General features: G+C 36.0%; 2 protein-coding genes across 2 annotated transcripts; both read left to right on the top strand.

Moving 5' to 3' along the window:
* Positions 1-10,142: 10,142 nt before the first annotated feature.
* On the top strand, positions 10,143-51,375 carry LOC118639702 (sulfotransferase 1 family member D1-like). Its single transcript, XM_036276139.1, has 9 exons — positions 10,143-10,187; positions 27,871-27,942; positions 37,425-37,582; positions 40,818-40,943; positions 41,974-42,071; positions 43,178-43,304; positions 45,651-45,745; positions 48,974-49,154; positions 51,263-51,375. Exons 3-9 carry the CDS (start codon positions 37,435-37,437, stop codon positions 51,373-51,375), a joined length of 888 nt encoding a protein of 295 aa, XP_036132032.1. The 5' UTR covers positions 10,143-10,187; positions 27,871-27,942; positions 37,425-37,434.
* A 22,436-nt stretch (positions 51,376-73,811) lies between these two features.
* On the top strand, positions 73,812-89,850 carry SULT1B1 (sulfotransferase family 1B member 1). Its single transcript, XM_036273792.1, has 8 exons — positions 73,812-73,837; positions 76,239-76,438; positions 76,703-76,831; positions 80,986-81,083; positions 81,874-82,000; positions 82,732-82,826; positions 86,146-86,326; positions 89,620-89,850. Exons 2-8 carry the CDS (start codon positions 76,291-76,293, stop codon positions 89,730-89,732), a joined length of 891 nt encoding a protein of 296 aa, XP_036129685.1. The 5' UTR covers positions 73,812-73,837; positions 76,239-76,290; the 3' UTR covers positions 89,733-89,850.
* The last annotated feature ends 32,046 nt before the right edge of the window (positions 89,851-121,896 follow it).

Raw genomic sequence — 121,896 nt, 5'->3', positions numbered from 1 at the left:
TAATTAAATAAAAATAAGCTCATGTATCATTTTGATTTTAGTTCTTAGTGAAACAGCATATTCCAAATTGGCCTGATTGAAATTTGGACCAATTGCGTCTCTCCACCGCTTATCCAGACATTTCTGTAACTTCCTTGGAGAAAGAAGGAGGTTCAGATCTACCTTAGAATTCTAATTGAGGCTTTAGTCCCCCTGTGATTCTGGGGCATCTTTCCTAAGCTGGTCTTAAAGTGTTTGTGGGCTGGAGACAATGAAGAACTTGGATAGCCCCACATGGTGAGGTACACAGGGTAGTCCCTGTTCCGTGCTCCCAAGAAAGCTGGTGATTTCTGGCTACCTTAATCTATAAGATTCTCCAATAATTAGATTTCCTGAACAATGCTTTCAGGCAAAGAGCTAGGTACTTAGAAGCACTTCATAAGTTCTTGTTGACTGATAAATTGATATCATGTGAAGACTAGGAAATACTCACTCAATCTATTCATGAGGATTGCAATTACATATACTTTGAATCCTATAACAAAATAAATAGGGTAGTATTGAATTATACACACAGTATAATATTAATACCCATAAATCCATGCTGACGTAAAAAAAAAAAAGACTGAATAAATAATTACGTTCAGGAGAATAAATACATATCCAATACAGAAAATTTCCAACTAGTTATGTTTAAGTGTGGGATTCACACAGTGACTTCCTTCTAAAGAGTAGGAAAGCGCTTTGTGGAAGGGTGGGGAGGGAGGAGTAACTTCACAGTAGAGAATCCTGGCTAACACTGCCTCAACTAGTTAACATCATCAGTGATAAGACATGTTTACAATAAAGACCCTTGATATGTGATGAAAGCGCTCTTTACCTTGATGGCCCTTCTCCAAAACACCTATAACCATTATAAAACCATGGAGAAAACTTCAGATAAACCCAAATTGAAGGAAAATATGCAAACTATCTGACCAGTATGCCTGTTTTGTAAAGATTACTAAAAATCAGGACTATCTGAGAAACTGTCACAGTGAGGAGGAATCTAAAGATACATGACTCAATAAATATGACATGGTATCTGGAATGAGATTCTGGGACAAAAAAAAGTATTAAGTAAAAACTTACAAAATTCTAATAAAGTATGAACTTTAGTTAATAATAATATATCAATATTGATACATTAGTGTGCAAAAAAATGCACATAGCAGTGTGAAGTTAATAATAGGGGGAAATAGATGCAGAAAATACAGAAACTCTGTAATATTCCTGAAACTATTGTTGTTTTGTAAAGGACTAGATAGTAAATATTTCCAATTTTACAGACTATATGGTCATTGTTGCAGTTATTCATTCTGTCATTAAGTTGAAAGCTGCCATAACAACAGCACATAAACAAATGTCATTCATTAAAATAAAAATTTATTTACATAAGGCAGTTCCATTTTTAATTTTTTGAGGACTCCCCTATACTGTTTTCCACTGTGGCTGCACCATTTTGCATTCCCACCAACAGCATGCGAGGGTTCCCTTTTCTCCCCATCCTCACCAACACTTGTCATTTGTGGATTTATGGATGATAGCCTTTCTGATAGGTGTGAGGTAGTATCTCATTCTGGTTTCAATTTGCATTTCTCTGACAGTATGATGGACCTAGAGGATATTATACTCACCGAAATAAGTCTGTCAGAGGAAGATAAATGCCATATGATTTCACTTATATGGGGAACCTAAAGAACAAAATAAATAAACAAACAAAATAGAAACATAGATATAAAGAACACAGTCATAGTTGCCAAGAAGGTAGAGAGGTTGGGAGACTGGGTGAAAAAGGTGAAGGGATTAAGAAGCACAGATTGGTAGATACAAAATAGTCACAGGAATGTAAACTAGAGCATAGAGAATATAGTCAATAATATTGTAATAACTCTGTTTGGTGCCAGTTGGGTATTGTAAATACTGAGGGGAACACTTTGTAAAGTATGTGATTGTCCAACCACTAAGCTGTACACCGAAAACTAATACAAAATAATATTGAATGTAAACTATAAGTAAAAGTAAAATTTAAAAAACATTTATTTATGAAAATAACTGGAAATGCAGATTTGGCTTGAGGGTTGCAGTTTTCCAGACCTTCCTCTAGATAATAATGTGTCTTCTAATTTTAGAAATGTAGACATGTCCTATATTTTTGGAAAGCCTAGGCACGCACCAAAAGTTATATTTATTGAGAACTTTGTTGCTCTTTTTTATTATCTTTCAGAATATTGAGATAGCCATATTGGTAGAAGCAAGGGTCTTCTAGTTGATATCAAATGTCTCCAAGTGTTAGAAGTCAAAATCTTCATCCAGGATTAATCTGCACCTGAAATTAAACATCACATTTTATTTTATTTTTGCCCCTAGCGGGAACTGAACCCAGGACTCTCTGGTCCACAGGCCGATGCTCCAACCACTAAGCCAAACCGGCCAGGGCTAAACATCACATTTTAAAGTAGAAGTACTAGCCCTGGCTGGTTTGGCTCAGTGGTTAGTGCGTAGGCCTGCCGACCAAAGAGTCCCGGGTTTGATTCCGGCCAAGGGCAGGTACCTCAGTTGCAGTTTGTCCCCAGCCCTGGTTGGAGCCGTGTGGGTGGCAACCAATCAATGTGTCTCTCTCACATCAATATTTCGCTCTCTCTCTCCCCCTCCCACTCTGTCTGAAGATAAATGTAAAAATATATTTAAGTGAGGATTAAAATAAGTAAATAAATAAAGTACAAGTACTAGAGTTAAAATGGGTCCTACAGGGATGGGCTATCCCATTTAGTCACAAATAAAAGAAAAATAACTCTTCCACCACCAATAAATATGTATCTTTTCCCTTAAAATCAGAATTTTTTTCTTGCTGTGGATGAACAGTATATGTATAACCTCTCTACCTGTGCACTGCATTCCTCACCTGTCATCTACTCCAGCAATTGGTAGCCTCTGTATCTTCATTTTCTCTTCCTGTCTGATCAATCCCCATCAGCAAATACATTGTAGTATCTCAAAACTTAAAATAAACAAAACAAAATAAGCCTTTGCATCAAATCTCCCCCAGAGAGTCTCACGTTTTCTGTTTTTCTTTACATTAGAAGTCATTCAAGAATTGTCTATGCTCACAGTATCCAATTTTTTACTTTACTTGTTCACCTACTGTACCCTTTACTGAATTAGTTTCATTAAGTTATTAAATATTTAAAACATAAAAGAACGTATGTGTATGTGTATGCATATATGATATAAAGAATAAGAACAAAAGGAACACCACTGTACCCAGATTAGCTAAGAAATGGAGCATTTCCAGGGATGACCCTCCCTGCTTCCCATCCCATCTCTTTACATATCCTACCAACAAGTAACATAACTACTGTCCGGAATCTTACACTTATCATCCCCCGGATCATTCCTTATCCTTCCTTTATTGCTTAACGCACTTGCATGCTTAGCCATAGTCTTTGGCTTAGATGGGCATTTTTAATCAGCTATAAAGACAATCATACTCAATGTGTTTTTTGGTGACTTACTTTTATCCTGGCTCAAGGTTGTGTTACTAAAATTCACGTAAGTTAGTATTTGAATTTATAAAACATTTATTTTTACTACATGTATAGGTCTCTATTTGTTTATTGATTTAAATGTTAATGAAAGTTTGAGTACGAGAAAATTTTCTTCTATTAGGAATGACATTATAAATATTCATTTACATGTGTTCTGAAGAAAATGCCCAAGAGTTTCTCTGCATACAAATCAGATCTGTATAGTTTCAATTTTCTTGATATTCCTTTATTTTTCACACTGATGCTAACACCTATTAATGTCTCATTTTTACTATTTGCTGTCTCTTGGGTATAAAACTGCATCTCACTGTAGCGGTTTTATTTTCTATTTCCCCGATTAATAATGTCTTACTCTGGAACCAGGAGGAAGGAACGGACTGCACAAGACATCACCGGCGACGGCAGAGGAAACAAGAGGACAGGGCAGTGGGGTGGCTCTTAACACTTCTGCACAAAAGTGGCATTTTCCATTTGCGTTCACATTTTATTGACCTGAACTAGTCATATGTCCACGTCTGATATAAATGGGGTGGAGCATTATAAACTTCCACAGGATGAGACAGAAAAAATAACTTATTTACTCTGCTATATGCCTATGGAAACCAGTAGTTAGAAACAATCAATTTTCAGGGATTAATATAGCTCAAATATTTGAAAAGTGATCTATTTCCAATTTACCCTGACTTACTTTTAAATAATACTTATTATAAAATAATCTCAAACTTAGAGAAGTTACAAGAGCAATACAAAATATCCTGTATTTGCTTCATCCCGATTTCCCAGTGGTTAGCAGTTCACCACATTTGTTTTCTCTGTCTCTTTCTGGTGTGTGTGTGTGTGTGTGTGTGTGTACATATACTCATCCATATACATGCATATATATACAAGCATACACATTCATTCATTATCATTATTCTTTATCTAAACCATCTGAGATAAAGCTACAGATATAATCACCCTTAATATGCCAACATGTATTTCCCCCAAATAAGGGCACATTTCAACATAACCACAGGTATCTAAATCAAGCAATCAACACTGCTGCAATACCAATCCAATTCATATATCACATTCACTTTTATCCCAACTGTTACATCAAAGGCTTTTTGTTTTTTCCTTCTGGTGTAGGTTACAATCTGAGATTACATGCTCCATTTACTTGCCATATCTCTTTTGTTTTCTTCAGTTTCAACAGCTATTCACATTTTCTGTCTCGTGACTTTTAATTCTGTAAAATGTGTCTCAGCCTTGCCCATCTCAACACTCAGGGCATACACTCCTGGCCTGAATAGGACAGAAACCATGCTGTAGCTGTTCCAGTACATCACACCAGAGGGCATGCAATATCTGTCTGTCCACTCATATGGTCTTGTCAAATTTAATCATTTGCTGAATTGGTGCCTGCCCTGTTTCTCTACCACAATGCCATCATTTCTATCTTTGTAATTAATTAGTGTTTTTTGAAAGATGATCTGAAAATATTATCCACACTTCTGTATTTAGCACCCATTGACCATTTAGCCCAAATTGTTCACCACTAAAATGGTTGCAGATTCTATCAACAGTTTCCATTTCTATCATCTTTATTATTATTATTTTTTTATAGAGTGGGAGGGAGGGAGAGAGGGAAAGAGAGAGACATCAATGTGAGAGAAACACATTGACTGGTTGCTTCCTACATGGCCCTAGGCATGACCCTGACCAGGGCCAGGGGCCAAACCTCAGCTGAGGTATATGCCCCTTGACTGGATTCGGACCCGTGACTCTTTGGTCCAAGGGCTGATGCTCTAACTGCTGAGCCAAACATCAATGGTTTCCATTTCTATCATCCTTAACTTATTGAATGGCATTATAAGAAAGAAATTTTCTTATAATTTATCCATTTATTCATTCATATCTATATGAACTCATAGATTTCTATTTAATTCAAAAGCCATAATATATTATATCATAATTTATTTTGATACTCAAATTATCCCAGATATGGTCAGTGGGTATCCCTTCAAACAGGTTCTTTGTCTTTTTGAAATTCCCCTATTATCTTTTGGGAACTTCCTTATTTTAGGGTTTCTCATGTATTTTCCTTGCCCCAGGCCTGGTACCAGCAATTTTTTCCAAGAAATTCAAGTTCCTGTTAGTGGAGGATAACGTTACAAATCAAGACCTGGGAACTTTGTGTGCTCATCATTGCTAGGCTGTCATTGCTTCGAATCCTTCCTAATGGGTAGCTACCCATTCTCTATTTCTCATTCTCTACCTCTCTCAGTACATAACTTATCCAATGTGAAACTGTACACTGCAAATACTAAGCGTATCTCCCCAGAGGATACTAGTAAGTTACAAAAAAAAAAATAACTGATGACATTAAGATGTACAATCTATCAGACCCCAGCTTGACCAAGCAACCAAGAGTAACATTTATTTTGTTTCTCCCCAGCACAAATAAAATTAAACTCCATGAAGGCAGGAAATTTGTTTTACTCACTGATTAAAAAAAAACAAAACAAAACCCAAAAACAAACAAACAAAAAAACAGCACAAAACAGAGATTTGTATATATTAAGTATTCATAAGTATTTGATAAATGAATCAATGAATAAATGCCTATTCACATACATATGCATATTTCTGCTATTAGCAAGGGTTTAAAAAAGAAATTCTTTACTTATTAATGAAAATGTTACTTTTTCATTTATGTCAACTCTTGAGACCATTTAAATTAACTTTAACTCAATTATTCAGTACTTTTGTTCAAATCTCCAAAAATAAAGACCAAAGCTGTAAATAAAAAGAAAGATTTCACTTAGGATAATACTTTCCATGTCCCTTCATGTCGTCTCCAAGGATAAGAGATCTTTCTTTCTTACAGCTGCATAGTACTCCATTGTGTATATGTACCACAGCTTTCTTATCCATTCATCTACTGATGGACACTTGGGCTGTTTTCAGATCGTAGTTATTGTAAATAGTGCTGCTACGAACATGGGGGTACATATATTCTTTCTGACTGGTGTTTCAGGCTTCTTAGGGATTATTCCTGGAAGTGGGATCACTGGGTCAAATGGCAGTTTCATTTTTAATTTTTTGAGATAACACCATATTGTTTTCCATAGTGGCTGCACCAGTCTGCATTCCCACCAGCAGGGTACCAGAGTCCCCTTTTCTCCACACTTTCGCCAACACTTCTTGTTACCTGGAAAGTATTATCCTAAGTGAAACAGGGCAAACAGAGAAAGACAACTATCATATGATCTCACTTATTTGTGGAATATAATGAACATAACAGTCTGAGGAATGAGGTAGTCCCAGAGATGTGGAAGTGAGGTACAGACTAACAATCCCCAGAAGAGCGGTGGAGAGATAAACCACAGAATTTATATGCATGTATGCATGAACAATGGACATGGACAACAAAGCTGGGGACAGGGCAGGGAGGGGAAGAGGGGGGAATCAGTGGGGGGAAAAGGAGAAACATCTGTAACAAAAATAAATTAATTAATTAAAAAATAAATTAAATATAAAGAAAGATTTATTGTACACATTTTAGAACAACTACTCATAGGAAAAATATTAAACTAGTCTCCAACTTAGTGACTATTTCAGGGAGGTCTATGAAAAGCAATTCCTTGTTCATGTTACTTTTAGACTGCAATTCCAGGCTTCAGAGAGGCTGAGATTACGATACATGTGTTTTTCATTCTGGGATGCAGGCAGGCTTAAGGAACAGCCCCTGTGTGGGATCTGTTTGTTCTCAAGTTAGACAAATAAAATAAAATAACATAAAATAAAATGAAGAGATCTATTGTAAAATGCAATGTGCCTTAAAGCATTATTGATGTGTTCTCACTTCTGTTACATTTAATGAGCCAAAAATACCATGGCCCAGTCCAAAGTTACTGGGCAGAAAAGTGTACTCTTTTCACAGGCAAGGTGGCAGACAGTGAATATTTCCAACATTAATATAATCAACTTGCATGATCTTCTCTTACCTTTTTACAGCCTTTCATAAACAGGACTGCTGAAAATTTGCAAGAAAAAAAATGTATTATTAAGAGTTCAAGCACTTTCTAGTTTCATCCTTAACCCCTGCCATACCCAAAGCTCAGTAAGTTATTCATTTTCTTCTGATAAAGATTCTGAATTCATCACATAGTCGTCACGTTAAATCCTATGAGATTCCCAATGTTTGACCAAAGTGTTAGAACATTTGAGACTCCTGGGCCATGGAGAAAACATCAAACGTATCCATAGTACATACTACCAAAGCTAATGTAGTTATAAGAAACTAGAAATCTGTACTTTGAGTTATGTTGCCCTTAGATCCAGTCTTGTTAGATCCATGATAGTGTTGATGAAATACACTGATGTGATACCCTCCCTTAGAAACTCATAGTCTTGTGCTATGTATTACCCATCTTCAGACTCAAGCATGACTTTCTATTTATTTCAATCTTGATTTATGTCTCTATATTCCGTATAGTCAAATCTATGTAATATATATTTGTATATGCCTACATATACATGTTTAGCGAATTTGTAAAATTTATTCTTAAGAAAATATTTATTTATAAAATATATCCCTACATTAAAATATTTTAAATGTTTCACTAATCGTATTGACAAGTCTTTATTTTTTAAATTTAATCAATTTATTTTTTAGAGAGAGAAGAAGGGAGAGGGAGAAAGAGATAGAAACATCAGTGAGAGAACATCGATTGGCTGCCTCCTGCACGCTCACTAGTGGGGGTCTAGCCTGCAACCTGGGCATGTGCCTTGACTGGGAATCAAACCAGGGACCTCTCAGTCCATGGCATGATGCTCAATCCACTGTGTCACACAGGCCAGGCATATTGGCAAGTCTTTTAAAAAATAATAATTAAGACTTGGTTAGGGTGTTCCCTCTGAAACATGAAACAAGTGCTGGATATTATTGGTTTACACCTCGAGACTCATTCTCCACTTTTTTCCCCATCCTGCTCGGTGCCCTGGGGGCTAATGTATGTGGATTACATCAGCAGAATTCTAAGCCATGCAGTCTCTGTTTGGCAGGAGATCTGAGGCAAGGGGAATGCAAAGTCAAGTTGATTATTTCCCTGGCTCTTTTCCATGAGATCAAATTAAGTGGACTGAATACTTCAGTTAACTGAAAAGCTCTTAACGTTTAATTTATTTGTTTTCATTATTGTACACTTTCCTCAGCTATATATCTAGTGACTCTAAAGCTGTATTCATCTATTGCAATTTTTCTAGAACATAAATCTTAAATCTCCAGCAGGGGCAGAAATGGGGGCATGCTGAGAGCCTGGGGATGATTTTCGGGCCCCAAGGCATATGAGGAGGCAAACTAGGAATATTCTTCCCTTGTTTTTCAGACTAATGTATAAAAGTATCTACTTGCCTCCAGTTGTTTTGCCTTCCTGTAATTTTGAAGCATTGACATCCAAATTGTTTCTTGGTTTCTTCCCTGAAGCCGATGTCACAAAAAAAATCTTAATGTAGATTTTTCCATTGGGTTCAAGGAAAATATCTCTTTGGGTTGTTCCCAGAGGATGATAATATAAAACATTTACATCTTCAGGGCATAGAGGGATAAATGGTGATGGAAAAAATAAAATTGAAACAACATTAACAAACTAAATAAAATATTTACATCTCCATGTTTTGTAGAATGAGAGGTTTCAAATTCCATTATTATACTGATTAACTGAAAGATTTTTAAAATTTTGCCCTTTCTCAACATAATTTCAGGGACTAGAGACAAAACGGAACCACATCATAGAAAGTATTTGGGTCATATGGAAAATGGCAACAATCTCAATCCAGTTTTTCTATTTTGAAACAGGCATTTTACCATGGTTGCCAGGTAACTAAGTATACAGACCTGCCTCTGGATGGTATATGCGTAATTAACATGTAGAATGTGCTCCAACATTTTTGGCTGTGGCTTTTTCCCTTTGTTCCTACACAGAGAGCAGGCTCTTGCCTGTCTAACTTGCCCATACAGTTAGGAGGTACAGATAAAGCGACTTCAGTGAGGGTCTCTAATAGGAGCCCTGTAGCCATGGAACAGCGCTTGGCTTTTATAGTTGAAATCAGAAGCAAAAGTAAACATAAAAAGTCTTCATTTACTATACATAATTATTTGATAGCAGTTTTTTTTTTTCAGCTTTTTATTTTTATTTATTTTTTTCATTAATTAATTTATTTTTGTTACAGATGTTTCTCCTTTTTCCCCCACTGATTCTCTCCTCCCTCTCCCTCCCCCGCCCTGTCCCCAGCTTTGTTGTCCATGTCCATTGTTCATGCACACATGATATAAGTTCTGTGGTTTATAGCAGTTATTTCTAGATGCTTTCCATGGGCTCTTTGTTGCATTCGATTTCCTCCCACAAGCAACAGCCAAAAATTCTCCTTTAATTAAGCCTTCAATGTTTAAAACGACAAGAGAGTTTATACAGCTTAATCATTAACTTGATACTGCTCTACAGACTTTCTTTTGCTTTCTTAGTGCATGAAATAGATTATCTTGGTTGACTGAAACAACATACAGAGTGGAACTTCTGTTAACCAATTACTGTAGAAATAAAACCTGGACTTCCAGCTCCTCAAGACAAGTACTGGGTGAGTGATTTATTAACTCTGTCCTTAAAGTGCCTGTATTTTGTATAAAACTAAATTCAACAATTGACATATTAGAGAATGAGGAATGGAAAATTCTACTATGGATGTTTTGCATTAAAAGGGAATTGTTTGGGAATTAGTAGGCCCAGATTTCCTATCATAAATGGACAGGATTATTTTTCATATTTAAATTTGCATTGTGGTAGTCTGCTCTACTAACTTTAAGTTTATAAACCTAAATATAATTTTAAAAGCTGCTAGTAACCGACCTTCTTAGTATTTCTATTTAGTTTAAAGGAATATTCTTGTATGATCCACTAATAAGATGAGTTCTTAAAAATTATGTGTGTGGGAACATGAAAATCAGATCTCGCCAAAAACAGTTTTCACAAGTCTGCTTTTATGTCGTTCTCGAAATCCCCAAAGACAATGCATTGTACAGATGGGAGATAACTGCATTTTCCACTGGCGACTGCTTCATTTCCTATTTGAAACATATTTTGACTATGAAATATTTTTTACCACAATATGTATTAAATTTTTAAAATCATTAAACCAGAAAACCACCACAGTGATGTGTTCTTCACATTTGTGAAAATTGATTACTTCCTCAAGGGTTTTGAAACAAGATTTAAACTTTTCTTTTCCCACATGCACTTTCCTACTGTCACTGTTATGAATAATCTCTTCAGTGTGGTCTTGTTTGCATCCTTTCGTCTTTTCCCTTGGGTTTATTATCAAAGCAATATTCTAAGAACCTTGCCTCAGTATAAAAAGCCCTAATAAATGAAGAGTCAAACAATGTAATTATTTTGTTGTAGTACTGAAAATTCTTAACATTTTAACAACAAATAACAAAGACTCGATATATATTTAAATCCAAATATTTTAAATCAAAATTCTAGAAAGTCAATATTTAGACTAATGCTTGTGACCAGTCAATAACATTTCCCCCCCAATGGATAATGCTTCACTATTACTATTATTTTTTGAATAAAATCTAAATATTTTCCTCAGATACATAAAAATTCAAATATTTTAAATTTTTAAGTCAATACTCTATAAACACTCCAAAATTATATTTTTATTTTTAATGGTATATAGATTTGTATAAAGCTGTACTGAACTTTAAAATCATTACATTCTCAACTTAAAATCTAGACAATATATAGTTGAAGCCTTATACTGTCATATGATATCTAAATTTACAAATAAACTAAAAGAAGTCTTTGTCTGATTTTTTTTTTTTTTTGCCTTAATTGATTTTAGAGAGAGAGAAAGTAAGAGGGAGAGAGAGATAGAAACATTGATGAGAGAAAACATTGATTGGCCGCCTCCTATATGCCCCTCACTGGGAATTGGGCCTACAACCTGGGCATTTGTCCTGACAGGGAATCGAACTGGTGACCTATTGGTGCCACACTGAGCCCAGTGAGCCACACTGGCCAGACTGTGTTATTTTTTATTAAGTTTATTTTGGGTCATCAGACTCATTTAGTATTTCATGATGACTCAGAATTTAGTGGGTGTTTTCAACTTCAATTCCATTCTTTGTTCTCCTTGTAATGTTAACAAATTTTTATCTTTGTACATTACATCAAAGAGCAATGTTCTCGTATGTTCTGAACTTTAATACAAATAACCGTGAAAGTCTTTGATACTGATTTCAAAAGTTAATAAGAGGTAGCTTTAAAAAGCCTTTATAAATTTGCATGGACCTGTGGCCAAGTGGCAAAGGTCTTATGACCAGGCAGAATCTAAATGTTTCAGTCTAGCCCTGGCCGGTTTGGCTCAGCAGTTAGAGCGTCGGCCTGCGGTCCTGAGAGACCCGGGTTTGGTTCCCGCTAAGGGCGCGTACCTCAGTTGCAGTTTGTCCCCGGCCCTGGTCGGTTGTGCGGGTGGCAGCCACTCGATGTGTCCCTTTCACATCGATGTTTCTCTCTCTCTCTCTCTGTTCCTCTCTCTCTGTTCCTCTCTCTCCCTCCCACTCTACCTGAGCAAAAAATGAAAAAATGTCCTCGGGTGAGGATAAAAAAAAATAAAATAAAATGTTTCAGTCTAGCACTGGCTGGTTTGGCTCAGCGGTTAGAGCATCAGCCTGTGGCCCACTAAGGGCATGTACCTTGGTTGCAGTTTGTCCCCGGCCCTGGTTGGGTCATGTGGGTGGCCACCACTCGATGTGTCCCTTTCACGCCAATGTGTCTCTCTCTCTCTCTCTTCCTCCCATTCTATCTGAACAAAATATAGAAAAATGTCCCTGGGTGAGGATAAATAAAATAAAATGAAATGAAATGAAATGAAATGAAATAAAATAAAATGTTTCAGTCTACAATACACTAGTTGGTTGAAGCAAGTAGTTACCTGTTACTATGAAGAATTAAAAGGAAGCGTTATTGCCCTGGCCGGTTTGGCTCAGCGGTTAGAGCGTCGGCCTGCGGTCCGGAGAGACCCGGGTTCGGTTCCCGCTAAGGGCACGTACCTCGGTTGCAGTTTGTCCCCGGCCCTGGTTGGTCGTGCGGGTGGCAGCCACTCAATGTGTTCCTTTCACATCGATGTTTTCCTCTCTCTCTCTTCCTCTCTCTCCCTCCCACTCTGTCTGTACAAAAAATGGAAAAATGTCCTCGGATGAGGATAAAAAAAAAAAATTATAAAAAAAAAAAAAGGAAGCGTTATTAAGCTTCGCAGTGTACACATCTCACCCTATTTCATCTCACCACATCCTGAGAATAGATTTGAAAGAGGAAGAAGACTGGAAATAACATTAATCTTTCATGGAGAAGAGAAATTCATTATTAGGAAAGACGTTTGGTGATAAGGGATCTGACATTGTGCAGATGATCTTCTTTATGTCTGTTTCAGCTCAACATGGTCACTTTGCTGTTGGAAATGTGGAATTAAGACTAACCTTAACTCTAGTCTTCTAAGTTAGCAGAAATTAGCAATGCCTTTAGCTTACATAAATATCATTATTTCTCAAAAACACTGTATTTTGTCTCCTATACTCAAAAGAATCTTCTGCTATAAAAGTTACTGTACTCATAGAAGTTAAAGATGGGCAAAAAAACAGAAACATATTTTTTAAAAGAATAATGAAATACCTCTGAATACATATATATGTATATTTGTATGTGTATATATATGTATATAAAACTTATATACATGTATTTTAGTTGAGAAACAGAAATAGGCAAAAATATAATAATAATACTATTGTCTCATAAGATAGACTTAAACAAAAAGAATTAAGTGGCAGAAAGGTGAATCTATGGTAATAAATATCAGAGTACATAATAAATACAAAACAGTTAAAATGTTATGCTTTGAATAATATACTTCCAAGGTAAAAAGAAAAACTCATATTTATTGATTTTAGAGACAGAAAGGAAGGGAAAGGGAGAGAGAGCTAGAAATGTCAACAAGAGAGAACATTGATTGTCTGCCTCCTGCATGCCCCCCACTGGGGATCAATCCCACAACCTGGGCATGTGCCCTGACCGGGAATCGAACTGGTGACCTCTTGGTGCATAGATTGATGCTCAACCACTGAGCCACACTGGCTGGGCATCAGTTACATTTTTTTAAAAATTGATTTTAGTTTTTATTTTTAAAAATATGTTTTTATTGATTGTTTTACAGCGAGAGGAAGGGGGAGAGAGATAGAAACATTAATGTGAGAGAGATACATCCATTGGCTGCCTCGTGCACATCCCCTACTGGGGATCAAGCCTGCAACCCGAGCATGTGCCCTGACCAGGAAACAAACTCAGACCTCTCAGTCCATGGGACGATGCTCAATCCACTGAGCCACACTGGCCACTCAGTTGCATTTTTATATACAAATAATAAGCTATCAGTAAGGAAAACTAAGAAAACAATCAAATTCACAATTGCATTAAAAAATACATTGGAATAAATTTAAACAAGGAAGTAAAAGACCTGTACTCAAAAAATTATGACACTGAAGAAAGAAATTGAAGAAGAGACAAGTAGGTGGAAGCAGATACCATGTCCATACTACCCAAAGCAATCTATAAATTCAACATAATTTGTTTCATGATACCAATGGCATATTTCACAGAACTAGAACCAATATTTCAAAAATTGATATGAAACTACAGAAAAAACTGAATAGCCAGAGAGATCTTGAGAAAAAAGGACAAAGTGGGAAGAATCATGCTACCTGATATCAAACTATACCACAAAGCCATAGTAATCAAAATAGCATGGTGCTGACATAAAAACAGACATACAGATCAAAGGAACAGAATAGATTGCCAAGAAATAAGCCCATTCTTTATGGTCAATTATTATATCACAAAAGAAGCAAGAACTGACAGTGGGTAAAGACAGTTTATTCAATAAATGGTGTTGAAAAAATTGGATAGATACACAAAGAAAGAAAGAAAGAAAGAAAGAAAGAAAGAAAGAAAGAAAGAAATTAGATTACCTTCTTATAGCATACACAAGAATAAACCAAAAATGGATTAAGTACTTTAATGTAAGTCTCAAAACCATAAAAATCCAGAAGAAAACAGTAAAATTTCAGACTTTTTTTTTGGTACATGCCCCTAGCGGGAACCAAACCTGGGACTCTCTGGTCCTCAGGCCCACACTCCAACCACTGAGCCAAACTGGCCAGGACTCAGACATTTCTTGTAGCAATATTTTTTCTGATATATCTCCTTGGGCAAGGGAAACAATAAAAAAATTAAACAAATGGGATTACATCAAACTATAAAATTTTTTGCACATCATAGGAAACCATCAACAAAATGAAAAGACAACCAACTGAATGGGAGAACATATTCCCCAATGATACATCTGATAAAGTATTAATATTAAAAATTTATAAAGAACTTATACAACTCAACACCAAAAATACAAGCAATCCAATTAAAAAATGGGCAAAGGACCTGAATTAATACTTATCCGAAAAGGACAAACAGATGAACAATAGACATATGAGAAGATGCTCAATGACCCTAATCATCAGAGAAATTCAAATTAAAATCATGATGAGATATCACCTCAAATCTTTCAGTATGGCTATCGTCACTAAATAAAAAAACAACTAATGTTAGCAAGAAGGCAGAGAAAAGGTAACCCTTGTTGACTGTTGGTAAAAATGCAGATTGGTACGGCCACTGTGAAAAACAGTCTGGAGTTTACCTCAAAATAATTAAATATGAAACTAATTGCCTTATGACCAAGCAATTCCACTTCTGGGAATATATCCAAAGAAACCCAAAACACTCATTTGAAAGAATATATGCACCCCTATGTTCATTGCAGCATTATTTACAAGAACCAAGATTTAGAAGCAGCCCAAGTGCCCATCAGTAGATGAATGGATAAAAAAGCTGTGGTACGTTAATACAATGGAATACTACTTTGTGGTAAAAATGGAAGGAAATCTTATCTTTTGCTACAGCGTGGATTGACCTGCAGAGTATTGTGCTAAGTGAAATAAACCAGTCAGAGAAAGAGAAATACCATATGATTTTATTTATATGTGGAATGTAATGAACAAAATAAACTAACAAACAAAATAGATACAGACTCATAGATACAGAAAACAACTGACAGCTATTAGAGGGGAGGTGATTTGGGGACTGGGTGAAAAAGGTGAAGGGATTAATCAAACAAACAAAAACAACTCATAGACACAGACGATAGTATGGTGATTACCAGAGGGAAAGAGGGTTGTGGGGAGGTAGAAGAGGGTACAAGGGTGATAAATGATGACAGGAGACTTGATTTGGGGTGGTGAAGACATAGTATAATATACAGATGTTGTATTATAGAATTGTACACCAGAAACATATATAATTTTATTAACCAATGTTACCTCAATAAATTCAATAAAAATTTTTAAAACATGTTGATACTAAATACATTTGTATCTGCATATATAAATACCAGAGTTATGCTTTTCCTACCAATAGTTAATACAATGTGCAACAAAATGATCATATTTTGGTACAAATCTAAAATATAGTTTGTCATGGACATGGACAACAGTGCGGTGATTGTAGGAGGAGGAGTGGTGGGTGAAGTGGAGAAGGGTATGAGGGGATAAATGGTGATGGAAACAAAATAAGTAGCTATTAATAATAAGATAATAATTTAATTTAATGTAGAATTTGTAATGTTTGTCTTTGCTAGACCAGCCAATTAACATTGAGACTCTAATTAAAAATTGTTGTAAAATGCAATTCAATAGAAAACTAAAGCAATACGCAATATATTTTCTTTAATCCATTGTGTCAGCAGTCATTACATAATTAAACACAAATTATGTAGTAAATAATAAAAACTGGAAATAAGGAAATCTTTGTTATTTAGCCAAAGCTGTGATCAGTGGCAAATTCAAAACATTAAACACTTTCATATTAGGTTAAAAAGAAAGAAAATGAATTAATTATTTAAGTGAAGGATAAAAAGGAGTGAGATGGTCCAGAATCCATAAAACTGGTTATGATTTTTTACTTGATTATGTATATATTTTTAACTTTGGTAGATGCTCATAACTTCTCCAAGCCTTGGTTTCTTTTTCTATAAGATAGAAATTAACAATATCTATCTCAAAAATTGCTCTAAGTCCAAATTAGTATTATAGTTTTTTGTTGTTGTTATATTTTAGTGATCTTTACTCTGTGTCAAGCATTGTTCTAAGTAGTATTATACTCATTTAATTTTCACAACTCTCCAATGTAATGGGACATATAATAATTCTCATTTTACACACGAGGACACTGTAGTAAAGAAAATTTACATAAATTATTTGAAAACACTCTTGAAAGGTTCTTTTGAAAATTTAGCCTAATCCATAGTAGATGTTCCATAAATGTTTATTTCTCCACTTATATACTCTTGCCTGATTTTTTTTAAATAATTTTTTTTCTTTACTGATTTTAGAGAGAGAGGAAGTAAGAGGGAGAGAGAGGTAGGAACACGGATCAGAGAGAACATTGGTTGGCCGCCTCCTGCGTGTGCCCCACTGGGGATTTGGCTCACAACCTGAGCATGTGCCATGACCGGAAATCTAACCAGCAACCTCTTGGTGCATGGGGTAGACGACGCTTAACCACTGAGCCACACCGGCTGGGCTCTTGGCTACTTTTGATTGAATAAAACAGAAAACTTTCATTTAAACTGTGTTAAAAAAGATATTGTATATTTCTCAGCCTCCTACTTAATTCTGCAGGTAAAATCATACAGCACTATGGTGATAGAAAACCAAATCATTAAAAGAAGCTACGAAGACAAAATAAAGATCAAAGAACCCACATATACAAACATACACATGCACAATTATGTTTTTAATATTGATACATGTTTGTTATCTTATTTCTAAAATATATTTCCTTTAGGCTGATGAACAAGCAAGGCCATTATAAAGCTGTTTATGCTTTTAGGAACTGAGATGATGATCTCACCCATGTCTTTCATTGCTGTGGCACTGGAAAGCTGTTTCCTGGATATTTTTAGGCCCTTGGGATCCCAAATTAACTCTTTACCAATAAATACCTATGTTAAAAGACCCTAACAATAAAATACTTCCTAAAAGCAAATGGCATCCAATACTTCTTGACTGTGTACAATTAAGTGTCTAAGGATATCAAAGAACAGGGTATATTTAACATTAAAATTCCAGTGTGAGATAGAGGAGACAGGTACAAGCCATTATCTCCTCTTAAAGGCTAAAGTTCTCAGGCACTTAAAGGATTAATTACTTGCTCAAGACTGATATAAGATAGAGATTAAATATAAAATCTTAGACCCATTATTTTGTGTGTGTGTGTGACTGAGTGAAGGATAGTCAATAGTTCTCTAGGTTAAAGAGAATGCATGTTTCTTCTGATTTGAGGCAGTGTTGAAATGAAAAAAAAAAAAAGAAAAGAAAATGGACTTTTAGATTAGGGTGGTATAAATGGAGATAATAGCATCATTTTAGTAGTATTTAAGATATAGTGAGCAATTTCTACATGCCAGACAGCATGCTGCATCTTTATACACATTAGGTTGTTTCATTTATGACATTATAATGGTGACAATGGTTCTATGAATTGGATATTATCTGCTGGAATGTTGGTAAGTTCTAGATTTTTGTTGGTAAATTCTAGATTTTTCTAGCAGTGGCCTTTTCCAGCAACAAAGCTGAATGCTTTTCCCACTAGGTGTGTTACGTCCCAGGATTTGAAACCTAATTTTACCATGTATAAGTTTTTGGTAATTGGGCATGTTGCATAAACTCTGAAAATTTCCAATGATAATATGAATTTCAAAGCTATTATTATAAGTGGAAGTGGAAATATATGATGTGGAATGACAATGCCTATAAAAGTTCAATAAATATTAATCTTCTTCATAGCCTGTGCCTTAATATTACTCCATGTTGTTTTAGCCAACTAAATTTGATCATGGAATATAAATTAAGATTGTAAGGTTGAGTGTGTGGGAAAGGAACATGGCCTCACTTCTAGATATGCAGGGAACAAAAAAAATGCAACAGTCAAAAGCCAAGTCATCGAATCAATTACTTTAGAGATAAATTGCCACAGGTCATGTGAAAAGTACAGAATACGTAGCATTTTATTATTTTTGAGTTTTTATAAATGGGAAGCTTTTATCAATGTCTGCTTTGTTTTTATAAAAGTGAAACAGTATCCTAAAGGGACTTTTCAGCCATAAAGAAGGGTTCTGCCCTGGCCAGTTTGGCTCAGCGGTTAGAGCGTCGGCCTGTGGTCCAGAGAGACCCGGGTTGGATTCCCGCTAAGGGCATGTACCTCGGTTGCTGTTTGTCCCCGGCCCTGGTTGGGTTGTGCGAGTGGCAGCCACTCGATGTGTCCCTTTCACATCGAAGTTTCTCTCCCTCCCCGCCCCGCCCCCACTCTATCTGAACAAAAAATGGAAAAATGTCCTCGGGTGAGGATAAAAAAAAAAAAGTATTCTGTTCAACTGCTCATTTTTTCTTCTTTTGTTATGACTTAAATAATATAGTTTACTAATCAAATAATATTAATTTTACTTAAAATTGTATAATGTTAGAGATGAAACAAACTGGGGTGATCATTCTGTACATTTTCCTTGTTTTTAAGATAGGTAAAACATGGCTCAGAAATATCAGATACATGGCACAGGGTCATACTGCTGGTTGGTGGAAGAGCTAGAGATTCAAACGCCTCTCCTTCAGGCTCCCAGTGCTGTGCTTAGAAGAACCCCACAGATAATAGCATTCCTGTTGTTAAAAATTTTAGCTTTTACATATTTAAAAAGAAGCTAATATGCCCAGCCAGTGTGGCTCAGTTGGTTGGGCATTGTCCCATTGACCAAGAGGTCACCGGTATGATTTCCAGTAAGGGGCATGCAAGAAGCAGTTTTTTGATATTTCTCTCATTAATGTTTCTGTCTCTCTCTCCCTCTCCCTTTCTTTCTCTCAAAATTAATAAAAACATATTAAAAAATATATATCAAAGAAAAAAGAAGCCTGTGAAATGTAGCCAGTCCGATCTAAGATGTGCTGTCAATGTAAAACATTTACTGAATTCTGAAGACTTAGTATGCAAAAAAGAATACTAAATACCACATCTATAATTTTTATCTTAACTACATGCTGCTATGACAATACTTTGAATAGATTTGGTTCAATAAAGCATTATTAAAATTTTTTAAAAAGAAGCTAATAAAATCTGTTCTGTTTAGGTCAAGAATCTGTTAAATGTCAAAATATCACTTTCTAGGTGAACAATGTAGTATCAGCTTAATATTAAACTTTTCTTAATGATTAAGGAACATGATAACTTTAGGTTTAATATTTCATTATTTTAACTCACCATTGGGTGTAAGAATCAATAATTTCACTCAGGTAAACATGGGCTAACATTGACTTTAACAGCATGAAGGATATCAAATTGTTTCCAAGTTCTTACAGTTGTCCTCTAGAGGAAGTTATATTTCAAGGGACATATTCAGAGAAGTAAACAAAAGATGCCTAAGGGACACGATCATCTTCTACAGCATTTTCTAAGCTTTTACCAACTCAGTTTCTCACATAGTGTTATACACCACTCACGGGTATCATCCTTTTAATGATTGTTTGGCTCAGATCCTTAACTTGAGGATATTCATTTAAAGCTCTCAGGAGTTTAAAGGTAAGTTAAATTTGACAGCATTTCTTCCATGAATACTTTTGGGTGTTTTAGGAATTATCATGCTAGTTTAAAATGTTGAACTCATGCAAAATTTGAATACACTAATGTGATTAGTGCCTCTTCAATGAATGACCTAAAATAACCAGATATTAACAAAAACACACCCTGGCCTGTTTGGCTCAGCGGTTAAAGCGTCGGCCTGTGGTCCTGAGAGACCCGGGTTTGGTTCCCGCTAAGGGCATGTACCTTGGTTGCAGTTTGTCCCCGGCTCTGGTCAGTTGTGCGGGTGGCAGCCACTCAATGTGTCCCTTTCACATCGATGTTTCTCTCTCTCTCTCTCTGTTCCTCTCTCTCCCTCCCATGCTACCTGAACAAAAAATGGAAAAATGTCCTCGGGTGAGGATAAAAAAATAAATAATTAAATAAATTAACAAAAACACAAATATTCTAAAAGTTACAAAAACCTGTATTTTTATACAATTTTCATACATAAAACAAGGTTAAAAATGTACAATTTGTCCCTTTATAAATGGTTCCAAATAAAATTTTATATCATCTAAAATATATAAATATTGAATAAAAAATATTATTAAAACAAATTATTACTGTGAATCAGGTTTTCTAAAAGTAATTTCATAAGCACGATAGTAGATTAAATCTTCAAATATTTATAAAGCAGTTTAATGTGTGCAATATTGAGCTAAAAGGAATACTATTTCTCTATCTTTTCTACCTGGAATATTCTTTTGCATCTCTAATTAACCAAACTTCATGGTTAACACTTTGGGATATACAGCACCCGAACTATAGATCTGACAACCACCATTCTATAATTAGGCACTTTTCTTATGTTGCCTGGCATTGAAATTTATCTTTTCATTGTTTATATTTAAAGGGAGTATAGAAAAGTACTTAATATTGCTGATTCTGTTGTCAGACTGTCTGGGTTCAAATCTAGTCCTGCCACCTACTTACAGGTGACCTGAGCAAGTTACTTGAGCTTTCTCTATTTAATTTCCCCCTTGGTAAAATGAGGATAATAGGATTTAAATTAGAAGGTTTTTAAAGAGGATTAAATAACAATACATGCACTGAAAACAGGGTTTTGTGGGAGTGGAGGCAGGTGTATGTGTGTGAGAGTGTATTTTCAATAATAATTTAGAATGTAAACTCTTTGTTGATGAGGTCTATGATCTACTGATACTTCCCAGTGTATCTCAAAGTGTTAGGTTGCTAATCAAAATTATAGTGGTAATGAAACCAAGCGGCAGTGTTTGGGTCCGGGTTCATTGTCTCGCAAAATCGAAGAATGAGTTCACAGACAAGGGAACAAGTGAAAGGAAAATTTAATTTGAAAGATAGGCAGGCTCCCTGCAGTGGGGAGGGGGCCCAAGTGGGTTGCTACTGAGGCTTTGTTGTCTAGGGGTTGATGTATGCCTTGCTAACTTCCAATTGGTCCTTTCAAGTAATTCTGTCTGAGCAACATCTATACATTTTAGAGCTTGTGAGGTCATCTAGCTTTGAATTCATATTACTCTTTTGGAAAAAGCATATGTGGGCATCACTGATTTAAAAAAGCTCATCCTATCAGGTGTTCTGGGGCAGATCTGATTAGCAAATATATATATATATATATTCCCCACCCCCATAACATTCCCCAGTTGGAAGTAGGCAGGTTCTGATTTAAAGACAAACATTGATTAGAGATTCTGACATTTGAACAGAAGCTTTAAACCCAGGGAAGAGACAATTTAGTTGGCTGTGGTTAATAACAAAATAAAGTAGCACCAGAGATCTATAAGGGTCTTAGTGGCTTCCTTTTTTTTTTTTTTATAACTTCAACTTCTACCAGACTATTAGTGAGAAGGAGGGGAAACACCTTCGAGCAACCCTATGCTTGCTTTGGTTTCTTTTCTAAATCCCGTTTTGGTTTCCTATAATCCTTTTTTTAAGGTAACCTGGCTTTTTGCAATAAAACACCCTCTATAGTTTCACAGCAGAATTTATTCAGCAATCCAGTTGCTTTGCTTTCAGAAACCAGTAAGTATATTAATTGGAATAGGTCAGAATCACCAGCACTATATTCTTTAACAGTAAATAAAATTCCTTTGCAAACCCAGAGAAAGGAATGAAAAGATACAGTCACTGTTCCCCTCTTGCCTGAAACCAGTCTTTGTTTTTTTGTTATGCAATTGACCTGTGCTCCTTCTAAGAGCTTCTAATTTGCATTTCTATAAATGGGGACTGGGAGTTTCTGTCCTTGTAGGCACAGTTTGCCATGCTGGTTTTAGTTTTATTTTGAGATCTGTAGAATCCAAATAAACCTCCAGATGTACTGTGTACTGGGTTGTCTGCCTGTGTGCTGAGCTCCAAGTCATCTCAAACTTTCCCATGTGTTTCTGCCTTCCCTTTTCATGGTTCCATCCTTCACTGTCTAATCTGCCTCTACCTCCTCAGTAACATAAAATAATTAAATCCCTAACTATTCTACCTAGAGTATTAGGGAAGCTTCATTTCATTTCAATACACATTCATTAACCTCAGTAAAGTCAAGGCCTCCTGGAAAAAGGAATGTAAGTTTTAATCAAAGAAACAGACATTGCAAACTGATAACAACACACTAAAAATGTATAAAATAATATCAGTATATTCACGATATGGAAATGAAGAAGAGAGAGTAGGTACTTTTGTTTTCAGATCATGAGGAAGGCTTTTTAGAGGATGTGTAATTTGTACAAGATTTTGAGAAATGAACAAGAGTTTCCCAGGTAAACAAGAGCAGTAAGAGTATCAGCTCAAAGACAGAATCATGCAATTGCAATAGCTAGATGTAAGAGGGTGGATGCTTTTGTTTTTATAAATTGCCTGTTGTTAGAGGCTAAAGTCTAAGTGCAATGGAGGTAAACAGAGGGAGAGTCAGAGAAGTTTAAATGTGAAAAACCATGGTGAAGCTCTTTAACCTTTACCCTTCCAATTATTTTGTGCTCAGGTTTTAGAGCTATCTTACTGAGAGTTGGCAGGGAGAATGGAGGAACTGAGATTAGAGATAAGGGGACTACTTTTAAGGCCATTGCCATAATACAAGGTTTATGATGATAAGGACATAAATTAAGACATACCTGTATTTTTCTGGGTAATAATAATGATAATATTAGTAATATTACCCTTTAACAAATATACACCATGTTTTATCAACATACATGTTACATCTATCATCTTATTTCTCAACCACAATAGCTGTGTCAAATTAGTAAATCATTACCTCTATTTTAAGATTAGAAAATTGAATTTAGAATTTTGATTTCCCTGATTCACTTTGGAAGTGAATGACAGATCTAGCATATTAATTATGAATCTAGAGACCTTAACAGTCTTAACTGCTAAGTCACTTCATAAAGAGAAGCTGCTTTTCCCAGGGTTACTTGAAAGAAAAAAGAAATATTCAGATTTATCAGTCAGTTAGATTTGGAAAAGTCAAAAAGAAGACAGACTTTTCATTTTTCTGACCTGAGTGGTGAGGTGAATGTGGTATCACCAAATTGTAAGGTACATAAGGACTCTAGGATATTCACTACAGAGCAAGGCTCATGAGTTAAATTTGTAATTATTAAGTTTGAGATACCTAAGTAACATCTGGGAAAAGATGGGCAATAGCAATTGGAGATATAGGCCTTGAGCTCAGAACAAGGTAATAATAAATCTACTTTCTGGAGCATCAGATTACAAGTGGTTGTTAAAACCAAAGAAAAATTTATAAAATACACCAACTATGAACTATGGGACTCTAAGCAAAAAAGCAATTCTGTCACTAATATTCCTTTGGGAAATTAAGAATTAAAGAGATAAAAGACCAATCAGAATGTGGTAACATAAAAATCAAAACAGGAGAGTTTCAGAAGAACATATGGTCAAAAATATCAAAGTCCAGCCCCGGACAGTGTGGCTTAGTTGGTTGGGCATTGTCCCGTGCACCAAAAGATTGTGGATTGGATCCCTGATAGGGGGCAAGCAGGAGGCAGCTGATCAATGTTCTGCCCTCACATCAATGTTTCTCTCTTTCTTCTCTACCTCTCCCTTCCTCTCTCTCTAAAAATGAATTTTTAAAAAATTCTTTTAAAAATTAGATACCGTATATAAGCAAATTAAAACGTGGATTTCAGTATTTATGTTGTATTTGAACATTGCAAAAACACTAGGAAGTTATGAGAATTATATATGTTGCCTTATACTCATCCCTTCTTAACCCTTTCTTGCATTTCCATATTAATTCAATCATGTCATTCCTCTGTTCAAAATCTTAAGTGACTCTCCACTTCCTCATTAATTAAACACAAACTTGGAAGCGCACATTCACAGCTGTCCACAATAACAACAACTTCCCAGCTATGTCTTTCATTACCCACTAGACAGCAAATTTTATGTAGGCAAAAGGCTTTTCTATCTTTCGTCTGGCCAACTGTTGGCACATAAATGACCCAGAGTTGACACAGATGATGTAAAGGAATCAATGAGTGAATGAGATACTCTCCTGAAAACAGAGAAACTTGCAGTCAGCCTGATCCAGTCATCATCTTCTAAATCTCTCATACATTTCTTCTCCTTTTCTTATGCCCATCCATGCATTGCACACCCCAATGAATAATCATGATGTCTATTCTTGTTAAAATACTGTCAAACACTGACAACTGATCTCAACTGCTATTATCATTAGCCAGGTCTTTCCTAATATCCCCAGTTGGATGTCTTCCTTCTTTGAATCTTGACCAAAGATTCTATTTTAGGATACTTATATTAATTTAGCTTTGGTATATAAACACTTTTATCTTCAAGAATTTATTGATATAAGAATTTACAAAAATAAATAATATCTGTGTACATATTAGTACATTGCCTACATAGTAAGTACTTCAAGAACTATTGACTATAATACATAAAAATATATTTTAAAACTTGTAATAAAGTAAAAATATATATCAGCTTGTTTTATATGTATATATGCACATTGTAATATGTAACTTCAATGTAAATGTACTGGAAAAAATCATTTGATACATTTGAGGATATTTCATCTGTTGGGTTTAAATTTTTCAATGTCATAATGTAGACCATAACCTGATTCCCATGCTAGCTAATCTGTGATTCAGTATCCAAACATATAAATTCATAGAATAGATTTGGAAGTGTTCTCAGACATAATGTATTTCAATCCTCTCATTTTATAGATAAAAAATGGGAGGTCGTAGAGATGAACTGAAATACTTAGCATCCCATAAAAAAGTGTTGTCCATATGAGAGGGCAAATATGGCTAACCAGGGAGAAGAAATGAAGCCAGTTTCAACTCTATAGGCCAGAAAGGCTTCTTTTTCTAGCACACCTTTGAGATGATATACCCAGTGGAGATATCGAGTGTGTAACTTAAAATATATCTATCTGGTATATTTGAGGCATGAATATATGTCAGAAGCTATGTCTATGATTTAGAAGAGCAGATCTCAGTTCAGAAAATTACTTTTCATTTCTCATAATTTAATTGGTAGAAGATACATTAAAACTCAGCAAGAATGGTTTTATGTTGTTGCTGGTGTGTTTTCTAAACAGATTTATAGTTAAGTGAGGGCCTAGAGAACAGTGAGAAAAGCAGCTTTGGTTGCAAAGGAATGACTTCAGATTTAAACATTTTCAATTTGTAAAAAAATTGAGACATTCAAGAAAATGTCCAGAAGGTAGCTAATAGGTAAGTCTTGGTCAGGCAGGTGATATTGACACTTACATGTGTGGATCAGCATACAGAGAGTGTTTACAACTTTGAATTGGATGAAATCATTAAGGAAAACTTACAGAGTACATAAGAATTCTGGAGCTACATATGAGGCTTATTACTTTTATGATATGGACACTCATTAATCTGTCCTTTAACTTTTCATCCTTCATACTTCTACTGTGTTTTATTATTCTTCATGGTACTTATCTCTGTATAATATTATATCTATTCTTTGTATATATAACTCCACACTGACCATAAGCTCTGTAAGAGTTGGTATTTGGCCTGAGAATTATCCTGTACTATCCCAAATATATTTGGCTCCACTAGAGTAAAAAAATGCAAACACCAACATATCAATGGCTTAAGATGATAATGAATCTTTTACTGTCACTGTCTGAAGAAGAGTGAGGTCAGCACCTCAGTCTTGTGTCGAGTCAACTGCACACATAAACTCCAAGGGCTCCATGGCATTGGGAAGATTGGAAGAAAGGTTTTACATCACCCAGAGCCCACCAGCCAGAACCCAGGCACATGTTCCCCTTCGTTACAATGGAGAGTGAAGAAATGCAGTCCTTGTGCTCAGAAATAAAGGTGTTTAAAGGCACAGCATTTTCTCTGCCCCGGCTCCTGCTCTAAAGCCAGAGCCCAGAATACTGTTCGGTACCTAGTAGTTCCCAGTAAGTACTATTACATATATATGTCAGAATTTGTTATTTAGAAAGAGGGGGGTGGGGTGGGGAAGCAACCTCTGGCTGTGAAGTTTTTTTGAATTCTTATGCTTTCTTTTCACAGGCAAAATGTCCATGAAATTCATCTATTAATAGGAAATGGTACAGTAGTAACACAAAGCCCAGAGGTGTCTTAAACTTACTTTTGAGGTATAACAAACACTAGAATCAATTTAGGATTACCTGCTGGTATTGAAACTTTGTGATATTTATAAATCGCAAGATTTTTGGTAAAAGTTAAACAAAAACAAAACAACCACAACTAATATCTAATTAGATACTCCTCCCCCAGTAACATTCGGGAACATCTCAGATTCAGGTGCATATCACTGGTCTCTCATGTCAGGACAGAACTGCTGTGGAAAGTGTGCACAGTGTCAGAGCAGCAGACCCTCCTGTTCTGGTGGAGACCAGTCGGAAACCCAGTATATCCCAGACACACTTATCCAGAAATAACCCTGAAATCTTGAGTTTCTTATCACATAATTTGGCAAAGTATTCACCATGCTTCCTCACTTTCTGTGTTCTAGGCACAAAGACTTTAATTGTCTCTCACAGCAGAGGGTCTTTACAAACGCTTTCTCGCTGGAAAGTTCTCTTCTCCAAATAAACTCTTGCTCATTTCTCCCGGGAAACATTTCCAAGCAGCTTGACTCTGTCAATTTCCCTCTATTTATAGATATAGCTCTGCCTCCTAGCAAAATGAAAATCTGGTAAATATTAATGGACTAAATAAACATTGAAGGAATTTTAAGAAACTTTTTCCAAGATCATAAAATTTCTTGTAGAATTCCTCCATTAGCATAGGTGCACTTAATATAAGTGGTCATATTATAGAGCACAACAGCTTGTAACTCATACGATGAATTGCAAAACAGGTCAGGTTTTTTGTTTTTTAATTTATTGATTGGAAAGAGAGAGAGAGAGAGAGAGAGAGAGAGAGAGAGAGAGAGAGAGAGAGAGAGAGAGAGACATTGCTTTGTTGTTTCATTTATTTATGCATTCATTGGTTGCTTCTTGTATGTGCCCTGACTAGGAATCAAATCCTCAACCTTGGTTTATCTGGACACAGTCTAACCAACTGAACTTCTCGGCCAAGACAAAACAGGTCAGTGTTAATGGGTCTGGGGCGGGGCAGGGGCAGGGGCAGGATTCAGGATTCAGAAGGTATAGTCTACATCTCACTGAGTCTTTATGAATTAGTTTTAGAAGTTCTGATTACGTACTGTATAACAATAATACTCTAAAACATTTCTCATTTTGATAGTTTTTAATGTGTTAGAGAAAAAGTTAAAGAACTTGATTTGGATTAAAAAGCCTGAGTTTTAGTATCAGTCTGCCAACTACTTATTGTGAAAGAAAGAAGCTGTGGGTAATTGGGCAGAAACAAGAAAAAGCAACTGGAAAGCTGAGTTCCGGTCTAATAGAAATATCTGTAATAAGGTTTTAGAAATATGAGGTAGTAGCACAAACATTAGCTACTTTGAAAAGTTAATCTATAGAGGCAGCAATCAGGTCATGAATTAAATTTAACAAGTATTAAAATTATTTTTCCCTATTATAATTTCCTCCCAAGTTCTTATTTTGAAGAGAGGTGGGGCTAAAGAGGTTAGGGGACATAAAATGTCTGAGGGCTATCATGTAAATGTATAGGCTTTCTGAGTTCCAATGCTGAGTTACTTAGGATAAAGTTGCTACGCTTTTAATAAATTCCTGGGCAGTAAAATGAAGTGAATTTTAATTAGAAAATAATTGTTAAATAATTTGAACCATACCCTTTTACCATTTAGAATACATTTATTTCACTTGAGAAATTAGATGATGTTGTTCTTAATTTTTTAATTGATATATAATTGGCATATAACATTATATTAGTTTCAGATGTATAATGTAATGATTTTATATTTGCATATATTGTGAAATAATCAATGATCACACAATAAGTGTCTGGTTACCATCTGCCACCACAAATAATTATAAAATTTATTTTTCTTGTGATAAGAACTTTTAAAATTACTCTCAGCAGTCCTTACATCCTCATGACTATTTATGTTATAACTATAAGTTTGTACTTTTGAACCCCTCACTCACTGTACACATTTCCCCAATTCCACATATGGCAGATACTAATCTGTTCTCTAGATGTATGAGCTCATTGGTTTTTTATGTTGTTTTTTAGAGTCCATATATAAATGAAATCATACAGTATTTGTCTTTCTCTGACTTATTTTATGTAACATAATGCCCTCAGGTCCAGCCATGTTGTGACAAATGACAATATTTAATTATTTTTATGGCTGAAAAATGTCGCCTTGGGCATATATACCACATTTTTATCCCTTCATTTGTTGGAGGACACACATGATTTCCATGTGTTGACTATTTTAAATAATACCACAATGAACATGGAAGTGCATATATTTTTTCAAATTAATGTTTTCATTATCTTTGGATACTCAGAAGTGTAATTGCTGAATTATTTGGTAGTCCTATTTTTAATTTTTTGAGAAAACTCCATATTGTTTTAAATAGTGGCTACACCAATTTACATTTCCATGGACACTGCACAAGTGTCCCCCTTTTTCCAGATCCTTGCCAACACTGGTTATTTTTTGTCATTATATTTTTTCTTTCTTTTTTTAAAAATTAATTAGTTTATTTTTGTTACAGATGTTTCTCCTTTTTTGCCCACTATTTCCCTCTCCCCTTCCGTCCTCTCCCTGTCCCCAGCTTTGTTGTCCATGTCCAATGTTCATGCATACATGCATATAAGTTCTGTGGTTTATCTCTCCCCCACCACTCCCTCTTCTGGGGATTGTCAGTCTGTACCCCACTTCCATGTCTCTGGTACTACCCCATTCCTCAGACTGTTATGTTCATTATAGTCCACAAATAAGTGAGATCATATGATACTTGTCTTTCTGTTTGGCTTGTTTCATTTAAGATGATACTTTCCAGGTCCCTCCATGTCATCTCAAAAGATAAGAGATCTTTCTTTCTTACAGCTGCATAGTACTCCATTGTATATATGTACCACTGCTTTTTGATCCATTTGTCTACTGATGGACATTTGGGCTGTTTCCAGATCTTGGCTATTGTAAATAGTACTGCTATAAACATGGGGGTACATATATTCTTTCTGATTGGTGTTTCAGATTTCTTAGGGTATATTCCTAGAAGCGGGATCACTGGGTCAAATGGAAGTATAATTTTTAATTTTTTGTGGTAACACGATAATATTTTCCATAGTGGCTGCACCAGTCTGCATTCCCACCAGCAGTATACGAGAGTCCCCTTTTCTCCAGACCCTCGCCAACACTTGTTGTTTGATGACTTGTTGATGGCAGCCATTCTGACAGGTGTGAGGTGATACCTCATTGTTGTTTTAATTTGCATCTCTCTGATGATGAGTGATGTTGAGCATTTCTTCGTATGTTTCTTAGCCATTTGAACGTCCTATTCAGAGAGGTGTCTATTAAGTTCCTCTGCCCATTTTTTAATTGGGTTCTTTGTCTTCCTTTTGTTGAGTTGTATGATCACTCTCTATATATTGGAAATTAACCCCTTATCTGATGTACCATTGGCAGTTATGCTCTCCCATACAGTGGGTTGCCTTTCCATTATGATGATTTCATCTTTTGCTGTGCAGAAGCTTTTGAGTTTGATGTAATCCCATGTGTTCATTTTTTCCTTTGTTTCTGTTTCCTTAGTGATGTATCAGTGAAAATTCTGCGACATCTGATGTCTGAAATTTTGTTGCCTACATTTTCTTCTAGGATTTTTATGGACTCATGAGTCACATTTACGTCTTTTATCCATTTGAGTTTATTCTCATGTATGGTGTAAGTTGATGGTCTAGTTATATTTTTTGCATGTAGCTGTCTAATTTTCCCAGCATCATTTATTAAAGAGGCTGTCCTTACTCCACTGTATGCTCTTGCCACCTTTGTCAAATATTAATTGAGCATATTGCCTTGGGTCCATTTCTGGGTTCTCTGTTCTGTTCCACTGGTCTATATGCCTGTCCTTGTGCCAATACCAGGCTGTTTTGATTACAGTGGTTTTGTAGTATAACCTGAAATCTGGTAATGGGATCCCTCCAACTTTGTTCTTCTTTTTCAAGATTGCTGTGGCTATTCGAGGTCTTTTTTGGTTCCATATGACCTTTTGAAGTATTTGTTCTAGTTCTGTGAAATATGTCGTTGGTATTTTGATGGGGATTGCATTGAATGTACAGATTGCTTTGAGTAGTATGGACATTTTAATAATGTTAATTCTTCCAATCCATGAACAAGGTATGTGCTTCCACTTTTTTATATCTTCCTCTATTTCTTTTTTCAGTGAATGACCTGTAGTTTTCTGCGAATAGGTCCTTTATTTTTTGGTTAAGTTTATTTCTAGGTATCTTAATTTTTTTGCCACAATGGTAAATGGGATTGTTTTCTTAGTTTCTCTTTCTGTGAGTTCGTCATTAATGTATAAGAATGCCATCAATTTCTTGACATTAATTTTGTATCCTGCTACTTTGCCAAAATCATTTATTAGTCTAGTAAATTTTTGATGGAGCCTTTGGGGTTTTGTACGTATAGTATCACGTCATCTGCGAATAATGACAGTTTCACTTCCTCCTTTCCAATTTGGATCCCTTTTATTTTTTTTCCGGTCTGATTGCTGTGGATAAGATTTCCAGTACTATGTTAAATAAGAGTGGCAAAAGTGGGCATCCTTGTCTTATTCCTGTTCTTAAGGGAAATGATTTTAGTTTTTGTCCATGGAGTAAGATGTTGGCTGTAGGTCTTTCATATATGACCTTTATTATGTAGAGATATGATACCTCTATTTCCACATTGCTGAGTGTTTTTATCAGAAATGGATGCTGGATTTCGTCAAAGGCTTTTTCAGCATCTATTGATATGATCGTGTGGTTTTTATTCTTCATTTTATTTATGTGGTGTATCACATTTATTGATTTGCAAATATTGTACCAGCTTTGCATCCCTGGAATGAATCCCACTTGGTCATGGTGAATAATTTTTTTGGTGTATTGCTGGATCTGATTTGCTAATATTTTGTTCAGGATTTTGGCATCTATGTTCATCAGGGATATTGGCCTGTATTTTTTTTTTTTTGTAATATCTTTTTCTGGTTTTGGAATTAGAATTATGCTGGCCTCATAAAACAAGTTTGGAAGTCTTCCTTCTTCTTGAATTTTTTGAAATAGTTTGAGGAGAATGGGTGTTAGTCTTTTTTAATGTTTGGTAAAACTCCCCCGTGAAGCCATCTGCGCCTGGGCTTTTGTTTGCTGAGAGAGTCTTGATTACATCTTCAATTTGCTTAGTTGTTATCGGTCTGTTCAAGTTTTCTATCTCTTCCTGATCCAGTTTTGGGAGACTATCTGTTTTAGAAATTTGTCCATTTCACTTAGATTGTCGAATTTGTTGCCATATAATTGTTCATAGTAGTTGTTAACGATCTTTTGTATTTCTGTGGTGTCGGTTGTTTCTTCTCCTCTTTCATTTCTGATTTTGTGTATTTGGGTTCTCTCTCTTTGGTGAGTCTAGCTAAGGGTCCATTAATCTTGTTTATCTTTTCGAAAAACCAGCTCTTAGTTTCATTGATCCTTTGAATTGTTTTTTTGGACTCTATGTCATTTATTTCTGCTCTGATCTTTACTATTTCCTTCCTTTTACTTGCTCTGGGGTTTTCTTTTTGTTTGCTTTCTAGTTCTTTAAGTTGTGAGGTTAATTAATCTATTAGAGATTTTTCTTATTCATTGAGTTAGGCCTGTAGTGCTATGAAGTTCCTTCTCAGAACTGCTTTTGCTGCATCCCATAGATTTTATGCTGTTGTGTATTCATTTTCATTGGTTTCCAGGAAGTGTTTAATTTTTTTCTTGATCTCCTTGGTAACCCATTTGTTGTTTAGTAACATGCAATTTAGCCTCCATGTGTTCAAATGTCTTTACATGTTCTTGTTGCAATTGATTTTTAGTCTCATGCCATTGTGATCTGAGCAGATGCTTGATATGATTTCAATCATCTTGAACTTGTAGAGACTTAGTTTGTGCCCTAACATGTGGTCTATCTTTGAGAATGTCCCATGAGCACTTGAGAAGAATGTAAATTCTGTAGTTTTGGGGTGTAATTCTCTGTAGATATCTATTAAATCCATTTGGTCTAGTGTTTCATTTAGAGTCTTTGTTTCCTTGATAATATTTTGTCTAGAAGATTTATCCAGTGATGTCAGCGGGGTGTTGAAGTCCCTGCTATGATTGTATTACTATCCATTTCTCCTTTGAAGTCTTCCAGAGGATTTTAAATATATTTTTTACTCCTCTATTGGGTGCATATATGTTTACAAAGGTTATATCTTCCTGTTGGATAGATCCTTTCAATATTATGTAGTGGCCTTCTTTGTCTCTAGTTATGATGTTCATTTTAAAATCTACTTTATCAGATATGAGTATTGCTACCCCAGCTTTTTTTTTTTTTCCTTTTCGTTTGCTTGGAAGATTTTTTCCATCCCTTTACTTTCAACCTATGTGAGTCTTTTGTTGTGAGATGGGTCTCTTGTAAACAACATATAGATGAGTCATGCTTTCATCCAATCAGCTACTCTGTGTCTTTTTATTGGAGCATTCAATCCATTTATATTTAAGGTGATTATTGATATGTACTTATTTATTGCCATTTTTGTTCAGTGTGGTTATACTTTTCTTCCTATTTCTCCTGCTAATTACAGCAGTCCTTTTAACATTTCTTGCAGTGCTGGTTTGGTGCTAATGTATTCCCTTAGCCATTTTTTTGTCTGGGAAGCTCTTTATTTGACCTTCTATTTTGTATAATAGCCTTGCTGGGTAGTCTTGGATTCAGATCCTTGCTTTTCATTGCCTTGATTACCTCTTGCCATTTCCTCCTGGCCTGTAGTGTTTCTGTTGAGAAGTCAGCCTAGAGCCTTATGGGGGTTCCTTTGTAGGTAACCTGTTGCTTATCTTTTGTTGCCTTTAGGATTCTCTCTTTGTCTTTAATTTTTGGCATTTTAATTACTATGTGTCTTGGTGTGGGCCTCTTTGGGTTCTTCTTACTCGGGGCTCTCTGTGCTTCTTGAACTTGTAGGCCTTCTTCCTTCACCAAATTAGGGAGGTTTTCTGTCGCTATTTCTTCAAACATATTTTCTAACACTTGCTCATTTTCTTCTTCTTCGGGGACTGCTATGATGTGAATATTATTACGTTCCAGTTGTCCCAAGTTCTCTTAAGCTGTCTGCCTGTTTTTCAGTTGTTTTTTACTTTTGCTTTTCTGATTGGTTGATTTTTTCCTTCCCTGTCTTCTAATTCACTGATCCGGTTCTCAGCTTCCTCTACTCTCCTGTTTAGACCTTCCAATGTGTTCTTTATTTCTGATATGTCATTCTTCATTTTTTCTTGGTGGATTTTCAACATTTCTATGTCTTTACTCGTGGTACTCATGTCCTTACACATGCTGTTGAGCTTCCTCAAGATCATGACTCTTAATTCTAGTTCTGTTAACTTGCTTAACTGCACCTCATTTATCTCATCTTCGGTAGAGGTCTCTTGTTCTTTCATTTGGCTTTTGTTTCTGTGTTTCACCATTTTGGCTATCACAGTGGGCTTTGGAGCCTGCCAAATTTTCCCTGTGGGTGTTGGTGTTCTGCTGTTTGTGGCTCCCTCTCCTGGGTTTGGATGAGGCAGGGAGGACCCATGTTAAACACCAATGTCAAGTCTTACTTCCCTGGTTAGAGTTGTTAGCCCAGGAATGGTACAGTTATCCTCTAGCTTTTTGCCTGGAGGTGGTTCCTTGAAGAGCCTTGGCTTCTCAGTTGACTGAAAAACTCCCTCAGGTGCTTATTGTAAGGGGATTTCCCGAGGGTGGGGCAGATGCTGGTTGTTAATGGGTCTAAATTTGCATTTCAATGGCCTCTGGGTGGGGTTGAATCTCTGAGTGAGGGCAGCTGCCTCTCCCCAGAGCCCTGGGAAGGAGTAAGATGACCATTGTTCTGCATGGCTGCAACTTAGCAAAAGCTGTGAGCATCCTCCAAATCCCAAGTGTCCCCACACAGTTCTAGTCCAGTCTGCCTTCCCTCTGCCAGAGCCCAATTTAAGTGGCTGTGGCTATTTTATCGTCTGTCCCGGCTCTGTGCTGTGGAGCCACTTAGGAGTTTAACTCAAGGGTGCAGCTTACAGCTAAGGCTGCTGCTGTCTGCAGGCTCCCAGCTCCCCTCTTGTGGCTCCGCAATCCTACCAGGATTGAGTTTGTGTCCCTGGTTATGTGGTCCTCCAAGCTGATTTTCTGTTGCTTTCCCCTGATAATTTGTTGTTATTTTCATTATAATTCTAGTTTGGTCCTGGGAGATGGACCTGTGTAGCTTCCATTTGCTCCACCGCCATTTTGGAATCTGCCATTTCTTGTCATTTTAAAAATAGCCATTCCAACAGATGAGAGGTGATATCTCATTGTAGTTTTGATTTGCATTTCACTGATGATTGGTGATGTTGAGCACTTTTTCATATATGTGTTAGCCAGTTATATGTTTTCTTTGGAAAAATGTCTATTCAGATCCTCTGCCCATTTTTTAATCAGATTTTTTGATTTGTGTATCTAGTTGTATGAGTTCTTTATATATTTTGGGTATTTAGCCCCTTATCAGAAACATTATTTTTAACTATTTTGTCCCATTTGGTTGGTTGTCTTTTCATTTTGTTAATGGTTTCCTTTGCTATGCAGAAGCTTTTTAGTTTGATATAGCCCCACTTGTTTACTTTTTACTTTTGTTACCTTTGCTTTTGGTGTCAGATTCACAAAATTATTGCCAAGACAATGTTTTCTTTTAGGGAGTTTTATGGTTTCAGCTCTTACTTTCAAATCTTTAATCCATTTTGAGTTAATTTTTGTGCATGATATAAGATTTGTTTTTTTTGCATGTGACTGTCCAGTTTTCCCAACACAATTTATTGAAGAGACTACCCTTCCCAAGTGTATATTTTTTTCATCAATTAATTGATCATGTATGTGTACATTTAATTCTGGGCTCTGTATTCTGTTCTCATTATCCATGAACCTGTTTTTATGCCACTATCATACTGTTTTGATTACTATAGCTTTGTAATATACTTTGAAATCATGGAGTGTGATGCCTCTCCAGCTTTGATTTTCTTTCTCAAGATTGCTTTGGCTATGTTGGGTCTTTTGTAGTCGTATACAAATTTTAGGATTGTTTTCTCTATTTCTGTGAAAGATGTCTTTGAAATTTTGACAGGGATTACACTGAACCTGTAGATTACCTTGGTTGGTATGGACATTTTAATAATATTAATTTTTCTAATTTGTGAGCACAGAATAATTTTCCATTTATTTGTGCCTTCTTCAGTTTCTTTATTTAATGGTTTATAGTTTTCAGTGTATAAGTCTTCAATCTCTGGTTAAATTTATTCCTAGGTATTTTTTTTATATAAAATTGCAAATGATATTATTTAATTAATTTCTCTTTGTGATAGTTTTTCATTAGTTTATAGATATGCAACAGATTTTTGCATGTTGATTTTGTATCCTGCAACATTCATAACCTTTTAAAATAAAAGGTATTTGGATGATGTAGGATAAGGGTGCAGTTGGAAGGACATGAAAAAATAAAAAGAAAATAAGAAACTGCACTTTGGAAAAGACACAAGTTAAATTATATCTATTGACTTCAGAGACTTCTGATTTTAATTATTGAAGAAAGAGTCAGTAGCTGCTAGAGGGCCTTAGGAAGCCTTTTAAATCTGAGGTTGTTAGATTGTCTCATTTTTCTAGAACTTTAGAGAAAGAAAAATAAATATTCAGCTCATGCTAAATTGGGAAACAACATGTTTTGGACTGGTACATAGGATATCTTTCAATCTTTTCCACTTTTTACATATGACAGCTAAAGAAGAATAAGTACCTTCATTAGAGCCTTGGCAAGAATATAAAATGACATAATGTTACTAGTGCTAAAAACTTAATCAGAGAAATGTATTTCCAATACTACACTTACTTCAGGTTCTTTTCTTCTCAACCAACCCCCTCCAAACACACACCTGTTATTCTTGTGGTCTGTTGTAGATAACTTAGAATAATTTACCTTTATCTTAGTTAACTTTACTGGTTCAGCCAGTAATTTAAGGGAGGGATATACTAAGTTAGGCCACTCCTGATTTTATAGTTAAGGTGGTTCAGTGCGGTCATGGGGGTTCTTCAGATTCCCACTGCAATAAATTGGCAGTGCTGTGGTTAAGACACTTTCTTCTAACTCCAAAGTCCAGTGAGTTTGTTACATACGAAAAATCTGTACACAATGCAGTACACACATGAAAAATATTGATGATATTATCATATAAACAGTACATATGAAATAAATTGTGCAAGGCCTCATTGGTTCTTACAATACTATATTTTTCCTTTTGCTGATTCATAATGCACAGTACTGTGATCTGATTTTGCTGGTTCTAGAAAAATGAAATATTATTTTATTTAATAAAACTTTATTTTTTAATTTGATTGAAGCTATTCAAACAACTTTTTAACATGTGCCTCTTTGTATAAAATCTAGTATCTCAAACATGGACCACAATCAGGATGTCTACAGAAGGGAGTTAGTGGATATTCAGGGTGTCGCTATGTTCTGGAGCATTGTTGAGGAGTGGTCCCAGGTGGAGTCATTTGAATCCCGACCAGATGACCTTTTGATTGCCACCTATCCCAAATCTGGTAAGATCTTTTCACCCATTTGTACAGTTGACCCTTAAACAACATGGGTTTGAATTGTACAGGATCTACTTATTTATGGATTTAAAAAACATGTAAATACAATTGGTCATCCATAGCTCCAGGTTGTGCATCAGCAGATTCAACTAACTGCAGATGGAAAACTGTATTTTCTGTCCTCAGATGGGAACTTGCAAATGTTGAAAGCTGACTCTATGCATTGCTGTACATCATTTTATATGAAACGTGAGCTTCCAGGGATTTGGGTATCCTCAGGAGTCCTAAAACCAATTTTCTGTGAATACTGAGGATAGATATCTCCAGTTAAGCTTTTGGGGACTCTCAAAAGTTAGGGTTGGCAACCCTTACCCCCACATTGTTCAAAGGTCAGCCATTCTTATTGATTAGTTATTGGTGCATATGTGTTAACCCACAGATCTGCAGATCACTTGTGAAAGGAACATTGGAGCTGTTGCTGGGATAATTTTATCAAACAAATTAGACAAACTCACTTCCTATTCTGAAAGGCCCAAAATTAAATGGAGGCTTAGAAATACTTTGTTATAAATGTAAACAATTGCTCTCTTTAGTGAACAGTCTCAAAAAAAATTTAAGAATCAATAACTTTTATTTCTTCAGATCTTTTGATGGCATTGTCTTCTACTTTACCCAGCAACAGATGTACAGAGAAATATCAGAGGGATGCAGCTTTCCGCAACTACTTTAATCCAATTAAGTTGTTGGGACCCATGATCGATCAGCTGTTCTAATTTCTTAATGGAAATGAGGAAAAGACATTTTTAATTAGTATATTGATCACTGAACTTTTTTAAGATTATACATATTAAAATTACTTCAAAGAAATATGTACCAAGTCCTGGGGGAAAGGCCTGAATTCAGGGGATTCCATTGTGCCAACATTACAAATATTGCATGACACCAATGGGTTCCTACTAGAAAGTAAAGACATGTATCATACAGATTTTTGTAGATATAAAAAATGAGCCCGGCACTGGCCAGTTAGCTCAATGGTTAGAGCTTTGGCCCACAGACCAAAGAGTACCGGGTCTGATTCCCAGTCAAGGGACTATACTTTGGTTGCAGGTTCAATCCCCAGCCTTGGTCGGGGTCATGCAGGAAGCAAACAATGGATGTACCTCTCTCATATTGATGTGTCTCTCTTTCTACTTCTCCCTCTTTCTCCCTCCCTCCCACTCTATCTGGAAAAAAAAAAAAGAGCTTGTTTGGGCAAAAGCTTGTTTTTTTCTTTCTTTTCTTACTACTGTACTTACATTGCTCTCTGAGTAGTTCCCAAAACCCAAATTATTAAAGACCAAAACTACTTTACTTTGCATTTTCTTGTTGAGATACAAGTTTAGAAAAGGGAGGGCAATCACTGAGGATGTACATGCTTTTGGTTTTGCTATTTTTATATATTTACAGATAGGAAACTATTAATGTAATCTTTTGAAGGTGCCATTATACAAATAGTTTATCTACAGAGGTGCTCTTTGGAGCTGAATTTTTTCTGACGTACTAAATGTTAGATGGCTAAATAGCCACACATAAATTAATCACATACTCTCTTTGGTTGTTTTTTTAAAATTATGTTCCAAGTTTAGATTCAAGTTAAATAACTCTTTTAAAAAATATTTTGTTGATTTTAGAGAGAGTAAGAAAGAGAGAGATAAACATTGATATGGAAGAAACACCGATGGGTTGCCTGCACCCTGACCAGGGATCAAACCCACAGCAGGAGTATGTGCCCTGATCAGGAATCGAGCCTGCTACCTTTTGGTGTATAGGCCTACACTCCAACCAACTGAGCTAAATGGGCCATGGCATTAACCTGCTCTTCATATGAGCTAAACCATGTCTTTTTTTCAAAACTCATGGAAAATAAACATTTTTAATTCAAAAACTATCTAAATTGACATGTTTTAAATCAGATTTTATTGGCCACTCTTTGAACCACCCTCTGTTTGGAAATGAAATGTGCTGAATTTAGGTCTTTTTTGTTCTGTGATTCATTACTTAAGCCTATCCAGATCAGGCAACAAACTATTCAAGTATAGTATTGACTTGACCCACCTTTTTCTTAGCACTGTAATTGTATGAGCTACAAGGACAGGAAGAGAGTTCTGCATGCATTATTTAGGGACAAGAAAAGGAAGACTTGTCCACAGAAAGAACTCATTAAAATGTGGCTTAAAGTACTCTGATATCTGAAACCAATTCAAAGGTGCCCCCAGATGCAGATCATTCTTCAAAAATTATGCTGTTTGCATATATTAATTATTTTATTTTATTTTTTAGTTTCCACCCATGACTATCATTACATGTTTGGTAAAGAGAAAGGAGATGGGAACATTTAAGAAGACATTTTTCTTCCATGTCTTATAATCACTTTTTTTACAGCATCTTGATAACCTGATCATCAAGTAACAGACAATTAAGAAGATCATATGCTCATGTACATTAGATCAATTTCTCAAAACTGGTGAGACACAATTTCATAAAGAAGAGTGACTTGATCCACAGTATATATTATCTTTGATTTGTCGGTGTCACACTGGTCACCACAGATATAGTGATCACAGACATTGTTTCCCTCACACCTGTGTCTGTCTTCCCCCAAATGTTGAACATTTTAACTCGAAGTACCCTTTCAGTTCCAAAGAATAATAGTCATTTTGATATTAATAGGAAATGTACAAATTGGTGTTCAGACTCATTAAAACTGGCGGCTTCCCCCATCTATCCCACATAAGAAGACGAGCTATCATTACTTACACAATGTCTCTTTCCCCAAATTATTTATTTATTTATTTATTTTATTTTATAATTACTGACTTGAGAGAGACAGAGAGATTGATTTGTTGTCCACTTATTTAGGCATTCATTGGCTGATTCTTGTATATGCCCTGATCAGTGATTGAACCGGTAACCTTGGTGTATCTGGAGGATGCTCTAACCAGCTGAGCTACCCAGGCACCCACAATGTCTCTTTTATACCCTACATTTTACTTCCTTTTCAGGTATTACTTTTATGAGTATTTTCATCACAATACACATGTATATGTTTAAGATAGTTAAGGATGTCTACTAAGAAAAGGGAGAGGAGAGAAAAGGAATGAATTCAGAGAGCACAGTTTTGTTTTTGATGTTACACAACTTCTTGTGACCCTCTCACACTCTTTGTGATAGAAAAGTTTAGAGTTCCTTCTTCTTTTTTCAGGAACAACCTGGGTCAGTGAAACACTGGATTTGATCTATCACAATGGAGATGTGGAGAAATGTAAACGGGATGCAATATACAACCGAGTGCCATTCATGGAACTTATAATTCCTGGAATTGAAAATGGTACTTTCCCTTAATGTGTGTTTTCACCATAGGAGTAGATTCTTCTATCTTTTTGGGCCTAGCTGTCTAGAGGAGTCATGGTGAAAAATGATACAGACACGAATAATGTGTCTATAATACAAGAGTATTTGCTTATTCCAATAATCATATTATACTTCACTTCTACCCAAAGATAATATCTGCATAAGAGGAAATTTTGATGACTATTTTTTATTAATAGGACAGGTGGAAGTCTTTAACATTTGAATATTGGGTGATCATTATACATTAAAAAAGTCAGTATTTGGTCTGGTATAGAATCATATCTACTGCTAGTTAGCCAATGTTTGCAGACTCAGAAAAAATAATTATGAGCATATAAAGTCTTACATTATTAAAATTTTTAAAATTAGGCATGAACCTCACAGCTTAATTTGACCTCAGAATTTTAATGTAAGAAATCTGGAAAGGTATTAAGAAGTACAAATTGCCAGCTATAAAAATAGTCATGGGGATATAAAGGTACTAACCTTAAATCAGGGTGATCGCTTCGTAAGATATTATAATGTCTAATCACTATGTTGTACACCTGAAACAAATATAATATTGTATGTCACTATAATTAAAAAATAAATTTTAAAAATATATTTTAAAATGCCAAAAAAGAAAGCTGGAAAGGGATTTTGAAATTCCATTGTTCAATTTCCCCACATTGTAAATGAGACAAAGAGGAAGATAAATGAAGGAAACATGTGGACATATTGCACTTGACCTACTGCTGTTTTTGCTTCATCAGGAAGGTGCTCTATCTGAAGATTTTATAGACACTTACAAAGATAATAAACTCTATGATTCATAGGCAATAAAACAGCCTAGCTAAGCAGAATTTATTATTTTTAAAAATCTCATTGTAGATATTAGAAGTATATGAGGCTATTTAGCCATTTAGTCATTTCAAGCCATATAGTGGGGTTAAAGTTTACAAAGATTATATTGTAATTGACCTTTATGATTTCACATTTATAATATAATTTAACTTTTATGCTTGTAGGCATTGAGGATTTAAAAAAAATGCAGTCTCCTCGATTAGTGAAAACACACTTACCTGTTCAACTTCTTCCTTCTTCATTTTGGAAGAATAACTGCAAGGTAGCAAATTTTAAAGAAAAAAAATTTTTATTTGTGCTGTGATTTCTTTTACTAATTATCCAGAAGTTAAGATGAGAGATTTAAACTTCTGGATAAATTATTTTAAAAATAATAATGTGGTCTGTATATTCTAAGGATCAAAATACTGTTGGTTTCAGGTGCACAATTCTACAACACATCATCTATACATTGCATTGTGTGTTGACCACACCAAGTAAAGTCTCCTTCGATCACCATTTGTCTCCTTTATACCCTCCTTCACATCTCCCTACCCCTCTTGCCCCAGCAATCACCACACTGAGTTCTTTCTCTCTTTTTTTTTTTTTTTGTTAAATCCCTCCATATCCCTCTCCTAACCACACCCCCCAACCTGACAGCTGTCAGCCTGTTCTCTATCTATGAGACTGTCTCTATTTTGATTGTTAGTTCAATTTGTTCCAGATTCCACATATGTGTGAAATCATAGGAAATACATTCAAAATTTCTGCCTTTAAGCAAACTGGATGCCTTCAACATAAAAAATATTTTAATCTCACACTAATCAGTATAAACATGGACAGAATGAAGAATGTTTAATCTTTATTGACTAAATTTATCCAAATAATAATTTATTTTTAATGAAAAATTGGGCATTTTTAACTCTAAAAATTTCTATTTTTATTAGTTTTAATAAGTGATGATACAGAAAGTATTCTAACTTTTAGAACAATATTAATTTTTGTTAGTTTAATATTTATTGTAATTCTTATTATACTTAGTTTTTCATGTTTCAAGAGATGTTCTCTTCAAAGGCTAAAGAGAACAGAGGATTGTGAGAAATGTCTTTGTGTTAAAACAATTTAGTTGTCAATATCCTATGTTAGGATATAGATACACACACCCAGATCAAGAAATAAGAAAGAGAAAATAGGCATTCTGTCAAGGTAATCAAAAGTTTACAAGCGCTCTGGCCAGTTTGGCTCAACGGTTAGAACATCCACCTGCGGTCCAGAGAGACCCAGGTTCGGTTCCCACTAGGGGCACATACCAAAAAAAAAAAAAAAAAAAAAGTTTACAAGCAATTAAAGAATAGAAACAAAATGATGATTTCTCATATCTCCCCACAGATGATCTATGTAGCACGGAATGCTAAAGATGTGGCTGTGTCTTACTATTATTTCTACCAAATGGCAAAAATGCACCCAGAGCCTGGTACCTGGGAGGAGTTTCTGCATAAATTCATGACCGGGAAGGGTGAGTCTAATTGTTACTTTAATCATGGAGTTGCATGATGAAAAGTCTTTTTTTGCAAGGATATATAAAGTTCAGATATAAATTTTGTATTTTTTATAAACCTAATATTTGCCCAGCACTCTACTACTGCATTAGGAAGACAATAGAAGAAATGTACATTAAGGACTTTTGGGGAATATATAACATACAGATTTTTCAGCCCTTAGCCTCATTGTTTCATTATTACTTGATGACTACTGCCAGATGATATTTTCTCTTGTTATATATGTCATTGTATTGTTTTGATTTTAGACATATTTCTTGGACTTTCTTTTCTTAACCATTTCTTCACTTTAATTCTATAAACTGAAAATTCTTAAGTGAAGATTTTGTTTTCAAGTTTCTGTTTATCTATCTGTGTATCATCTCTTTCAGGAAAACATACTGATACCCATGGTAGTAACTCTACTTTAATTCTCATATAAAAAGTTTCTAATAAAGAGTCTCTTTTTAAGGCAAATACATCTCAGTGGTATTTTGCAAATGTTTTACTCCTGCCACTGTTTGAACTGTTCTCAGGCTGTAGAATATCTACTCATTCTTATTATTATCAATGCCCAACTCTTTTTAGAACCAGATACAGCTTACTTCCTCCACAGCCTTTTCTTTGCCTCTCCATCCCAATGCTTTTCTCTTTCTCTTTCCTCTCCTATGAACATCTTTACCACTTATTGTCTGTATTGTTAACTGCCATCTAGCTCTTTTAGTTTTAGTTTTATTTACCAAAGCTGATATTCATTTGCTAAGGCTGCCACAACAATATACCACAGATTGAGTGGCTTAAACAACAAAAAAGTATTTTCCCACAGTTTTGGAAGCTAAAAATTCAAGATAAAGGTATCCTCATGATTAATTTCTTCTGATGCGCTTTTCCTTGTCTTGTAGATGGCCATCTTTTGTCTGTGTCTTCACATGGTCTTCGCTGTATATGTCTGGGTTGTAATACCTCTTCTTATAAGGAAATCAGTCATATTGGATTAAGACCTGTCAGGGATGTGAAAACTCCCTTTTCCCTCTTAGTTCTTCTGGCTAGTAGAATGAACATAAGGCAGATTAACAAAAGAAAATCAACTTTTATTGCATAATTCACCTAAGCATAAAAATTTCAGACAGGAAGGCAAAATGAGGTATAAATGTCATTCTGGATCAAGGAGAAGGACCCAGGGAAGTAAGGCAAATGTATAAGGAGATTTTTAGTAAACAAATGTTTATGGGCCATCTTGAAGCAATGGGACATATGAAGGACTTTGATCAAATGGGTTTTGGTACGTTCCTCCCTGTCTACCATACCTAGTTCAAATTGAACTGTAGTATTCTATGATATCTCCCATCCTGGAGCATGTCCACTTGCTTCAATTCTTTTAAAGGCCAAAGTTTCTTCTTGAGACTGTGAGATTTGATCATTTTCAGCTTGAAATAATCTTCATGCCAGAGTGGCACATCATGGGAAGACTGATTCTGAACTCCCACAGACCCATCTTAATGACTTCATTTTAACTTAATTATCTCTGTAAAGCCACTATCTTCAAATATAGTCACATTCTGAGGCAGTGGGCTTAGGACTTCAACACATGTATTTCAGGGTAGACACAATTCAGCCATAATACTCTGCCTTCTGGGCCCCCAAAACTTATGTCCTCACATGCAAATTGCATTTACTCTATCCCTTAAACCCTGAAAATCTTAAACTATTCCAGTATCAACTCTGAGTCTAAAATATCATCTAAATATCATGTAAATCAGGTATAGGTGAGAGTTAAGGTATGATTCATCCTGAAACAAAATTCCTCCTTAGCTGTGAACTTGTGAAATCAAATAATCTTCTTCCAAAATACCATATTGGGACAGCCATAAGATAGACATTCCCATGTGAAAAAAAATGAGAAATCAGAAAGAAAAAGCCTGAAACCTAGCAGAGCAAATTTTATTTGATTTTAAAGCTTGTGAATAGTCATCTGGATTAGGGCCCACCCTATTTACCTCATTGTAACATAATTACCCCCTTAAAGGTCCCATGTTTAAATTCAGTCATATTCTGAAGTACTGACTGGGCTTTAGGACTTAAACCTAAAAATTTGGGGGGAACACAATTCATCCCAAAACAGAAGTATTTTACTCTTTCTGAATGTAAATTCAGCGAGAGCAGGGTTGATTTGATATACTTCCTTTATATTACCATCTCTTTTTATTGAACTAATAAGTAAACACTATGTATGTATTGATAGTGATGACTTGGAATAGCATTTAGCAATTCTTTACTTCATGTAAATTGTTTAAATTTTGCAAACATTTTATTTTTCAATGCAGTGGCTTTTGGTTCTTGGTATGACCATGTGAAGGGCTGGTGGGAGAAAAAGAAAGATTTTCCTATCCTCTACCTATTCTATGAAGATATGAAAGAGGTAAGAAACAACCATAACTTCTTTATTTTTTAAGGAAACCTAAGCTTCACCTTCTTTGTATCACACTGTCTTTTCTTATTAATATGTAAATATGACTAATCTACTATCCTATTAACTCTGCCTTGAAAATTCACCTTTCTTATAATCCACTTCTTTCTACCACCACTGCTTCCTACTCTAGTTCAGGCAACTATCTTGATTTATTTCCTTTCGTGTCTATTATCCACACAGAGAGAATGATTGTGAAACCTAATAAAAATATGTTGACTTCCTTTTGCAAATACCCCAATGGCTCCTATCCCTCTGTGAACTATATAATCATTAAGATACTTTATAAAGTGCAGCATTATTTAGTACCTGTCTTTCCAACCTCTGCCACCATTTCCTGTCTCTGTGAGCGAGCCTACCTGGGACATTGTTTCTCACTATCTTCAGATCAACCTCTTCTCATCCTTCATGTCTTCACTTAAATGTTACTTCTCCACAAAATTTGTTTGTATCTACAATGTCAAATAATCTACATCTACCTATTAAAGTCTGTTTTGTTGCTATTGTTCTTTTCATAGCATCTACCCCCACATCTAATTATTTTATATGTGTTTCCTTACTTACATTTTGTTGGTCTCCTCTACCATAATTTAAGATCCTTGAGTGTAGAGACTAAAATAATCTTGTCTGTGGTTGTTTCCCCAAGGGGCGAGCACAGTGCTAAAACAATGTAATTTCCTCATTTAGTATAGTTTTTTTTTCTCATCTTCATTTGATTATTAGAATGGAAAATAATTCATTCCCTAATTTGATCAAATACTTATTCTGATCTGATTATTTAAATAATACATTTAAGAAATGTTTCACTTCTCTTAAATTGAGTGTTTTTCAGATAGCTTGTCTACATCTCTCTTTTCTCTTTAACACAGTGTCTATGTGTGTGGGGCAAAGGGTATTTATACAAGATATTAAAATGAGGATAAGTTGGGATCTCTGGAAACAATGTCTAATGACCTCTCCTTCCCCACAGTGTATCTGGTTTATCTGTCTCAATTGCTCAGAGTCCAGTACCTTGACAATCTCATTTGGTCCCTTAGATTTCTCTGAAATATGACTACCATTCATCTCTTATTTAGGAAATCTATTCTACAGTTTCTTGGGAAACCACCTTACCCAGCTAAGGTGACTCCCTCTGGTAGGTTCCTTAGTCAAATTCTCAGTCTCTTCTGCAACCTGTTTAAGCCATTTTCTATCTGTGACTCTGAATTATGATGAAATATTACCCTAGTTTTGGGTCTAGAAGCAACAAGTAGTGGTGGGGGTGGGTCTTGAAGAGGATAGGCATTATCTTGTAAGGAAACTTCCCAAATGAGGTCATAATAAGGTCTTCCAGCAAAGGAAGTTTAATCTCTTCAAATATGAGAGGAAAATCTATATCTGCTGGCAGAAAAGGCTCAAAATTACTCAAAGGTTCTGGAGTCTTTGTGCCATCAGATCCACCACAAACTCTCATTACAAGTTTGAGTAGTCCACCTTTTTCCCATCTCTTCCATTTAATTTTTACATAATGGACTTGGCACAACTGAAAATTCAACTTTCATTATAATTTCTCTGATAGAATAAATAAGGTGTATGTCTAATTTCCAGCAAATTTAGTTCTGTTGCTACAAGAAACATATTCTTTTAAAGCTACTGCAGAAACTCTGGTTCTGTTTTCATGAAATGAGATGGGTAACTCAGGAAGCTAAACCCCAGATTGCCCTTCTGCTTGATCTCACCAGGTCACTGTGCCTCAGGACTCTACTTCAGTTTGATTAGTACCACCAAGAACACCTCACCAATGGATAGCAGGGTACAAACTCTTGGCCGGAGTGCCATTCTTTCATTTTATCTAACATGCTTCCTTATGTGCAGTTTGAAGCACAGAAAAGGGAAATTATAATAAATACATCAAATGAGTCTCTCTTCTTCGTTGTTGTCTCTTTCTCCTCACTATCCAATGGACAGAATTTTATTTTACTTTCTTCTAATGTACTCATACTACCAAAACAATCTATGTAGGTGTGAAGGATATAAAGAGAGTCTTTTTCCACTATAAGATAACTCTCTGAGCTAAGTAATCTATTCTTCTTTATTGAGATATAATTGACCTATAACATAATATTAATTTTAGGTATACAACATAATGATTCAATATATGTATATATTGTGAAATTATCACCACATTTAGTCTAGTTGACACTCATCACCACATATTATTACAAAATATTTTGTGTGTGATGAGAACTTTTAAGATCTACTCTCTTAGCAACTTCCAAATATACAATACAGTATTACTAACTGTAGTTAAGAGTTGTTCCTGACCTTAGAGGAAATATTTGCAGCTTTTCACCACTAAATATGTTAGATATGGGCCTGTCATATGTGCCCTTTATTATGCTGAGATATGTCTCCTCGATACCCACTTTTTTGAGAGTTTTTATTATAAATAGATGTTGAATTTTATCAAATGCTTTTTCTATATCTATTGAGATGATAATATTATTTTTATCTTTTGTTTTGTTAATGTGGTGTATCACTTTGATTGATTTACAGATGTTGAATTATCCTTGCACCCCTGGAATAAGTCCCACTTGATCATGGTATATGTTCCTTTAAGAGTGCTGTTGAATTTCGTTTGCTAGTATTTTGTATCTATGTTAGTCAGGGATGTTAGTCTCTAATTTTCTTGTCTTGTCCTTGTCTGGCTCTGGTATCATGGTAATGCTATCCTTATAAAATAAGTTTAGAAATGTTCCCTCCTTTTCTTTTTTTGAAGAGTTTGAGAAGGATTTGAGAAGGATTTGTATTAATTCTTACTAAAATTTTTGGTAGGTAATCTATTCTTGATGTTAACTATGAAAAAAACAGACAAGGGAATTTTGAAAATGATATCTTATGGTAATAGTAACTTCCTTTATTATCACCTGTTCTACAGGTTAATTTTTTTTTTGAATGTGAAAGGTTGAACATTAATTCTGTCTTTTCATTTGTACTTTTTGGAAACAAATTTTTTCTAGCAGATGATTGCCTGTTACAACCAAGACCAGGATATATACTTGGGAAAGAAAAATGAAATGTGTGGATAAAATATAAAATAATTTCCTCCACTAGATTGACCTATAGAACCTAACTGAATGTATTTGCCTACTTTGTGACTAAATCTACCTGAAATAATTCCTTGTCTTTATAATTTTTTAGGATCCAAAACGTGAAATTCAGAAGTTGTTAAAATTTCTAGATAAAAATCTACCAGAAGAAACTGTGAATAAAATCCTCTATCATACCTCATTTGATGTGATGAAGCAAAATCCTTGTGCAAATTATACTACTGTGCCATCATTTGATATGGATCATTCTGTGTCTCCCTTCATGAGAAAAGGTGAGAAAATCATATACTAATTTCTGTAGAGCTTGCTAGTCACATAAAAGAAAATGTAGGTGGATTAATAATAGCAATATTATATGAAATGGAAGGAGATTGAGAGAAAAATGTAGGAAAACTAAAAACTTTAGAGAAAATAATTTATGGCAAAAAAAAAAACTATTATTGCTGTAATACTAACATGTAAGACAAGCCTTCAATAAGAATTGTTTACTCAAGAGCCTATACATTGATAATCTTGAGTCTTGGCATCTATTGCTACATCAGAAAAATGCCCTTTATTTTTTATGAATTACCTATATATCTATCCCCATTTCTAAGAAATTTTGCTGTGGTAGGTAGCAAGCTTACATGATGTTCAGCATGCTAAATTAATGAGGGAGAGTGTCAACTCCTTGAGGTTGTTGCTATGATTATGGTAAATTATTGCATCCTTGGCATTGACCTCAATGTGTAGCTATATCATCTTGCACAAAATAGTTATTTAATAAATAACAAATATGAGTTGAATTGACTTGCATATGTGTGTGTGTGTGTGTGTGTGTGTGTGTGTGTGTGTGAGAGAGAGAGAGAGAGAGAGAGAGAGAGAGAGAGAGAGACTGATTTTGTTACTTTTGAGCTTATTAGTCAGCTTTGTTATAAAACAAACAACTCAAAGAATCTCAGTGGCTTAAAACCACAAGATTTAATTTTCATTTAATGTTGGTGGACATTATTATAGGTCACTTGTGGCTGCTGCAATTCTGCTCAGCTCTTTTTGAGTCTGGCCAGTGTTTAATGGCAGCCATGGGCTTCTCTTTCGGAAACCCAGGCTGAAAGAGCTGCCGATCTGTGGAACATGCCCAATGTCATGGTGTAGATGAAGGGCAAGAGGGGTAGTGGAAACTTGCAATGCCTTTTAAAAGCTTCTGTTCAAATGTGATATTGCACATAATCAACTTAATTGGCCAAAGCATATAAAAAATTCAAGCCCAAAGTTAGTGAGGCAAGGAGGAATCACACAACACACGATTGTCAGAGATGTAAAATGTCCTTACAATGAAGGAGGGAGTGAATAATACAACTGACACAGTTTTGGAGAAACAAGTGTTTTGGTGAGAGCCTATAAAGGGACTACTAAGAGCAATTATAATTATAATGTGTCTTCATGCATTCTAGAGATTTTTCTTTTTAAAAAGTTAGGACGTGTACCATGGAAAAGTCCTGCTGGGGATATCTGAATCTCAAGCACATATGATTTTGCCTCCCAGGAAACATCTGGAAATATCTGGAGGCATTTTTGATGGTTATGATAGGGGTATGTAACTGGCATTTAGTATATAGAGGCCAGGGATGCTGATAAACATCTTACAATGCACGGGGCAACCTCACATCCTTACCAGCAAATAATTGTCTGGTTCAAATGTGAAGAGTAAAGGTAAAAATAAAATGCCAAAGTTCAGAAATCCTGGGCCATAATGACAAAACTACTTTGGCATGTTTTCTTCCATTATTTTTTCTAAAACTCAACTTTCAGATGTGTCTTCTGGGTTACCCTGTGAGATACTCTATGGAAATGGCATTGTTTTTATTACATATTTATGGCAAATGCTGTCTTGTATCCTTCCTTTGTGGTTTTAAATATGGTTATATTTTGAAAATCAAACAACCTATACTAAAGATGCATGTTTAACTACATTTAACCCTGTGATTTCCAAATCTTACTTGATCACAGAACTTTTTAAAAGAAATTGTCATCTGACCTTGAAAAATAGGGTTTTAAAAGGACTGAAACATTCTCTGTATCTTTTGTTAAAAACTCTCTTGAAACCAAAGAGTAAATAAATATTTTGATATGTTGAATATTCTCCCAGTGACATTTCTTAAAGCTACTTAAAATATTTTTTTCTTTCTATATGATATGGGGAAAATATGTAAAATTTTTTGAAAGTTAAGAAGGTCTAGGAGTCTGGGAGTGGTAGTCAGAGGTAATGAAAGGAGTTATGGAGTACATATCACATTCTAAATTTAAAGGCTTAGAAATATGAGTGATAATTCGAATTGGAACGAATCTTAGAAGGAGATATGATAGTAATCTCAAATTTACCATTTATCTTTCTTTTCAGGTATTTCAGGAGACTGGAAGAATCATTTCACTGTAGCCCAGTATGAGAAATTTGAAGAAGATTATGAAAAGAAGATGAAAGGATCTACACTGAAATTTCGTTCAGAGATCTAAGAAAAACCTCCTCTTTGTCCAACTCTTTTAGCTGGCATTAGAAAAAATATATATATATTTTAAATTAGAAAAATATATATATTTAAACACTTAATGAAATAAAACTCTACATGTGATATTTCCTTATTTATTAATATCAGTGATTCATAATAGAATATTCAAAAACTTTTAAGTCCACATATGAAAAATCAGTACTATTTGTATGATTTTTACCTAACTTCCACAATGTTTTTACTATTCTTAAAGATTAAACAATAAAGTGAAGTTTAAAATCTAGAAATTTACCTGGTTTATTTTTTAAATTCAACTTCTTGGGTCTTTGAACTTGCAAAGAAGACATTTAGGGAAGTCTTCAAGATAGATTTATTAGAACCAAAATATCCCCTTCAAAAGCTTTAAATTCTCTTTGTTATTTGCTTGGAATGAAAACTGTGTGTGGTGATGGATGTTAACTTGGAACTTACTGTGATCATTTCATAATATATACATCATTGAATCATTTTGTTGTACACCTGAAACTAATATAATGTTATATGTCAATTATATCTCAATTAAAACAACAGAAATCATTAAGAGTACCACTGTCAACTCCTCTGTCTTCCTTAGAATTCCTCTGTTTCCTCAAAATTTTTGTGGTGCTTTCATACCTGCCTCATGGTCAACTGACAAAAGGACAAAGGATGCCCGTGTGAATCTATAAATTGTGCTGGACTAAAGCTCAGTCTTTTAAAAAAACTTTTGACCTTATATATAATTATACATTATATATAAAAATGGAGAGAGAGACAGAGACAGAGAGACACACAGAGAGAAATATGAATAATATATAATTTTTCTTCAATCACATTTTATTGATTTTGGTGCTCAGTAGAGTGCATGCATGCTACTGGAGATCAATCTTATAAATCGCAGGTAATAATCCTGGACTTCTTTTCTGCCATAGGATGGTTAACTAGCTGTTTCCACACTTTTTACCACCAATATATTATTTTGAAAGGCTCCACTACCTTTTACTGACTAAGGATTTCCCGTAACTCTGTCCTAGTCTCTCATATTCGTAGAATCCATGTTTCTGAAGGATGTAGTTTCACTCCAGCGTTCAGGTCACCAAAATTACAATGAACTCATTGGCTTTCTCTGAAGTTATTTCATATCTTAGACTTCATGACTTTGACATATAAAATTTTGTTGGTCATGATGTCAGAATACCTCATTTCAGACACATTACATTTCAAAAGAATGGGTCAACACTACTAATTCTGTATCATTCAAACCAAGAAAGGTTAGGATGACCCAATAATTTTTACTTTTTATATCACATATTGAAGCTATTGTAAAATTCTACTGCTGTAGTTGGTAATATTTGCTCAAAAGATTCCCAACAACGACCAACCTTTTGTTGCAATATGTAGTTAGGTTTGGATGGCTTCTGTCAGGATTTTTATGCACAATTAATCACCTTTCAGTCAGACCTCTTTTATTTACCTACCCTCTGACCTATATCGAGAACTCACTACAGTAGTTCTCCCTCTGGCCTTAACCATTCCTAGGTGTGGATAAAACCCTTTTGTCCAAGATTCACTACCGAGCAATAAAAAGAAACAAGCTATTGATACGTCAAATAATTTGGAAAAATCTCCAGGGATTTATGTAGAGTAAAAACAGCTAATCCCCAAGGGTCAAAGACTATGTTATTTCATTTATATATTTTTAAAAATTAAATAAACAGAGCCATTTCAAAACAGAGTTGGAGGAACCAGTCCAGAGAAAATGTTTGGCATGTCTTACTCCTTGAACCCTTTGGAATGTTTAACTGGGGCAAAATAATCTTTGGACTGATCTAAACCAGCATTATCTAAAAACAACTGTAAAGCAGGGAAAAAACAGACATCCTGACCCCATGGACTAAGGATTATGGACATTGCTTAGAATTTAGATTTAAAGAAAGAACTGCAGTGAAGTTGGTAAAGCTATGGAAGGACAACCAGAGGGATCTGGTGGTAATAGAAAATCCTATTAATATCCTGTTGTTAATATTATACCACAGTTTTGCAAGATGTTACCATTGGGAAAATTAGATAAAGGGCATTTAGAATCTTTGTATTATTGCTTATAGTTTTATGTATCTATCAGTATCTTAAAATTTAAATATAATAATCAAGAAAAGAACAGTTTTGCCCTGGCCGGTTTGGCTCAGCGGTTAGAGCGTCGGCCTGCGGTCCTGAGAGGGTTCCCGCTAAGGGCACATACCTCGGTTGCAGTTTGTCCCCGGCCCTGGTTGGGTCGTGTGGGTGGCAACCACTCGACGTGTCCCTTTCACGTCGATGTTTCTCTCTCTCTCTCCCTCCCACACTCTATCTGAACAAAAAATAGAAAAAATGTCCTCGGGAGAGGATTAAAAAAAAAAAAAAAAAGAAAAGAACAGTTTTGAGAAAGTCATGTAACTACAGCCTGAAGTAAAACCTAGGTAAAGAAAATCAATTATGGTGCACTTTAGGAGTGTTCTAAGGCTTGATTAAGGGGTGTGATAAAGAGAAACTCCAAAGGGGAAGGCGCCTTTAGTTACTGGGCCCTTGGCTACCTATTCATAGGACTTACTTAACTCTAGTCGTGAGGATACAGAGATGAATATGCCTTTGTATTAAAAGATTAAGCCTTGTGATATCAACAGGCAAATATTTAAAAAATAAATATAGATATTTGTTGAAACTGCTATGACGACCTTGCCTGAAGGAAAGTTAGATAAAATATTTTTCTCAATACTTAGAGTTTTTGATTATTGTTTGTAGAATAGCAAATATAGAAAATAATAGCCGTTAGCATTCTGGTGCTCTTTTAATAATGGATTCACATTATTCAATTATATGTGAAATAATGATTAAATTACTTATTTGTTAATCTCTTAACAGAAAAGCAGTTTAATGCAAGCTGATTAAAGAGATTGCATTTCCAGAAAGAAAAATAATCTATATTCAGACTGTTCCAAAAGGAAAAGAAATACATCCATGCTGTATAACTGAGACAGTCTTTCAAGCCAGAGGGAGTAAATCTTTTTCTTTTTTCCTGGGGCAAAGTTCATTGTTTATTTGTTCTCAATTAGTACACCTTTACCATACATTAGATAAAATACTTCTCAGGTTCTTAAGGCATTCTCCAAAGTGAAATAAAATATTCTACATAGCTCAGAAGTATTGTTTGTGCATCAAATTCTAAAATTTTAGAATGTCATATTTTCATTGTAAAATTTCAAAAATAATTTAGAGTAGTTCTCTATCTACCTTAGTATAATTACTTCCATTGTATTTTTTTATTGTTTTTGATTTGTTCAACTCTGTTTATCTACTCAGATGACTTATGGAAATAGAAAATTTATTCTTCCAAAATAGAAAAAACAACAATAATTTGAAATGAGGAAACTATCCTATGTTTTTCTGCAATAAGAAAATTTCACAACCAATGAATGAGTGAATTAATATGCTTTGTTGTTTTTTTCTTACATATATGTAATTTTCAGATCATGTTACCAGTGTTTTGATTCAGAAAACATTGGCACTGCACTTGCCTTGACTTAATCAGTATAAAAATGGCACTTTGGGCTTTAAAAATATTAAATATTGTCTATCTATAGTACACAGTTGACATGGAAGAATTCAAATAGACTTATCTAAAATGTACATTTGATGTAAAACATTTGATGTACAAATGATGTGAAGGTATTGGTAAATACTATAATCTCATGTGATTTCAACAACCAGGTCTTATTCAACTCTCAACTATTCTACTTTTATAATAACCCATCAAAAGCTCTGATTTGAGGCTAGTAAATCTCAACTGATTGAAATTACCAGTTGAATAATTGAGTTTGGCATGTTTTCAATCTTTATTAGAAAATGTGGTAGTTTGAGTATCTTGCACTCACCTAAAACAAATTATAAGACACTTGCTCAGATATCATTTTAAATACAGCCACATGACGCTTAAACTAAAATGGAGAAGAAACAGGTATTTAAGATCAAGTCTGTGGGTAGTTGCTCAAAGCAACAGTCAGTCTTACGTAGAGTGAATAATTTATAGTCACTTTTCTTGTGACAGTAATTAACTTATCAAACCAATAGCCTACTGATACAGCATTTTGAACTATCCATTTCTAGTTTATTAAACAGTTTCATAAAATGTACAAAATGTTTTATAAATTCAGTAACAATACAATACTTTATATATATATATATATATATATATATATATATATATATATATCAATTGGTGATATATATGTATCACCAATAGGTGATATATCTTGGGATATTTATTGCTTATAAAGAACCCCAAAAAAGTAAGGCAAAAATTGGAGTTGCTAATAGGGAAGAAAATATAAATTAAAATACATATAATTTAAATTTATATGTATTCTATTTGTAATGACAACATTTAAAAAAGTTTAAACCTATGAAACAAATAAAAAAATAGAATTCTTAAAGAATCATTAAAGAGACTGTTTTTCTAACCATATTTTTCTATAGTTGGTTCACTTGTTCCCATCAACCAATTAATGAACATATGGATCTATGTTTCTATCACTATAATAGTTAAAGTTAGAAACAACAACAAAAAAGCAGAGCACATGACTTCTGTCTGTCTTTGAGGAGCTTACAAATGAATAAATCAAAGAGAAATGCAGGACTGCATATTATGTGTTAAATTATCTTCAGACATTAAATACCTCTGGAATTCTGATATGTTATTTATTTCAGCTGGAAGAGACAGAGTATATATTGTCTGTTGACATTGTCTTTTGTCTCTAAAGAAAAGAGATGAACATTTTTCTTTAAGATTTTGTAAATTAATTTCTAAACAACTTTTAGTGCTCTGTAAGTAAAAAAAAAATAAGGACAGAGAAAATGTAAGGAAAATAATTAGAATCAAAACAATAACTAGCTATAGTTTGGAATTTCTATATTAAATGTTAAATATAAAAATTTAAATAAGTATTTTAAAAATAATTTTAAAGAATTAGTAAGAGTTAGGAAGGAGAAAAAGAGGGGAGCAGAAAGAGAAAGAGAAAGAGAAAGAGAAAGAGAAAGAGAAAGAGAAAGAGAAAGAGAAAGAGAAAGAGCAGAGAGAGAATTTCATTTCATGTTTGTGGTCTGTGTCCCACAAGGCTACTACCTGAGAAGTAGGAAGGTGACAATTACCTTCCATTGCTTCCTATTTATTACCCTAGTTAAGAAGATAAAATTTATGAATACTAGAAATCAAAATCTTATAACAAGTATAGAATGATATGTGATCTGGCCAGTGTTGCTCAGTGGTTGGAGCATCAGCCCTGGCACCAAGGGTCTCAAGTTCAATTCCCAGACAAGGGCACATATCTGGGTTGCAGGTTCATTCCCCTGCCCCAGTTGGGGTGCATGTGGGAGGTAACCAATCAATGTGTCTCTCTGACCTCAGTGTTTCTCTCTTTCTCTCTCTCTCCTTCTCCCTCCCTCCCTCCCTTCCATTCTCTCTAAAAATCAGTGGAAAAAAATATCCTTAGGTGAGGATTAACAAACAACAAAAAAGAATTTTATGTAATTCCTTGAACAGTTTAAACCAAAAATTAACTTTATGAATCCTGTTTATTAGTATGATATGTGTTTCTATTTTTCAAAGTGGAAAAAAACCAAGATTACTATGCTGAAAAAAATGAAAATACATATTACATTAAAAAAAATCTCAAACTGGGACTTTAAGAAAGACCTTATTTATGTAAATATAATTTCAACAAAAATTTATGGGGGATCCCTGAAAATTTTTAAGCAGTATAATCATGGCTAAATTTATTTTTTAAGATAATTTAAGAAACATTAGATTGTACTTTTTATATAAACTTGGTACAATGACATTTATATATATATGTATAATGTATATAATATATGTATATGGATAAGCATATTGTGTATATATATTTGTTATATATATAAATATATTCTTATATGTAATGTATATGTATATAATAAGTATACATTTATACTTATATATAATGTATCCACCATTATAGTATCATGCAGAGTAGTTTCACTGCCCTAAAAATTCTGTGTTTTGCCTAGTCATCCCTTCTTCCTTAACTTCTGGTAACCAATAATCTTTTTGTTGTCTCCATAGTTTTGCCTTTTTCAGAATGTCATATAGTTGGAATTATATAGTATGTAACCTTTCCAGATTTTCTTATTTCACTTGATAAAAAACATTTAAGTTTTCACCGTGTCTTTTCATGACTTGATAGCTTATTTCTTTTCAGAGCTGTATAATATTCCATTATCTGGAGTTTATTTATTCATTCACCCACTGAAGAATATCTTGGTTGTTTCTATCTTTTGGAAATTATGAATAAAGTTGCTATAGTCATCCCCATGCATGTTTGTGTGTGAACATAAGTTTTCAACTCCTTTGGATAAATACCAAGAAGTGTGATTGCTAGATCATATGGTAAAAGTGTTATCAGTGAAGTTCTTGTGATGTCACAAGGAAAAGAATTTCTGAGACACACAAAAATGTGAGTGATATTTATTTGGGTGGAAATAAACCCCTGGTTTCCGATGTCCCATTTTCCTTCATCCTGCCATGGAAGAAGTCCAACCATGTCTTCAGCAGGGCCACTGCCATAGTTTCTGCTTCATATTAAAGTCCAGTCCAGTCCAGCATCCTGAGTATGGAGTCCACATGCCATGGGCCACACAGCTGCCAAGGCCACATAGCTATGAGGAGGAAACATGCAAACACTTGGGTGAGTGTGGGTCATGGGCCACGGAGTAAGAAAAAGCAAGAGAGAGGGAACTCTTTGGGAATTTTAACCAGGAGCTTCTTCAAACTAACCAGTAAACTTTACAAGATTTTGCACACTTCTGATGGGGTCCACTTCTAACCAATCCATTGTTCCCCAGGCTAGACTGACAGGCATGCATCTCCCTGCACCACCCCAACTTCTACTGTGTATGTACCTATCTCCCCCTTCTCCCCACAACAATCCAGTACCAAATGGGGGAAGGAGGGATGTTAATCTCCTTGGAAGAACAATGCTGTGTGAAGCTGCAGCTTCTTGGTGAAACTTCCCAGGTGACCATGCTTATAATATCTGACTTCCCTTTGCTTTCTTTCCTTTATTAATATTAACTAGCTACTTATACTAACAAAAGCATGTTTATTTTGTAAGTAACTGCCAAACTGTCTTCCTATGTGGTTGCAACATTTTGTATTCCCATCAGCCAAGAAAGAGAGTTCCTGTTGCTTCACATCTTGCCAGCAACTTATTATGGTCAGTGTTTCTGAATCTCATTGATGTTTCAATTTGCATTTCCTTCTAACACACTATGTGGAACATTTTCTCATGTGCTTATTTGCCATCTGCCTATCTTCTTTGGTGAAGTGTCTGTTAAGGTCTTTGGCCCATTTTTTGAATTGGGTAGTTTGTTTACTTACTGTTAAATTTTAAGAGTTCTTTATATATTTTCTCAGTTTGTGGTTTGTTTTTTTCATTCTCTGGATGGAATGTTTTAAAGAATGAAAGTATACTGTAACATACAAAATTTCTTGAGAAAATATCTGTAAATTTTAAATTATCTGGTTTTCACTGTTGCTTGTAAATTCTTTTCAAACCTCTCTTATTATTTCTTTACAAGTTATCTCTTTCTTTTAAAATATTTTTCTTCATTTTGTTGTTCGCAGATTCACAGACAGAATTTATATATATATATATATATCTCCATCCTATATGTAATACGTTGTACAGCTTGAGCCTGGAAAGTCACATCATTTCATCATTTCTGTAAAATCTTCATCTATAATTTCGTTAAATAATTTATCTCCCCTATTTTTTCCATTCTATTTGAATTTCTCATTTTATCTTATTTTCTATATCTCTTACTCTTTTCTTTTATATTCTTTTTTTAAAATCTTTATTGTTGAATATATTACAGATGTTCCTCATTTTTCCCCCATTGACCCCCTCCTCCCCACTCCTGCCCCCCTCCCGCCTTTTCCCACACTGTTGTCTGTGTCCATTGGTTATGCATATAAGTTCTTTGGTTTATTTCTTCCCACCCCCCAACCCCTTTCCCTTTGAAGTTTGTCAGTCTAGAAATGAATTTGTGCTTCTTAATCCCTTCACTTTGTTCACCCATTCCCCCAACCCCCCTCCCACTGGCAACCAACAAAATGTTCTCTGTATCTATGAGAATATTTCTGTTCTGCTTGTTCATTTTGTTTGTAGATTCCATTATTGACAGGTACGTATTCATTGCCATTTTGTTTGTTCATATATTTTATCTTTTTCTTCAAAAAGACCCTTCATCATTTCATATAATAACGGTTTGGTAGTGATGAACTCCTTTAACTTTTTCTTGTCTGGGAAAGTTTTTATATGTCCATCGATTCTAAATGACAGCTTTGCAGGATAGAGTAATCTTGGATGTAGGTTCTTGGTTTTCATCACTCTGAATATTTCTTGCCACTCCCTTCTGGCCTGCAAAGTTTCTTTTGAGAAATCAGCTGACAGCCTAATGGGAACTCCCTTGTAGGTAACTAGCTGCCTTTCTCTTGATGCTTTTAAGATTCTCTCTTGGTCTTTAACCTTTTGCATTTTGATGATGATGTGTCTTGGTGTGGGCCTCTTGGGGTTCATCTTGTTTGGGACTCTCTGTGCTTCCTGGACTTGTATGTCTGTTTCCTTCACCAAGTTAGGAAAATTTTCTGACATTATTGTTTCAAACAGGTTTTCAATATCTTGTTCTCTCTCTTCTCCTTCTGGCATTCCCAAGATGTGAATGTTGGCACGCTTGAAGTTATCCCAGAGGCTCCTTACACTATCCTCATTTTTTTGGATCCTTTTTTCTTTTTGCTGTTCTCATTGGGTGTATTTTGCTTCCTTATATTCCAAACCCATGGTTTGCATCTTGGATTTATGTACTCTACTATTGAATCTGTGTAAATTATTCTTTATTTCAGTTAATGCATCCTTCATTTCTGACTGTGCATCCATTATTTCTGACTGGTCCTTTTTTATGCTCTTGAGTCCCTCACTAAGTTTACTGAGGTTCTCACTAAGTTCATTGAGCATCCTTATAAGCAGTATTTTGAACTCAGCTTCTATTAGGTTGCTTATCTCCATTTCGCTTAGTTCTTTTCTTGGGGTTTTGTTCTCTTCTTTCATTTGGGACCTGTTTCTTTGTCTCCTCATTTTGGCTGCCTCCCTGTTTGTTTCCGTGTATTACTTAATGAGAGGTATGGGGCTATCTGAGACCAAATGCTGCTTGTTTGAAAGAATTTAGGAAAACCAGAAGCAGGATCCAAGACAGGCCAATCCTATGGTTAAGCAAGTGGCAACAGCTTGGGTGGGCCTGAAAGTTGGGTGGGGCGGGGCCTCAGGGAGTCAACAGGGCGGGGCTACCAGTGTGAGCCAGGTTGCTGGAGTCCCAGATATGGCGGCTGTCTGCTTCCCCAGGGAAGGGCTCACCAAAGAAACAAAGGCCTCTGACAGCATGTTTGTCCTGGAGAAAGCCCCCTCTCCAGCCCTCGCTCCAGTGCCAAAGAGCTCAGTTCTTCCCTGTATGTCTCTGGCGCCCCTCGAGCTGCCTCCTCTCCAAGCTTAGAGGGAGAGAGTCCGATAAGTCCATGCGTGGGCCCTTTAAGGAGCTGCCTGGGGGTCCAGCTGCGTCAGCTTCCCTGAGCCTCAGTTCCCGCTGGTTTTTCCAGCCAGAAGTGATGGGGACTTCTCTTCCTGGCACTGGAACCCTGAGCGGGGCACCTGGTGTGGGACGGGGACCCCTCCGTCCTCAAGGAAGTCCTTCCCAGCCAAGGTGTCCTCCTGATTTTTATCCGCCACACGTGGGTGTGGGACCAGCCCGTCCGCCTCTGCCCCTCCTACCAGTCTCGATGTGGCTGCTTCTTTAATTCTGTAGTTGTAGGACTTCCATTCAGCTTGATTTCAGGCGTTTTTGAATGATGATTGTTCTGTAGTTTAGTTGTAACTTTGATGTGGTTGTGGGAGGACCTGATACCGCATTTACCTATGCCACCATCTCGACCAGAAGTCTTTTCTTTCATATTCTTTTTTGCTGTAGTCCTTTTTCAAAATTGTTCAGTTTCTTATTGCTGTTCAGTTTTACAATTTTGCTTTTGGCCTGTTAATTGAATTTTTTATTTTCATAATTTTATTATTTTAATTTTGTTTTTGTTTTTGTTAATCCTCACCTGAGGATATTTTTTCCATGGATTTTTACAGAGTGGAAGGGAAGGGAGGGAGGGAGGGGGAGAGAGAGAAACATCAATGTGAGAGACACACTGATTGGTTGCCTCCTTCACAACTCCATCTGGAGCCAGGGATCGAACCCATAACCCAGGGACATGCCCTTGACCAGGAATTGAACCCGAGACCCTTTGGTGTGCAGGCCAATGCTCTAACCACTAAGCTATGTCAATAGGGCTCAATAATATTATTTTAAAATTTTTATTTTAGTGCTTTCTTATAGCTACACAGAAACAATTTGACAGTTTAACTTTTAATATTTTATTTCTGAAAATTTTTATACATAATCAATGTAAATTGTCTGGTACATCTAACATCTGACATATTGAAAAATTTATATCCATTATATTTGTTTCTACAAACTCTAATTTATAATGGACTTTTTCCTTGTGTGTCATATAATTTTATTGTGAGGTAGTAATTGCGTAAACTTTACATGTCAGAATTTTTATTTTATTAATTAATTAATTTATTTTTGTTACAGATGTTTCTCCTTTTTCCCCCACTGATTCCGCACCCCCCCCCCACCTGTCCCCAGCTTTGTTGTCCATGTCCATTGTTCATGCACACATGCATATAAGTTCTGTGGTTTATCTCTCCCCCGTCACTCCCTCTTCTGGGGATTGTCAGTCTGTACCCAACTTCCATGTCTCTGGGACTACCCCTTTCCTCATACTGTTATGTTCATTATATTCTACAAATAAGTGAGATCATATGATACTTGTCTTTCTCTGTTTGGCTTGTTTTGCTTAGAATAATACTTTCCAGGTCCTTCCATGTTGTCTCAAAGGATAAAAGATCTTTCTTTCTTACAGCTGCGTAGTACTCCATTGTGTATATGTACCACAGCTTTTTTATCCATTCATCTACTGATGGACATTTGGGCTGTTTCCAGATCTTAGCTATTGTAAATAGTGCTGCCACGAACATGGGGGTATACATGTCGGAATTTTTGAAGATTGATATTGAAAACACTTTTCTTCAGTAAATATTTGTATTTGTATCTCTCAGATATCAGTGCCCATACCAACCTGGAATAAATTTGTTGCATATTTAATATCCGAATTCCAATTTTCAAACCTATGTAGAGAGTACACATTTAATCACAGCCCCACATGCTGGCAGGCGTACGGTTACAAATTCAAATGCAGTGTTAATATTAGTGTTCTCAACCCCGAGTGTTATCAGAGGGAGGCGGCTTTCATTCTAGGGTTTCCTTGATTTTATTAGCTCTGCAATATGTGCTGTGATAAATTCTATTTCATAGTAGAAAGAATTGTTTAACATTGTGTTTGTCACACTTAAAAATCCTATTTTGTATTTTTACTTTTTTCTTTTTAGTGTCTAGGAACTACTGGTAAAATCTCTACATAAGGGCACAAACTAAAATATTTTATGTGTTTGACATAAAAAATTAAAAGCAGGAACCATGCAAAAGTTTGGAAATGAAATCTGGAATGGCACCGGCTTCTGCACGTGGAGCTTCCTGATGAACTGTGGGGGGTTTTATGGCAAGCAGCGCTCCCCGAAATGTGCCCATGAAATCAGACTCAAGTAGTATTCAGCTGGAACAAAGTTGGGAAAAGAAAAAAGGAAACAGTTTTACATTAAACAAGCTCTAATAAAATAGTTAGGAATCCCTATGTTCTGCTTCACCCTTAGACCACCAACATTGGTCACTGAAGACTGTTTCCGAAAAGAATAACATCTGTGCCTATACGGTTCTGACAGCCAAGCAATTTGTAATGATATGTGTGTCCTCCTTACATCCCCTTGTTAGACATCTGCTAAAGACGATAACATGAGGCCTAATCAAAACCAGCTTTAAACTCAGCAGTCCGTGCTATACTTTTCTTTGAAAAGCAAATAAATTCTCAATAAAACAGAAGTTACAATTCCTTCAGCTGTGTTTGTAGTAAAAGCTTCTATGTCCAAGGCACTATAATGGCTTCAAAATTCCTGAAAGCAAATTTGGTAAAAGCAGATGTAAATGGTGTCGTGAGCAGTGGAGCCTGTGGATACTTATGGTGTGTGAGCTCTGGGAGTGGAGGTGTCATAAGAAAGGAGAATAGTAAGACAACTGAGGGGGGGAAGCAGATGTGCATTGGGTTTTACGTGCACCTATAGAAAGGCACCTAGTGGCAGCAGTGGGCATCCTGATGGTGCTCGCTGAGACAATGGAAAGGAAAACGTAAACATAATTTCTAAGGATGCCCTCTAAAGAAGAGTCAAGTTAGCACAGTTGAGGGGAAACCAGCTCTTGATAGCAATTCCTAGGGGATAAAGTAACGACTGTTGTGCTTACACAACTCTTTGTAAACTTTGGTTCATTAAGAATTCAACTAAACAGCCCTGGCCGGTTTTGCCCAGTGGTTAGAGCCTCGGCACGAGGACCAGAGAGTCCCGGGTTCGGTTCCCACTAGAGGCACGTACCTCGGTTGCAGTTTTTCCCCGGCCCTGGTTGAGGTTGTGTGGGTGGCAACCAGTCGATGTGTCTCTCTCATATCAATGTTTCTCCCTCTCTCTTCCCCCCTCTCTCTCTCCTATGCTATCTGAAAATAAATGCAAAAAATGTCCTCGGGTGAGGACAAAAAAAAGAATTCAACTAAGCAGCTCATTTCTGCCTAGTCACTGCTCATAAGCCATGTTCATTTTTCTAGCCTTTTCTGCTACTGAAGTAGAAAGTGCATGCAGGAATGGGAATGATAAGTTCACACTTGCACAGTGCCTGTCTATTAACTTTACACAGTATTTCCACAGCATAAAAGTGAAGTGCAGAGATAGTAGGTAAGTGCCCCAGTGCCCAGAAGAACTGAGATTTGAATCTAAGCAATTCTGCTCTGCTATAAAATCCTATCTCATCCTGACCAAAGGCAGAGAATTGACCTTGAAGAAATTAAAGAATGTTTCCCAGGCCACTACTGATAGCAAAGTGGCAGAGACCAGGTTAGAAGGCATCTTTACTTCTGACCCTTAATCCCAAATTTCTAACATAATCGTCTAAAAATTGTGTAGACCAGAAAGTGAAGGAGATTTAAAATAAAGTCACAAAAAAATAAAACTTAACTACATCCTGGACAAAAGATACACAACACTGTGCATGGGGTAAGTGTGTGTTATAATGTATCATTCTGTACTTCCTATAGCTTTACTCCTTATGGATTTGCAGTGTAATAATCCTGTCTTGAAATTTACAGTTCTTTGGGAAAGTTAAAAATGATACCCAGAATAGTAAACGCCGGAGCCACCTATATTTACAAAAGTCTGAATCACCATTCTATATTTATTTCCTGGTTAAAGTTCTTTATTATTTTTTTTAGTATGTTGAGATAATTATAAGGTGTATATTTACACAACCATGTCAATTAAAATACTGTGTAGTCAGGTGACATAAAATTAAACCCTAAACTCAGCTTTTTATTTCTTTACAAATATACAAAACCTTCAAGTGTCTCACAGGTCTCAAGATAACATAAACTCTGGAAAGTTTAACAACTGTAATGCATAGTACACCTTAATTTTACTAAAACCAAAATGAAAATGTTATTATGCCCTTTAAAAGAAAAAAGATCCATTTTATTTTATGCAAGTAAAATCAAAACAATCATTTGTATTTTGCATAGTCATAAAGCAACCATTTAAACTAGTTACTTTGTGATACCGGTTTATCTCATCCAACTCTGAAAGTCAAAATTCTCAGAAGCATTAAAAGCAGCATTTTTTAAGAGCAGTAAATGTAAAAATTATCTGCAAAAAGCAATTTGCATAAAAATTTAGAAAGTAGACATTTAAAAGACAGCAGAAAATTCTTCTAGTACTAATTGAGCTATGAAATCATACTATCTAAAGATGTATTTATTAAATGGACTACATAATATTTTGACTCAGTTGTTGATATAGTCACAAAGAGCTACTTCTCAATCTGAAATGAAAACCATTAAATATTCAATTTTTAAAACTCAGACCAAGCAAAATAGTCAACAGGGACTCTTGCCCGCCCATGAACTTCATCAGGCTGGATGCGGATGAGGTTCGGAGTTGGGTGGGAGTGTCTTCAAAGCTGTACAGGTCAGGGAGGGAGAAATGATGAGGTAAAGTTTGGGTTATTAAAGAGTAAATTACATGTTAATGGAATATATCATTTTAATGTTTTGCCGAGGCAGCTGATGAGGTCTCAGGCCAAAGACACCTTCCTTAAGAAAGTTTGTGGTGGGTTTCTTTTCCAGGAAATGAAAACTCCTGGCAGAAGTATGAGGCAGTAGATGTAGCTGCTCCCCTTTCCCTGAGGCAACCAAAGGAGGGAAAGAACCAACTTGCATTTCTAACTGCTTCTCCTCTCACCTTGTAAAAGAGAAGGGCTTCAGCTCAAGCTCTTTAACTCAACGTGAACGAGAGTGAGGTCACCCTTTTCGTATGTTTATGAGTCAGAGTGGATGTTTGGGTCTTGTTCACAGAAAGCAACTCTTGTCCTTTATGTCTTCCTCAAAGGGTGTGTGTGTATGTGTGTGTTGGGGATGGGGTGAGGTGTGCAAAAATGGAGACAGGACAAACTTTGTTACTATTTCCTTCTCCAGGAACAAGATAAGGTCAGGTGTAGAAATTTCCCGCACTGTCCAAAGCCAGAGTCTTCCTATGAAAGCTTTCATACACTGAAATGGTGTAAAGCAAAGAAGCCATTTGCGAACAAATGCACAAAGTAAGTTGAGATAAAGCACAGATGCTCACAGGCACAGCTCGAAGCTCCGACGGCTTGATGCTGAGGTGGCTGGTGTGGTTCCCAGGGCAGGAGCTTTGGCAGGGCCCCTCTTGCTGCTCACTCGCTCACTGCCTCTCAAGGTGCAAAACAAATGCTTAGCACTATTTCTGATTTTCACCAAAGCAAAAATTCTCTGCAGATATCTTTTAGTTAGTGGGACCAGGTACGAATGCAGGTCTTTTGTAAAAGACAAATTGGCCTAAAGTGAATTTTGAAAACACAGGGGATAGCTGTGTATACAAAACCCCTAACTGTCGAACAAGGCTTTCCTGCTGGCAGATAAGAAAATAAGCACTGCTACAGCACCCAAGAGTACAACCTGAGTGCTGAGACAGTTGCTGTCTACTGTTCTGTAAACTCACTTTTATTACTGAGAAAGAAAGGAAAAAGAATATATACCCATGCCCATAGGTCCAAGAACCCTGTCCTACGGAACCAAACAAACCTCCCTTGCTTGGGGAAGAAGAGGCTATATTTGGTAGGTGACAGTCGTATATGAGAACTTACTTTCGTGCTCATTTTGGTCCCAATAGTGTTTACCGAAAAAGGAACAAGTGAAAGAATCTGGGTTTAAACTCAGGTTTATCTTCCAGGTGTTGACATTCATGATCTCATCACTGTACTCTGTTCTCATTGAAGGCTGATTACTTGGACTTTGGGTCAAATTAATAATTAGAGATAAACTATATGAGAATAATTATATTCTAATATTTACCAAGCTCAACTGATAAGATTAAACTATTTTCTATATCTAGGACTAAAACCCTTATTAATATATCATAAAACTCTATGATTAACATAAATCTAAAGACTTTCATTCATTAAAATATTTACCAAGTGTATTCTAAGGGTGAGGATTATTGTCAGTCTATAGCACCAGCAAGTACAGTTGAGCATGTGGTACACTCCCTAATTCCAGAAGGTACCATTCATATTGCACCACACAACCCAGTGTCACAGCCTGAACCTTGAAAGACAGCTACTTTATAAAGAGGAGTAAGCCCCAAGCTTTGTCATCAAAGGACTTTGAACTAATGCTGAACAGTGGATTCCTTTGCTTTTGAAGACTTTTAAGGAAAGAATATCCAGATTCTGTAAGGCTCTGTTTGGATATTTTTATTCATTTTTCAATGTCAATAATTTTTATTTCTTGTGGGTATTTCTTTACCCAGTAATGTCCCTTCCTTGTTATTTATCTTTCTTCCTCATTAAAGATGAATGATGTATACAAGGATGTCAATATTCAGATGAGAGACTTCTCTGATTCTAAAGAGGGAAGAGAGGAAAAACGCATTCTGGAGACAACTGTCAATGTGATTCACCTTCAACGAAGGAAGTAGCTTCATGTCCATGCTAATTCCTGCCTTTTCAGGTAGATGAGAAATGATGACACAAAGAATTTCAAAGAGGTGACTCTTACCATTATTGCTATCACAAGTGGAAAAGTATGGCCCACTGCTCAGGAATTTAAATGGAAATAAATTGTTGCAAGAAAGATTGGTTTCTTCTTTGGACCTCATGAGAAAGATAATTGAGAAAAATATTATACATGCAGAAGCCACGGAAAGACCCAAGAAATTTGGAAAGCTTATATATTACGATATCAAAATGCATATTCTTAAATAAGAAAACTAAAAACAAATTGTCCTTGCCCTGGCCAGTTTGGCTCAGCGGTTAGAGCGTTGGCCTGCAGTCCGGAGAGACCTGGGTTCGGTTCCCGCTAAGGGCATGTACCTCAGTTGCAGTTTGTCCCCGGCCCTGGTTGGTCGTGCGGGTGGCAGCCACTCGATGTGTCCCTTTCACATCGATGTTTCCCTCTCTCTCTCTTCCTCTCTCTCCCTCCCACTCTATCTGTACAAAAAATAGAAAAATGTCCTCGGGTGAGGATAAAAAAATAAATAAATAAAATAAAAATAAAAACAAATTGTCCTAAAAATGTAAAGGGCACTAGGAAAAACATCATCTGAAAAAAACTGTCATTACTTTGGCCTTGAGTTAGAATATACAAAAATAACATTTCCAATTTCAATGTTTCTTCTCACTTTCCATTTTTGCACTTGCTCATTAAAAAATTTAGAACATTTATTCAGTAGTGATGTGTTTGCAACTTGAGGGTATTATTTTATAAAAATGCAATGAAGAATAATATGCATTGTGGTCATTATAAGCATACGTGGCTAAAATTTAAAGGTCCTTTCCTCACTAATGCATTTATAAAAAGCAAGTATGCATTTAGCATTTCTTATTTTTGTCTTGAATATGCAATTTTTTAAAAGCATAAACCCCAGTCCCTGTCTTCAAAGAATTTATCTTCTTATAAGAGAAATGATAAAAAAATAAAATAGATCTATAATATTAGGCTATTATGCAAGGTTTTATTGTATACCATAATTCTTGTGAGAAAAGTAAATAAAATTAAAATGGCAACTTAGGGAAATATTTATTTTATTTATGAGAGAAAAATTATTATGGTCCTTGATGTAGAAAGAGCGTTTAAAATCATAAGAAAATAAACATTTCAATATAAAAATAGGAAAAGACTCATAACAGTTTGCACATACCACAAAATAATTTTCTAATTTTTATTTAACTCTTTATAGAATTTATTTATTTATTTATTTTACTCGACACTTTGTGATATTGAAGGAATTCAAACTTTTTAAATACTTCTGTTTAGACGGGTTAAAGTGCACACAGCAAACATTTCAGGGGAAAATGAATGTACTGCATCTTTCCTGTAAGTCATTCTTCGTCTCTCTTTCATCTGTATTATTTTATTTGTTAAAATACATGGCCTGGAAGTCACAAGGGGTTTTCTGAGCTTGATTCATTACCTAATATTTATAAGATTTTACCAAATCATTTAGAATCTCTGAATCTCATGGACAAAGCTTGAGTGTTAATAGAGCAAAAATGTCCTCAATAAATTGTAGTGTCTGGAACATGAGAATTTTGGTGACTAAATAAATAAATAAAGAATGGCTAGATGGATTAATGAATGAATTAACCATAGAGTAGTATCTCCTTTAAAACAAGGGCAAATTTTTATTTGTGGTCTCCAGTTAGGGTTGTCAAACCAGCATCATCATCATCTGGGAACTTGTTTGAATAGCAAATTCTGAGGCTCCACCCTAAACCAACTGAACTGAAACACCAGGGACTGAGGCCCAGCAATCTGTTAATCAAGCTTTCCAAACAATTCTGACGCATGCTAAAATATAAGAATCTCTTTCTTAGGTTGTTTTCCATTAGTATATGCTGACTGGTATTTGAAGAGTTCATTGATAATGTGGTTGCTGGGTAACCCATGCACATCTGAAATTAGTAACATATGCAAAAGTTTGCAAACTGCATTCCAAAAGTATTTATGTTGTCTGAGGCATGTAGTTAGCGTTTGGACATTCCACAAAAAGAATATAAATATCTGAAGAGGTTTCCCTGGTTTTCTACACAGCAAGAATGTGCTGGACCTCAGCCTCTCCAGCATCATCACATTATTCTCCTAATGTAGAGACCATATATTCGTTTATTATCTGCTTAGGTGGTTGTTTTTCTTAATCTCAAGCTGTTTCATGAAAAGCCTATAAATGTATAATTGACTCACATTTCCAGTTTTCCTGAGACATCAGTTTTTATCCTTTGTCCCTACATAATTATTTATAGCACCCTGTTATTTCCAAAGTGTCTTGGTTCAAACCAGCAATTCTCACCCGGTGTGCCACAGCACACTGGGGCGCCACAAGAATTTTTAAAACATGCAGTACCCGGCTAGGCAGTCAGGAGCACTTACCTTTTTCCTCTTAGACTGTCAAATAAAAACATGATAACAGTCAACACAACAATAGCCATTTGGTGTGAATGAATCAAAATTACACCTGCTTTTGTTGTTGTCAGACCGGCAAAAAATATATTTTTTGGTGTGTTGAAGAGTTTTAGTGATTAGTTTACGAGCACCATGAGATGAAAAAGGTTGAAACTTGCTTGTTTAGATGATAAATTTTAAGTCACCCTGTTCATAGCAATTTGCTTTTGCAACTCTAGGCTCACATCAACCCTTATCAAAGTTAATATTGAAGGCCCTCCAATAAGAAATGAAAGTAAGTGAGAGAGGAAAAGGGACAAGTTTAAGGACAGGGCCCAACTCAACTATTCTGATAATACAAGTTCTTTAAAAAATATTTTTTTAAATTACAGTTTACATTCAATATTATTCTGTGTTAGTTTCAGGTGTACAGCATAGTGGTTAGACAATCATATACTTTACAAAGTGTTTCCTCTGATATTTCCAGTATCCAACTGGCACCATAGATAGTTATTACACTATTGTTGGCTATATTTTCTGTGCTATAATAAAATGTCTTTAAAGTATTATACTTTGCCTAAAAATTTATGTAAAAGTTTATTAAACTTCTAATAGTTTCAGTTTTCTTCCAAACCACTAATTTGTTTTGCAGCAATTTTTCCATGAAAAAAATTAGGTTTGCATTACAGCAGTTTCTTGAGATTTTTTTCTTTTAAAAAAAATAAAAGGTCAGTAAGTGTATTTTCTAAAGACCAATTTATTGTTTCAGAGATTTATTCTTTGTTGAAACATTATTTTTCTACATGGAAAAAAAGAGAAAATTCAACCCAAATAAAGAAATCTTACCAAGTTAATATCAGTGTAGTAAAGTAGGTGTCCAATGCTTTTCTCACTAAAAAAACAGGAAGGAGCCCTGGCAGGTTTGGCTCAGCACTTGGAGCATTGGCCTGCGGACCAGAGAGTCCCGGGTTCTGTTCCCGCTAGGGGCACATACCAAAAACAAAAACAAAAACAAACACAAACAAACAAACAAAACCAGGAAGGAGCTAGTCTGTGGAGCCTACCCAGGAGGAGGGGACTGTCAATCCCCTCCTCTCTTTCACTTCCCATTGCAACCAATCAAGGATGTCGGTACTGTTAAAAAAAATTACAATCCTTTTTACCGTGTATTTCTTTTCAACACATCTGTTAATCACACGGAGAAGGACAACATTGAGAAGCAGGCCATGCAATGGAAATTGGCGCAGTGAGAATGCTGCTTTGATGAAAATTCCCAATCACAGTGTTTGGTTTCCCTGCAAAATCTTTTCATTAGGTCCTTGCATATGTACACATACATTTATCACTGTTTACCTTTTTTATGAGAACAACTAAGCAAACAAGAATAACAAAGGCCTAATTATTGTATGGAAAATTCCTTTATTAATGCTTCCTTACCCTTCATATATTTGACACAACAGACTAACCTAAGTGACACACATTCCTCTTTGCTGCCCCAACAACCTGACCTAAGTGTACAACATGGGGTCTCACCATTTTATCCCTTATTATTCTGTGATGCATAAACTCATATTACAAGATGATTTTAAAGCTGACTTCAACTAAGACAAACCAGTTTTGATATTTTTGTTAGAATTTTTTTTTCTTGTGGAGACACAGAGAGGTTGAACTTGAGTTTGGGATTTAAAGCTCAGGGGTCTGTTCTACAGTCCACCCTCTTGCCCATTAAAGCTCTCCCAGTTTCAGTGTGCCTGCTGCTGTTTTGCATAGCTTTACTAATGGTGGCTGGGATAGTGCCCCCGCCTCTTTCACTGATAAGTTTATTTAAGAAAAACTGAGATCGAATTGCACAGGTCTCCAAACTCTGCCTGGTTTCAGGTTGTCTAGATGTCCATTATTATCTTGCCTATTTCAATGGATTTTTATTTATTTTATTTATTTTTTTAATCCTCACCTGAAGAGATTCTTCCATTTTATCTTCAGGTAGAGTAGGAGGGAGGAGGAGAGAGAGAGAAAGAGGGAGAGAAAAGGAGAGAAAGAAATATTGACGTGAGAAGGACACATCGACAGATTGCCTCCCGCACAACCCCAACCAGGGCAGACAACGAACCCACAATGAAGTACATGCCCTTGACCAGAATCGAACCCACGACTCATTGGTCCGCGGGCCGATGCTCTAACCACTGAGCAAAACCGGCCAAGGCTCAATGGATTTTTAAACAAACACTAATAGCAGATCTGTACCTGTAATTGAAAATATAATTTCCCGAACTTTTGTTTTCAGTGTTGGTAGGACTGTGTTCACTCTGTATCTTTGAAACATGTCATTTGATTGCATGGTTAGCAGGTAGGGGAGGTGTTTTGTGGGAGCCAATATATTTATGTGTAATCAAAAGAAAGAAAATACATTAAAGAGTCACACAATCGTACAAAAAATGAACAAACTAGCTTAGATAATATCTCAGAAAAACCATATGTTCCAGATCCTCAAAGAGAGCCAAATTGAGTTAATGTGATAGGTCTCTATGCTCTCCAGATGCGCATAGCAGATGCACCCAGGATTATGGTTCCCTATAATTGCAAAAAAATACAGTTAAACCCGGTGCTAATAAATACTTTTTCATTGTGTTCCCTCACACACATGCTTGTACCTTCCACATAAATTAAACACTGGCTGAAAAAAATTAGAAATCTGTTGGTAAAGGCAAAGTCTTTTAGAAACACAGATATGCTTTTAAAATTTCTTTACAAATCTGTAAGTAAAATGGAAGATACGAAAGAATGTGCTAGTTATATTCTGAGCTTTTTTATTTCCCCAAGCCTACATCAGTATAATTGCCAGGGCAAGGGGTTGGTGGTTGTAGCTGTATTTAAGTTTGAGATAAATGCCCTTAGCAAAAGAATTGATACCAGAAACTAGACCATAAAAGAATCCAATAGGGTGGTTGAGATAGTGGGCCTGGAGGGTAGGCGTATATTTCTACATTTTACTCCTTCATACACAAGCTTCTTGCTCCTTCCTTCTCTATGTATGTGTGACACACACACACACACACACACAAAGGCTAAGAGGTTGTAGAAAATAATTATAGAGACAGAAAGCAAGTACATTCTGAAACCATTAGTTTCAGCCTCTTTGTTTCTGTTGCCAAAATTGTTACTTCATCTTCAGCATATGTTTGCTCTTTTCATGATATTGGGAACTCATGCTTCCTGCAGATGAAAACACACACACACACACACACACACACACACATACACACAACCATCACGACTTTTCTCAGCCTCTGAAGCCTGAGGAACCTTCAAATCTACGCAATCTCTGACTTTGCTCACTGCTGGCCACCACCCTGCTCCATTTCCTTCTCAGTGCTTCCTGGCTTTGCCAGCTGTTGAAACAGCAGGCCTTGCCTCTCTGTGTGTATATAAGCATGTGGTTCAAATTTTTATATCTTAACTGCCTGTAAAGTCACTGACTACTACATTCAGATTATATCCTGAAACTTACTTTTCCCCTCCGGGGGCTCCCTAGCCCTGCCCTTTCTGGACTACCACCAGCTCCCAGGGTTCCTTGCAACAGCGGCACCACTGACCGACAATGAAAACCACAAAAGAGGATTAAATGGTGAGGTAAAGTTTGCTATTAAAATCTCTCTTCTTTAAGGTTTTGTCTTGCATCCACAAAAGCTCTTCGAATCATTTCTGTTCTGAACATGCTTGTAATTCAAATGTTTTTGGCCATATTTTATTTTTTCCACAGGAAACTCAGTTATTATTGACGCTGTGCAGAATTTCTCAGGTTTTCAGCAATCACTTTTCTTTCTCTGGGTTCAGTGGGACTCTTCGGAAGCATGCCATGATTGTCTTCTCATGAAACACGGAGCCTCGTCAGGGAAAAGGGAATCCTCTTTGAATCCTCACTTCTCTCCTCTCATTTTCCCTCCACCCCTACACACACACACACACACACACACACACACACACATGCATACACTTTCCAGTTATTAAATATGTTGTTTATTTTATTTACTTCAGTAGCTGGGGTCCGATACCCAAATAAAGCTAGATTTTGTATAGGGTTGGACAAATGGAGGAAATATTATTTTCTCATTAAAAGAACCATTCGGTTTTGAAGTAGATGACTCAGTTTATCCTAAGAGGTTTTTCATTTATTTTATTAATCTTTTTTAAAAGAAAATTTTAGACATTTTCATTTTCAGCCTATGGCTCAACTTAAATAAGAAGACTTGCTGAGTTATACAGACTACAATATATGACCACATAAAATTGTTACTCTCTGATAGGATGTAAATAATTTTTTTGAACTAACTTTATATTTGAAAGTAAATATCCTTCAAGATCCATCTTCCAATGTAGCTGGCTCAATGAGATTAGTTATCTTATGTTTTCTAGTCCTACCCCCAGGACCCATCTCCCCATGTAATTCTGAACTCATCATCATCCACTAGTCACAGTGAAGCAATGTTAATTCAGGACTAATCCTCCTAGGTTTCTAAATAGGTTCCACCCACATCCCAGATGTGACCAACGTGTATGCAGAGCAGCTGCCTTATTTTCATCTTGTTACTCATACCATTCTTCACTGACACTTTTGCAACATGAAGAATTTATGTTTTTTTGTCTGGGGGAAGTTTGCTTTGTCAAAGGAAGATTTCCTTATAAACTATAAACCTCTTATTTGAATAAGATAACTCATGAACATGTGTTGACTCTGGGTCAAGCCCACCCATAGTAGATTTGCATTATGACCAAGTGAGCAGAGCTGGGAAAACTGAAGTCTGTTTCTGGGTTGCTACTAACTTGCTTTGTGTCTTTAAGCAGACTGCGTACCTATATTTGATATGTTTGAAAAGTTGAGATAGGAAACATATAATCATTCCCAAAATGATCTTCTCAAGATGAAAACTACAATGTCTGAAAAAAAATGCATTGGGTGGGATTAGCATCAGGGTACACATTGCGGAAGAGAAGGTTAGTGAACATAAAGGCATAGCAATAGATGTATCCAAATTGAAACACAAAGAGAGAAAAATATTTTTTTAAATGAATAGGACATCAGTGAGCTGTGAAAAATTTCATGGTGCCTGGAGTCTCAGAAGGAAGAAGAAGAGACAGGAAAAAAAAAATATTTGAAGAAATAAATATTTTGCCCTGGCCAGTTTGGCTCAGCAGTTACAGCGTTGGCCTGTGGTCCAGAGAGATCTGGGTTTGGTTCCCGCTAAGGGCATGTACCTCGGTTGCAGTTTGTCCCCAGCCCTGGTTGGGTCATGCAGGTGGCAGCCACTCTATGTGTCCCTTTCACGTCGGTGTTTCTCTCTCTCTCCCTCCTGCTCTATCTGAACACAAAATGGGAAAATGTTATCGGGTAAGGAAGAAAAAAAGAAAGAAGGAAGGAAGGAAGGAAGGAAGGAAGGAAGGAAGGAAGGAAGGAAGGAAGGAAGGAAGGAAGATTTTTTTATTTCTAAGAAGTTTGATAAACCTGAAGAGCTCACATGTGTGCACCCACACACCCATGAAAAGAACCACACCAAGGCACAACATAATCCAATCACTCAAAACCAGTGATAAAGAAAAATAATCTCACAAACAGACAGATAAAACAGATGCATTATGTATTATGTACAGAAAAAAAAAATGGTAAGAAAAAAAAAAGATTTCTATAAGGAAAAATTAGGTAAACCAACGTGTAATTATGAGTGATAGATATATTTTGCATTATGTCCACATACTATTTAACATGCTTCTGTGAAACGTGATTTTTTAAATTCAAAGTAAGATATGCAGTTCCATTTCTTTTCAACCCACCAAAGACCTTTGTTCTGCTTGTCACTGAGCCAGTTGCTGCTCTTGCAATCTCCAGCTTTATACCCACAAAATGCCCTTTGTATTTAGAGTTCTGTGTGCTCAGTGTGTTAGAGGAGAGTTTTACTTTGTGTCACATTGCAGTGTCTTAAGAATAACCTTAGTTGCTTAGCTTCTGATTTTTATCTTCTTTATTTGTCCAGGGCTTGTTTTCAGTAAATATTCTGTTAAGAATTTGTACAATCTGGTACAAAAATGATTTCCCCCAAAGACGTCCTGAGAAAAAATTTGAAGATGGTTCGTGGCTATCCCATGATCTACGCTTTTGTGGACAACTGGGAGAGGATTGAACAGTTCCAGAGCAGGCCAGATGACATTGTGATAGCCACTTACCCCAAATCAGGTGAGTTTTGTGGCCTGACTCGAACCTTTGTTTTCTGAAAATCAGCTTCTCCATAAAATCAATATCATGCTAAATAAAATTAAGATTCTCATCAGTCGGTCTAGCTATCTACTCCAAGTATATTGAAATGGGCATTTGGGGCACAGAAAAGGGAACTGCAGAATTAAATTCCTAATAGCATACATTAGGATGGCAGGTTTCCAACAGGTACTTTTCCCCTCAGATTTGGGTGATGGTTTTAAAAAGTGTTGCCTTTTACCACAGGTACCACTTGGATAAGTGAAATTGTGGACATGATTTTAAATGATGGAGATATCGAAAAATGTAAGCGAGATTTTATAACTGTGAAAGTTCCAATGTTGGAAATGGCTGCCCCTGGACTAAGAACTCCAGGTAATTTTAAACCATTTGGGAATTATAATTTTATAATATTATTTATCTACTATATTAATTATTGTATTTATGATTTTCATTAAAAAATGGAGTAAATTTGGCAACATAAAATGAAAGTTTGAAAGCAATACAATAACCAAGGCATGTAGAGACAGTGCAGTTTTAGTCTATGACATATTCAGGTATGATAACAAAAACGAATGAGTTTTGTTTTAGGAAACAATTAAAAATTTGGTTGATGACATAAACAATGTTTCTTATCTTTTATTGACTTTTGTTGTATAGAATTTGGCAGATTAGAGCAATACGCTCCTAATTTAGGACTTTACTGTAGTTAATTAAGAAATATCAATGCCGCCCTGGCCGGTTTGGCTCAGCGGTTAGAGTGTTGGCCTGCGGTCCTGAGAGACCCGGGTTCGGTTCCCGCTAAGGGCATGTACCTCGGTTGCAGTTTGTCCCCGGCCCTGGTTGGTCGTGCGGGTGGCAGCCACTTGATGTGTCCCTTTCACATCGATGTTTCCCTCTCTCTCTCTCTTTCTCTCTCTCCCTTCCACTCTGTCTGTACAAAAAATGGAAAAATGTCCTCAGATGAGGATTAAAAAAAAAAAGAAATATCAATGCCTTTTAGAAAATAAACTTTATTATTAATACAATTTATTTTTTATTTCATAAATATTTATTGAGTGCTTCTAAAGAAGTCTGTACTGTTCTGTGGGTTACATACAAAATGATTAGTAAATTTGATGTCCTAATAAACTACCAATATGTGCATATTATTGGTCTTAGGTATCCAAAGAACAGGGCTCTATGAAAGAGACCAACAGGAGAGTTCACTTTAGATTGGATAACTAGAGATATGTCTCCTGAATAGAGACCTAAAACCATGCACATAGTTGGAGAAAGCATATTTTAGGAAGGTGAAGTATTAATTATAAAGATTTAGATACAGAAAAGGCATTGGCATAATCCTAGGACTAAAAAACAGCTACAACAACAACAATGAAAGAAGGGATGAATGAGATGCAAAATCTTTGGAGGTGTGACAGAGACAGATCATGTAGGGCTTGTAATTTTTAAGAAAAAGTGAACTAAGAGAGAATCAGAAGTATGGTGTTCTCTAGGCAAGTGAGAAATTAAGAAGTGAGGTCCAACTCTCCTATGCTGCTAGAAACCTGGAATAAGTGTGGTGGTGAAATTGTATATCAATTTAAAGAACTGAATCCAAACTCCCTCCCCTACTGAGCTAGTTTCTTACATAAGCAGAGATGGTCCAACTGGGAGTGTGTCATTCCCCCTGTGTGGTTGCCTGAAGTCAGAGAGCAAATGCTAAAGCTTGGAACGAAAGGATTATTCTGGGACAAGCAACCAAAGTGAGTGCTAGAGTGACTTAAGACGTCAGGCCCATAGAGAAGTATGGAATAAATATGTGGTAGAATCAAAGTAGTCAGGGATAGAGGAGTCGGGAATATTGTTGGGAGATGGGGATTGGAGGTGGTTAGTGAGCCTTCGCAGCACTGCCAGACAGTGAGTAGGTGAGGCCCACCAGGTAAAGGAGGATAAACTGGCACGCAGATTTACTCTGGAGCCTGAATGGGAATACTTCTGTCATCATATATTCCCAACATTTATATTTGTGCATGTAGAGGGTCCGGCTAAAGGATCTCAATGGCAAAACAATCACAAGACAGAAGAAAGAGGTTGAGAAATCTTTCAGTGAAGTTGGTGGTGGAGGGGGACAACAATGTGGGAAAAACTTCATGGGAAGGAACAGACACAATGTCATGGCATTGAGGAATAGTGAGTCGTGGAAGATTCTGATCTCATTTCTCTATGCTAAGTAAAGAGGTTGTAACAACCAGGTTAGTAGAAGTATAATGACATTGTGGGATTTTATAGTGTATAATTAACTTTCCATATAAAATTTAGGATACTCAATTAAATTTGAAATTCAGATAGATATTTTATTTAATATAAATATATCCCAAATATTACATGGGAGATAACTTACACTAAAATGTATCTGTTGTTAATCTGAAATTCAAATTTAACTGGAATTTTTGCATCTTTATTTTCTAAATCTGCCAACCCTATGTCCCTATCTTCCTTGATATTAAGGGGTTCTTCTTAATTCAACCACATGTTATGCACTACTTCCTACAGAGAACTTGTTGGTGAACAAAACAAACATAATCCCTGCTTTATGGAGCCTCCATTCTAATGTGTGTGATTGGGGGCAGGGACAAGGAAGACACATGGGAACTGACAATAAACAAATAGGTTAATAAATGATGAAACAAAAATAAATGCTATATAGAACATTATAAAAGAATGTTTTAATAGAGAGACACTGAGTGACTTCTTAGCATCTGCAATAAAATTTCAACAGTTGAAGCTTAGGATTGCTTTGAATTGAGAGAGTCAGGTAAAGTTTTGGGCAGGTGTGTGTTCATATGCAAAAGGTGGGAAGATAATGTAGGATTAATGGGTAATCTAGAGGTTGAACTGGATATAAGTAATATTGTGAAAAATATGTAGAGGACTTTAAAATTTACTGGATGTGGAACCTAAAAGAGGAGACAACAATAAAAGAGATCTTGGTGACTCTCTAGGAAATGACATTTTTTTTTTTTTTTTTTTATCCTCACCCGAGGACATTTTTTCATTTTTTGTTCAGGTAGAGTGGGAGAGAGAGGAACAGAGAGAGAGAGAAACATCGATGTGAAAGGAACACATCGAGTGGCTGCCACCCGCACAACCGACCAGGGCCGGGGACAAACTGCAACCGAGGTACGTGCCCTTAGCGGGAACCGAACCCGGGTCTCTCAGGACCGCAGGCTGACGCTCTAACCGCTGAGCCAAACCGGCCAGGGCGGAAATGACATTTTTAACAGCTCTCTCTGGGATGTGAAAGCTCTTCTTAGCACAGCTCTTCCTAGCCCATGTCACAAATTTTCTGAGTATGCCTATACTCCACAAGTGCCTTCAGACTGGCCAAGTCACTTACGTAGTGAGATTCTCCTGACTCTAAACATAGAAAATAAATGGATACTTTTTGCTTCAGAGAAAAGTTTATATATTCCTTATGTAAAGACTTAATGTGAAATCAAGTTCTACCACATATTAGTCGTATGACTTCGTGAGGTCAGCAAATACTCAAAAGTTGCACAACATTTTCATTTTGCATATACATATGACACATAAAGGAAGTAATAAAGATGCAGACACAACATCTGATGCTACACAGAAATGACATCATCTGTACTGTAATAGCTGATGCAAAACAGTAATTGATGTGAGACTTACTCAGTAGTGATATCTCTTTGACATAGAGAAAACATTTTCATAATTATTTATAATACGCACAGGTACAATACAACCAAAGTGTTAAGGTTGGTTTTATTACTCCTCATTTTGGAGGTGAAGAAAATGAAGCATAGACAGTGAGATATATGCTTTTTTAACTTAACTTAATTTTTTCCAACACTTTTTATCCCCTCTATGCCCTCTCCCACTTCCACCCACCCCGCTACACACCCTCGATCACCACACTGTTGTCCACGTCCATGAGTTCTCTCTCTCTCTTTTCTTTTTTGCTCAATCCTTCCACCCTCTCAACTCCCCTCCCTGCCACCCCGCCACAAGCTGTCTGCCTGCTCTTTAGCTATGAAAGACTGGGATACTTTCAAATGTTTTACAGTGTAAGTGACAGAGTTAGAATTTGAATCCAAGGAGGTAACCTCATAACCTATGCCCTTAACCATCATACAATATTGCCTCTTAGAATTCAGGTAACTAATGTAAATGATTAGTTCAAAATTTAGTAGCATTATATACTATTCAAAGATATTTTGGCCTTGGTCACTGTGGTTCAACAGTTACAGCATGGGCCCTGCACACAGAAGGGTATCAGGTTAAATCCCAACCCCAGCAGGAAGCAACCAATTAATTTGTCTCTCTCATATTGATGTTTTTCTCTCTCTCTCCTCCTTTATCTTCCACTCTGTCTAAAATAAAATCAATGGAAAAAATATTGTTGGATGTGGATTAACAAAAAACAAAAAAACAAACAAAAAATATTTTCAAAGTTTAGTTGAGAAAAATCAGGAAATGCAGACTCCTTTAATATCTCTATATACCAAACTAAATTTTCCCAGGTACAGAACAATTAGAGAAGAATCCATCACCTCGGCTTGTGAAGACACATCTACCAATTGATCTCCTTCCTACATCTTTTTGGAAGAACAAGTGCAAGGTACACTGTAGACTTTAATGTGACTCACTCACATGGTAAATGATTGCCCAGATGTTTTATTTATTTGTTACCTTGACAACTGAGCTACATAAGAGTTTCAATGAAAGTGTTTCAAATAATTTTTTATCCTCACCTGAGGATGCTTTTTATTGATTTTAGAGAGAAAGAAAGAGAAGAGAGAGAGAGAGAGAGAGAGAGAGAGAGAGAGAGATGGATTTGTTGTTCCACTTATTTATGCATCCATTGGTTGATATTTTTGTATGTGCCCTGACCAGATATCAAACCCAAAGCCTTGGCATAGCAGGACAATGCTCTAACCAACTGAGTACCCGACCATGGCAGAGTATGTTTAGTTTTATAAGAAACTGCCAAAGTGCCTTTCAAATAGCAGAGTCATTCTGCATTCCCACCAGCAATGAATGAAGTTCTTGTTTCTCCACATCCTCAGCAGGATTCGGAGTTGCCTGAGTCTGGACTTGGGTCATTGTTATAGTTACTGTGGAGTGGCGTCTCATTGTTTTACGTTGCAGTTTCCTGATGACATATGATAGGGGGCATTTTTTTTTAAACTCTTATTTGTACCTTCTCTCTTTTATGTTGTCAGTCTTGCTAGCTGTTTGACAATTTTATTGATTTTTTTTTTTAAAAGCCAACTTTTTGAGCAATTTTCTGTAACATTTTCCCTGTTTTAATTTCATGGATTTCAAATATGTTGCTTTCCTTGCCTCTATATTAATATTTTTCTTAAACAAAATACCATCCATTTGGTTTCTTCCTCTGCCCCCTGCAGATGATCTATCTGGCTCGAAATGCCAAGGATGTTGCAGTGTCATACTACCATTTTGACTTAATGAATAATTTGCAACCCCTTCCTGGAACCTGGGAAGAATATCTGGAGAGATTCATGGCTGGAAATGGTAGGTAGGCTTTGGCCTAAAATTGATAAGTAATTAAAAATTTTTCAATAATGCCATTAAGTCTTATTATTTTACTAATACTATTAACTTCCTTTCAAAACACTCATTTTTCACAAGTCAGTAACAATTTTTAGTAATGCCATTAACTCTTATTATTTTACTAATACTATTAACTTCCTTTCAAAACACTCATTTTTCTCATCAGTAACAAGTACATTCAAATACCATCTAAAAAATTAAATTAAATATGTCTAATTTCTTACCATGACATTCAATATATAAACCTAGTATTAAACATCGATTTAATAAAAATATTCTCTAACCCCTTTTCAGTTGCTAGAAATCTATTCTCAGTTTCTGCTCACAATAGAAATTATTTACTTTGCCCAACCCATTAGTATAATCTGTAATATACATATTTATATTACTTAGATAAATGGTTGATATGAATACTTAATTAAAGTATAGTTTCTTTCCATGTGAGACTAAGCATAACCTATTGAAGGTCAATGTACTTTCAACTGAAATGCTTCCTTACACTATATTTTTGAATCTGATTGTTTATAAATTCATATTTGGTCGGAATATATTGAAATTGGCCTTATATTCTCAGTTTTCTTGATTATTAAATTTCATAAAAAGCTTGTACAATTTTACTTATTTAAAATAAAACAAAAAACACTTTAATTTCATGAATGCTTATGGAAACGTAACTATTTTTCTGGTTTTAGTGGCCTATGGTTCCTGGTTTAATCATGTTAAGAGCTGGTGGAAGAAAAAAGAAGAACACCCAATACTTTTCTTGTACTATGAAGATATGAAAGAGGTAAAATGGTAGACATTCATTTGCATAATTTCTCACTACATCCTGGGGTAAAAGGATTAATATAAAATTTTCGACTTAACCTATGGAGTGCAAAATGATATGATTGCTTTTCCTATTCTTCATGCCTACCTAATCAAATCTTCTTAAGATCATTAAAATAGGTTTCCTAATAGTGAAACCTATTTTTATTCCTCTTATCCTTTTTAACCATTGTATTTATTTTGAACACCTTTCTTTCTGAAATTTTCTCCTTCACTTAACAGGTTATCACATTCACATGGTTTTTCAGTGGACCTCAATCTATCACTTAGTCATTTTTCTTTCTAAACTGTTTGCCATATTTTGGTGCTCATGTCCATGCCCACTGTAGCCATACTATTAATGAACTATTGACACCCCCCCAAATGAACTTTATTTTAACTTCTACACTGAATTCAAAGACATGTTTTATTAAAATGATTTTCAAATTTAACATGTTCAAAATTAAACTCATCTTGCTTCTTTCTCTCCAACATGCAATCATTTTCTTTTTTTATTCTATCTTTTGGTTAATGATGTTACTTGTCCATTCAGTTTTCAAAGCTTGTAAGTAAATGGTCCACATTACTTTCTATATAGTGGATATAGTTTAATTTCATCCTGGACATCCTGTTGGTTCACATGCCATATCTATTACATCCTTCCGACGTGCTCACCTCCTTTATTTTCTTACTACCTCCCTCTTAGTCATCAACTCGTAAGCATTCATCTAGTTTCCTGTAGTAACTAGTATTAGTTAAAATACTGCTGCAAAGTTCCAGGCCTATTCTAGGGCTATCTTACTTAAATTAAGCAAAGGTGCAGGCATGTGTGAACAGACACATGGGAAATATGTGGAAACCAAGTTTCTCTCGTTCTAAAAGCCTGGGCAAAGAAATGAGACTATTATTTAGACTGTCAGGTTCATTCTTATAACTGCATTCATAGTACCTAATACAATACCTACCACGTAAGTAAGGGCTCAATGGTCATTTGCTGTATGAATAATTAATTGCCTGAATGAATGAATAAATAAATGAGTGAGCAGTAACAAGAAACATTTTAGTGACAATCCTACTTTGCATACCAGAAATCATGCCCCAGGTAAAATCTCCCTTGCTCCACGTATTTGTGATTAACCCCCAGATTATTTCTCATATTTTATCAAAAAGAGTCGTCTGTGTTTCTGCTCTGCATAGGCTCCCACACTCTGTCACACTTATTTGCAGCCCATACAGAATCTGTGGTCTAAATCTTACCAGCATTTCAGGCAATTAATGTCAAGTTGTTGGCATACACAGCTATAAAACGAAAGTGGTTTGGATTAATCAGATTAAATTGTGAATTCTTTATGGGAGAAAAATGTTCTTCTGTTCCAAATATCTCTCTTCCTGTTCGCGTGAGTAGTGTTTGTTAGCTTTATGAAAAAGACCAATTTTAGCTTCTTACTATAATCCCTTTTCTCCACAGAATGGAGAATAGGCTGATCTGGGCTGGTATCCAATTCTGAGTCACACATAATTCTGTCTTCCACATGATGCTCTCATATCAAACTTTTTTCTTTATTCAGCTAACGTGCCTTATTCAAATCAACTCATTTATATTGATTTACAGTGTAGCCTAATTAGCTTTATAAGCACATCCTCTGAATTCTACTCAAATCTATATAGATCATAATTTTAAAAGAATGTTTAAAAAAAGAGAGAGAGAATGTTTTTCTATGGCCATACAGATATTCTTAGACAAAGAGGTTTAATATAACAATATTAGAGAAAAATTGTAATTACATACCAAAAATAAAAATTCAGAGAGAAGCCTAATAATTTACACCAGGTTTATGAGTGTCTACATAAAATCTCAATTTTCTCTAATATGAGGTGACAGAAATGTAGCAGGGGAAGACTCAATAGGAGTCAACACTCTGTACTTGAACTTGTACTGGTTTATAAACTAACATTATTATTGATACTTTGGCTGTGGCCAGATAGATTATTCTCTAAACATTTTGAATCTCTAATAGAAACTGCTTTCTATTTGCCTGTCCATCTGTGAGTTTTCCTGGTACTACTACTAACTTTTCTTTTGGCTCTTTCTCCACTATCATAATTTCTGACTTTTCACCCATTCTAAGCATGGCCACCCTTTAATTAGTCATTTCATTCTTCTCTCATCAAGATCTCAAGCATAAAATTTTACCATAAATTCCCTTCTAGGGAACTCCCTGACAAAACATACACATGTGTCTACATGCACGCACACACACACACACACGCAGAGTTAATAAGACATATTATTAAAAGTAGTTTCTTTCTTTTGGCATTACCGATACATCCAAATCCTTCAAGAGGACATCCATGGATATTCTCAATTTAAATCTATCTTATCTTTCCAGGATGATAGCCTCTGTCACTCCTACAAACAACTCAAATCTAACTTCAACCATTTCGTGTTTTTTCTCCCTTGAACACACTACGAGACACTAAAACCTCCACAAGTCTTACCTTTTTCATTATTGGAAATTCACTGTCTAGCACCTCAAAAAGACCACACATCTTGGTAAATTCTGACTCACCTTTTAACACTCAGCTTAGATATCACCTCCTCAAATTCTTTCTAAACCTATCCATGCAGGTTATTGTGGTGTCCTAAAAAGTTATAGATACTAAGTTTATGTCATTAGAATCTGGAAAATGATCCATTTCTCAGATTTATACTTTTTATCCTAAATTATTAATGAATAATTTAAATTTTGATATCTTTGCTCATTTATTAGAGTTTATTTTTAATAACATGTTTAAGTAAAGTCTAATCATTATTTATATTTTAGCATAAACATACATGAAGTCCACAAATTTATTATTTTTTTAAATTATTGTTACTAAAAACAAGAAAGAAATTTTTATTAAAAGCAGAAAAAGGCAGAAAGAATGAAAACATAATGGGTCTCTAAAATATGCACAGTTCAAATCTGATCACAAATTGAGCTTAAAATAGCTCTTAAGATTGTTTTCTTCCTATAAATATTGTTAATATTTAGCCCAAAGTTTGTTCTCATTGTACTTTAAATGTAAACTAAAAATATATTGATTTATAACAAACAATAAAACATTTCTACTCTATTTTTGCTAAACATAAATTATTAATTTTTATTTTTATCATTAATTTTTAAAAATTATTAATAGATCCAACCAAATATGCATTTAATATTCCAAAATGAACACGTATGAAAACAGTTGGCAAATATTATTGTTTTTTACACTGTTTAACATTTTTTTGAATATGTCTCTTTACCCACTAATAGAATCCGAAGCAGGAAATCAAGAAGGTTGCTAGTTTTCTAGAGAAAAACCTAACTGATGAGATCTTGAATAAAATCATCCATCACACCTCATTTGCAATGATGAAGGACAATCCTCTGGTGAATTATACACATATACCAAGAACAGTGATGGATCACAGCAAATCCCCTTTTATGCGCAAAGGTGAATATTTTTCTGAGTTTAATTTCCCTTTCTGCTTTCTTGTGCATTACTCTGACATGAGTGAGGATCACTTTGTGATCTCTATGAAATTACTTATCAGTTTGAGCATACACTTCCTCATCTGTAAAATAAGGACGCTAAAAATACTGACCACGAAAAGTTGCTGAATCAGATTAGAAATTATTAAAGGAAATAATGCATGTAAACCTATTATCAGCATATCCTGAGCATTTGATACATATTTCTCCTCTTATTTATTACCCTGCTAAATGGGAATAGTCTTGTCATTTCTGATATGAATTATTTAAAATTTGTTATATCTAAATCCTCAATCTTTGTCTAAATTGGTATAGGCCCCTTCTCAGTGATAAACTAATGTCACTCAGTACAGTACCATATTCTTTAAAGTCCCCATATTATTTAGAAAACAGTGGTCACTTTGTTTAAAAAAAAAAAAAAAGATTCACCAAGAGAAAGGACAATTGTTTTACCCTCTGAGAAGTTTTTGCTACCTAAAAATACAGTCTGAATTATAGAAAACATGGAATCTGAATTTAACCTGGGAAGATGACAGTGGAGAACTATGACATTCACTGTGGAAATACAGCTTTACTTCCATTGTGGCTTGCTGTATATAATTTGTGTTAAAATGTTTTATTAATGATAAAAATAATGCATTTAACAACTTATTAACTTAAACAAATTTAAGAAATTATTCACCTAATAATGCCACCCTCTGTTTTCAATATTCTTTACTGAATTGAAGGGAAAGAGGTAGAGTATTAGTTGATGCACTGGGATATTTTTTTAAATAATTTTTTTCTTTATTGAGTTTATAGAGAGAGGAAGGGAAAGGGAGAGGGAGAGAGGTAGAAACATTGATGAGAGAGAACATTAATTGTCTATCTCTTGCATGTTCCCCAATGGGGATTGGGCCCACAACCCGGGCATGTGTCCTGACTGGGAATCGAACTGGCGACCTCCTGGTGTATGGGTCAATGCTCAGCCGCTGAGCCAGACTGGTGCACTGGGAATTAAACATAACCCTAGGAATATGTTGGGTATAGGAACATGTGGAAGAAAACACTTAATTTTGAAAGAGTTATATGGTTAAATTTTTTTGTAAAACATTTTTCTCCATAACTTCTTAAAATGAAAAATAGTTTCAGTGTTTTAAAATCATTTTTTATTTTCAAAAACACTATATTTAACTTTTCAAAAATAACCTCTAGTATAAGAAGGCAAAGGAAATTTTTCATTGTAAATGGTGCGTTACAAGTTTGAACAAAGGAAACTAATAATACGCACTCGCACATGTTCTGATGGAAGACTCAGAAAAAAATCCTTATAAACAAGGCAAATTGTTATGCCAGGTCATTGACTGAAACTTCTAGGAAACTTTTATCCCCAGTCATGAAAATTGTTACCATCGCATGATCCTCATCAGGGTATATAGTAGGGAAGATAAGCTCAGTATCCGAATTATATGGTTTCTTCACATTCTGCCTGAAAGAATGCATGCTGATCCAGTAAGAGATAGTTTTCACATGCCCTCAGAAATGGTAAAGAACATGTCCTTTAAGGTCAGATTGATCTGGAATTTATCCAGACTATGCCAGTCCCTGAATTTATGACTTTCAATACATTAATCTGCCAAAACTCTCGATGCATCACTGAAAATATGGAGAAAGTACTAACATCTATGAAACAGGTTTTGGGGGAAGTTTATGGTAAATGATATGTAAGCATTTGGAATAGTTTTCTGATCCTAAGTAATACATTAAAAAAATAGTAAGTCTTATTAAACGATTCAAGATTCCACTATTATTTATTCATTAATTCATTCAACAAACATTTAAAGAATACACACTCATTCGTTAATTCAATGTAGGAATTACTCGTCACGAACACCTGTACGCAGCACATATTCTCTAGAATACGCAAGGTTGAACGGCACATGCATCTGCCTCAGGAGGCTCATAATGCAAGGCAGTAGGCATGCAGGTAAGTGGGTGCCATAAAGGGCTCAAAGTGAAATGACCCGTTCAAGTCTTGAAGGATGTTATGTTGGATAAATCAGTGTTATAATTTAGTTACACAGTAGTAAAGGTAGTAGGGACAGGATAGATGATATCCACTATTAATACCTGTGCACCAAATTGCAACAAAACAGAAAAATCTGGGCTTTGGCAGCATTTATTGTGTGTATATATATATATATATATATATATATATATATATATATATATATATTTTATATATATAAAATCTTTATACTTTCTTTATTCTTATAAAGCGAAAGTGTTTGTGTGTGTTAATTTATATTCAAAATAGAAGATCATTGGAGTACATTATATATGACACTTTACTGTTTAAATCTGTGCTCTCTGTTTTTAACATCTTCATGGATATATTATCCAGAATATACACTACCCTTACATACATTCCTAAGAGTTCTTGCCATCTGGTAAACATAGAACAAAGTATAATAACCAGGGAAACAACCTAGGTGGATGTCTTTCATTAAAAGGATTTGAAATCTTCCTCAAGCCATAAAAAGGTAATATTGATTAGAAGTTAATAGGATATTTAATATTTCATAAAATAACAAAGTAAATATTTTCTCCAAGCACATTGGCAGTACATTAAAATTTATTTTTTCAAATAGTTATAAGCATCCAAGTATAAGAAATTAAATAAATTTATATCACAAAAGTTTACTTTTGTACAAATCATTCAGGGATGTTATGTTTGATGCTGTTCTTTTCATGTAAAATGCAAGTACAATATAAGTCTGGTGAACTTAGAAATAACAAGTGTCCTCCAAGTATCATACCATCCTCATTTACGCATCCTGGGAACTGATACTTGTCAGCTTTTTATTTGATGGTTTGGTTGTGCTGATAAACACTCCTTTGTGCAGTTTTCAAAAGTAGCTCATGAAATAAAATATGCCCTGACCAGTGAGTGTCCAGTTGTAACCCCATGACCCAGGAAAATTAGAAACTCTGAAAGAAATTCTTTCAGGAAACTACGCATTGTACAGACGATACATTTGGACAAGAAAATTAACCCTTCTCAGAATGTGTCTGTAAGTGTCAGACTCTATAGTGATAAGCCAACCTTTAGATGGGAGGAATTAACAGTAAAAGAGAAATGACATTTTAAAGTATTCAAATACAAGGAAAGTCTTTCTTTAACTTTTCCAACCTTTTCTTTTGATATATGTTCTCTTTTCCTTCATAGTTCAAATATTTTATTCCTTCATACGTTTTTGTATTTCTTATTTTTAGGGATTGCAGGTGACTGGAAGAATCACTTCACAGTGGCCCAAAATGAGAAATTCGATGCCGTCTATGGGAAGGAAATGTCTGGAAGTACACTTCAGTTTCGCACAGAGTTTTAAAGAACCGATGCTGCAAATCTGAGCGAACTGGCCTGTAATTTGTTGAAACAGGGGCACTATGACTTGACTTGGGCAGTCAAATGGGTTTTTAAAGGAGCAAATGTGCTTTTAAAACTTTAATTTTTCAGTGTCGTCAATCAGTTCCCAGCTTTGCTCTTGACGCTGAGCCTCCAAATTCTGTCAAGTTAAGGCCAATCGTAGACTGTTCTTGCCTTTTCCTAGACTAGTACTGCCAAGACAGTATTTATCCTACCCAATCTTCATATATTTTGGCTTAAAATTAAGTTTTCCTCCCTATTAACATGGCCCAAGAAATGTTTGCACACCGACGCCACATTTCCTAGCTCTGCCCCGATTTCCCTTTGCTGAAACCTTGATCCTGGACACACTGGTCCTCGGCTGTCTTCCGAGTTTCACGTTGTTCCCTGAGTCATAGCTCATATTCTTGCAGTGTCTCTATTTTGATAACATGGCTCATATCCCAAAATCATGAGGTTTGGATTTTGGAAATGTTTATATCCTTTATCTGAGTATCCAAATTTCTAATTTCTGAGTATCCAATTTCTGAGTTTCCAAAAGTGAAAGGTCAACATTAGTCTCTCTTGGCTTCTTCCCTGGGAACTGGACCTACTCTGAGAAGCTGACTGAAGGCTGGAACCCGTTTCCTGGGGAGAGTCCTTCCCGGATTTTTCCAGCCTCTTCAGAACCTCTGAGAATTGCCTATTGTTGTGCTCTGGTCTCCACTGAACTCCAGTTTATTTCCTCTTGTGTCTGAACAGGTTTGGATCCCTTAATAGCACCTACAGTACCCCAATAAAGATCATAGCTGAGGCTAAAATTCCCCAGTCTGGTGTCTAAGAGATGCTCTCTAGGCTGACTCTACTGTGCCCTATATACCCAACGACCCTCTGTCTACTATCTCACATTGTGTCTCTCTTCAATGCATGGTTCCTTGGAACATTTGTTTCTCAAGTCCAGCTTCGCCTTGGAGGTAATTATTTCTCTCTCCCTGTGCAACAAGATCGTTTGCCTGCAAGTCATATCTGCATGTGCCAAATCAAATGACAAATCCAAATTCCGAACTCAAGCTTGGTTCAAGTGCCCTGGGCCCTTACTTGTTCTGGGAGGAGTTCTGACACATAGCAGATCCCCTGAGCCGCCACTGAGATGGCTACAGTGTCTTGGGTTACAGTCAGCCTCTGCACCTGTAATCGCTCCTCAAGTTTGTAACTTCTCTCCCAACCCCAGCAGGGACTGATCTAATGCCAACTGTAAATCTCCTAGGAGTGATGTATCTACGATTCTGGAGATAGCTGTTTTGACATTTCTTATCTATCATATGTATGATAAATCATTTCATGGAATGAAATTTGTGTGTATGTTTCTTAGAAACATGTTTAGTTAACCTTGAATGCCTAAGGGTATTGTGAACCGGTTTCAACTTTCTAGAATACTCTTGCCAACAAGGAAGTAAAGTCCATCATGTATCCATTTGCTTTATTATCTTTATTAATAGTAAGTTAATGTGGTATGGACTTCGAATGTTATGGTCTATTTTTGAAAAAAAAAAAAATTAAACATCTCTGAACCAGCCTGGAAGCTGTGTAATAGGCTGGCTGCACTAACTGCTTTTACTAGCAGGATGAACTCATTTCCACTTTCTGTCGGTTTCCTTTGTGGAAATACATCTCTGTAACTGAACTTTATTAAAAAAACTTGAGCGAGCTTTGGCTGTGCTCCAGGTAGTTTCCTAGGCGCTGGGGATAGAGTGGAGAAAAGAGTAAAATTTAGATCATCTATTACCTTTATTGCCTCTTATCTATTTTTTCTGTTCTAAAATATTTTTTATTTATTTATCTTTAGTGTTGAAAGTATTACAGATGCCCCTCCTTTTTTGTCCCATTGACCCTCTCCACCCATCTTATCCATTTAAAAGTCTCTGATTCAAATGGCAACACCTTGGTTCACTCACTCCTCAGCTTATGCTTCACACCGCACAGTAGCACACCCACCAGAATTACAGCTTTAAAAGTACCGGATATCTTTTGAAATCATTCAGAGAACTGCCAACAAATTAATTTTCCCGATACAATAAATTTATTATTATTTCTCCTTTTCAGCAATCGTTGGTATAATTTTCAAACAAAACCACTTAGATTAACCTCATTCTATTTTTCTCTAACTGTAGCAAGGAAGGGCAGTGATAGCAAATATCTGCCAGTGATGCAATTACTCCCTCATCCATGGCACCTCGTTAATCAGCTGAGGGAATCAGTTTTCAAGAAGCCAAAGTATGGCTTAAAAAATCTTTTCATCATGACATTCAAAGCAAGTACTAGAACTTGTTTAGAATACCTGTTGTGACAGGCATCTATTGTGAATCTTTGTCTTTTATTAGTAAAAGGGAAAGAGCCAAAATACTCCCAAGTGTGCAGTGTCTTGGATTGTCCTTGAGTGTGATGCTTAAACTTTAGAACAGGAAGTAAATGAGATTTTAGTTTTCTCATCTGTAAAATTAAGTAATTGGTTGTGTTTCTTCCACATTCTAAAGTTCTCTGGCTATATTTGCTTTCTGCATCGTTTGTAATTAAACTGTTTTCACATGTGTAAGCATGTACACATGTAAATATGCAAATATATGTATGTGTGTATACATATTGGTTCTGTTTCTTTGATGAATACACTACATATTCTAAACTTTATTGCTCTTCTATGTTTTCATGAAAGTTTTGGATCAAGTTATTTGATCATTCTCAGTTACTGTATAAGTAGTATGAACTTCCAATAGGTTAGTAGTTAAAGCTATATGATTCCTTCGCCATAACTCTTCTATCAGGTAGTGTGAAACAGTCTCACAAAGCATTCAGCCTCATATGCCAACATCTATTAGCAAGGAGGCCGAAATATGGCCATGTGATCTTGTTCTCTGCCCTAGTAAGCACTTTATCATACTTGTCATGAAAAATGCTCCTGAGTGAGATGGAAAACTGTACTTAACAGTAGTGGGAATCAGGTGGCCAGGTCAGAATTATAATGCTAGGACATCATTCTACTTTCTGGTGATCTTAAAAGTTTAGCTTGTAGTGCCTTTAAAAGAATGACAAAATGACTTTACCAAGACTTATATAATCATTAATTACTAATGTTAAATTTTCACTTAAAGCAAATTATTTAACCTAATAAACATTTCAACAGTTGGGAAAATTGAAGTGCTATTAATTAATATATACAGTTTCCAATTCATTATTGTGTGCTTTAAATAACTTTCTTTAAACCTTTGGTATTTATAACAGCATATTCAATCTTCCACTTATATTTATTGGTAATATCACTCCATATTATCACATGAGTTAGATCAGATTTATTTATTTTATTTTTTAACTTTTTGTTTTATTCTCATCCAAGGATATTTTTCCATTGACTTTTAGATAAAGTGGGGGAGAGAGAGAGAAATATCGATGTGAGAGGGACACATTGTTTGGTTGCCTCTTGCACGACCTCGACTTGGGCTGGGGATCGAACCTGCAACTGAAGTACATGTCCTTGACTGGCAATCAAACCTGCAGCTCTCTGGTCTCGGGGCCAATGTTCTAACTGCTGAACCAAAACAGTCAGGGCAATCAGATTTATTTTTATCAGCATTTTATTATTTCACAGACAATGAAGGACATTCATGTAAATTCAGACAGGTGGTAAGATTCTACAATATTAATAATCCATCTTCAATATCATAGCTTCTCCTTTTCAGAACTTGCATAATTATAAACCAATCACCTTAACACTTTTTGGATACATTGAAGACAGTATCAAGTGCTCTGGAGTTCTAAGGACAGTATATTGGTCAGCATTAAACTTGACCCTTTAAAGAAAAAATTATACCCAATCAATTTTAATATCTAGTACTTGAACAGGCTTGAAGAAAAAGAGAAATGAATAGATTTGCCATTTACTAGACCTCAGTTATAATTCTATTTTCATCATCTAATCTTATTGGCAGTTAAGTCCAGAGGTTTATGGATCATACTGCAAGGAATTCCTAGAGTCTGTAAAGATTCCTCCAGAGTCTGCCAAGGGACTGGAGATATGACAATAAAGGTGATGGCATTTGCCCCCCTCCCCTTCTTGTTTCAAGTAAACCAGTTGTGATTTTTTAAAATAAACTTTTTATCTAGAACAGCTTTGTATTTGTAGAATTATTCCCAAAATAGTAAAGAGGGTTTCTGGGTACCACATACCCAGTCTCGCCATTATTAATATTTTGCATCGATATGTACGTTTGTCACAGTTAATAAACAAATATTAATACATTACTATTAACTACAGTCCAGACATTATTTAGATTTTCTTCATTATTCTATAATGCCATTTGTGTTCCAGGATCCCATTCAGGGCACCACATTACATTTAATCATCTTGTCTTCTTAGATTCCTCTGCGGTGTGAAAGTTTCTCAGACTTTCCTCGTTTTTGATAACCTTGACATTTCTGAGAGTTAGCTATTTTGTAGAATATCCTTCATTGGGGATATATGTGATATTTATCTCATGATTATACTGGGATAATTTGTTTTTGGGAAAAAGACTGCAGAGTTAAAGTACCATTCTCATCACATGACATCAAGAGTATATACTAACTATATGATTTATCACTGTCGATGTTGACCTTGACCACCTACTTTAAGTAGTGTTTATCAGGTCTCTCTACTACAAAGTTACTTTTTGTTTTTCTTTCCCTTTCCATATTACATACTTTGAAAGAAAATCACAGCCTATAGTTTACACTTAAGAAGGAGAGAGTAGTGGTTTACCTTCTGAAAGATGGGGTATCTACAGAAATTCTTTAGAATTATTCTGGGAGATTTTTTAAATTCTCCACTATTTATTTATTTTTATTTATTAATTTAATCAGTAAGGACTTATGGATATTTATTTTGTACTTTTGGCTATAAATCAACAATACTGTATTTTCTTGCTCTAATTTTTCCAGTTTTGTCCATCTGGAGCTTTTTAGTTTTCTGTTCCATGTTGTTAGCTGACTTCAAAATGTATATCTATTTTGCAAATTACTGAGAGTCATAGAACTTTTTGACTTCACTAACATATGTGTCAATTGTATAGTGTGAAATTAAATAATATATGTGGAACAATTATTATATTTTCTATCTTATTAAATTTTGCATTGAACATTCATTAGATGTCAGGCAACCTTGCAGAAGTATGAATATACCTGTTATACAGTGAGGAAACTCAAACTTTGAACTAGGCTTTAAGTCTGTTTCATTCCAAAAGGTATTCTTAACCACTGTATGACACTATATAAAATTACATATAAATAATCTCCTTAAAATATTAGCTATTAGCTTACCTCTCAAAACACTACCATAAACATAAATCTCCTTAAAATATTAGCTATTAGCTTACCTCTCAAAACACTACCATAAACATAACTAGGTAATGGTGTCCAAGCTGACAATGTAAAGGTTCCAAGCTCTATCCACTGTCAGGGCCCGACTGTTGCAGGGACAGTACCTACAGACTTGTGTGGGTTAAGTTTATGAATGCTTTCCTCCTCTAAGCTGTGTCATGTTGTTTTTTGTTACGTTTAAATAAAGATGGCAATACCATAGTTCAAGTTCATACAGGTTAAGGTAAATTTCTAGTGTTGATGCGAAAGCTTACTAATTAGAAAGAAATCTCTCTGTTAAAATGCATAGAGTCCAAATAAATGACTAATAAGACAGTTTGTGTAATGCACCCTATTTGTAAGATGAGGACTGACTGTACTCTGCCCTGTTCTCTCCTATTCAGGGAGGAAGAGAACAAGCTGTCATAAATATTATGGAGACACTTCCCATGCAACTTTGAACATGAGAGAAAAAGGAGGAGGTAGAACAAAATATTTTCTCACAACTTGTATCCTCTCTATCCCCTTCCTCCCTCTGGTCCTATTACCAGGAGTGCCAAACTTCCTGAGCTTACTGGGAGTGTATGTCAAGAAAAGATTTTTGTGGTTCTTCTTGAAGATTCTGATAAGATATCCTGGGACCGGGTGCTCCAAATTATGTACTTTATATAAACAACAAAGATGATTCAATAGCTGCATTATCTGTTGCTATTTCCAAGTGATGAAGATGGACTATTCTTGTTTTACAAGTAACTGTCAGATACATAGCTAGCTAGCTAGCTAGCTAGATAGATAGATAGATAATAGATAGATGATAGATAGATGATAGATGATAGATAGATAGATAGATAGATAGATAGATAGATAGATAGATAGATAGATAGATAGATGATAGATAGATATAGATAAAACAACGATCACAGCTACCAAGACACTCCTTTTGTACTGATTGAATTTACGTTTGGAAATGCAAACACATTAAGCAAATAAAATGTAAACCTCAATTTAAAAGGAGGAAAGAAGTCCAGTGAATTATAGAGCTCAACTCTGGGCCTTTATCCAAATGTGTACTATGTTTCAAAATAACAGAAATGGGCAATTTTTCCAGTACAGTTTGCTCAGTGTGTGAACTATTCATTGACTTAAAGAACTGGTGTAGATTCAGTTTCACTGAGAATGTTTTAGCTTATTTTCTGGGTAATTGTACCTTCCATTGGATAAAAGCTAAATTTTCAAATAGATTAGTATGTGGGAAAATTATACTCTGCCATTGTTTTGCCTGAATTCTTATTGACATGTTTTGGGATCTTAGGTTTGAAGCACACTGTGTTCTGAAACAAAGCCAAAAACACAAAGAAAGTAAACCAGAAACGGGCAGGAATATGTAATATATAATAATTACATATAAAATAAAATATTTTCAAAGCAGCCTATGGGAAAGACATAGTATTTGAATGGTTCAAAACTTCTGTCCCAATACCTGAATTTTCTTTATTAACAAAGTTTTACTTTTTTTTTTAAAGTACAACATACGCAAAGACTAGTGTATAACTCTTAATTATCCAGATAAATCTTCCCAGATCCATATCTTAAGAAACAGAGCAATACCAAGAGTCTTCTGCTCCCTTTTACCTCCTTCCAGTCAATATTCCCAACACCAACGATTTGGTTTTTCTTTCTTGAAATTTATATTAATGGAAAGATACGGATGGACTCTAACTTTCTGACTTTTTTCATTCAACATTATAATTGGGAGATGCATTCATGTTGCATGTAGCTGAATTTTTAAAATTACTATATGGTATTCCATTGTGGGAATATACTAAAATGTATTTATTCTTGATGGCTATTTGAAGAGTTCTCACAGATACTACTATTATGAACATTCTTGTTCATATTTTTGGTATACAGATTTTTGGTGCATTTTTCTTGAGTTCAACCTAAGGGTTAAATAACTAGATAATATGGTATGCATGGTTTTAAGAAATGTCACCAAAGAGTTTTTTAAAGTAGTTATATAATTTACAATTACGAGCAATGCATGAGAGTTTCAGTCCCACATTCTCTCCATCGCTATTTTATGTAATTTTCACATTAGTCATCTTGATGAGTGTGTATCACGCTATAGCTATAATTTATATTTCCCTGTTGACTAATGAAGTTGAGTAACTTTTCATGTTCACTGGTTGTTTGCATATCCTTTTTTGTGAAGTGCCTGTTCATATTTTTGTTTTTATTCCTATGCATTAACTGTCTTTTCAAAACTGATTTGAAAGAGTGTGTCTTTGTGTGAGTCTTTGTATGTGGGTGTGTATATATGTATGTGTGTGTATTTACACATGTGTACATAGATGTATATAGGTGTCTATATATTCTGTTTATAAGTCCTTTTTTGTTAAAAATATGTCTTTATTGATTTTTTTTTTAGAGAGAGATAAAGGGAGAGAAAGAGAGAAACATCGATGTGAAAGAGAAATTGATTGACTGCCTCCTGCACACCCTCTACCGGGGATCAAGCTCACAACCTGAGCATGTGCCCTGACCAGGAATTGAACTGGGCCTTCTCAGTTCCTGAGATGGTGCTCAATCCAGTGAGCCACACTGGCCAGGATATAAGTCCCTTTTATTTTATGTATTTCAAATATCTTCCTTAATTCTTTGATTTGCTTTGATTTCCCAGACTTAGTATAGTCGAAGTTATCATTACTTCTTTTGTGATAAGAATTTATACCCTGTATAAGAAACATTTGCTTACTCTATCAGGTCATTAATATATTCTATTTTTTCTAAATTATTTATTATTTACCTTTCATATGTAAATCTACCATTTATTTGTATGGTAAGACTCCATGTATGTTTTACCCCCAGGGAGATACCCCGTCAGTCCTGTACAATATACTAAAAACAAGTCCTTCCCTCACTCTGCTGCAGCCAGGTTTGCTGTAAACCGGTTGTTCATGTATATGTGGGTTTCTTCCTGAGCCCTGCTTTATTATGAAGGTATATTTTTGTATTTATGCATCAGCATCATACTGCTTTAATTAATATAGCTTAAAAATATAACTGAGAATCATCTATTTTGATCAGCAGAGCTAGACATAATTTGATTAGAAATGAATAGGGAGTAAATTATAGAATGATCTTTAAGTTGACATAATTAATATGCTGTTTTGAGTCATTTTATGGGTTTCTATGGGGAAAAAAAAAATCTGACTACCCACCAGCAGTCCCAGAAGGATAGACCGGTATTGGAGGAGTGAACTTGCAAAGTTGGTACCCAGACAGTTGCGATTTAAATTGCTGATCTCATTCCTTAAGGGTAATGACCTTATCCCTGGTTAATTATGGCTGAGTGGAGAACACAGTTTGGAGTGTCAGCGAGGAATGCTTCTTCCACCCACTTTCTGTTTCCTTTTCATGAGAGGAACTCTGTTACTTACTCCAGGCCTCTTCCTCTACTTACAGACTAACACTGGTGAGGCTAAATCAGTATCTGATTAGTGAATTTGGAGAAAATACCTGGCAAAGCTCCATTCAGCTACTCCACTGACTGACAGCTATTTTGGTCACTAAAATATTCTGCTTTGCTCCTCCAGGTGCAGACCCCCAGACAGACATATAGACCTATCCCAGTTCAGAATGACTTACATCTAAGTATGCCTAATTTTGAGGTCCGTATTAACAAACCAGTCTGTCCACAAACAAAATTAAATACACTGACTCGGTTTCAATTAATAATAAAGTTATACTGGCTTTTGTCTTCACCTTTTATGCTCTGTCTCAGAACATGGGTGGAAAAACAAGGGTTCTGTATATTGAGATCTATTCAGAGACCTTAATATCTGTTTTCCAAATTGTGTCAAGTATAACTGTTCAACGACAATCCCCACATTCTTTACTGCCCTCTTTCCGTAAATAGAAAATAGGGTCACATTTCTAAAGCACAGAATGTACATCAGAGCAGTGAAGCCAGCACGAGTTCTCGCACTGGCATTTTCTTCAGCACATCATCTTTTCCCATTGATTTGACAACCCTATTTTTTAATGAAACATACACATACACACACATTTCTGGATTGGTAGAGAAAATATTAAGAAAAGTCGAAGTCTTAATTCATGAAATTGTTTATATGTATGTATAATGTTTATTATATTTATTATGTGATTTTTCTCTGTCGAAACACAAAGCACATTCAACTTCTTATATTTCTTAGCCCTCTGAATCAATTACTTATGTATTGATACATAAGTAATTTGATTGTCTATAAATAGCAATATATCTTTTCTATTTTTTCTCCAGTTCCTAGCATAGTCAAGTCACAAACTATTTGCTGAAATGTTGTTAAATACATTCATGTAATATAAATATACAAATATAAATTATAGATGTGATTATGGGCATTGTTAATATATTCTCTTGATTTTAGAATGCAAGACAATTTTGGCTTCTTCAGTCTTGTTAAAGCTTAGGATAATAATATTTCCAAACTTTACATCAGTGGGCGTGGTAAATGGGTTGGCTTATAACTTGCAAGTTGGGAGTTTTATCTCCTGGGTTTATTAATAGGGATCATAAGGTAAGACAATGGCACTGACTAATATCCCCCTCAAGTTTTTCTACCATTAGGGACCTCCAACAGAAGGTTATATAGGTAGACAGAGAATTTAGACAGATAATGTAGTCTGCCTAGCTATGTCTGTATTGGCAGTGAACTATGTGAATATGTCTTCCTGTGCGTGGTTACATGCTGTTTACACAGCAGGGGAAGAGAGTCAAAGTACACAATGTGGTTCACAAGACAGTAGGCCAGCGTCTGAGAGGTGAGGTAATTCCTCGTGCTGTGTGGGAACAATGATTCAGATTTCCCTCTGTTCCTTTCACAAGGCTAGGGTGGATAAAACTGAGAAAGCTCCTTCTTGCTTTTACCCATCAGTTTGCTGAATAAGGAGACGGGCAAGTATTGATAATGTTCGGAGTCGTGACTTGTAGGTGGATATATCACGGGGTTGCTGTTCGGGCACTGGCGGCAGAGGAGGCAGGTCTTCATGAGCTGGGACAGAAGAGAGGAAACTGGAGACTACCATGGGAGCCTGGAATTAGACTCGAGACATCCCCTGATGACTTCCAGAAAAAAATGTGGGGCAATTTAAGGGCAACTGAAGTTCCTGTTTGACCAGCAGAATTTTTAGTGCTGCTATTGGTGCTCTGGTTTCTGTTTGTTTTATCTTTACTCTAACTAATTTAAATATCTTTAGCTAGAACATACAGTCACTCCAGTTCAACATAAGCTTCACTACTGTTTCTTGCTGATTTACATTTACATTTAAGTGACTTGCCTAATTCCCAAAAAACACTTGAGTTTTTTGGCTTGTCCAGAAAAGTCTCATCTAGTTCTTGCCTAACATATATGATTCCACCTCAAAGCAATATTTTCTGTTTACACAATTTGGTATCACATGTAATGTTTTATTTGAAGTTGAAATCTATTATTTTGTTAAACCATCCAGTTTTCCCTGTTCACACACACACACACACACACACACACACACACACAGCCAGTGGAGTCTCATGAAGAGAAAGACTAGGAATATTAATCTCCAAACTACTAATCTATACCATGAAGGAAGAAAAACATTTGAAAATAATATATCATTGAAGTTTGGGTATAGTGTCTTGCTAAATTTTAATGGACAGAATTGTATTTGCAACTTTTAAATTTAATATCTAAGTGAGCATTCCAAAATTATCAACAGAAAATTGTGTCCAGATTATTCATTTTGAAAAACAAGGACGTAGAATCAAATGAATTTTAATGGAATAAACATACAGAGAATATTGCTTCAAAATCGTTCCATCAAATCTGTCACATGTATACCCTGGAATGCAAAATTAAATATGATTAATCTTCTGTAGAAGTACACTTAAACATAAACAGAAAAGAAAGGAAAGAGGAAGGAAGGAAGGAAGGAAGGAAGGAAGGAAGGAAGGAAGGAAGGAAGGAAGGAAGGAAGGAAGGAAGGGAAAGAAAGAAAGAAAGAAAGAAAGAAAGAAAGAAAGAAAGAAAGAAAGAAAGAAAGAAAGAAAGAAAGAAAGAAAGAAAGAAAGAAAGAGCAAGCAAACATAGGCATGCCAGAACTGGAAAGCAGTTATGAATTGCCTTAGGCAAACTTTGTTTTATAGCTGTGTTGATCTGCCCCATCCAGCTATCACAGGTGTATTTAGTTCAAAGCATTTATCCAGTAAAATTTCCCAGATAGTGAGAACATTCTGACACAAGTAATAATGAGATATTATGTGATGTGTTTGCCAAAAACAATGTTATAAAAGCCAGCTTTAACACTCCTACGTAGATCTAAGTGTAAGTAAAACCCAAAGAAATAAAAAAGTCTAATTTTATGTTTCATGACTTGTTTATTAGAGACAAAAGAACTCTTGGACCCTGAAGGTCAGTAAGAGACGTTGGTTATTCTTTTTCTGAAGTGAAAATACTTGCAAAATACAATGTCACTAAAGAGGGATGAATGATTTTCAGATGGATTTTATGCATATTTTTGCATTTTGTCCTGATATTCAAAGACCATGCACAATGATTTACAAGGTCATAATACATCTCAATAAGGGTTTTTTATTAAAATTCTAAAATGAAAAGAAAGTTTCTTTTTTTATTTTTATTTCCCTCTCAAATTCTCTTTTTCCCACAGTATTAAAATATGTCTGTCCCTTCCATTTCACTACACATGTTAAAAATAATCTCAATTTTTTTTTTTATCCTCACCCAAGGACATTTTTTTGCATTCATCTTCAGATAGAGTGGAAGGAAGAGAGGGAGGAAGAGAGAGAGAGAAACATGGATGTGAGAGAGACACATCACTTGTTGCCACCCACACAACCCCAACTGGGGTGGGGACAAACCGCAACCAAGGTACATGCCCTTAGCAGGAACCAAATCTGGGACTCTCCTGTCAGTGGGCCACGCTCTAACCACTGAGCTAAACTGGTCAGAGCTAATCTTAATATTTTTACTACATTTCCGGAAAATTTTGATTTTAAAAAATCTTAAAGGCAATAAGTTGGACAATTGGTTTCCTTTCTTAAAAAAATGCTTATTCAATTTTTTAAAAAATGTATTCCAATGAACTAACTTTTGGAGTTTAACCAGAATATAATAGCTTAAGATAAAATACCACTAAGGATTTATGTTTTGTGGTAGTGAAGAGAAAATGTTCCTGGTACACAGTGAAGTTAGAAGTTCTCAGTGACAAAAACATGTGGGATGAATTGAGCAGAGGCCTTCAGAACTGGAACCTGATTTCTAATTCTGCCAAAAAGCTATGTGATTCTAGAAAACTCACTTTGTTTTTCTGTGCCTCTTTTCTTCCCTCTTCGAATGGGAATAGTCACATCTTGTCTGAATGTGATTCTCTGCAGTCACCAAATCACCTCTCTCATTGAGATGAGTGTTAAAAATGGTCAAATGTGACGCGCCGGGGGTGGGGGGGGTGGAGTGCCTGCTGGGAAAAGCAAAATTCCCCTGAGGACAGAGATGTTGTAGGTGTTTAAGCAGACGGTTTGCATGGAGATGAGTGAGGATGGAGCTCCCAAGGCTTAGGAGTCACGTGCAGACTTAGGGATGGAAACATTCTAACTCTAACAGCAATAGAAAAATGAATAGAATAGTGGGAGTGTGTGCGCCTTACTTAGATTCTTTTCCTCCAAGAACATGCATGATCAGTGGCAAATGAGAAGAGAGAAAACACAGAAAATGGAGATGAAAAGAAGGTAAGGGGCCGTGTGATGAGGAGCCCTGCGAAATGCCAATGTCTACATCAGAACCACTGGGTAGAAAACGTTAAGTCTTCTAACGCCCCCTAAGAATTAGAGGTACCTACGTAACTTCTGTACAGAATAATTTTGTTATTAGAACTTTGAAAGGAAGTTTTGTTGTTAAGATTGTCTGTGCCACTTTATGTCAAACTTCTTGGGTTTCAAGAATCTCAGTTTCTTCTCCCCCCAAATGTATAAATGTTATGATAAATGCTATTAAAGGTACCACAAATCAAACAGCAAGAAAATCCACATAGCATAGTATCTAATAATTTTAACATACATATATAGTTGAACCAATCACTACAGAACTTAAGGGCTGGGAAAGTCAGTCCTGATACATTGCTGTAAAGTATTTAGTGATTTTATTAAGAGTGATCAGACAATTGACTGTATAACCAAATTATAAATAGCTTTATTGCTCAATGTAATATTTGGGTAATTTCTCATTTGACATATATTCATATGTATGTAAAATAAACACACAGACACATACACACACACACAGAGACAATTTGTTAATATTTAAGATTAACTATGTTTATGTAACAAACTATCCCAAAGTGTAGTAATGTAAAACAAAACTATATTATTATTCTCAAAGATGCTGATGATCAAGGATTCAGACAAGATGAAAAAATATAATTTGTTTCTGTTCTATGATGTTAAGGGACTTAACTGGAAAGACTCAAATTTCTAAAGTCTGGATGTTGAACTACCCTGGAGGTGTTTTCAACCCCACGTTGTGTGGCTGGGCTGTGTTGACTTGAAAACTGCACTCAACAGGGAAGGGCCGTCAGGGGCTACGTGTTCTTTCCCTGTGGCTTAGGCTTCCTCACTGCATAAAGGTCTCAGTGTAGTTTGACTCCTTACATGAAAGCTGAGGAGGTAGTCACATAGCATTCTATGACCCAGCATCAAAAGTTAAATAGTGTCATTTTTTTTTCAAGACATGTGAGAATGTTTATTTAAGAACCTTATACATCCAGCTTCAGTATATTATACTTGACCCCCAGTGGATGAGAGGACCCATTTTCTTGGTAGAACAGACATACAATTTTATGACTTTATCTCAAATAGTACAATATTTCTGACTCTTCTTAGTCTTTCTAATTGCATAGATGCCCTCTGATCTCAGCCAACAGCCTCTTACTTTGCTAATACATCCCTTTTATGACTCTATGTCCTTAAAGATGTGCAATCTGCCTATAATTATTACTTTCTTATGGGTGGAAAATTCTTATGTTTATAAATTTAGCCTTATTGGGTAGAACCTAGAACTCTTCCAAATACTATGTAGATTTATTTATTGCCTTTACTTGTTAGGTTTTTTGGGGATCTTGCTAACATTTGTAAATAAACTTGTAAAACTTTTCAGCTCTTTCTCTTAGCAAAATTATGAGAAAGAATGATTAACCATGCACTGCTAAGATGGGTTGTCTTAATAAAAAAAAAAAAAAGGAGCCAATTAAAGTAATGGTTATGCCTTTAGACAAGACAACTGAGATAAGACATGCAGGAGGTAGAAATGGTTCAGTGAAGGCAAAAGCTCAAGGCTAATAATTGGAAAGAGGCATTTACTTTTGCTTCTGCATTTAATCCCATCAGTTTCTGCGTGAAACTGTCCAGTAAGCTGTCAGCAACCAACTTCATACTTTCTCACTGAGTTAGGCTTGCTTTCTTTTTTATGATCAGCAGAAGGAATGCTCAATTAGCAGAAGAGCTAATATTATAGGAAAAAACTGTCCAAAGATGAGATTACTCCCTTGAGACTAATAAAAAAACGATGATGAATGGCCAGGCAGCACACACATCTCAAGTTCTCTGGAGCAGGGTTCATTGATAGAAACTCACAGGGACAGGAAGAGTAGCAGGAGCGGGCATCCCTGTTCCCCTTGCACTTTGGGGCAACAAACAGATCTAGCAGCACCAGATATCAGACTGTAAGAGAGGGAGCCTGGTTGTGAGTTTATAATAAACTGTCTGCTTTGAAAAAACAGCCCTTGCCCTGGCATAATCAGCAGCACAATAAAGGATCACACCAGAGAAGTTTGTCCCTGGCCCTGTTTTTCCATCTCAACACCAGGTTAGAAGAACACTAGCTTTGCCCTCAGCCTCATTGGGGTTGGGACTCCAGCCTAGTGAGCTCTGTGCCTTGGTGATCCATGGGCCTGATCCACCAACTCTGAATTCTGCGGGGACTGCCTTTAGAACTCGACTCCAGCTGTCTCTGTGGTGCTCGACACGTCCTCTCTGAGTGACCAGCCTGTGGCAATCAGTCTTAGACAATTTGACCATTATCTCTTATGTGACCTCCTACAGCCTTTGTAAGTTCCCAAGTACCTGTACAGATCAAGAGGAAGAAATCCTCCGAATATCACAGTTTTTCCAGGTTGTAATGGGACGGCATTACAAGACTTGATTTTCAAAGAAATTTCATGTTGGTTTAAAAATGCTGCTTTAATAAAGTGTTTGCATTTTTCATGTTGTAACAGTAACCCTTCAAAAGCCTTCGCTCTTGGCAAGTCAATCTGCTAAGCAATTTATAGTGTACATAACTAAATGTTTATGAATACTTACTAAGTGCCATGCATATAATAAGAAAACAGAGACTGAGAAATTAACTAGTATACCCAAGGTAACATAGCTAATAAGTGGTCAAGTTAAGATTCAAGACCAAATATGTATATCTGGATACAAAGTTTACTAAAACCATGACTTGTGAAACCACAAAGCCCCACACCTAGATTTATGCTAATGTTCAGGGGTCTTATATTGCAAATGCTTTTTACCACCTCCCAATTCTTTTTTTTTATTAATTTTTGTTACGGATGTTTCTCTTTTTCCCCCCACTGATTCCCCCCTCCCCCTCCCTCCCTGCCCTGTCCCCAGCTTTGTTGTCTATGTCCATTGTTCATGCATACATGCATATAAATTCTGAGGTTTGTCTCTCCCCCACCACCCCCTCTTCTGGGATTGACAGTCTGTACCCCACTTCCACGTCTCTGGGACTACCCCATTCCTCAGACTGTTATGTTCATTATATTCCACAAATAAGTGAGATCATATGATACTTGTCTTTCTTTGTTTGGCTTGTTTCACTTAGGATGATACTTTCCAGTTCCCTCCATGTAGTCTCAAAGGATAAGAGATCTTTCTTTCTTACAGCTGCGTTGTACTCCATTGTGTATATGTACCACTGCTTTTTTATCCATCATCAACTGATGGACATTTGGGCTGTTTCCAAATCTTAGCTATTGTAAATAGTGCTGCTACAAACATGGGAGTACATATATTCTTTCTGATTGGTGTTTCAGGCTTCTTAGGTTATATTCCTAGAAGCGGGATCACTGGGTCAAATGGAAGTATAATTTTTAATTTTTTGTGGTAACACGATAATATTTTCCATAGTGGCTGCACCAGTCTGCATTCCCACCAGCAGTGTACTAGAGTCCCCTTTTCTCCAGACCCTCGCCAACACTTGTTTGATGATTTGTTGATGGCGGCCATTCTGACAGCTGTGAGGTGATACCTCATTGTTGTTTTAATTTGCATCTCTCTGATGATTAGTGATGATGAGCATTTCTTCATATGTCTCTTAGCCATTTGTATGTCCTGTTTGGAGAGGTGTCTATTTAGTTCTTCTGCCCATTTCTTAGTTGTGTTCTTTGTCTTCCTTTTGTTGAGTTGTATGATCACTCTGTATATATTGGGAATTAACCCCTTATCTGATGTTTATCATTGGCAATTATGCTCTCCCATACAGTGGGTTGCCTTTCCATTTTGATGATTGTATCTTTCACTGTGCAGAAGCTTTTGAGTTTGATGTAGTCCCATGTGTTCATTTTCTCCTTTGTTTCTATTGCCTTAGGTGATGTATCAGTGAAAATTCTGCTGCGTATGATGTCTGAAATTTTGTTGCCTACAGTTTCATATAGGATTTTTATGGATTCATGAGTCACATTTAAGTCTTTTATCCATTTTGAGTTTATTCTTGTATAGGGTGTAAGTTGATGGTCTAGTTTCATTTTTCTCCATGTAGCTGTCCAATTTTCACAGCATCATTTATTAAAGAGGCTGTCCTTACTCCACTGTATGCTCTTGCCACCTTTGTCAAATATTAATTGAGCATATTGCCTATGGTCCATTTCTGGGTTCTCTGTTCTGTTCCACTGGTCTATATGCCTGTTCTTGTGCCAGTACCAGGCTGTTTTGATTACAGTGGCTTTGTAGTATAACCTGAAATCTGGTAATGGGATCCCTCCAACTTTGTTCTTCTTTTTCAAGATTGCTGTGGCTATTCAAGGTCTTTTTTGGTTCCATATGACCTTTTCAAGTGCATGTTCTAATTCTGTGAAGTATGCCGTTGGTATTTTGATGGGGATTGTATTGAATCTATAGATTGCTTTGGATAATATGGATATTTTAATGATGTTAATTCTTCCAATCCATGAACAGGGTATGTGCTTCCATTTTTTTTATATCTTCCTCTATTTCTTTTTTCAATGACCTTTAGTTTTCTGCAAATAGGTCCTTTATTTCTTTGGTTAAGTTTATTCCTAGGTATCTTAATTTTTTTGCCGCAATGGTAAATGGGATTGTTTTCTTAGTTTCTCTTTCTGTGAATTGATCATTGGTGTATAAGAATGCCATCAATTTCTTGACATTAATTTTATATCCTGCAACTTTGCCAAAATCATTTATTAAGTCTAGTAGATTTTTGATGGAGTCTTTGGGGTTTTCTACATATAGTATCATGTCATCTGCAAATAATAACAATTTCAATTCCTCCTTTCCAATTTGGATCCCTTTTATTTTTTTTTCCTGTCTGATTGCTGTGGCTAAGACTTCCAGTACTAAGTTAAATAAGAATGGCGAAAGTGGGTATCTTTGCCTTGTTCTTGTTCTTTAAGGAAATGTTTTTAGTTTTTGCCCATTGAGTATGATGTTGGCTGTAGGTCTTTCATATATGGCCTTTTTTATGTCTAGATATGGTCCCTCTGTTCCCACATTGCTGAGGGTTTTTATCAGAAATCGATGCTGGATTTTATCAAAGGCTTTCTCGGCAACTATTGATGTGGGAGACTGTTTGCATGGCATCCATTTTGTTAAAATCTGCTCTGCCATCTCCTGCCCCAAGGCAGGATACCTCTGCATACAATGTTTCTGCATTCCTTTAAGTAACCATTTACTCAGCCAGTTATGCTCTGTTTATCTTTTGTTCCACCCGGGATATTTACCTGAAATTGCTTCCGGGTGGTTACCACAAACTTATCGCTTGGCAACAAATGTTCTTGTTTTTCTGCTTCTTGCCCTATATATTGTGTGGATCTCCCCAGAATAAACGAGACTTGATCAGAGCCCTGTCTTGTCTCCATTTCTCGTGTCTCTTGTCCCTCCTCATCCTCACTCCCCCTCTAGAGTCCTCGTTGCTCGACCTGCGGGACGGGTCATATTGATATGATCATGTGGTTTTTATTCTTCATTTTATTTATGTGGTGTATCACGTTTATTGATTTGCGAATATTGTACCAGCCTTGCATCCCTGAGATGAATCCCACTTGGTCATGGTGGATAATTTTTTTGGTGTATTGCTGGATCTGATTTGCTAGTATTTTGTTTAGGATTTTGGTGTCTATGTTCATCAGGGATATTGGCCTGTAGTTTTCCTTCTTTGTAGTGTCTTTTTCTGGTTTTGGAATTAGAATTATGCTCGCTTCATAAAATGAGTTTGGAAGTCTTCCTTCTTCTTGAATTTTTGAAATAGTTTGAGGAGAATGGGTGTTAGTTCTTCTTTGAATGTTCGGTAAAACTCCCCCGTGAAGCCATCCTGGCCTGGGTTTTTGTTTGCTGGGAGAGTCTTGATTACATCTTCAATTTCTTCCATTGTAATTGGTCTGTTCGAGTTTTCTATCTCTTCCTGGTCCAGTTTTGGGAGATTACGTGTTTCTAGAAATTTGTCCATTTCACTTAGATTGTCTAATTTGTTGCCATATAATTGTTCATAGTAGTTGTTAACCACCTTTTGTATTTCTGTGGTGTTGGTTGTTACTTCTCCTCTTTCATTTCTGATTTTGTGTATTTGGGTTCTCTCTCTTTGTTTCTTGGTAAGTCTAGCTAAGGGTCCATCAATCTTGCTTATCTTTTCGAAAAACCAGCTCTTTGTTTCATTGATCCTTTTAATTTTTTTTTTATTTTGGTCTCTATGTTGTTTAGTTCTGCTCTGATCTTTACTATTTCCTTCCTTCTACTTGCTCTGGAGTTTTCTTTTTGTTTGCTCTCTAGTTCTTTAAGTTGTGAGGTTAGATAATCTATTAGAGACTTTTCTTCTTTTTTGAGGTAGGCCTGTAGTACTATGAACTTCCCTCTCAGAACTGCTTTTGCTGTATCCCATAGATTTTGTGTTGTTGTGTCTTCATTTTCATTGGTTTCCAGGAAGTTTTTGATTTCTTCCTTGATCTCCTCGGTGACCCATTCATTGTTCAATAACATGCTATTTAGCTTCCATATGTTCAAATGTCTTTGTATGTTCTTCTTGCAATTGATTTCTAGTTTTATGCCATTTGATCTGAGAAGATGCCTAATATGATTTCAGTTTTCTTGAACTTTTAGAGACTTAGATTGTGCCCTAACATGTGGTCTATCTTTGAGAATGTCCCATGTGCACTTGAGAAGAATGTGAATTCTGTAGTTTTGGGGTGTAATTCTCTGTAGATATCTATTAAATCCATTTGGTCTAGTGCTTCATTTAGAGTCTGTGTTTTCTTGCTAATTTTTTGTCTAGAGGATCTATCCAGTGATGTCAGCGGGGTGTTGAAGTCCCCTGCTATGATTGTATTGCTATCGATTTCTCCTTTGAAGTCCTCCAGAAGATTTTTAACATATTTTGGTGCTCCTATGTTGGGTGCATATATGTTTATCCAGGTTATATCTTCCTGTTGGATAGATCCTTTCAATATTATGTAGTGGCCTTCTTTGTCTCTAGTTACGGCCTTTATTTTAAAATCTATTTTATCAGATATGAGTATTGCTACCCCAGCTTTTTTTTCCTTTTCATTTGCTTGGAACATTTTTTTCCATCCCTTTACTGTCAACCTATGTAAGTCTTTTGTTGTGAGGTGGGTCTCTTGTAAACAACATATAGATGAGTCATGCTTTCTTATCCAATCAGCTACTCTGTGTCTTTTTATCGGAGCATTCAATCCATTTATTTTTAAGGTGATTATTGACATGTACTTATTTATTGCCATTTTTGTTTAGTGTGGTTCTATTTTTCTTCCCATTTCTACTGCTAATTACAGCAGTCCTTTTAACATTTCTTGCAGTGCTGGTTTGGTGCTAATGTATTCCCTTAGCCATTTTTTTGTCTGGAAAGCTCTTTATTTGACCTTCTATTTTGAATGATAGCCTTGCTGGGTAGAATAGTCTTGGATTCAGATCCTTCTTTTTCATGACCTTGATTACTTCATGCCATTCCCTTCTGGCCTGTAGTGTTTCTTGTGAGAAGTCAGCTGAGAGCCTTGTGGGGTTTCCTTTTTAGGTAACCTGTTGCCTATCTCTTGCTGCTTTTAGGATTCTCTCTTTGTCTTTAATTTTTGGCATTTTAATTACTATGTGTCTTGGTGTTGGCCTTTTTGGGTTCTTCTTACTTGGGGCTCTCTGTGCTTCTGGAACTTGAATGCCTTCTTCCTTCACCAAATTAGGGAAGTTTTCTGTCACTATTTCTTTGAATATATTCTCTAAATCTTGCTTATTTTTTTCTTCTTCAGGGACTCCTATGATGCGAATATTATTACGTTTCCAGTTATCCCATAGTTCTTTTAAACTGTCTTCCTGTTTTTTAATTGTTTTTTTCCTTTTGGTTTTCTGTTTGGTTGATTTTTTCTACCCTGTCTTCTAATTCACTGATCCGGTCCTCAGCTTCCTCTACTCTGCTTTTTAGACCTTCCAATGTGTTTTTCATTTCTGATATGTCATTCTTCATTTTGTTCTTGGTGGTTTTTAATTTCCAACTGGTTGATTTTCAACATTTCTATGTCTTTACTCATGGTGCTCATGTCCTTACACATGCTGTTGAGCTTCCTCAAGATCATGGCTCTGAATTCTAGTTCTGTTAACTTGCTTAACTGCACCTCATTTATCTCATCTTCGGTAGAGGTCTCTTCTTCTTTCATTTGGCTTTTGTTTCTGTGTTTCATCATTTTGGCTATCACAGTGGGCTTTCCCTGTTGGTGTTGGTGTTCTGCTGTTTGTGGCTCCCTTTCCTGGGTTTGGATGAGGCAGGGAGGACCCACCTTAAAGACCACTGTCATGTCTTAACTTTCCTTGTTAGAATTGCTAGCCCAGGGAATGGTAGTTATCCTCTAGCTTTTTTGCCTGGAAGGAATTAGTAGCGGCCACCTGAAGAACCTTGGTTTCTGAGTTGACTGAAAAACTCCCTCAGGTGCTCAGTGTAAGAGGATTTCCCAAGGGTGGGGCAGATGCTGGTTGTTAAGAGGCCTCAATTAGCATTTCAGTGGCCACCAGGTGGGGTTGAATCTCTGAGGGAGGGGCCGCCACCTCTCCCCAGGGCCCTGGGAAGGAGTAAGATGAACACAATCCTGTGTGGCTGCACTCAGCAAAAGCTCTTAGCACCCTCCAAATCCCGAGTGTCCCCACATAGTTCCAGTCCAGTCTGCCTTCTCTCTGCTGGAGCCCATGGTGAGTGGCTGCTACCAGTTTGACCTCTGTCCGGGCTCTGCGTCATGGAGCCGCCTGGGACTTTTAACCAGAGGGTGCTGCTCCCAGCCAAGGGCAGCCGAGGTTGAGGCACCAGCCAAGGGCGTAGCATCCAGCCGAGGCCACAGGACCCAGCCACGGTCATGGGACCCTGCTGAGGTGGCAGCAGCTTCCAGCCAAGGCAGCTGGACCCAGCCAAGGGCGTAGCACACAGCCAAGGTCACAGGACCCAGCCAAGGTGGCCTCTGGTCTCAGCCGAGGCCACAGGACCCAGCTAAGGGCGCAGCTTCCAGCCGAGTCCCCTGGTCCCAGCCCAGGCCACTGTGGACCATGGGCTCCCGGCCTCCTCTCACATCCTCGCAAGCCTACCAGGATTGAGTCAGTGTCCCTGGTTATGTGGTCCTCCAAGCTGCCTTTCGGTTGTCCCTTCCTGATGATTTGTCTTTATTTTTGTTGTAATTCCAGTTTGGTCCTGGGAGATGGTCTGTGTAGCTCCATTCACTCTGCCGCCATTTTTCTTCTGGTCAATAGTGTCATTTTTAATGTACTCTTTTGGTTAAAGTAATCACAAGGTTGTCCGTACTCAAGGATAAGTAATAAAGACCCTTCTCGTTGAGAGGTGTATGAACATTCTTACAGCAATTAAAAAAAAAAAAACACCACCACAGTAGCCCAGATAGTGTGGCTCAGTGGACTGAGCATCATCCCATGGACTGAGAGGTCCTGGTTTGATTCCTGCTCAGGGTACATGCCGGAGTTTCGGCCTCAATCCCTAGTAAGGGGTGTGCAGGAGGTAGCCGATACATGTTTCTCTTGCACATCGATGTTTCTATCTCTCTCTCCCTAAAAAAATCAATAAAAACATATTTAAAAAAATAAAATAGAACCACCCCAGTGTTGATGGTGAATATTGAAACAAAGTTGCCTGTTGCAGCTGAAATCTTGATTGTCTTTATTTTTATTCATTGAGATAAAAAAATATCATTAGATTTTACTTATGATTGTTTTTTCCTATTGATTCTAAGTAAAAGAAGAACAGTGGGATCTCTAGGAAGGGGTGTTGATTACTTACCTCCCCTCTGTTTTCTGTCCAGTACTGAAATCATGCACAACTATTCTGTGAGCTCTCCTAAGGGATACAAATTTGCAGGTAAGCTGTTAGACAGCAATTTATGCTGTGGGTAAAGGGAGAACAAAGTCATGGTTTAAAACATTAGGTGTCCAATTTAGAAATAGGAGCCAGAGGACCAAACTCTTGTGACCCTAACAAGAAAAATAAAGTTACAGGATGCCACAAAGTAAGAACTATTCTTCACTGCTTATCCTACCCTCCCCCAGCCTGCCAGACTGGGCTTCTGTGGCGCTTCGGTTCTTGACTCTCCATCTCCTCATATGTTTAGTCCTCCAGAATCTTTATCCTGTTGGTTAGTTGGTATTACTTTAATAGGAAGAAATATATTCCTGGCTATTACCTGCTCATAAGCTTTAGAGGGCCATACTTTGGCCTTTCTCTGGCTGTATCTCTTTCTATGAGGCAAGGAGTGTCGGGAAGCCAGGGAGTCTGTCCTTACTTCTAGAGCATGTTTTAGGAGTCCCAGGCCTGGAATTCCCTGCCCAGATGGTCTCAGCCCACTCCCAGATCTATGAAGGTTTCTTCTCAGGGCAGACCTCTGCTGCAGGCATGTCAACTCCTAGGCTTAAAGGATGCTCAAGTGGTGGTTTTTAGCTTGGAAGGAGGGGTGTGGACAGAGCCTGAATTTGTAGCTTAGTATGTCCAAATATATTTATATAAGGCCTTTTTGGGTGTTAAATGGAGCTAGGAGGGGCTGTGGGCTTTTATTCGTACACTTGTCTTGACTTCGCAAATGTTAGGAGTGGGCAAGTTCCAGGATGTTTTTTATTTGGTAAAAATAAAGAAATATATTAATCAATAAAATGGCTCTTTCTCCCTAGTCTCTCTTCACACTGACATGTCATTTTCCTGTACTTATTGAATAAATTCTCTAGGATATGGTTATTAAAAACCACAAAGGTAGAGATAACAATGTTAATGTATTTTAACCTATGTGTGTTACCATTTGTCTGAATGAAAGGTACAGGGTGTACAGTCACCATCAGGGGCACTCACCTCTGGTGGCACTCCAAGTTTGGACTCTGAGCACACGTTCCACAGGGTTATTGTTGGACAGTGATGGATGCATACAGCATAGTTTATTGTGCACAATATTTCAAGAAGTTAATTATTTCTACGAAAGTGTTTGGTTTAGGCTGGTTACGAAAATAGAATAGGTAAAACTGGAAAATGTGTTCCAAACTATGTGATTTACAAATGAATTTCTTTACTACAACCGATTTATAAATGGTCAGTTACACTGTAATAGATAGGAAAAGAAGTTTACCACTTAAAATTTGCCTCATTGAAATAGTACCATTTAACTTGAATGAATCTACATATAGAAACTTTTCAGAAGACTAGAGTACAAAAATGAAGAAAGAAACAGTGATGTTCAGATTAAGCCAGGTGGTTTAGGTGGGTTCCAGGTTCCTCTGGGCTCTGTGGGGGTCCTCTACGGGAGACAAATTCCAAGGGCTGAACCCTTGAGGCTTTCAAAATTTTATTGTCACTGTTTACTTGTTTTTATGAAATTGTTGAAAATCTTTTCTTTATGTCATCTCAAATCATATATTTCCTACAACATGCTATAGCTGTTTGAGAAATAAGTGTTTACTGATAAAATCTAGTGCCCCTTGATAAAATAGCTTTCACTGTTGTTACAGCGCATACAATGTAACTTTTTACTTTTATAATGATTTTATTGTAACCATTTATCTTTAGTGCTCTGGAACTTATTCAAGGGGTGGGTATTAATATCTGAGGGTTGCCACAATAAGTTACCCTTAACAATCTCTTGAGAATGCTGAGTAAACGTGAGCATTTTTACTTGCTACCATAATAGGTGAGCACTTTGCCCTAATGGCTATATATCTGATGTGTTTAAAGGTGTTTTTTGTCACTTGCTGGAGAAATCTTACTCAAAGTGCTGACACACAGCTTCAATGTGTACAGCCATTTTACACTATCACGAAGCCCTCGAAATGGAACCTGGGCAGGCTCGCCACAAAACCTGTGTAAATATATTTGCCACGTGTCTGAGTTGATTAAACATATTGTTTAGAAAACTCCCCCCACCATATTCTGAATAGCATGGGTTAAAACATTTCAACAAAAGGAAGATCAGGAATGGTGGCCTGAAAAATAAAACAGAAAATAGAGCAAAGGAAAGGAGAAAAGGAGATGTGAGAGGGTTTTCTAGAAGAACAGGAGAGTGAGGGAACTGGAGAAAGAACCTGGGGGCATCGTCATGGGTTTTAATTTAAAGTGAGACCAGTTATCACGGGAGTGTTCTTCTCTAGCTTTGTTTGGGCGCAAAGCAGATGCCATGTTTAAGTTGATCAGGTTTGGGATTTTGCGAAACCAGTAAGATGAGAAGAGGCAGAGGCAACAAATTTGAGTGAGTAAAAAGGGGGTGACCAGTTATCATCAAGTATTTATTGAATAAATTATCTTGGATATGGTTATTAAAAACCACAAATGTAACAAGAAAAACTAGCATGGATTACTTTCTATGTGTCAAGCACTGGGCTGACCTTGTATTATTTCATTTAGTTTGAAGAATCCCTTTTAGTTAGGCATTATTATTAGCTCCATTTTATAAATGGAGAGATTGAGTAATTCATACTCTAAAGCAGATAGCTCATTTACTTAGCTATAAAGTATGGCACTCATAAAAACCTACAGAAAATAAAACCAAGACTAACATTTTAAAATAAATTAGTACATATTTTGGGGTTGGAAAAACAGATCATTCTGTAGAATATAGGAAATACGGCAGTATAGTACTTACAGTACGAAACTAAAATAGAACAAAATATTTTTGGAACCAGTTAACCAATGATTATTGAGAGACATGGAAGAAAATGGGCAGCCTGACCACAGTAAGTAAATTGACATGAAAGAACACTTTTGAAGATTTAGTCTCTTCAGGCAGGAAGGCTACATGAAAATACACCAGCAGGAAGATCTTACTTAAGTAATACTGAAAAGAACCCACAATACGGGAAGATCCTATTTAAGTAGACTTAAGGAAGCAAGAGATTTTCAAATGTAATACAAAAATTAGAAATGTCATAAAAAAAAAAAACACATTTAAAAAGTCATACTTTCCAAATTAAAAACATTCAATAGTGGAACAGAAATAGATACTCATGAAAACTGAGTTATCTTTAAAGTTAAATGAAAGACCTAGCCTATAAATAAAATATAGAAATATATATATATATAAGGGGCAAGATTGGGTGTTAGAGCAATGAAGAAATTGAGAGTGCTCTGTGGAGAACAATAAAGGATTCAGGAAGACAAAAAATGGGGAAAAAAATCAGTAATCAAAAAATAATTTTAAAAATGTATTTTACTGTGCTGAAGAATAAATTTTAGATAAAATGTGTCCAGTAAATCCAAGGCAGACTTTAAGAAATAAAAGCTCTCACTGGAAAGATTTCAACACTTGAAAAGAAAAAGTTTATGCTCTGTCAGAATAAATTGGTTTATTTTATTTCAAAGGGAGGAAAATCAGACCACTGTTGGACTTCTTATCCATAATAATGGAAACTATAATGTCTATAGCTTTTGAGAAAAATAAATGTTTGTGCCTTAAGACTCCCCTGCCAAAATATTACTCATTTAACAAGACCAAAGTAAAATATTTTGAGAACATTTAATGGTTCAAATAGTATTCCATTCATTTACATTTTGAGAAAATTATTAGAAGTATTTATACCAATATAATTTAACCAGTATAAAGATCTCAAAATAAGATGAAACAAACCTGAACAGTGTTGAACAGAAACTAATAAAGTGAGTAGTAAAATATACACATTGTTAAGTTAATGTGCTTTGAAACTACCTGAAAAGGACTTTTAAAATAGGAAAGGTAAGTATAACCTATTCATAAAAATATTTATAACATAGATGAGAGATAAGATACTATTATTTATAATATAAAAATTGACAAAACAAGTCTTTTAAACAATGTGTGAAATGATATGTAGAGAATTTTTCAGGAAATATCCAAATGTTCATTAAACTCATTATTTCTAGTATTATAGTTCCAGTAATCTTTTTAAATTGGATTTATTAGAGTTACATTGGTCAATAAAATTATATAGGTTTTAAGTATAAAATTCTATAATACATCAACTGCACATTGCATTGTGTATTTACCACCAAATTTAGTCTCCTTCTGTCACCATTTATCCCATTTACCCTCTCCCACCTGTCCACCCCCCCCCCCATACTCACCATATTGTTGTCTGTGTGCATGACTTGTTTGGTTTTTATTTTGCTTGTCCACCCCCCCCCCCCCCCATACTCACCATATTGTTGTCTGTGTGCATGACTTGTTTGGTTTTTATTTTGCTTAATCCCTTTACTTATTTCACCCAGTCCCCCAGCCTCCTCCCCTCTGACAGCTGTCAGTCTGTTCTCTGTATCTAAGATTTTGTTTCTATTTTGTTTGTTTTGTTCATATAAGTGAAGTCATACGGTATTTGTCTTCCAGCAATCTTTTAACATGCTGACACAAACACTTCATTGATTTTGCCACTTTTTACTATCCCTCATTTCCTCTCACATTCTTATTTACCTCTTCACCCGGCTGAGATTTTATGATACATCAATCACTCTGTTGTATCAATCATACATCTTAGCTCCTCTACCCCATCCTCATATTGGTCTGGCAAAACCCCCATCTTGGCTTCGAACGGTGGCTGGAAAATCCAAATAATCATGCTGAATAGTGCCATTTATAGTCATAATCATGGTTATATTGTCATCACCCCTCCAGCATTCTGGGTTCATTCACTATTCCACTCTTCTAAGAAAGTATTTTAGCCCTGGACAGTTGGGCTCAGCAGTTAGAGCATCGTCCCACAGACTAGAGAGTCCTGGGTTCAGTTCCCACTAAGGTCACGTACCTTGGCTGCAGTTTGACCCCAGCCCCAGTTGGGCTCGTATAGGTGGCAGCCAGTCGATGTGTCTCTCTCACATCGATGTTTCTCTCTCTCTCTCTCTTCCTCCCTCTCTCCTTCCCACTCTATCTGAAGATAAATGCAAAAATGTCCTTGGTTGAGGGTAAAAATAAAAGAAATAAAAAAGAAAGTATTTTATACTTTCTTTGGTATTCTCAAGCCTCCAAGACCACCCTCCATTTCATGACAAAGGCAATTGGAAGAGAATTGACCTAAACTTGTCAACCAGCCAAAGTATGTCTGATCCTTTCAGCTCTCGTCACCTTTTTCTTTGGACATACTGTCCCCTATGCCTACTTCCTCTCTTTACCATCTTTCTTTCACATTCATTCACTCATTTCATGAATGTTATTTCTTCCATGTTAAAAACAACATACAAATATCTATACCTTCATAAGCCTGTAACAATCTTTGCATTTCTCTGCTCCTTTACAACAAACTCTTAGAAAGTGCTAACTATATCAAAATCTCCAGATTCTCTCCCTTTGAATACACTCCAGTGAGGTTTTTCACCTTCCCTATCTTATCAGATGCTCTTACGAGTTCACCCCAAACCCCTGCACACATACATATTAGAGTGTGTGTGGCATATACATGTAGGAGTATGAGAATAGTCAGGAAAATTACACAACAATTGATTAACATTAGCCTGGGGGACAGGAGAAGTAAGAAAAGCTTATGAGGAGGAAGAAGAGTTGTTAAATTATTTATTAAATAATGTTGAAGTCCTTTACTGGTTGCCATGATCATGTTTATGTAATAGTTGTACATATGAACGTGAAAGCTAAAAAAATTTGAAGACAAAAGAAAAAGAACAATTGAAAGGTCTAAAGAGCAATTTAATTATAATGTAGGATCAGGAATCCTCAAATTCCAATAAACCCCAGGAGTCGAAAAAGGGGGGAGAGTGGGAAAAAAACCTTATTAAAGTTCTCATTGCACACGCTGTGTGAAAGAGAGAGCTATGAATGACAAAGTCAAGTTCTACTAAAGGTTTCCTCTTATGGAGGATAATACTTTATTCGATGTGTGGGATTATATATATCTGATTGATTTGAAAAAGTTTTACTTTATAAAAATATATAAACAGAAATAGAAAAGATATTAGCATTTATAAATAACATGGGAGAATAAAATGAATTAAAATAATAAATAGTATTTTCTAAAATGAAATAAAATGTTAAAAATCTTGAGGAATCTAAAAAATAAGAAAAGTGGACCAGGTAAGAAGAAAGAAAGAGAGAGAGAGAGAGAAAGCCATCAAAAATACACAGAATGACCATTTTTAATGACAGAAGTCAGAATGACATGTCTTATAGAAGAAATAGTACACAGAAAATTTTGAGTCTAAAATTATAGTGTGAAATAAACAAACAGATAAAAACAAAGATATTGAGGATCTTAATATTATCATCAATACATAAGACACAAATGATACAAAACTTTCTTACAGTGAATGCACAGTCCTTTCATTTATTCATAAAGCATTTACCAAGTTGATCATTCAATAACCCCAAAATACAATAAAATGTATATATATTCCAAATCAATAATCGTACAGACTATATGTTTTTCTGATCAAGTACAATACTAGAAATTCATTATTAAATGTGAAAACAAGACTTCCGGTCAAGATGGCAGCATAGGTGAACACAGTACTCCTCTCCTCCCACAACCACATCAAAATCACAACTAAACTATAACACAACTGTCATTCAGAACCGCCTGAAATCCAACTGAATGGAAGTCCTACAACTATGAAATTAAAGAAGCAGCCACTCCAAGACTGGTAGGAGGGGCAGAGGTGCAGACAGGCTGGTCCCACACCACATGTGGCGGATAAAAATCAGGAGGATTCCTCAGCTGGGAAGGTCCTCCCTGAGGACTGAGGGGTCCCTGTCCCACACCAGGCACCCAGCTCAGGGTTCCAGTGCCAGGAAGAGATGTCCCCATAACTTCTGACTGGAAAAACCAGCAGGAACTGAGGCTGAGGCTCCTCTTAAAGGGCCTGCACATGGACTTAGACTTGCTCCCTCTAAACTCAGAGAGGAGGCAGCTTGAAAGGCACCAGAGACATATAGGAAAGAGCTGAGCTGTTTTGCCTTGGGAAGAGGACTGAAGAGGCAGCTTTCTCTCAGCTGGCCGAGGCCTTTGTTCCTTTGGTGAGCCCTTCCCAGAGGCAGCACACTGCTGTCACCATATCTGAGACTCCAGCAACCTGGCTCACTGTTTGCCCCGCCCTGGTGGTTTTCTGAGGCCCTGCCCCACCCAACTTTTGGGCGCATCCAAGCTGTTTCCAAAGGCTTTACCATAGGATTGGCCTGTCTTGGCTCCTGCTTCAGAGTTTCCTAAAATCTCTCAAACAAGCAGCAGCTAGTCTCAGAGAACCCCATACCTCTCATTAAGTGGCCCCAGGCCTGGCACTAGAAGCAGCCAGCCTTGGTTCACAATTTGGCTTTTCCTGGGCACCTCCAAGCCCAGCACAAGAAGCAGCAATTGGCAGATCACTTTATATCTTATGTAGCTTATGCTGGTGGCCCCAGATAGAACACAAGCACTGGCTGACCTTGCCCCAGAGCCAGCACACCAAGTGGACAGCTTCAGACCACATTGAAACACCACCACCCAACCACCTCCACAAGTGACACATTCAATGAGCGAACTCAGTGGGTACCAGAGCCCTAATGAAGTAAGTCTTCCTCTGTGTGGTTAGCCCCTACACAGTTAATCCTCTAAGGCAGTCAGAGGCCTGTGGTCAGTGGGCACAGCCAGTCCTTACAGCTGATCAGCCTGAGTAAATCCCTCCCACTGATGTGCCAACAGCAATCAAGACTCAATTACAACAGAAGGGTGTACAGTACACACTAAAGGTGCACCTTGAGGGCCCAGCTGGAGTGATAATAAAGGCTGTGCCACTGGATCTGACTGGACACCTACAAAAATAAGGCACCTACGAAGCGTAGGAGATATAACAACTCTACCTAATACATAGACACAATCATAGAAAAGCAGCCAAAATGAGGTGACAAAGAGACATGTCCCAAATGAAACAAAAGAACAAAACTCCAGGAAAAAAAAAATTTAAAAAAGGGATATAAGCAATCAATCAGATGCAGAGTTCAAAACACTGGCTACAAGGTTGCTCAAGGAACTTGGTGAGACGTTCAAGGAACTTAGTGAGACCTTTAAGGAACTTAAGGAGACATCCCAGAAACTTAGTGAGAACATCAACAACATAAAAAAAGGACCAATCTTAAATGAAGGAGGCACTAACTGAAATAAAGAATAATTTACAGTGAATCAATAATAGAATAGGTAAAGCCAAAAAGCAAAGCATCGATTTGGAATATAAGAGAGCAAGAAACACCCAATCAGAACAGCAAAAAGAAAAAAAAATGAGGATAGTGTAAGGAGCCTCTGGGACAACTGCCAGAAGAAGAGAGAGAACAAGAAATTTAAAACGTATTTGAAACAATAATGACAGAAAACATCCCTAACTTGATGTAGGAAACAGACATACAAGTCCAGGAAGCACAAAATGTCCCAAACGAGATGAACTCAAAGAAGTCCACACCAAGACACATCATCATCAAAATACCAAAGGTTAAATACAAAGAGATAATCTTAAAGCAGCAAGAATAATGCAGTTTGTAAGCTACAAAGGAGCTCCCATAAGACTGTCAGCTGATTTTCTCAAATGAAACTTTGAGGGCCAGAAAGGAGTGGCAAGAGATATTCAAGGTGATGAAAAGCAACAACCTACAACCAAGATTACTCTATCTTGCAAAGCTATCATTTAGAATTGATGGACATATCAAGAGTTTCCAAGAGTTTCCCAGACAAGAAAAAGCTAGCCAGTATTATATGAAATGTTGAAGGGTCTTCTCGAAAAAGAAGAACAAAACTATGAACAATAAAATGCCAATTAATACATATCTATTGACAATTGAATCCACAAACAAAATGAGCAAGCAGAACAGAAACAGACTCATAGATACAGAGAACTTTTTGTTGCTTGCAAGATGGGTGGGGGTTGGGGGATGGGTGTAAAATATGAAGGAATTAAGAAGTACAAATTGGTTGTTAAACTGATGAACCTCAAAGGGAAGGGGGGAGGGAGGGCGGGATGAGA

This window comes from Molossus molossus, unplaced genomic scaffold, assembly GCF_014108415.1.
Source record: "Molossus molossus isolate mMolMol1 unplaced genomic scaffold, mMolMol1.p scaffold_m16_p_1, whole genome shotgun sequence".
In the NCBI taxonomy this organism is placed as follows: Eukaryota; Metazoa; Chordata; class Mammalia; order Chiroptera; family Molossidae; genus Molossus; species Molossus molossus.
Note: the sequence above shows the minus strand (reverse complement) of the source record. Positions and strands in the feature narration are given on the sequence as shown.

What these genes read in the sequence shown, in the direction of transcription:
- SULT1B1 (XM_036273792.1), top strand. Translation starts at nt 76,291, where the DNA reads ATGATTTCCCCCAAAGACGTCCTGAGAAAAAATTTGAAGATGGTTCGT. An exon ending in CCCTGGACTAAGAACTCCAG is followed by an intron (nt 76,832 to 80,985) that starts GTAATTTTAAAC and finishes AAATTTTCCCAG; the next exon opens with GTACAGAACAATTAGAGAAG. An exon ending in GAGATTCATGGCTGGAAATG is followed by an intron (nt 82,001 to 82,731) that starts GTAGGTAGGCTT and finishes TTCTGGTTTTAG; the next exon opens with TGGCCTATGGTTCCTGGTTT.
- LOC118639702 (XM_036276139.1), top strand. Translation starts at nt 37,435, where the DNA reads ATGGACCACAATCAGGATGTCTACAGAAGGGAGTTAGTGGATATTCAG. An exon ending in AATTCCTGGAATTGAAAATG is followed by an intron (nt 40,944 to 41,973) that starts GTACTTTCCCTT and finishes TTATGCTTGTAG; the next exon opens with GCATTGAGGATTTAAAAAAA. An exon ending in TCTATGAAGATATGAAAGAG is followed by an intron (nt 45,746 to 48,973) that starts GTAAGAAACAAC and finishes ATAATTTTTTAG; the next exon opens with GATCCAAAACGTGAAATTCA.